The sequence below is a fragment of the Oncorhynchus mykiss genome, chromosome 8 (genome assembly GCF_057628025.1).
Source record: "Oncorhynchus mykiss isolate SJ-2025 chromosome 8, ASM5762802v1, whole genome shotgun sequence".
NCBI classification, from domain to species: domain Eukaryota; kingdom Metazoa; phylum Chordata; class Actinopteri; order Salmoniformes; family Salmonidae; genus Oncorhynchus; species Oncorhynchus mykiss.
In genome coordinates, this window is record NC_143029.1 from 20,866,978 (window position 1) to 21,011,156 (window position 144,179).

Genomic DNA, 144,179 nt, shown 5'->3' on the forward strand with positions numbered 1-144,179 from the left:
TCCCGGCCTGCCAGACCCTCCCCTAACCCGGACGACGCTGGGCCAATTGTGCGCTGCCTCATGGGTCTCCCAGTCGCAGCCGGCTGCGAAACAGTCAGGGATCATACCCGGATCTGTAGTGGCACCTCTAGTACTGCGATGCATTGCCTTAGACTGCTGCGCCAATCGGGAGGCTCACAAAATCTCAATTTAATCCATTTTAAATTCAGGCTGTAACACAACAAAATGTGGAAAACGTCTTGACAAAAGTGCTCCACTCGAACGCGCCCACTCTGAGGTAATCAGTCTCATGGTCCATAACACAGTAATGATAGGTGTTAAGCCTACAAAGAGATTGGCAAAAATATTTTGGAAAATTTTGTAACACTAAAAGGATCCAAAATTAGAAGGATTATGCTTAAATAGGCATTCCTACTGAAATAGGCCAGTAGTTTTCAAACCTCTCCTCGGGGACACCCAGACGTTGTAGCCCTGAACTTGCTCACCTGATTTACCTAGGTCACGTTCCTCTGCTGAGACGTTGTTTGCATCAGCCAATAGTTGTGTGCTAAGTCATCGACTGTGACGTCGGGCACCAGATTGCTATATGATGTGGTTAGCTGATACGTAAAATACCTATCCAGGTATTTTGGTATGGTATCTGGTATGCATCAGCAACGCGCAGCATTATAACCGAGTGGGAGGTGGGAATTTACCCTTTGGGAAGTTGTAAATGATGAATTCCCGTGCTTTGAACACATTGAGAAACACTGATTGGCTAAAGATCAACAAGCTGGTTAATCCATAAACTTAAGTACAGCTCTCATGTTTGCAACATATTATAGTGTTCAAAAGCCATATTAATAGATTGCTTTTTATAAATAATGCTTCGTTGTTGCATTTAACTGTCGAAAATGCTTTCATCAAGATCATTTCTTTAGTAGGTGACGTCAGAGGTCACCATGTGGTTGAAGTGGGAGCTCATGATGATGGATGAGTTTCCGACTAGTAATTACCAGTTGGAGGGCTGTTCAAGTGGATTTTTCCTAGCGATGGGTGTAACATTAGTGGATGGATCAACAGCGATGGGTGTAACATCAGCGCTCCATTATTGGATAGCTTAATGTTTACAAAGCAGGTTAATAGAACTGACATAGCAGGTTAGGATAATGAACGTGGCAGGTTAGGAGAATGAGGTTAAGGTTAGGAAAAGGGTTAGGGTTAGGCTTAGCTACAGTTGTCAACAATCGACTTGTCGTGCAGCCCAACCAGCCACACAAGTGGCAACAAATCTGCCCAATTAGTTGATTCGCTTTCCATGCATCCAATTCTGTTGATTCTCCCACTTCTGTTGACACGTCCACCTTCAGACACACTCCATGTATGCAATTACCCATGACCCTATGAACAATTACAACACTGGCTAACGGTGATCGCTGCTTCTTCTTTTCTCCTTCTTCTTCTTCTTCTTCTTCTTCTTCTTCTTCTTCTTCTTCTTCTTCTTCTTCTTCTTCTTCTCCTTCTTCTTCTTCTTCTTCTTCTTCGGTATCATAGCGTTCGCACATTTTGTTTGTGCATGCCGCCACCTACTGTGTTGTAGTGTGTGGTCAATCACTTTACATTTTGTGATACACAAAGTAATAATTGCACCACCCACTAACCCTACACCTATATACCACTATTTCATAAAAATAAAAAACACCACCCCATTACACTACTTTGACCCTGACCGATGCTACACTAGGCCGACGGCCTGGGAGGAGGGGACTCTTTCATTCAACACCCTGTAACTCTTCTGCAGTATAACCTTGTTATACTGCACATACCACAACATATCTTCTGTGATTTATGTTTCATTTCTGTGGTACAGTTAATAACCATGGCAATGAATGCTAAGAAGCCAAACTTACTGAAGCACAACTTCGTATCACTCTGTATTGGCCTAGGCCAGTGGTCACCATCCAATGGTAGACCCTATAGGTGCACTTGATTTGCTCTCTTGGCCTGCTGGGTAGGAGGAATTCTAATTCAGATACATGAAATGGTTAAAAATGTGAATACTTTGCCTTCCCGGCCCTAGGGCTGCTGAATCAAGTGCACCTACCGCCAACACAGCGAAAAAAAACAACAACATCTGGAACGCAACGTTTTGTCTTTGTTTTTTTTTTACAGAAATGCTTGGTGATCGACTAGGAACGCCTTGGAGATAGACCAGTCGCGATCGACCGGTTGGTGACCACTAGCCTTACCTTGACCCATCATCCTCTACTCTCTTCACTGCCTCAGCTTACTACACCTTCATTTCTACTATGACCCTGGCAACCTCAACCTTTCTCTCTCGCACTGGACACTTCGGATCCCTAGCAACATGGGCACCCCAACAATTGGCACACTGTTTTTTCCACCGATACTACACATTCCTTTGTCCCATGCCCTCCTGCACACATCTCACATCTTGTAATCTCCCTCCTATTGTACACACTGCTGCGGCATGACCTTGGCATCTGCAACACCTTGGCTTGGGTTTGGCACAGAAGTTCTCAGTGGATAACTGACAGATCCTAACATGGCTTTATCAGGTAAATACTCTGCTTCAAAACTCAAAAGGACAGACAATATCTTCTCAGTTTCACCACACTCGCATTTCAGCTTACATATCAGTTGCTCCACCTCAACACGTAATGACACCCCAGTAAAAGGCGCCCTGCTCCGGAGAGCAAAGCAAGTCACAGGTCTTGTCCCTAGTCACATGACGCAAAGCACTTGCTCCCTCTGGATGGAAGAAACCCTTCAAGCTATCTTTACCGATTTAACAGTAACCAACTTCTTTTCTACCCAGCCTGAGACTACATATGGATCAGCTAAAAAGCTGGGATCCACTTTCTCCAGAAATGTTTCTCCCACTGGGCCCGAATCATCCTTTGCTTGACCATCGGGGCGAGACTCGGACTTGGAGGTCTTCACCAGATCTATCACCACATTTATGAGCCATCAGAGACAGCAGAATATGTTTTGAAGTACTTGGTGCCATTCTTCCTCAACACACATCTTCCCACTGCACTCGGTTCTTCTCCTTCTTCCTTGCTGCCCATAACCATGTCTATCCTTTCATCATGCACTTGCCACACCTTCATCCACTGAATTGCTTGCAGAGCACGCACTGATGGCGTTTCTCCAAAACTCAACTTCTGTTTATTTGCACAATTTACAAGTCTAGCTATCTCTGGCCTCTCCATGCTTCTATTCTCCCCTGTATCAGCTGAGTATTAGAGGTATCCTAACGGTGATCACTTCCTCAACACAGGTATTTATAGGACCTCGCCCATGGCCACACTTTCTGGAGCCTACCAACTGGCCCACAATCTGTGGGACAAATCAAATTACTTAAAATATGTAAACTGGGGCATGTACCATAATACAATCACTAATCTAAATCATTAATTAAATAGGATAACATCATTTTACCATATGTACAGTACATTTAAGTAGAAGTGGACATATTGACAATATTTATTATTAGCATCACATGTGCCTAATTTCAAACAAATCCGAACAGTGGAGCTCGCAGATAGGCCTATTTCTAAACAAAACAGAAGAGTGGAGCGCGCAGATAGGCCTATTTCTAAACAAAACAGAAGAGTGGAGCGCGCAGATAGACCTATTTCCCTATTTCTAAACAAAACAGAAGAGTGGAGTGCGCAGATGGGCCTATTTCTAAACAAAACAGAAGAGTGGAGCGCGCAGATAGGCCTATTTCTAAACAAAACAGAAGAGTGGAGCGCGCAGATAGGCCTATTTCTAAACAAAACAGAAGAGTGGAGCGCCCAGATAGGCCTATTTCTAAACAAAACAGAAGAGTGGAGCGCGCAGATAGGCCTATTTCTAAACATAACAGAAGAGTGGAGTGCGCAGATAGGCCTATTTCTAAACAAAACAGAAGAGTGGAGCGCCCAGATAGGCCTATTTCTAAACAAAACAGAAGAGTGGAGTGCGCAGATAGGCCTATTTCTAAACAAAACAAAAGAGTGTAGCGAGCAGATAGGCCTATTTCTAAACAAAACAGAAGAGTGGAGCGCGCAGATAGGCCTATTTCTAAACAAAACAGAAGAGTGGAGCGCCCAGATAGGCCTATTTCTAAACAAAACAGAAGAGTAGAGCGCGCAGATAGGCCTATTTCTAAACAAAACAGAAGAGTGTAGCGAGCAGATAGGCCTATTTCTAAACATAACAGAAGAGTGGAGCGCCCAGATAGGCCTATTTCTTAACAAAACAGAAGAGTAGAGCGCGCAGATAGGCCTATTTCTAAACAAAACAAAAGAGTGTAGCGAGCAGATAGGCCTATTTCTAAACATAACAGAAGAGTGGAGCGCCCAGATAGGCCTATTTCTTAACAAAACAGAAGAGTGGAGCGCGCAGATAGGCCTATTTCTTAACAAAACAGAAGAGTAGAGCGCGCAGATAGGCCTATTTCTGAACAAAACAGAAGAGTGGAACACGCAGATAGGCCTATTTCTTAACAAAACAGAAGAGTGGAGCACGCAGATAGGCCTATTTCTAAACAAAACAGTAGAGTGGAGCACGCAGATAGGCCTATTTCTGAACAAAACAGAAGAGTGGAGCACGCAGATAGGCCTATTTCTGAACAAAACAGAAGAGTGGAGCGCACAGATAGGCCTATTTCTGAACAAAACAGAAGAGTGGAGCTGACATGCCGGTTGAAGCACAGCAAGAACAAAATAAACAGCAATGTGATTTTTTTTGGAATGAAGTATAAAGCAAACCTTTACCTCCTAAGTGTTACCAAGCACTTATGAGCTCCTTAACATTGCATCCAAGTAGAAAAAGCAGACATAAAATAATGGAAGAAACAAATGTTTGCTTGACATGATAAACTGCCAGTATTATCAAACTTAAACTGTGCTGTAAATTAACGGTAAAGGTTTAGAAAACACTATTGTAAACACATGCATTGCAGGAGGATGATTCAATAGAGGCTAAATGCTGGAACTACGGAATGGAACTATTCAGAAAAGGTGAAATGTGCATTGGGGTGGAGAAGCTCGACTTCAACGTCACAGAGATGTGTTTTCAGGTAGGCTAGGATTTGAGCATGCAACCTATAGCACCAGAGGCAGATGCATACACTTATCGGCAATCTCAGTCCACAACGCCCTTGCAAAACTGAAAACCTACTTGAAGGTAACAGCGCTCTATGTCACCGCTCAACGTCCTCAAACATAGATGGATGTTGAATACTGACTGTATCACGGGTGACTTGGCTGCAAAAAGAAGTTGAAGCATAGGCTGCACTCATGAATAGAATTCGAGTGACATTTACAGTAAATGGTGTCCTACCTGGATCAAGTCATTGACCTAAATAGCCAATTAGGCCTACATAGAATGACTGCATTTAAAAATTGCATGCATGTGTTTGTCTATGAGCGTGCGCGTGTCTGTCTGCATGTGTGAATGTGTGTTACTGTTTACTTTACCACTCTTGACAGTCACAGACTGTCACCCACAGGCAGTGAGAATCTGGATGGTAGCAGTCTAGCGGGTGTTCGGCTACAGGAAAGCTGGGTTTGGTTCACTTTCAGAAGCTATAAACCCTTGGGACATGCAGGCTGATGGCCAATGGAAGCAGCCCACAGACAGAAAGTGGCGGCTGAGGAAGCCAGCCCAACAACATGGCCAACCTGTGTGCTGTTGCAGCAGCAACATTGAGATCAGTGTTATGAGGTCCAAGCTGGTGATGATGAGAGGAGATAGAGAAACAGCACCACAGAGTAAAAACCAAGCTGACAGGCCAGGTATAGGACAAGGCTGTTCTCATATCCCACTGGAAGATAAATGTAATTTGGGGTGAAAACAAACCTTTTAGGTGCATCTTGTGTCTCATCCATATTCATCAGCCTCATCCACTTCAGACAGAACATCAGGGAGATGTTGGTAAGGCGTTGGAGTTTTCACTTCTGCACATCTCAAGAAGCTCAACCTTGTATACATTACATTTACACTGTAAGGTATTTCATGGAACTGGATGTTTTGAGCAGCAGTAGCATCTCTCTCCCCTGAGAGAGGCCTTCCTTCCCCATTGAAAGCTGCCAAAGAAATGGAAGGCGGGTGGAAACGGGCAGCATTTACATCCTGGCACGCTTTGAATGGCTCCTTTGAACTGCTGGCTTTGATAATAAATAAAAGGGGGCAGGCGCCAGAACACAATGTAATCTAATCAGTAATGTAGAAGTCCTTCATTGATAGTGTACCTTCTCAACACAGGTACTACTACTAAGGTACTATTATGTGGAGATGGTTGGAGTCTTACTGCAAAGTAACGTTGTTGGAATCAGGTGTCCTCTGAGATGCCCCCTGTAATTTAGCCTCGCCCTGGGTCACCTGTCTCAGGAGGAGAAGGAGAGGGTGTGCTAAATCAAATCAAATCAAACTTTATTTGTCACATGCACCGAACACAAGTGTAGACCTTATCGTGAAATGTTTACTTACAAACCCTTAACCAACAGTGCAGTTCAAGAAGAGTTAAGAAAAGAAGAAAACTAAAGTTAAAAATAATAAAAGTAACACAATAACATAACAATAACAGGGCTATATACAGGGGGTACCTGTACCGAGTCAATGTCCCGGGGTACAGGTTAGTCAAGGTAATTTGTACATGTAGGTAGGGGTGAAGTGACTATGCATAGATAATAAACAGTGAGTAGCAGCAGTGGGGGGGGAGTTCATGTAAATAGTCAATAGCCATTTGATTAATTGTTCAGCAGTCTTATGATTTGGGGGTAGAAGCTGTTAAAGCGCCTTTTGGACCTAGACTTGGCGCTCCGGTACCGCTTGCCAGGCGGTGATGCAACCGGTCAGGATGCTCTCGATGGTGCAGCTGTAGAACTTTTTGAGGATCTGGGAACCCATGCCAAATCTTTTCAGTCTTCTGAGGGGGAAAAGGTGTTGTTGTGCCCTCTTCACAACTGTCTTGGTGTGTTAAGACCATGATAGTTCATTGGTGATGTGGACACCAAGAAACTTGAATCTCTCGACCCGCTCTACTACAGCCCTAGCGGTCAGCTAGCTGTGATTACGCATTAATACATCTAGCTACAGATTTTATGGCTTGGATTCAATGAGTTTCTGCTATATCCCTTCTCAGGGACTGTTTTATTGTAGCCTTTAATGTGATGGAGTGGCTGTGATGTAGCAGGCAGCAGCACCAGAGGGGGCTATCGTTGAAATCCCAGTTGAGTCACTATTGATATTCCCTTGGCTCGGAGGAATGGCTTTTATGGATTACTCCTGTGAACGAGACCTGCATAACGAGGTAACAACATCAGTTAGACAAGCAGAGTGAGATACAATTATTCCGGGTAAGTGTCACCTGTAGAACAAGAATGCATCGAGCCAGAGAATAGATAATCACACATCTATTTGAATGTGATTGTAGCTTAGTTTATCTACGGCTTTCTACTTGAAACCTTCAGAAACAGTATTCTGTCTGTCAGGCATACATCAAGTGAATGATTCTCAGTATGACTTAATAAAGCCCCCTGCAGCGTACATAATATCTTTAACATGTGTTTAGCTCAAGCCTGAGGAATCATCTTCACAAAAGCCTTTATGGTGGAAGAGATAGGGAAAATGGTCATAAAGCATAAAATGCATCAACCCATATTCTATAACCCTCTCATTCTGATTGTTGAAAGTGCGTACATTCTGACAAACTCCATCAAATCAACTTGCTCTTCAAACCAAATCAACTTGCTCTTCAAACCTACTCCCCCTTGGTCTTCTTTGCAGAGTGTTGTGTGATGCACATCCATTTGTGATGTATATTTAGATCCTAGCTCTGTCACGATACCAGAATTTTGACTTCGATACCGATACCAGGTTTAGTATCACGATGCTTGATACAATCACAATACTCAATTCATCAACGATACCAAAATGATACCGCTGCAAAAAAACAAGGCTTATTAGCCAAAGTCACAGAATTGCACTTGATCCAGACAGATAAACTCAGCTACTGCTCTGTTCAACCGTTGGGCATCTTTTGAGTTCAATATCATTACTTTCAATTTTTTTACATCTATACATTTATATTTTTCAGAGATCCAGGTATGCATTAATGAATCAATTATACAATCATATGATCAATTAATCAAATATATCAACATAATGATAATCATTCATGTGAATGGTACATTTCTATTGATAAACTGGGTAAATTAAGATGTAGCCTAAGCCTATTCACAATACAGGTGAATGCATATTCAATAAAAATATGAGCCTGCATTAAGTTATAGAGCTTGTTTTGGTTGATTTCATGGGGCTACAGATGACAAACAATCTGTTTCCCTTCCATTTGGGATTTATATTATTCTACTGAACAGTTGCATAGAAGTAGTTTAGGAAACTAAGAAACACAAAAATTGCTGTTTCATTGAATGCTGCACGTGTATGACTACAAACAGTTAATAAGTTGGAAATTTCAGTTTCCTAGTTCGGACTAGCACTTGAACCGGCCAATATGTGCTTGAATTAAGCATTCAAAATGTACTTTTGGGTGTCAGGTAAAATGTATGAAGTAAAAAGTACATTATTTTCTTTAGGAATGTAGTGATGAAAAAGTAAAAGTTGTCAAAAATATATATAGTAAAGTAAAGTAAAGTACAGATACCCCAAAAAACTACATAAGTAGTACTTTAAAGTATTTTAACTTAAGTACTTTACACTGTTGCCCACTACTGAACGTGTAGCACAGACAGAAGGGGTAACACAGACATGTCACAGGGGCTATAAAACTGAAACATCCATTTAGAACATTTTCTGACCACCAAATATGATAATAAGAGGAAGTCCAGTCATGGGTCGAGGGAGAGGATGGAACTACGTGAAACTACATTCTGAAAATGTTCTTATCGATGAAACGTCTGATCTCAATGTCTTTTTCTGTTCCCACTAAGTTTTATAGACTTGACGCTTTGCCAAAGTTGCAAAAAATTGTGTTGTTTAGAAGGAATGCAAGGTCGAATTGAGTTTGTGCACACTCACACTTCAAATAGGTGGTGTTCCCTAACGTAAATCTGCAAATACATGCTACAATGCACCAATAGGATCTTGCTAGTTCGTGCTTGGCTTTGTCCACCTCCTTGCTTGTTCTGCTTCATTTGCCCCACTGTAAATGACACAGATGAACACTCTTGGGTTAGCTAGCTATCCCATTAAAGCCATCACCAAAAACCATAAAGTTTCATTTTCTTCTGTGGTTTGGTAACTTCCTGTTCTTCGACGGACACTGGCTGGACTGAAGACGACACAAAGTTTGGAAAATGTCAAAGTATGCAGAGTCCTTCTCGCAACGGAGCCTTCAACCACAAGGGGGCGTTGCGATTCCACTCTGCTATGGATGTTCTCATTGAAATGCATGACATCCGGTGCCATGTGACTGAGTGCTTATGAGTAATGTGAACGAGGCTTATACCGCGTTCAAATGCTAGTCGGAACTAGGAAAGTCAGACATTTCTGGCTTGATGTTTCGTTGAACGTGTATAACTACAACCAGTTAGCATGTCGGAAATGTCAGTTTCCTAATTCCAACTTGCACGTGAACGTGGCATTAAGGGGGACATCGGCTGCACTGATACAGACTTGATCCGTGAGACGCATTTCATGTTCTAGAATTGAGAAAGTACAGAAGTTTCAGTATACCGTGCAACACTATTAGATCCGTATAGCCTTAGTGTTGTCTGAGAGCTCAGTTAGCTAGTTTGTGTTTTCAGATGTTTCCCCGTAGCGCTGAGCTCGGTCGTTACTTGATGCAGCATGAATCCAGATGGCCACTTAAAGCTGGCAGGACAAACTTATGATTTGGCTTGACACAGCAAAACTGTGGCCCACCCCATTTGGAGTATTGTTACTGTGTCTGCTAGGCTAATCCACAACAAAATCATGACATGTTATTGTGGAGTCAATTGTACATCAACAGTTACTTTTGATCGTCAAGTCTTGACCCCTTTCTCTATAATGGTCATTTAGCATGAGTAGTTAATGCACTTGAGGCCTGCTGCCAGTAAGTCTTAATGACTACATCAGCAGCAGAACTGCAGACGCTGTATTCCTTGATCAGTTAGGGGTGTCCAACACTATGCTTCGTCCACACAAACTCAGAGAAACCAATGAGTGTGGAAGTAAACAGTGCTTAGAGTTCAAACAGCCGTAGAAGAGAGTGTGTCTCTCTATCTGTCATAGCATGTTTTCTTTCAATTGAGGACTCATGAATATCTTATTGCTGGGGCTTCGTACAATGCCAGGTTAGTAATAACATATTTATCAACAGAATAACTTTTACATACTTATGTGAAGATGGCAAGCTCTTTGCTTTGCCCTTTAGTGATAGCATCTCAGAGTAAATTCTGTGTGTCTTGAAAGAAGACATGGAAATGATTAAGTGTCTTTATTGCACCATCCAGATCGGAACACATTTCAATGCCTTTCGCTACTTGTATTTGGTTGATCTCAAATGTCCAGGTAGCATATTTTCTCTATGCAACTCATTAGTCATTGATGGGTTTGCTAATATATTTCTCAGTTCTTATCTCAAATCAAATCAAATGTTATTTGTCAAATGCGCCGGAATACAACAGGTGTATTATTACAGTGAAGTGCTTACTTACAAGCCCTTAACCATCAATGCAGTTAAAATAAAATACAAAAAAAGAATAAGAAATAAAAGTAACAAATAATTCCAGAGCAGCAGTAAATAACAATAGTGAGGCTATATACAGGGGGTACTGGTACATATTCAGTGGGCGGGGGCACCGGTTAGTCAAGGTTATTGAGGTAATATGTGCATGTAGGTAGAGTTATTAAAGTGACTATGCATAAATAATAACAGAGAGTAGCAGCAGTGTAATGGGGGGGGGGGGGGCAATGCAAATAGTCTGGGTAGTCATTTGATTAGATGTTCAGGAGTCTTATGGCTTGGGCGTGGAAGCTGTTTAGAAGCCTCTTGGACCTAGACTTGGCGCTCCGGTACAGCTTGCCATATGGTAGCAGAGAGAACAGTCTAAGACTATGGTGGCTGGAGTCTGACAATTTTTAGGGCCTTCATCTGACACCACCTGGTATAGAGGTCCTGAATGGCAGGTAGCTTGGCGCCAGTGATGTACTGGGCCGTACACACTACATCTCTGTAGTGCCTTGCAGTCGGAGGCCGAGTAGTACCAGGCAGTGATGCAACCGGTCAGGATGCTCTCGATGGTGAAGCTGTAGAACCTTTTGAGGATCTGAGGACCCATGCCAATCCTGGGGGGGAATAGGTTTTGTTGTGCCCTCTTCACGATTGTATTGGTGGGCTTGGACCATTTTAGTTTGGTGATGTGGACACCAAGGAACTTGAAGCTCTCAACCTGCTTCACTACATCCCCGTTGGTCCTCCTTTTCCTGTAGTCCACAGTCATCTCCTTTGTCTTGATCATGTTGAGGGAGAGGTTGTTGTCCTGGCACTACACGGCCAGGTCTCTGACCTCCTCCCTATAAGATGTCTCATCGTTATCGGTGATCAGGCCTATCACTGTTGTGTCATAGGCATACTTAATGATGGTGTTGGAGTCGTGCCTGTCCCTAGAGTCATGAGTGAACAGGGAGTACAGGAGGTGGACTGAGCACGCACCCCTGAGGGGCCCCCGTGTTGAGGAGCAGCGTGTCGCATGTGTTGTTACCAACCCTTACCACCTGGTGGCGGCCCGTCAGGAAGTCCAGGATCCAATTGCAGAGGGAGGTGTTAGTCCCAGGGTCCATAGCTTAGTGATGATCTTTGAGGGCACTATGGTGATGAACGCTGAGCTGTAGTCAATGAATAGCATTCTCACATAGGTATTCCTTTTGTCCAGGTGGGGAAGGGCAGTGTGGAGTGCAATAGAGATTGCATCACCTGTGGATCTGTTTCTGGGATGATGGTGTTGATGTGAGCCATGACCAGCCTTTCAAAGCACTTCATGGCTACAGACGTGAGTGCTACGGGTCGGTAGTAATTTTGGCAGGTTACCTTAGCGTTCTTGGGCACAGGGACTATGGTGGTCTGCTTGAAACATGTTGGCATTACAGACTCAGGGAGAGGTTGAAAATGTCAGTGAAGACACTTGCCACTTGGTCAGCGCATGCTGAGAGTAAACGTCCTGGTAATCCGTCTGGCCCTGTGGTCTTGTGAATGTTGACCTGTTTAAAGGTCTTACTCACATCGGCTGCGGAGAGCGTGATCACACAGTTGTCCGGAACAGCTGATGCTCTCATGCATGTCTCAGTGTTACTTGCCTCTAAGCAAGCCTAGAAGTATTTTAGCTCGTCTGATAGGCTCGTGTCACTGGACAGCTGTAGTAGTAGTCTGTAATAGTTTGCAAGCCCTGCCACATCCGACGAGAGTCTGAGCCGGTGTAGTACGATTCAATCTTATTCCTGTATTGACGCTTTGCCTGTTTGATGGTTCGTCGTAGGACATAGTGGGATTTCTTATAAGCTTAAGTAACTCTTGAACCTTTCAAGCTAGAGACACCAGACCAACTTTCTCATGTACAGGATATTCCATCTCATCAATCAACCAATTGAGCAATCACTCCAATCAATCAATATTTCCATCAATATTTTTTTCCATTTAGGCTACAAGTCCAACTTTATAATGTTCAGCCTATCCTAACTTGATTTATTTTTTTACTTTATAAAGTATAAACTATAACTGTAGAAATGTGCATACATTAGCATAAAATAACACACTAGTAGTAACTAATGAACTGTTCAAGCTAGAGACACCAATCCAAAATGTCATGTACTACTGCAGTCAATACCACTACTATAACTTGTTTCAAAACCATGAATCCACACCCTATTTTCTTCAGGAAATATACTTTTCTAGTTTTAGCCTAACTTCTGTCATTACATGTTTGCAATGTTTGCATTTCTTTCATCAATTTCGTGGAAGTCCCAGCTTTTTTAAAACGAATGTATGACATAGGCAGCAATGGAGATAGAGTTGCATTGAGAGTATTATGCTGTAAGACTGATTGAGCGGTGGTTATAGTGGTCCCACATTTGGGTCTATCACTAGGACATGATTTATAGTTCTCGAAAGTTCTCAAAACACTTTTGAGGTTTTGAAGTGTGCCTGAAGTGTGCCTGAAGGTGTCATAGTAGATCTGTAAGAAAGGCAGTGGTTGTAAACATCAGTGTGTGCCCAGCACAACAGTGCGTCACTCTGCATGGTGAGATGTTTTTCCCCCTGATTGCACACGATTTCATCAGCAGGCCTCTCTGTTTTATCTCAACAGTGGTAGCTGACTGTGCAATGCTGTCAATATAATGACTGTTACTAGTTATGGAGGAATAACGACATGTTAAGACAAAATTATATTTTTTATTTGTCTCTAGTCTGAATATCTGCACATTTGAATCAAAAGACAGATCGCTGTGTAGATCACACATACATGTCCATCTCTTTGTAAAAAAATCTCATAGGATACTATACTCAACATCCTCATATGTAATGTGTCTTTTCAGCCCTTTATGTGGGCTCAGGGATCAGGCAGCAGTTAAACTGCTTTAGCTTGTCAAAAAGGCTTCTCAGCAGAGGTGTGTGGTTGCCAAGAGAGGAGGGAGGTTAAAATGCATGACATTTCTTCCCGAAAGATCAAGTGCATTACATTTTACATTTGTAACATTTTTCCTCCAGATTTGTGGGGCATTTGACGGACAAAATCAAGCAGCAGCATCCGTTGTCGTGGATTTCTGTTGTGACTTTGATTCATGTTTTGAGATGTACATGAATCTGGGAATCATACAATGTCAGTGGTTATATTCCAACCATCATATCAGATATGCTTTGGTCTTACAGTTGTAAAGATAATCTATGAATAATTGGACTAACCATGCCGAAATCAAGCTGCCAGGTGCCAGTCTGTTGAGTGGGCAGTGACTGACCCAGCTGGCACCCAGATAATAATGTGGGCACAGCGCTTCACAGGTAATGCAGTCCCAAAGGGCAGTAAATCCAGTCTGTATCTTTTATTTCATGTTCACAAAGGTAAACAAAGCACTTTGGCTGCAATCAGCCTGGCATCCTGTGACAGATGAACAGCTCCGGACTGTGACTTTTATTATTATTTAATTTGTATTATTATTTTTTAAATCAAGATCAGCTTTAAAAACATCTTCCTCAGTTTCCTGCCTGTGGACACTCCACTGTGAGTGACGTGACTTGCGTGTCTGCCAGTCCCATTCCCAGGCCAGCAGAGGGAGGGGGCTGTTCAGGAGAGGAATACTTATGCCCCTTCTCCTCCCCACTCCATGACAGTACAGGTCTATTGGAGGGGGTCACGCCCCTAGCCTAAAAAGGCAAAGCAGAATACAGCTGGTGTGGCTAGCTCTAAAAATAACCCAGGCAGGGCAGAATAGCCTGGGCTACGGTTACATTGAAGCCCCCCCTCCTGTCCTATGTGCTTCCTGATCTACACCCATCATGGGCAGGGAAAACGTTTAGGCTGCATCTGCACCTCTCCTCTGGTCAGCCCTGGAACTTTTTTCCTCCTCAACTTTTGCTCTCCCCCTCCTGGACTTTAATTGACCCTCTTCAGAGAACCTACGTGACGGTGACCCTTTGGTATATTTATCCTTTTTCATCTTCAGGGGAATTGAACATCCAGTCCAGACACCAGTTGTAATATATTTTGGTTGTGGCTGTTCTTCCTTGTAGGGGCTCTGTGCAGGGACTCATCCTTGACGATCAGGACTCAAACAGGATTAGGGAGGTGGCAGTCCATGTTATTTTTTTTTCTCGACAACTTTTTTGTTGTTGTTGCCCTAAGGGATTAATTGCTGAAATTACATATTCAAACCAGCATGACTGAGGGAGTCGAAGGTACAGTATCTACACAAGTCTAAGTATGTCTTTACATTTTACTTCCTTATTATGGGTAACTTAATTTGTTATTTTAAATGTTAAAAGCAGATGTGTAACATAGCTCAGCAGACATTTTGGAACCTGCTCTGTAAAGGAATCTCATGATTGGCGGCTTCTAAAAATACTGGATATCATGTAGCATATCATACTGGCTATTTGCTCTGCAGCCTTGAAACAGTTGTGATGATAGCACGGCTTTAAGTGTCTTGCACTTAAGGTGCATAATCCACCTCCATTATTACTGTTACAGACGTCATCTGACTTTTGGGAATCAAACTAATAATTATTTCTGGTGTACCTTGTTTTCCCTCAGTCAGTTCGAGTACCTGGCTCAGATTTTATTTAACCTGAGCCAGGGTGACAAAACTTAAAATTGACCTAGAAGGGACTATTTTGACAGCACCCAGGAGAGGATAAAGCAGATCAGTTTTGTTGGCTGACTCTATCTGACTCTATTACTGTCCTGAGATTAGTTGTCATGGATATCTACTAAGGGTTCCCAAGACAGGAACGTCAACTTCAGGCAGCGATGGGTCATGAGAGAAGGAAAGTAGATGTGTTGGAGCTTCATACATGTTTAACAGCACAGCATATTTGTGTGATGTATTCCATCACTATCCCCTCCACACTAATCCTGGAGTCCAGGATAATACCATACTGTGAATACCATTACTGTAAACCTGACAAACACACTCAAGTGCACATACCAGACACACACACACACACACACACACACACACACACACACACACACACACACACACACACACACACACACACACACACACACACACACACACACATACTGTTCAAGTCACAGTATGACTTGTGTATTGTTTTTTTGTTGAATCAAAGTGAGAGGAAGCCGGACATATGGTGTCTGTCTGCAGAGCCTCTTGAGTCAGCAGTTTGAGGGGACATGGGTACCCAATAATCCCCCTTGGCTGACAACGGGGTGCAGGCAATGGTGAAGAGAGCCAACAGGTGGCCTGATCCCACACTGGGCCAGGCTGGACAAACACACATGCACAAGCACATGCACAAGCACTCTCTCTCTCTCTCTCTCTCTCTCTCTCTCTCTCTCTCTCTCTCTCTCTCTCTCTCTCTCTCTCTCTCTCTCTCTCTCGCTCTCTCTTTCGTTCTTTCTGTCTCTTTCACACTCACTGACCTACAGTACCAGTCAAACGTTTGGACACACCTACTCATCACCTACTTTTCTTTGTTTTTACTATTTTCTACATTGTAGAATAATGTTGAATACATCAAAACTATGAAATAACACATATGGAATCATGTAGTAACCAAAAAAGTCATATTTGAGATTCTTCCAAGTAGCCACCCTTTGCCTTGATGACAGCTTTGCACGCTCTTGGCATTCTCTCAACCAGCTTCATGAGGTAGTCACCTGGAATGCATTTCAATTAACAGGTGTGCCTTGTTAAAAATTAATTTGTGGAATTTCTTTCCTTCTTAAGCATTTGAGCCAATCTGTTGTGTTGTGACAAGGTAGGCGTGGTATGCAGAAGATAGCTCTATTTGGTAAAAGACAAAGTCCATATTATGGCAAGAACAACTCAAATAAGCAAAGAGAAATGACAGCCCTTTAAGACATGAAGGTCAGCCAATACAGACATTTTCAAGAACTTTGAAAGTTTCTTCCAGCGCAGATGCAAAAAACCATCAAGTGCTATGATGAAACTGTCTCTCATAAGGACCGCCACAGGAACGGAAGACCCAGATTTGCCTCTGCTATAAAGTAAAAGTTTGTTAGAATTAACTGCACCTCAGATTTCAGCACAAATAAATGCTTCACAGAGTTCAAGTGACAGACCCATCTCAACATCAACTGTTCAGAGTACACTGTGTGAATTTGGCCTTCATGGTCGAATTGCTGCAAAGAAACCACTACTAAAGGACACCGATAAGAAGAGACTTGCTTGGGCCAAGAAACACAAGCAATGGTCATTGACCGGTGGAAATCTGTCCTTTGGTCTGATGATTCCAAATTTGCAATTTTGACTCATCAGACACACAGTTTGTGATTATCTCCATGGAGGAGGAGGTGTGATGGTGTGGGGGTGCTTTGCTGGTGACACTGTCTGTCATTTATTTTGAATTCAAAGCACACTTAACCAGCATGGCTGCCACATCATCCTGTAGTGATACATCATCCCATCTAGTTTGCGCTTAGTAGGACTATCATTTGTTTTTCAACTGGACAATGACCCAACACACCTCCAGGCTGTGTAAGGGCTATTTGACCAAGAAGGAGAGTGATGGAGTGCTGCATCAGATCACCTGGCCTCTACAATCACCTGACCTCAACCCAATTGAGAGTGTTTGGGATGAGTTGGACCGCAGAGTGAAGGAAAAGCAGCCAACATGTGCTCAGCATGTGGGAACACCTTCAAGACTGTTAGAAAAGCATTCCTCGTGAAGCTGGTTGAGAGAATGCCAAGAGTGTGCAAAGCTGTCATCAAGGCAAAGGGTGGCTACTTTGAAGAACTTCAAATATAAAATATATTTTGATGTGTTTAACACTTGCTTACTACATGATTCCATGTGTATTATTTCATTGATTTGATGTCTTCACTACTATTCTACAATGTAGAAAATAGTACAAATACAGAAAAACCCTTGAATTAGTAGGTGTGTCCTAACTTTGACTGGTACTGTACATGCATCCATACACATGCATGCACACAAATCATGATGGCTGGAGCAGCATTTCAGTTGGATACTATCGCTGTCATGGGCCGATTCAAAGAAAACACCAGAGACCATGTCACAAGCCAGTGCTTCTCTCTGATTTGCACCGACCTGATTTTACAGCAGCATATAAAATTTGAGAAAATGAACACTGCATTCTAACTACTGCAGCTGCACAACAATCAATGGCTTGTTCTGACCTAGTCTGCCACATTCGGGTAAATCGATGAGTAGCCTTGTCAAATGAATGGCGCACATAAAGGTCATATATTTTGTTTGTAAGGAAGCTCTCTCCATTTAACACCAAATCCACCACTTTACAGAGATTTATATTCATTTGTAGAGATGTTTTTTTTATGGCTAAGTCAAAGATCAACACATTCCATACAAGACATTAGATTACTTTGACACTGTGCACCATGTATACTACAATACAGTACCTTCACAGTCTAGCTATTCACCTGAGAGAAACTTGTCTCAGTGCAGTTTAATCACAAACAAACTCAACCAATCACTTGGTCTTCGTGGTTGGTTCAGCATCAGGCCACCAACCTATCTTTGGTTATTTTCTTCCAGCGCGATCCTCCACCACAACCATGGTCATAGAGAGCAAAAACGGGGAGGCGGGACAGCCCCTAGTCAGGGTGTCTAAGAGGACCGTGACTGACGACCTGTACACCACCTTCAGTTCCCCCATGGCCTGGATCCTGGTCCTAGCCCTGGTCATCACCTGGTCCTGCGTGGCCATCATCATGTTTGACCTGATGGACTACAAGGGAATCACAGGTAGGTCCTGAACCTGTCCCCCTACTGCTCCCACCCATCATGCATTGGGATGCTACTTCTAGGTCTGTGTTAGGTTCAAGTTTAGACTTACTCTTTGCATTAGGATTCTACCTTATTCCTCAAAGGCCTCTGTAGGTTAGACCTAGACTTCCTCTTTCCTCTGTACTCATTAGGATGAAAAGGGGCTAGTGCTGCTCAGTAGTTTATGTGATGCATCATGCATTGAGTTATCATCCATCTTGGTCATTTAGGCTTTGGTTTTTAATGATGTGGATATAGATTTTGTCCAATTATAAACAGCCCCTCTACTCAGGTTTGTTCATTAATTTAGCCTTAACATTTAGCCTGGATGAAACAAGGTCATGGATAATGGCTAAAACAGCCGATGTGGAATGCAGTGAGCTCAGGGAGCATGATAAGGCCCAGTAGCTTGTTGTTTCCAGGCTGGCACTACTTTATCTGAAGTGCCACTGCCCTACCAACGGTGTGCGGGCTCTCAGGGTAGCCGGGAGCTCATTGGCTGGTTACTGATAGGACCAACAGTGACAAAGACAGATAGGGTGTAGCATTGCAGTTTACTGTGCCTGGGAACTATCAGCAGCAGCTGTGTTCGGTTACAGTCAACAGTTATCTGAGAGAGGGTGAGCAGAAATAGCCATGCCCCTGTCCCAGTCAAACAGCTTTGAGTGAAATAGCTTACTTTTGGATGAGTCAAAATATGTACTGGTAGATACGATTTGAGATGCTTTGCTTCAGTCAGTAGGGATGTTATTGTATCACAGACTTGTGATTAACATAGTTCATTACAGTTGCAAACGCTTGTCGGTGCTATTGAATAGAAAGCTGTAAATATTTCTTAATCTTTCCATAAATAGTTTAAATGTCTTCAATAGCTCAATCTAAACAATACAATAATTTGAGTTTTGCTTGTTTTTTTTGTGCAGCTTAAGTAATAGAGCAAAATAGACCACAATTAAAGGACAAAAAAACTATATTTTCACCTGAATTCACTATTAGTCTTGACATGAGCTTTTAAGTCTTAAGTGATTCATTTGACAGTGTTTTTAAGGGCTTATTTCCAGGCAAAATCATCCCATTAAATTGTGTGACAATTGCTCTCATGCATCCGGCTTATGATAACTTACAACTGTCAATTCAGTTGACTTTTCTATCTCAATTTATACACAATTGCCTTCATGCTAACACCTTCTCCGCTATGTTTCTGAGCTGGTCACGGGTGCACCTCAGATGCACGCTCAAGGTCCTAAATGATAGCATAACCGCCATCGATGATCCAAGATCGCATAGCAGTTCAGACGTCTTTTGTCCTCGTCTTGTCGTGTCCTGTATATATACATATTTACAACTTTTTTTCACATACATTTTATTTTTATTTTCCATCAACTCATCTTCTAAACACTCTCCTGCAACCAGCCTCACCAATTTATATTTATAAAAAAGTATTATTTACCTCAGATCTGCAATCCTTCAGGAAGCTAGCCAGAAACTCCAGGAGGCTGGCCAGAAACTAGCCAGAAGCTAGCCAGGAGCTAGCCCAGAAGCTAATCAGAAGCTAACCACGGTTTGTGGTCATCGGCTGTCCTTTAGCTCGAAAATCTATCGAAAATCTATCGCCAGTTTTGTACGGCGCAGTGCGGCTCGGAACGGAACATACCGGACCAATTTTTCTCTCCATGTCCCTGGATTTCAACTGCTCTCTGGACATTCATACCCGGATCTCACAGCTAGCTAGCTGCTATCCGTGTGACAGTCGGCTTTCGTCGATTCCGGAGCAAACATCGATTGTTCCGGTGCTAGCCAGCTCCGTCAATCACGCCTGAGTTCCATCATTCACTCCTGGGCTGCAGTCACCTATCCGGACCCGTTTCACTGCCTACGCGGAGCCCCACCGGGCCTTCACAACCGGACTGCCGACGTTATCTACCTGAAGGAGATCCGGCTGGCTCCTCTGTCGCGACGTTACCGGAACGCCCATCTGCGGCCCGCTAACCGTTAGCTGTCTTTCCGGCTGCTATCTGAATAGACAATCGGACAATTTATTTATTTGAATTATTATGTTTTCTTCTCGGGCCTCTATAACTATATCTATTGTTCTTATTTTTGTTGTTGTTGTGTGATTTGGATTAATCCCCTCTACCACACGGAACCCCACTAATCTACTGACCGAACGCAAGAGGTGGCTAACAACAGACTCCATCCTATGCTAGCTTGCTACCGGTTGGCTTGGCTTGCTGTCTAAATCGCCGTGACCCTAAACCAACCTCTCCACTCACTGGACCCTTTTGATCACTCGACTAAGCATGCCTCTCCTTAATGTCAATATGTCTTGTCCATTGCTGTTCTGGTTAGTGTTTATTGGCTTATTTCACTGTAGAGCCTCTAGTCCTGCTCACTATACCTTATCCAACCTATTAGTTCCACCACCCACACATGCAATGACATCTCCTGGTTTCAATGATGTTTCTAGAGACAATATCTCTCTCTTCATCACTCAATACCTAGGTTTACCTCCACTGTATTCACATCCTACCTTACCTTTGTCTGTACATTATACCTTGATGCTATTTTATCGCCCCCAGAAACCTCCTTTTACTCTCTGTTCCAGACGTTCTAGACGACCAATTCTTATTGCTTTTAGTCGCACCCTTATTCTACTCCTCCTATGTTCCTCTGGCGATGTAGAGGTGAATCCAGGCCCTGCAGTGCCTAGCTCCACTCCTATTCCCCAGGCGCTCTCTTTTGACGACTTCTGTAACCGTAATAGCCTTGGTTTCATGCATGTTAACATTAGAAGCCTCCTCCCTAAGTTTGTTCTATTCACTGCTTTAGCACACTCTGCCAACCCGGATGTTCTAGCTGTGTCTGAATCCTGGCTTAGGAAGACCACCAAAAAATCAGCCTTTTTAATTCCAAACTACAACATTTTCAGACAAGATAGAACTGCCAAAGGGGGCGGTGTTGCAATCTACTGCAAAGATAGCCTGCAGAGTTCTGTCCTACTATCCAGGTCTGTACCCAAACAATTTGAACTTCTACTTTTAAAAATCCACCTTTCTAAAAACAAGTCTCTCACCGTTGCCGCCTGCTATAGACCACCCTCTGCCCCCAGCTGTGCTCTGGACACCATATGTGAACTGATTGCCCCCCATCTATCTTCAGAGCTCGTGCTGCTAGGCGACCTAAACTGGAACATGCTTAACACCCCAGCCATCCTACAATCTAAACTTGATGCCCTCAATCTCACACAAATTATCAATGAACCTACCAGGTACCTCCCCAAAGCCTTAAACACGGGCACCCTCATAGATATCATCCTAACCAACTTCCCCTCTAAATACACCTCTGCTGTCTTCAACCAAGATCTCAGCGATCACTGCCTCATTGCCTGCATCCGTAATGGGTCAGCGGTCAAACGACCTCCTCTCATCACTGTAAAACGCTCCCTGAAACACTTCAGCGAGCAGGCCTTTCTAATCGACCTGGCCGGGGTATCCTGGAAGGATATTGACCTCATCCCGTCAGTAGAGGATGCCTGGATATTTTTTTAAAATGCCTTCCTAACCATCTTAAATAAACATGCCCCATTCAAGAAATTTAGAACCAGGAACAGATATAGCCCTTGGTTCTCCCCAGACCTGACTGCCCTTAATCAACACAAAAACGTCCTATGGCGTTCTGCATTAGCATCGAACAGCCCCCGTGATATGCAGCTGTTCAGGGAAGCTAGAAACCATTATACACAGGCAGTTAGAAAAGCCAAGGCTAGCTTTTTCAAGCAGAAATTTGCTTCTTGCAACACTAACTCAAAAAAGTTCTGGGACACTGTAAAGTCCATGGAGAATAAGAACACCTCCTCCCAGCTGCCCACTGCACTGAAGATAGGAAACACTGTCACCACTGATAAATCCACCATAATTGAAAATTTCAATAAGCATTTTTCTACTGCTGGCCATGCTTTCCACCTGGCTACTCCTACCCCTGTCAACAGCACTGCACCCCCAACAGCAACTCGCCCAAGCCTTCCCCATTTCTCCTTCTCCCAAATCCATTCAGCTGATGTTCTGAAAGAGCTGCAAAATCTGGACCCCTACAAATCAGCCGGGCTAGACAATCTGGACCCTTTCTTTCTAAAATTATCTGCCGAAATTGTTGCCACCCCTATTACTAGCCTGTTCAACCTCTCTTTCGTGTCGTCTGAGATTCCCAAAGATTGGAAAGCAGCTGCGGTCATCCCCCTCTTCAAAGGGGGGGACACTCTTGACCCAAACTGCTACAGACCTATATCTATCCTACCATGCCTTTCTAAGGTCTTCGAAAGCCAAGTCAACAAACAGATTACCGACCATTTTGAATCTCACCATACCTTCTCTGCTATGCAATCTGGTTTCAGAGCTGGTCATGGGTGCACCTCAGCCACGCTCAAGGTCCTAAACGATATCTTAACCGCCATCGATAAGAAACATTACTGTGCAGCCGTATTCATTGATCTGGCCAAGGCTTTCGACTCTGTCAATCACCACATCCTCATCGGCAGACTCAACAGCCTTGGTTTCTCAAATGATTGCCTCGCCTGGTTCACCAACTACTTCTCTGATAGAGTTCAGTGTGTCAAATCTGAGGGTCTGTTGTCCGGACCTCTGGCAGTCTCTATGGGGGTGCCACAGGGTTCAATTCTTGGACCGACTCTCTTCTCTGTATACATCAATGAGGTCGCTCTTGCTGCTGGTGAGTCTCTGATCCACCTCTACGCAGACGACACCATTCTGTATACTTCCGGCCCTTCTTTGGACACTGTGTTAACAACCCTCCAGGCAAGCTTCAATGCCATACAACTCTCCTTCCGTGGCCTCCAACTGCTCTTAAATACAAGTAAAACTAAATGCATGCTCTTCAACCGATCACTACCTGCACCTACCCGCCTGTCCAACATCACTACTCTGGACGGCTCTGACTTAGAATACGTGGACAACTACAAATACTTAGGTGTCTGGTTAGACTGTAAACTCTCCTTCCAGACCCATATCAAACATCTCCAATCCAAAGTTAAATCTAGAATTGGCTTCCTATTTCGCAACAAAGCATCCTTCACTCATGCTGCCAAACATACCCTTGTAAAACTGACCATCCTACCAATCCTCGACTTTGGCGATGTAATTTACAAAATAGCCTCCAATACCCTACTCAACAAACTGGATGCAGTCTATCACAGTGCAATCCGTTTTGTCACCAAAGCCCCATATACTACCCACCATTGCGACCTGTACGCTCTCGTTGGCTGGCCCTCGCTTCATACTCGTCGCCAAACCCACTGGCTCCATGTCATCTACAAGACCCTGCTAGGTAAAGTCCCCCCTTATCTCAGCTCGCTGGTCACCATAGCATCTCCCACCTGTAGCACACGCTCCAGCAGGTATATCTCTCTAGTCACCCCCAAAACCAATTATTTCTTTGGCCGTCTCTCTTTCCAGTTCTCTGCTGCCAATGACTGGAACGAACTACAAAAATCTCTGAAACTGGAAACACTTATCTCCCTCACTAGCTTTAAGCACCAACTGTCAGAGCAGCTCACAGATTACTGCACCTGTACATAGCCCACATATAATTTAGCCCTATCAACTACCTCTTTCCCAACTGTATTTAATTTATTTATTTATTTTGCTCCTTTGTACCCCATTATTTTTATTTCTACTTTGCACATTCTTCCATTGCAAAACTACCATTCCAGTGTTTTACTTGCTATATTGTATTTACCTTGCCACCAAGGCCTTTTTTTGCCTTTACCTCCCTTCTCACCTCATTTGCTCACATTGTATATAGACTTGTTTATACTTTATTATTGACTGTATGTTTGTTTTACTCCATGTGTAACTCTGTGTTGTAGTATCTGTCGAACTGCTTTGCTTTATCTTGGCCAGGTCGCAATTGTAAATGAGAACTTGTTCTCAACTTGCCTACCTGGTTAAATAAAGGTAAAATAAAAAATAAAAAAATAAAAAATCGATAAAAGACAGTACTGTGCAGCCGTCTTCATCGACCTGGCCAAGGCTTTTGACTATGTCAATCACCGTATTCTTATCGGCAGACTCAACAGCCTTGGTTTCTCTAATGACTGCTTCACCTGGTTCACTAACTACAACACTCTACTCAGGGAATTGTATTCAGTCTATCACAGTGCCATCCGTTTTGTCCCAAAAGCCCCATATACTACGCACCACTGCAATCTGTATGCTCTTGTTGGCTGGTCCTCGCCACATTTTTGTGTCCAAACCTACTGGCTCCAGGCCATCTATTGGTCTTTGCTAGGTAAAGCTCCGCCTTACCTCAGCTCACTGGTCACCATAGCAACACCCATCCGTAGCGCGCTCTCCAGCAGGTATATTTCACTGGTCATCCCCAAAGCCAACACCTCATTTGGCTGCCTTTCCTTCCAGTTCTCTGCTGCCAATGACTGGAACAAATTGCAAAAATCACTGAAGTTGGAGACTTATATCTCCCTCACTAACTTTAAGCGTCAGCTGTCAGAGCAGCTTACCAATCGCTGCAGCTGTACATAGCCCATCTGTAAATATCCCATCCAACCAACTACCTACCTCATCCCCGCATTTGTTTTTCTGCTCTTCTGCACACCAGTATTTCTACTTACACATCCTCATCTGCACATATATCAATCCAGTGTAAATTGCTAAATTGCAATTACTTTGCCACTATTGGCCTATTTATTGCCTTACCTCCTTACTTCATTTGCACACACTGTGTACAGATTTTTCTATTGTGTTGTTGACTGTATGTTTGTTTATTCCATGTGTAACTCTGTGTTGTTGTTTTTGTCGCACTGCTTTGCTTATCTTGGCCAGGTCGCAGCTGTAAACTTCTTCTCAACAGGGCTACCTGGTTAAATAAATGTGAAATAAAATAAATGAATAAAAAATAATCGTACATTGAAACCACATCAGTCTGAGTTGTTAACTGTATTGTATTAAATAGAGATCCTGCAGAATGTCTTTCTCTTTGATTGAGTGCTGCTGTTGAGAAGGAGACACCAATCTGATGTGTTGCAGATAAGCCTGCAAGGAGAGATATAGATTTCATCTACAATGCATAATAACGAGCATTGAATGTGGCCAATACCGATGGTCATCTACGGAGGAATGACCTTCTAAACCATTCCATGTGAAATAATGGGAAGAAATTGAGGCTGTGGCTATTTCTACCGAAGCCTCTCAGCCTTGGCATAAGTATAAAAATTGTATTTATTAGGTGTTACTAGTCAAACTACAGCTAAACTATACCCTAAACCAATTTCTTAAACAGTAGCCTTATTAATGAAAACAAAGGGGCTACATTGGGGTCACACATCCCTAAATTCGATTGGGGAATGGGGGTTAAGGTTGGTAAAAATTATCCCAGGGGATACTGTATGGCACCAGGACAACATGGGAGGGTGATAATCACCACACAAAACCATGGCATCATCGATTAACCCATGAAAGAACAAAAATAGACAATTACTAAAGGACCAAAAATAACAAATATCAATTCTTAACACTTTTTGGCGTGAGTAGAATTTGTACACATACAGTATAATGTAAATGTAAATATACCAATATCATATAAACCTTTTAAAAAAGTGCCTTTGAAGCCACAATCTTTGACGACATGCTGAATCACAGTAATACTGAAAGCAAGTCTCATGTCCTTGCTTTTAAGAACCGTCTGTCAGGACAGGTAGCTACTGTAGCACTTGGTCACCTGTAGGATATTGAGTGGTATCATCTCTCTCTGTGAAGGATGACTGTGTCACTAGACTCCCTCATAGACTGGTCCTCTTTTTTGGCTACCCCTCACTGTTAGAAAAGAGACTGCCAGAGACATTGGAATTTAAGGGAATAGCTATGAGTACATGCCACTCATAATTTCATACCAAATATGTATGCTAGTGGACCCAACTGGATATCCAATAGAGTTTTGGAATGATTATTTTATTTTGAAGACAGTGATAAGTGACAGCAAGTCCACTTTTTTTTCATACTAATTTCATCGCCCATATACACATTCAGTACTTTCCATTTTTGACACCGAGACATACAGTAACAGGGAAACATGCTAAATTAATTTCAACAAGGTCACAAACTAATCGATATGTAAAACAAAAGGCTGTGTGCCCTGAGACAGAATACAGTGTGATGAGAAAGAATTCATACCCTTTGACTTATTCCACGTTTTGTTGTGTTACAGCCTGAATTCAAAATTGATTAAATTGTGTCTTGTGACTTGCGTGGGCATTCTAGTTTCTTTATTTCTATGTTTTCTTTATTTCTATGTTGTAGCTGGGTATGGTTCTCAATCGGGGACAACTGTCTATCGTTGTCTCTGATTAGGAAACATACTTAGGCAGCCTGTTTTTCCACCTTAGTTGTGGGTGGTTGACTTCGTTAGGGCCTGTATAGCCCTAGTAAGCTTCACGTTAGTTTTTGGTTGTTTCTTGTTTTGTTGCCGACTTTAAAATAAAGTATAATGTACGCTCACCACGCTGCACCTTGGTCCGGTCATTTCCCTGACGACGTTCGTGACAAATTGTTTCTCTCACCCATTTACACACAATACCCCATCATGACAAAGTGAAAACATGTTTTTAGAAATGTTTGCAAATTTATTGAAAATAAAACACAGAAATATCTCATTTACATAAGTATTCACACCCCTGGGTCAATACTTTGTAGAAGCACTCTTGGCAGAAATTACAGCTGTGAGTCATTCTGGGTATGTCTCTAAGAGCTTTCCACACCTGGATGTGCAACATTTTCAGATGATTATTTTTGAAATTCTTCAAGCTCTGTCAAATTGGTTGTTGATCATTCCTAGACAACCATTTTCAGGTCTTGCCATAGATTTAAGTGAAAACTGTAACTTGGCCATTAAGTGAAAACTGTAACTCGGCCATTCAGGAACATTTACTGTCTTCTTGGTAAGCAACTCCAGTGTAGATTTGGCCTTGTCCTGCTGAAAGGTGAATTCATCTCCCAGTGTTTGGTGGAAAGAAAATTGAACCAGGTTTTCCTCTAGGATTTTGCCTGTGTTTATTTTGTATTCTGAAAAACTCCCCAGTCCGTAACGATTACAAGCATGCCCATAACATGGTGCAGCCACCACTATGCTTGAAAATATATATTAGAATTTGTATTCAGGACAAAAAGTTAGTTGCTTTGCCAAATTCTTTGCAGTATTACTTTAGCGCCTTGTTGCAAACAGGATGCATGATTTGGAATATTTTTATTCTGTAGCTTCTTTCTTTTCACTCTGTCAATTGGGTTATTATTGTGGAGTAAGTACAATGTTGCTGATCCATCCTCAGTTTTCTCCTATTACAGCCATTGAACTCTCTAACTGTTTTAAAGTCACTATTGGCCTCATTGTGAAATCCCTGAGGGGTTTCCTTTCTCTCCGGCAACTGAGGTAGGAAGGACGCCTGTGTCTTTGTAGTGACTGGGTGTATTGATACACCATCCAAAGTGCAATTTATAACTTTTATTTTTACCCGTCAACCAATAGGTGCCCTTTTTTTGCAAGGTATTGGAAAACCTCCTGGGTCTTTGTGGTTGAATCCATTCACCGCCCGAATGAGGGGCTTTCAGATAATTGTATGTGTGGGTTACAGAGATGAGGTAGTAAAAAAAAAGAATGTTCAACTCTATTATTGCACACAGAGTGAGTCCCTGCAACTTATTACGTGATTTGTTAAGCCTTAACAAAGGAGTTAAATACTTATTGACTCAAGACATTTCAGCTTTTCATTTATTTTTATTTTTTTGCAAAAAAACAAAAATGTTGACATTATGGGGTATTGTGTGTAGGCCAGTGACAAAACATCTGCATTTGATCATGTGAAATTCAGGCTGTAACACAACAAAATGAGGAAAGACCACTTTCTGAAGGCACTGGATTTGTTTTGCTGGCCTTGGAAATGATGAACCTAGCCATAACACAGCCATTTAGTGGACAGCAATTGGGTATGACTGCATTTTTAACAGGAATTTGTCCCACCATGACATTTCAATAAAGGGCAACACTCAGTAAATGAAATACTTAGCCAACATTTTGTAACAATGAGCAGAGTGTGTTGACTGTGAGGACATTTTATTCCCCTTGATGTGCACCACATAGCCCGGGAGGCGACCAATTGGAGTTGAACCAAGTCTATTGTCATGCCACCACTGCTTCCTTTACAGAGAGAGAGTGTGTGAGAGAGAGAGAGAGAGCGAGAGAGAGAGAGAGAGAGAGAGAGAGAGAGAGAGAGAGAGAGTGTGTGTGAGAGAGAGAGAGAGAGAGAGAGAGAGAGAGAGAGAGAGGGAGAGAGAGAGAGCGAGAGAGAGCGAGAGAGAGCGAGAGAGAGCGAGAGAGAGCGAGAGAGAGCGAGAGAGAGCGAGAGAGAGAGAGAGAGAGAGAGAGAGAGCGAGAGAGAGAGAGAGGGAGAGAGAGAGAGACCTAAACCTTCCAATGTGTTTTAGAACAAACCACAGAGTCTTCCCATAATGAGAGACTTAGTTTGGATGGTTGATTCCACTCCACTCCCAAGTCCATTGCCTTCTTACCACTTCTTTTATGGTAATATGTTATTTATTTCTATGTATTTAGTTGAAGTCATCCTTCCAGGAATCAGTGTCGACAGAGAATAGAGATAGAGGGGTTGAAATGCAACAGTGTTGAGGGATATTTGTTCATTTACATGACGTAGGTTGAAGTGCCAATCAAGCAAATGTCACTGAATAATCAGTATTTCATTGGTATGCTTCAAATCATACAAACCACAGCAGTGTGTCATAACTGCACATTAGCTTTTGGAACAAATCAATCAAGTCAATGGGATTAAATAAAAATGTAAAAAACATGTCAAACCAAGTGTTGCTACAGTATGTCAGATTCAATAAAGAGTGAACGACATATTGTGCTCGTTATAGTTACGGCACAGCATTTTGTTGTTCTCTCCCGTTTTTCACACCTATTGCATTATGGGTGTTTACTTTTTGTATGTTGATGTGTTCTCTACACTATGGTCATGTCTATCTTTGTTTCCATTGTGATGAATGTCTTTGTGATGACCTTTATTTCTTCTGTCACCATACTTCGATTGTGAATTGTGAGTAATTGTGTCTCTGTGCCATTGGTTGTTGTGGTAAGACAGTCCGTTTCCTCCTCCCAGAACGCATCACTCTGGAGTTTGTTCTTCTCCCCACATTGATCATGTGCATGTGATGGAGACTGTTCACTGTCCCTGTCCCTGTGTCACTGCTTATATACCTCTGCTTCTAACAGGGGTCCCCCCACCTCCCGCTGTCAGGAAAGCAATTAAGGAGGCAGGGAGGTCTAGAGGCAAGCCATTATAATATGCTTTTAACTTTGTTGTGATGATTAGAGGCCTTTGAGGCCCTTAGTGAGTTTGAGTTGACTTAACGTTGCAACTAACTTTAGAGGAGTAGATCAAATGAATTCATATATTTGTTTAAAGAATATATATTTAAATATAATACAATTTACTATTAACAACTAATATAGCAAGTAATTAGTCCATTAACTCATGTCATGATAAATACACAACATGGACAAAGGTATATGGACACCTGCTGGTCAAACATCTTATTCCAAAATCACGGGCATTAATATGGAGTTGGTCCCCCTTTGTTGCTATAACAGCCTCCATTATTCTTGGAAGGCTTTCCACTAGATGTTGGAACATTGCTGCGGGGCCATGCTTTCATTCAGCCACAAACACATTAGTTACAGTAGGTCGGACACTAACATTGGGTGATTAGGCCTGGCTCGCAGTCGGCGTTCCATTTTATCCCAAAAATGTTTGATGGGGTTGAGGTCAGGGCTCTGTACAGGCCAGTCAAGTTCTTCCACACTGATCTCAACAAACCATTTCTCTATGCTACTCGCTTTGTGCATGGGGGCATTGTCATGCTAAAACAGGAAAGGGCCTTCCCCAAACAGTTGCCACAAATTTGGAAGCACAGAATTGTCTAGAATGTCATTGTATGCTGTAGCGTTAAGATTTCCCTTCACTGGAACCAAGGGGCCTAGGCCGATCCATGAAAAACAGCCACTGACCATTTTTCCTCCTCCACCAAAATTTACAGTTGGCACTATGCATTTGAGCGGGTATCGTTCTCCTGGCATCCGCCAAACCCAGATTTGTCTATCGGACTGCCAGATGGTGAAGTGTGATTCATCACTCCAGAGAATGCGTTTCTACTGCTCCAGAGTCCAATGACAGCGAGCTTTACACCACTCCAGCCATTGCTTGGCATTGCACATGGTGATCTTAGGCTTGTGTGCTTGGCCATGGAAACCTATTTCATGAAGCTCCAGACGAACAGTTCTTGTGCTGACGTCGGTAGTGAGTGTTGCAACCGAGGACAGATATTTTTATGCGCTACTTGTTTCAGCACTCGCCAGTTCCATTCTGTGAGCTTGTGTGGACTACCACAACTAAGCCGTTGTTGCTCCTAGACATTTCCACATCACAATTACAGCACATACAGTTGACCGGGGCAGCTCTAGCAGGGCAGAAATTTGACGAACTGACCTGTTGGAAAGGTGGCATCCTATGACTGTGCCACGTTGAAAGTCACTGTGCTCTTCAGTATGGGCCATTTTACTGTCAATGTTTGTCTATGGAGATTACAGGGCAGTGTGCTCGATTTTATACACCTGTCAACAACGGGTGTGGCTGAAATGGCCAAATCCACTCATTTGAAGGGGTGTCCACATACTTTCGGCAATATTGTGTACCTTTCAATACCTTTGATATAAGCATTTAGATATTGTCGATAGCTGGAACGTCCATTTGTTCAGAATTGCATAGAAAATAAATTCCCACTTAAATATTTTCAAGTCCAGGAAACAAAAAGTTCTTGAATATGGCTTTATTAACCATGTTTCCTTAACCCACTCATGCTAATTCAGCACTACTATAGATTATATAACTAATAACCACTCTCTTCTGAATATCCATTATACTGCTTTGGTAATTGCTCGCTAATGAGCACTAAACAGTCTATAGAGCAATCTCTAAAGACCAGTCAGTCAGATTCTCCTGAGAGTTGTCACTAACACAATATGCTGGCAGGGGTGTCTGACATGTCCTGTAGTCTGTACTGTAGCATGTTTGCATGTCATTCCTACTGCGTGTCTCTACCTACGACTAAATGGAAATGTACAGACAGACGGACAGACGGACGGACGGACGGACGGACAGACGGACAGACGGACAGACAGACAGACAGACAGACAGACAGACAGACAGACAGACAGACAGACAGACAGACAGACAGACAGACAGACAAACAGACAGACAGACAGACAGACAGACAGACAGACAGACAGACAGACAGGTGGTCATCTCCACAGTGTATACGCCAGCAGAAGTTAGAAGTAACCCATTGGACCATGGATGGAATGTTATACTACATCACATTTTTATAGTCATTTAGTTACAAGCTATTGTTTATAGTCATGTACACATTCATCTTCATATCATTTCTGTTTGTTTCTGGGTATGAATTCCGTTGCTGGGATTTGCTTGTTCTCATACATTTACCTACATACAGAACATTTGAACGGTGTAGGATTCCATTTGACAGATTAAGCACAGCATATTGTTAAATTAATATTTATTGTCTATAACAGAATGCAGTTCTATACATTGGTAACTAAGTATTCTTTAAATATTCCTTAGTCTAGTTTTGAGTGGAGTGTTTCTAGAAGTGAGTGTGTAGCTATGTTTTGCGGGGTCTTAACTCACACAGCCTGTTCACCACACTCTCAGGAAGCATTCAGCATATCAGCTCAGATCCCATGAAAGTGGTGAACGAGGCGGTGGAGGAGTCCACTGGCTGGGGCAACCTGCTTCTGACCTTTGCCTCCAACCTGGTAGCACCTGAGGAGGAGGAGGAAATCGAAGGTATACTTCACACATACTACCCTACTAATAGACCAAATAACAGCAACAACAGTAACATAACAAACAGAACACCATGGTATTTCTAAAAGAAAAAGGGCCAGCCCACTTTGATTTGATGAGTCACCTGCCAGGTCATGCCTCATTCAACTTCATGGATGCAGGATAAATCTGACAGACTGAACCTGTGAACCATAGCGCAGCCACGGGCTTATCTCCAAGGCTAGCCTGTGGTCCTCTAAACACTACACAATACTATATACACTGTAAATCACAGTATGTTGAAAGAAGGTCCATACATATCAACCTGAGCCTGTTTATCAAATCTCATATTACATGATGTATTGTCACATTAAATACAGAGCTCCATCCACATAGAGCTAATAACAACGTTCCAAACTTCAAACTAAAGAATGGGACACTTTTTTCCAGCCTTTCACACAGAAGAATTTTGAAACGGAAGAACAATGCTCTCGACCTGCAGCGTGATACCTTTAACTCCTGTACCACATCTGTGTGAAAAAAGAAATTGAATTCAACCACACATCTTCTCTGCCTCTCTCTCTCTCTCTCTCTCTCTCTCAGATCTCATCTCCAGGCTTGCTCCACACTCACCACTACAAAACACTCACCAGTGTATGTTCCCTCACAACAACATCAGCACATACAGTTTACAGTTTGCTAAAGGACATCTAAAACAGCCAAGGAGCTAGTCTTCATTCCGTAGCTTAGCCTGTGATTCAGCTGGGTATTAAGATATATTTCTACCAGCCTTATTGAACCAGGAAGGAACTTGATATCAATAGTCCTTTCCAATGGCAACCTAGCGATTTACCAGCTCTTATAACAGGAGCTCTAAGTATACCCCTGTGTGGAGGATAACTACAGTTCCACAGTTCAGGGACAAACAGTAATAATTTGTGGCAGAGAAGTGAACACACATCAGTGTGATTTGGGAAAGCAAATGTGTATAGTTAATTTAACAGCAGCACCACACGTACAGTTCAGCAGCTGTTATTGAATTACAGTACAACAAAATAATGTAAGCAAACCTCACTTAGATTTGACTAATAGTTTTGCTGTGCAATAAAGTGAATGCAGGAGAGTAGCACGAATGTCAGTCCCAATAGTAACTCACTGAAGAAAGCAATGTAGTTGTATTATGTACACACACACACACACACACACACACAAACACAAACACAAACACACATGCACACACGCACGCACGCACGCACGCACGCACACACACACACACACACACATGTACACACTCAAAATTAGAGCTGGAGTGAATCAATGAAAACACACAGATGGATTAACTTTATAGTTGTCATCCAGGCAGCTTCTGATGTAATATTGTTGTATTTATAAAACATATAATGTTCTATGCATCATCAGGATGCATACAATATTATAGGTAACTTTGATAAGGCAGGTATTTCAGATGATAGTATGGCTTAGTTGGGAGAGGATCGCCAGGGTTATGGGTTCGATTGCCACAGAGGACAAAAATAATAATAATAATAATAATAATAATAAATCATCTGAAAATGTAGGCACTCACTCTGGATAAGAGAGTCTGCTAAAATGTAAATGTATTTGCTATCTGGTGATCAGCAATACTTTCTGCCTAGGCTGAAAGAGTGAATTACAAGGTACAGTAGTGGTTAAAAACATCTATTATGAGACAGGCACATTATGCACACATTTTAGTCATCAATACAAAATGCATATAGACATTCATTATGGCAGCATGGGAATACCTCCAAACACATCTACAATATCATCCAAAGGTACAGAAGTCTTTGTCGTACAGACTAAAGTTTAACTGAACCCACTGCATCCCTTCTTGACACGCATACACACACACACATGCACACACACACGCGCGCGCGCGCGTGCACACACACACACACACACACACACACACACACACACACACACACACACACACACACACACACTCTCTCTCTCTCTCTCTCTCTCTCTCTCTCACACACACACACACACACACACATATGGTAACAGTGACAGTAACAGTGACCTCTGCTCCCTGTTAAATGATGGAGAGAGTGAGTCTATGGAGGGATGGAGGGCAAGACAAATGGAGAATATAGGGACAGAGAAAGTAAGAAGAAAGGGTTGTCCCACGGTGGCTATGCATAGCTCACTGGACGAAATGCAGATAGATGCTGACCTGCCTGGCTGTCTGACAGCTGTCTGTGAGTTACGATCTAAAGGGCAGAGACTATTTCTGTCTTACTGTAGGGTAGACACTTTAACCACTCATACAGGCACAACATAGTGTCCAGGTTTTGTGACTCCATGGCATTGGAACCTTCTTAATACTTCAGATTCATAGCATTAAATAACACATTATTAAATAAATAAGCTTTAAACGTTATTTGTTGCTTTAATGCATTTATACAACCTGGTAACGTTATCTCTTAGGCTAATGTGGTTTGAAAGGACCTCCTTCTCTCTGCAGTTAGAGATACAGTATATTTCAAAACGCACCCCACAACATCAAACACACCCTTCAGAATTAGCATTTTCCTCTCATTTAACTTCTGAGAGAAAAAATAAATCCCAAATGTGAATATCTGCTATTCATAGCTAGAGTCAGTTTAGCACAAACGAGGTGGGTGTATTTTCACATCTCCCTTGAAGAACGGCTGACTCGTCAAATCAAACTGTTCTGTAGAAACTGAACCTGTCTACTGACTTCTGTGGAGTTCACACTTGTTTTCCTCACAAACTTAGCATAACACAAACTTAGCATAACACAGCTGACATGTTAGACATAATTCTGCTACCACTCCCAGGCTCTTTCACAGGAATACATTTCACTAAATCGTCCACCTTTGCTCTGAGATTCATAGTAAACAAATGTACAAGCTGTTGTTGCTGTTGTTGTGTAGCCTACTGCCTCTCATTGAGTTGACTTATGCTCTTTAGCGCCTTTAGTGATTTTTAAGAGGTAAAAGTAAGGTGCCTGCAGCTGGAGAAGAGCATTACTCCCACTCTGATCCACATTCATAATTTATTCTGCCTTCATCAATGTTTCACTAGATCTACTTCGTTGGTTCCTTTCTTACAATAACATATCCCCCCCAATCTGTTTTTAGGTGAGCTACATCCGGTGAAGAAAAAAGGTTTGTTTTCATGTATCTATTAATTTACTTATTTACTTTTTAAATTATTCGTCAATGTTTTATAATAGCTGTTTCCTTCATACTCTTTATAACATAGATGTTTGTGAAAGGGAAAAAAAAAACAATTTTCTTGAGAAATGCTTCCTGGCAATAGCGCTATTGCCAGTCAATGTGAATGCTAGCTCTTCTGCCTGCTACTTCCTGTGCCCTGAAAGGACTCAGCTACAGGTTACTGTGAGGGACGCGAGCTTGGCTTTACAGCTTAGCAGGCCTGAGATAACAATCTCACTCATCCGGCCACTACTGAAGCTTTCGAAGTCAAAGCCTTGTTTCCTTCAGCAAGAGCTTAGATGTGCCGCTTAGTCACTCCAAACCTGCTGCTGAAATACAGGTCACTGCATGGAGTTACCTACAAGACCTATAGCATTTGTAATCGACTGTAGTGTAAGATGTACTATACGATGGTTTAGCTCTATCTAGTAGGCTAGACATGCTTGGCTGTGCCCAGAGACCCTAACAGAATGACCCCATAACATAAGCCTATATCTCTCTTATACTGAGAAATACTATTGTTTCATTCACTTCCCTTTGACTTGCACTGTTGTAGCTCGGAGCTTAAGATATTCATTGTACCCTGCATTTACATCTGCAACCACGTGCATGTGACTAATAAACTCTCTAAATCTCTAAATCTCTAAATCTAACACACAGCTGCCTAACACCTAACGATTCTGCCCCGCTATCTCTCTAGATGGCATTTTGAAACCATTCCACTGCATAGTTTTCCACCACCTATCTCCACTATGCAATTCCCCTCACTCTTTAGGAGCCTCACATCAGTGACAAAACAGATGAGCAAAATTAAACCCTGACACAAGATGAAATTATGCTTGTTTTAGTTTTTTTTAGGGCCAAACATTTAATTAATGTAGGTAGGCTGTCCCAATGATTTGAAAATATTACATAGGCTGAGGTTAATGGGGGTTGATTTTGTGGATGTTCACCTTGGCACGTAACAGTAAAACCGCCCCCAAAAGATATAGGATGGTACGTTGAAGAGGATCATCATGCTGAAAGTGAGAAGGGGGGAACAGAAGGCACCATGGCCATGCTTTCCAGGTTTATAGGTAAACATACGATGTTTACTATATTTAAACTACATTAGATCTAATGTAGTTAAACTAGAATGGCACATAACAAATGCACATGCTAGTAAGCAAAATCAATGTATATCACTCTAACCAAGCTATTCAGCAGCGCTATTAAATGGTTTGTTGTTTTGTGGCTTTGCTAAAATGCTTACATTTTATTAACATAACCATCGTATTAACTTGGTTACTTGCAGTACTCTTACTAACTTCTTATCCATAGTCACACATTGTGTACTTGTCAAGGGACATGGATCACTCTTTGTGTTTAACCTCTTGCTACTGAAATCACCTTCCTTCCTACCTCATAGCTGCATTCCTACCATCCAGAAAACAAGGTCTGTGCCTTCCTGTTCTTAATACGCTCATATAGAAAATGAATCAGATATGAAATAACATTAGACATGTATTGATGATTGATACATGGGAGTGAGGCATTTTGCTGCATGATGTCTATAAGTGGAGAGTAATTTATGGCAAATGTGTGTTCTGCTGTCATGAATTGCTATATAATGTGATATTACTAGCCTGTACCTGTTTGTGATTACTTGCTCAATTTGTTCCCAGACACCGTAATTATACTCCCAGAAGCTACTACAGACAACTGGTCCATTTACCTTAATTATGGATCGCTGTAATACATGGTCATTACACGTCTTCTGGTTGTTGATATTGTAGTAGGATAAAATATAATAGTACCATTCATTTCAGTGAATTCGAAATTCAAATGTCATAGTTGTTTGCAGTTAAAGATAGACCATTACAGTTTATCTCAGTCTGACTTATTATTTGGTAGTACTCTGGTACAAATACTCTTAAAGGGGCAGTTCAGACAAACATTTGATTTTTCTGTGTTTTATATATATTTCCACACCATGAGGTTGAAATGATACTGTAAAATTGTGAAAATTATGATAATGCACTTCTAGTGCTCTATTTTAACAAACCTAACACAATGGTAGATCTAAGGGCTCTATTTTAACAAACCTAACATGTGGTAAATCTAGGTGCTCTATTTGAACTAACCTAACACAATGGTAAATCTAAGGGCTCTATTTTAACAAACCTAACATGTGGTAAATCTAGGGGCTCTATTTTAACAAACCTAACATGTGGTAAATCTAGGGGCTCTATTTTAACTAACCTAACATGTGGTAAATCTAGGGGCTCTATTTTAACAAACCTAACACAATGGTACATCTAGGGGCTCTATTTTAACTAACCTAACATGTGGTAAATCTAGGGGCTCTATTTTAACAAACCTAACATGTGGTAAATCTAGGGGCTCTATTTTAACAACCCTAAAACAATGGTAGATCTAAGGGCTCTATTTTAACTAACCTAACACAATGGTAAATCTAGGGACTCTATTTTAACAAACCTAACACAATGGTAGATCTAAGGGCTCTATTTTAACAAACCTAACACAATGGTAAATCTAGGGGCTCTATTTTAACTAACCTAACACAATGGTAAATCTAGGGGCTCTATTTTAACAAACCTAACACAATAGTAAATCTAAGGGCTCTATTTTAACAAACCTAACACAATGGTAAATCTAGGGGCTCTATTTTAACAAACCTAACACAATGGTAAATCTAAGGGCTCTATTTTAACAAACCTAACACAATGGTAAATCTAGGGGCTCTATTTTAACAAACCTAACACAATAGTAAATCTAAGGGCTCTATTTTAACAAACCTAACACAATGGTAAATCTAGGGGCTCTATTTTAACTAACCTAACACAATGGTAAATCTAGGGGCTCTATTTTAACAAACCTAACACAATAGTAAATCTAAGGGCTATATTTTAACAAACCTAACACAATGGTAAATCTAGGGACTCTATTTTAACTAACCTAACACAATGGTAAATCTAGGGGCTCTATTTTAACAAACCTAACACAATAGTAAATCTAAGGGCTATATTTTAACAAACCTAACACAATGGTAAATCTAAGGGCTCTATTTTAACAAACCTAACACAATGGTAAATCTAGGGGCTCTATTTTAACAAACCTAACACAATAGTAAATCTAAGGGCTCTATTTTAACAAACCTAACACAATGGTAAATCTAAGGGCTATATTTTAACAAACCTAACACAATGGTAAATCTAGGGGCTCTATTTTAACAAACCTAACACAATAGTAAATCTAAGGGCTCTATTTTAACAAACCTAACACAATGGTAAATCTAAGGGCTATATTTTAACAAACCTAACACAATGGTAAATCTAGGGGCTCTATTTTAACAAACCTAACACAATGGTAAATCTAAGTGCAGGCAGTAGCACTATAGGTTCATATTTTTGCTATTTTCACTATTACAACTATTGGTGCACTTGCTGGCCTTGACGTGAAAGGGCTGGGTTTTGATGAATAAACAAGTTGTCGGTATATCGAGGCTTGGCCCCTCACTGGCCAATCAGAACGTGCTCCATGGCCAAATATGTGGTTGCTTCAAGTTGTGTATTTAGGGTAATTTATGTATTGCCTTGGAATCACCAGCAATTCCAATGTTAGTCCGTTATAATTTGGCAAATGTAGACTTGTCTTATGCGGCGACCAAATATGATTTATGAACATAATCAGAACCATCTTACAGATCAGATCATATTCACACATCTACAGGAGTTTCATTGCAGGTGTGCCACGGAGTTGTCTCCATAAAACCAGGAAGGTGAATAATTCCAATAAGTGTAGTTGTAATAAGATTAAACATTTTAACATCGTTTTAACAACAACAACAATAAATACATGTAAAAGGTAATTATATCATAAAGACGTCTGGATGAAAAAGACAGGCATTGCTGTTGAACCAGCCTTCGTTGGGCCTAGGGTAAGGGAGGGCTTGGGTTTTGAACAGAAAACAATCAATTGTCATAGGAAAAGAACTTCTAAATACGAGATTCACCGGTACAGAGGTTCTCATCTCTCATTTCATGATGGACATGGACTTTGTAGCCTAAACAAGGGACCTGCATGGCTAAAATAATGTGGGCCTGCTTACAATGCATAGATAAAAAGGGTATGTCTACTCACTGTTTTGCTCCTCTCAAACTGAATATTTTCATAAAGCTTTGGTGATTAAGATTTATTTCCAAGCGGTCTCAGGAGTCAAACCCTTTATTTCCAAGCGGTCTCAGGAGTCAAACCCTTTATTTCCAAGCGGTCTCAGGAGTCAAACCCTTTATCGACAGTCTTGACTACTTTGCAACTGCATTGAACAGTAAAAAAAAGGCTTCATACAGAGGAGGGGAGGCTATGCTTTTAATCAAATAAAACAAAATGGGAAAAAACATTAGTTTTTTATTTTGCTAAATACATAGTCAGAAAGCAGATAGTCTACTCTTGTTCCATGCCCATACCGGCAGTGTGTGTCACGGCTGGATAGGCTGTGTTTCCATTGTCAAAATTCATGCCATAACTAACTGCGTTACCAAAACCAGCTTTTGGTTGGTCTTAAATATCCCTCTCAGCGCTGCCTGAAAGTAGCACTTCGGATCATGTTTTTAAGGACACACCTCAAATATTTCCATCCCTCCCATCTGAGCACAAGCGAGCTGATATAAGACAGGTAAATTGCTGAACCTGGCTTTAGGGCTGGAAAATGCCAATGCGACAGTTTTTACATGACAAAATAGCAAACTAACGTGCATTTGACACTAGCACCACCTTAAAGCCAGCCGAAAATAGAGCCCCTAGTGTAAGAGCTGTTTGAGTAGACTGCCTGAAATGTCAGCTTGTTTGGCTGGGTGGGATTCTTTTATACCAGGCGGTATAAATTAATAGACCAATAACAAAGAGAGTTTGCCCTCTCTGCCAATAACAGATTGTTTTCAGGTGACACATCCCTCCCAGTTGGCTCCTACAATTAGGCCATTCTCTCTGAACACTCCCAGACAGTCCTAGCTAAATTCTTGCTTGAGAAATTGCATTTTGCTCAGAAGAAAATGTTGTTGTTTTTTAACCATTTTATTTGAAAACAATCACAGTAAGGTACTAAATTGTTATTCAGAAATGATTTGATATTCAAATGAAAACTGCTGCATTGGACCTTTAATTAAGAACAGACGTCATTTTTATGGACATGAATTCACCAGTACTGCATCTTCTAGCATGTGTTTCCATGTGCATACTTGTTCGGTTCCGTCTTCTTTTCGGTCTGGGGTTTTAACGGTTTTGAATTGCTGTTCATACCCAGCATCATCATAACCATGAGAGAATGAGAGGATTCTTAAAGGGGAGACTGTTGGTACCACAAGTCTCCATTTCACTACCACAGAAAATAACAACTCTTCACTGACAGACTGTTTGTGGATTGACAATTTCTAACCTATACTTCTCCTCAAACAAGTCAACCTGTGTGAGTCAGTCTTTGTGGTGTCTTGCATCATGGAGCACTGTCATTATGTTTATACCACATGCTGCAATGTAATATAGAGAAAGCATTATGTTGGACATATCGACATATCGATGGTATGGAATAAGGATCATGGTAGTATACATACACACCACTAGATGTATGTGGTTTAGGTGAGCAGAGAGCAGCTTGTCAGGTGTAAGCATTATGAGTACACAATAAAGATATTGTGCAGTGTGTTGTGTTGTCTTGAAAACTCTCAATGCATTATGGGTCTCTTTGGTTATGGCTCAGTGCACTGAATGTCACTTTTTATTCATGTTTTTCTCACCATGTTAAGATACACAGTTAATTCTGTAGTTGCAGGGATGTTTGCAGAGGAAAAAGAACCAGTTGCTAAAGTAGAGGACGAAGAAGAAGATGAAGACGAGGATGAGGAGGATGAGGAAGAAGTGGAAGATTATGATGAGGATGAGGATGAAGAAGAAGAGGAGAATGAGGATGAGGTTGAAGGGGAAGAAGATGAGGATGAAGAAGAAGCTGATGATGAGGATGAGGAAGAAGATGAAGAAGAGGACAAGGAAGCAGCAGCTGAGGTTGAGATAGATGAGGATGATGATGGTGATGATGATGATGATGATGATGATGAAGAGTATGAAGAGTATGAGGCTCCCATTCTGATTGATGTTGATGACACAGAGACAGAAGCTTCTGAAACCAAGGATGCCAGTGCTGAAGTCACAGAGGATGCTCCTGCTTCTACTGCAAATGACAACGACGATGACGATTATGGTAAAGAGGAGGAAATTGATGTCACAGAAGATGTTGTTTATGACATCCAGGACGATGACATTGACATTGTTGCAGAACAAATAGATGCTGTTGCCTCTTCTGCAGATGATGATGATGAGGATAAAGATGATGAGGAAGATGATAGCATAGATGATGACAAAACAGATGATGATGCTAAACCCTTTGACCTAGAAGATGACGATGATGACGATGATGATATCAAGGTCAATCTTGCTGATAGTGAGGGTATTGATATCTCAGACACATTAGCTGAGGATACAACTGATGACTCTACAGATAGTTTAGAGGACACTGATGATGACGATGATGACATTGTCAATGAGGACAGTGGTGCCATCGTTGATTCAGTTGACAAAACAATGGAGGATTCAGGTGAGACTGTTTGTGACGTCGCAGACATTTCTGGTGACACAGCATATGATGATGATGAGGGGAAGGATGCAGCTGAAGTGATCGGCAAAGATGATGACATCACACCAGAAGCCTTTGATAGTTCTGCTCCTGAGGAAGATGATCTATCCAAGCATGAAGAAGAGGATGATGATGATGGCATTGATGACCTTCTTTTGACAGGTATTGAGCAGTAACTTTCATTCCGCTGATGTTTCATCATCATGTGTAGTACTGTCCATGAGAAGGTAATAACATTCATGCATTATCAACTAACTGGTCAGAATTAAAACTAGCTGTATGTTTCAGATGGTACGTTATTGATTTTACCATTAATTATTTATGCTGCACTCAAATCTGATATACAGTATAGATAAGAGATCAAATGAGTCTGAATAGTCCACACTTTTTGCAGATCCATAATAGAACAATCTGCCTTGAAACTTAAGCTTTCTCTGAGTCACATTATACAGAATCACAAAGATACCTTTTTTACCCATGAGTGATGGTTGGTGATGTACTTAACACATGTACTTATGTATTGTTCCTTGTAACAAGGCCTTAAATCATATTGATACATTCAGTAGGAATTATTACCTTACGACTGCCCATGATATTCTTAATGGCATAAATTATGATATTTGACAAATATAATATACAGTACAGTATGTAAGGAAGCCCAATGATGGAAGGATGGAAGACGCATGAATAGCGTGATGTAATAGTACACTTGATTTGTATATTGGTTTTGTAATTGTCAACCAGAGTGGCCCAGGTAGACAGTAAATACTTCTGTTCCTCAATACACAATGAAATTACACTTTTCAATGACACTCCAGTACAAAGAAGATGGTGGTTATGGGGTGATAGGATTTGTTGTCCCTCTGTAGCAAGGCTTGTGTGGATGGAATTTGATCCAGAATGGTGCCTCCACAACAAACCAGGAAAAATGACAAGACATGAATGATTTCATGACACACATTGTTTAATGTTCTAGTTTAGAAAAATGACTTGGTTTAGAATAATGTTGGTCTTATTTCCAGATGATACACTGGTTAGGTTTGGCAACGGACCAACCTAGACATGAATATTGATGAAATCAGGCGAGGAGGTGTGTGTGGCCGTGCATGTTCTGGGGGTTGTGATGGAGATCCCCGTCTTCATACTGGGTAGATCAGAAGGTAGCATCTGCTGTTGCTCTGTAGGGTTGCCAGCCCAGTACCTCTGTAAGGCAGGGGGTACCAGAGGCAGTTTTCATGTGTGAACTTGACACTCATCAAGCTCCTGTAGCTAGTTACATCCTCCGGGAAGTCGGTCAAGGGCTTGTGATTTCTCACAGTTCAGTTTTGGCTACAGTCCATTTTTTTCCATCAGCAGTTGAGGTAGTGGTGGTTTATGTAGGAAGTGATGTAGAAGCAATAGTATTGGCACTGTTTTTTTTTATGATATTGAAATGCATTTATCATTCGTCATCTTATATCATATTTGTATACCACCAGATTACTCACCACATGCACAGCTTTCACTAATATGTCACCATAGCCTTGCTTTGATAGTTAGTAATAGTTTAATAGTTAGTAGTACTATCGCATCAGTAGATTACTAATGGTGCCGGCTTGATTAAAGATACTTAGTTTCTGCCTTCTTTGTAAATCTGTTGAATCTTGAATTTGTTATGTAAATGTGTTGCTTAGTTAATAGAGCATGGTGCTTGCAACGCCAGGATTGTGGGTTCAATTCCCATGGGGGACCAGTGTGGAGAAACATTTTATGAAATGTATGCACTCACTAAGTCGCTCTGAATAAGAGTGTCTACTAAAACGTAAAATAGAATTGGCTAAACTTAAACGTTATCATTCAATGTACCAGCGCTCAACGGTAAGTCTGTTCATATTGAAGCTCTCATTATTTGAATGGCAAAAGATGCCATTCATCCGATCAATATGCCTTCGTAATATGCTGCCAACATTTGATTTTCTGATATAACTAATTGCATGCATTACAGTAACGCCACCTGTTGAAGAAACAATAACCACACTTTCTGAAGAGGCTAAAGAGACTGAAGTAGAGGACAAGACAGAAGAGATCCAAGGTGAAAACTTCCCATCATGCCATGCTTCTCTCACTCTTAGAGTTCAAATGGGTACCAAATGTTGTGTAACATACTGATGTTAGTACCAAATTAATCCATTGAAAGTCAGCATGACCCTTACAATGACTGGGTAATATCCCCTAATGCAAAATTAGGTTCCTCATTGATGTATTGAAACCTGGCAAAGCTATTCAGTTGCAGCTGTGAGTATATTCACAGAGATCATCCCTCCAGAAGCACCAGAAGAGGAGGAGGAGGAGACTGAGGAACCATCTGCTGAACCAGAGCTGACAATAGAGGAAGCTTTGGAAGAAGAGGTAGAGCCCGAATCCAAGGAGGAGGTAGAACCCATCACTGATACCAAGGAAGAGGAGGAGAAGGTAGCACCAGAGCATGAACTTGAGGAGGTGGTGGTAGCAGCATTGCCTGAAGCCGAGGAGGAAGATGAGGTAGCTCCTGAGCCCAAGGAGGAAGTAGAACCTGCAGTCAAAGGTAAATAAAAAGAGTGGGACGATGCTAGACACAGTCTGAGTGTTTGAATAGATGTGGGTGAGGTAAGGTAAGGATAGGGAGAGAGAGAGTAGAGTATGAGGAGCAGGGAGGTGGGAGAGGAGAGGAAAGCCTTAGGCTAATTCTTTGATCTCTCTCCGTCTTCTCCATTACTCATTTTCCCATCTGTTCCTTTTTATCAATATTATGCTGGCATGCCTGCATGAGACTATCTCAGACTGTGCCACTCACTATACTCTAGAGTTCCTTGGCTGTCCCCATAGGAGAACCCTTTGAAGAACCATTTTTGGTTCCAGGGTTTTACATGGAACCCAAAAGGGTTATCCTATGGAGATAGCCAAAGAACCCTTCTGGAACCTTTTTTTTCTAAGAGTGTACCATAGAGAATGTTCAATGGTCTTTATTTCTGGATGGAGTTTATTTCTTTACCCTTTCAGCTTCAGTTCACCGCGAAAGCTAAAGGTCAACATCATCCTAATAGGCTAATGAAAATATGACAAGAAAATTATCCCCTCACAAATACGTGAATCAAACATTTGTCAGAATTATATAAAAGCTATGTACAGTATGTATGCATTCCGTTGAGGTACCTCAGCTTGAAATTCCTTATTATCTGCTCTGGTAGATAAAAATATAATCATTTTTATATGGCTGAGTTGTGATCGAAGGAATGTTATTGCTGCTTGATGTGCCATGTTTACTCTAAGAGGCTTGGCACATGTTTTTCCCTCCAGTGATATTGTGCATTATACAGAATGGTCATGGTCACATTTAAACAGAACAGCTGAAGCATCCAACTACTTGAACATATTTGTTGTATTCTGTTTTATCATTCAGGACACTCATTTTTATTGGATTTCTTTTTTTTAATTTAACCTTTATTTAACTCAGCACACGGTCAAGATATCATTCCATCCTCAATGTTTTGGAATTGCCATTGCCAATTGTGTTTACGTTTGGAGACATGCTATGAATTTTTTTTATTTTTATTTCACCTTTATTTAACCAGGTAGGCTAGTTGAGAACAAGTTCTCATTTACAACTGCGACCTGGCCAAGATAAAGCATAGCAATGTGAACAGACAACAACACAAAGTTACACATGGAGTAAACAATAAACAAGTCAATAACAGTAGAAAAAAAAGAGTCTATATACATTGTGTGCAAAAGGCATGAGGAGGTAGGCGAATAATTACAATTTAGCAGATTAACACTGGAGTGATAAATGATCAAATTGTCATGTGCAGGTAGAGATACTGGTGTGCAAAAGAGCAGAAAAGTAAATAAATAAAAACAGTATGGGGATGAGGTAGGTAAATTGGGTGGGCTATTTACCGATGGACTATGTACAGCTGCAGCGATCGGTTAGCTGCTCAGATAGCAGATGTTTAAAGTTGGTGAGGGAGGTAAAAGTCTCCAACTTCAACGATTTTTGCAATTCGTTCCAGTCACAGGCAGCAGAGAACTGGAAGGAAAGGCGGCCAAATGAGGTGTTGGCTTTAGGGATGGTCAGTGAGATACACCTGCTGGAGCGCGTGCTACAGGTAGGTGTTGCAATCGTGACCAGTGAACTGAGATAAGGCGGAGCTTTACCTAGCATGGACTTGTAGATGACCTGGAGCCTGTGGGTCTGGCGATGAATATGTAGCGAGGACCAGCCGACTAGAGCAGACAGGTCACAGTGGTGGGTGGTATAAGGTACTTTAGTAACAAAACGGATGGCACTGTGATAAATTGCATCCAGTTTGCTGAGTAGAGTATTGGAAGCTATTTTGTAGATGACATCGCCGAAGTCGAGGATCGGTAGGATAGTCAGTTTAACTAGGATAAGTTTGGCGGCGTGAGTGAAGGAGGCTTTGTTGCGGAATAGAAAGCCGACTCTAGATTTGATTTTAGATTGGAGATGTTTGATATGAGTCTGGAAGGAGAGTTTACAGTCTAGCCAGACACCTAGGTACTTATAGATGTCCACATATTCTAGGTCGGAACCATCCAGGGTGGTGATGCTAGTCAGGCGTGCGGGTGCAGGCAGTGAACGGTTGAAAAGCATGCATTTGGTTTTACTAGCGTTTAAGAGCAGTTGGAGGCCACGGAAGGAGTGTTGTATGGCATTGAAGCTCGTTTGGAGGTTAGATAGCACAAGGAAGGGCCAGAAGTATACAGAATGGTGTCGTGTGCGTAGAGGTGGATCAGGGAATCGCCCGCAGCAAGAGCAACATCATTGATATATACAGAGAAAAGAGTCGGCCCGATAATTGAACCCTGTGGCACCCCCATAGAGACTGCCAGAGGACCGGACAACATGCCCTCCGATTTGACACACTGAACTCTGTCTGCAAAGTAGTTGGTGAACCAGGCAAGGCAGTCATTAGAAAAACCGAGGCTACTGGGTCTGCCGATAAGAATATGGTGATTGAAAGAGTCGAAAGCCTTGGCCAGGTCGATGAAGACGGCTGCACAGTACTGTCTTTTATCGATGGCGGTTATGATATCGTTTAGTACCTTGAGCGTGGCTGAGGTGCACCCGTGACCGGCTCGGAAACCAGATTGCACAGCGGAGAAGGTACGGTGGGATTCAAGATGGTCAGTGATCTGTTTGTTGACTAGGCTTTCGAAGACCTTAGATAGGCAGGGCAGGATGGATATAGGTCTGTAGCAGTTTGGGTCCAGGGTGTCTCCCCCTTTGAAGAGGGGGATGACTGCGGCAGCTTTCCAATCCTTGGGGATCTCAGACGATATGAAAGAGAGGTTGAACAGGCTGGTAATAGGGGTTGCGACAATGGCGGCGGATAGATTCAGAAATAGAGGGTCCAGATTGTCAAGACCAGCTGATTTGTACGGGTCCAGGTTTTGCAGCTCTTTCAGAACATCTGCTATCTGGATTTGGGTAAAGGAGAAGCTGGGGAGGCTTGGGCGAGTAGCTGCGGGGGGGGCGGAGCTGTTGGCCGAGGTAGGAGTAGCCATGAGGAAGGCATGACCAGCCGTTGAGAATTGCTTGTTGAAGTTATCGATTTTCATTATCTAATCTGCAATGGTAGGGAAATGTGACGTGACAGAAGATGAAATAACTGCCATTGTGGCAAAGTATGTAGATTCCTGTGGGTTTTAAGAGCAAAACTATATACAGTGCCTAGCGAAAGTATTCGGCCCCCTTGAACTTTGCGACCTTTTGCCACATTTCAGGCTTCAAACATAAAGATATAAAACTGTATTTTTTTGTGAAGAATCAACAACAAGTGGGACACAATCATGAAGTGGAACGACATTTATTGGATATTTCAAACTTTTTTAACAAATCAAAAACTGAAAAATTGGGCGTGCAAAATTATTCAGCCCCCTTAAGTTAATACTTTGTAGCGCCACGTTTTGCTGCGATTACAGCTGTAAGTCGCTTGGAGTATGTCTCTATCAGTTTTGCACATCGAGAGACTGACATTTTTTCCCATTCCTCCTTGCAAAACAGCTCGAGCTCAGTGAGGTTGGATGGAGAGCATTTGTGAACAGCAGTTTTCAGTTCTTTCCACAGATTCTCGATTGGATTCAGGTCTGGACTTTGACTTGGCCATTCTAACACCTGGATATGTTTATTTTTGAACCATTCCATTGTAGATTTTGCTTTGTGTTTTGGATCATTGTCTTGTTGGAAGACAAATCTCCATCCCAGTCTCAGGTCTTTTGCAGACTCCATCAGGTTTTCTTCCAGAATGGTCCTGTATTTGGCTCCATTGTGCAATATACGACTGATTGTTGTCCTATGGACAGAGTCTCCCACCTCAGCTGTAGATCTCTGCAGTTCATCCAGAGTGATCATGGGCCTCTTGGCTGCATCTCTGATCAGTCTTCTCCTTGTATGAGCTGAAAGTTTAGAGGGACGGCCAGGTCTTGGTAGATTTGCAGTGGTCTGATACTCCTTCCATTTCAATATTATCGCTTGCACAGTGCTCCTTGGGATGTTTAAAGCTTGGGAAATCTTTTTGTATCCAAATCCGGCTTTAAACTTCTTCACAACAGTATCTCGGACCTGCCTGGTGTGTTCCTTGTTCTTCGTGATGCTCTCTGCGCTTTTGACGGACCTCTGAGACTATCACAGTGCAGTTGCATTTATACGGAGACTTGATTACACACAGGTGGATTGTATTTATCATCATTAGTCATTTAGGTCAACATTGGATCATTCGGAGATCCTCACTGAACTTCTGGAGAGAGTTTGCTGCACTGAAAGTATAGGGGCTGAATAATTTTGCACGCCCAAGTTTTCAGTTTTTGATTTGTTTAAAAAGTTTGAAATATCCAATAAATGTCGTTCCACTTCATGATTGTGTCCCACTTGTTGTTGATTCTTCACAAAAAAATACAGTTTTATATCTTTATGTTTGAAGCCTGAAATGTGGCAAAAGGTCGCAAAGTTCAAGGGCCGAATACTTTCGCAAGGCACTGTACCCAGATTACCCCAGAGTCATTGTTTTACGTCACTGCAGCGGAATTGACGCGCTATCTTACGTAAAATAATGCCCCAGAGTAGCATAGAGAAGTGCAATTGGAAATTGTGACCTTGGGACGACAAGGATCTATCTGAGCATAGTTCTGAGACATTGAGCATTAACTTTTCCACATCCCAGATCTTTAAACTGTATTGTAGTGAATTCTTCTTTCATAAAACATTAAGGTCCTCACCTTAAAGGTACCTCAAGTGCAGAGTATCAAAATTCGTAGACATTTGCAAATCCGTTTTTTTTAGGGGGGTGCAAACACAGATAGAACCTTATGGTTCTGAAATCTGGGTTCAGCCAAAAGATTCCATCTGGCACAGAATGTTACAATTATTTATAATTCAATAGAAAAGTACAGACATTTAATTATGTAATAAAGAGAATATATTTCCTTCTTTCTAATCACATCATCAAATATATTAATTCATTTTTATCACACATTTGTTAAAGCGATAGTTCACTAAAATGACAAATACACAATATCCTATGGAGAACTAGCAATGTTGCTAAAGCTTAGCTCTGGATGAGTAAACTGATATATTTTTCTGGTCTCTGACACCCGAAGTCAGTAAACTACTTGATAGTTATCAGTCAATTGCGGTATGTTTCCAATGCACCTTAAACATGCTCTAAGGCTCCTGTATGTATTTGTTTTTACCATAAAGAGCTTAAGTGGTGGCTATTCTTTTGAAAAAGTGGTGAAAAAAATCTAAGAAATTGCAAAAGAAACGATAGCCTATGTTGTGAATAATCAAGGACTTGGGACTATAAGGTTCTATCTGCAAAATGTATGGTTTTGAACTAATTTGTATTTTTCACGTCCCAAATCTTAGAGCTGTTTTGTGACATCTTGTCAAATATAACCTTATTGTTCCAAGGTCTCTAAATGACAGTGTAGCTCCCACAAGGCTTAGGGCCGTAGTGAGCTCTGAGGTCTAGATGTACACACCATAGAGGCTGGAGACAAATCCACAGGATTGCATAGGAGCCAATCCTCCTGTGGGAGAGGAAGAGGACGCAGTCTGCACAGTCACAGTCCCTACAGTATGCAAAGGCAAAACAGGATCAATAGTATGAGAGAGATTCCGAGTAATGATGGCCTTTGATGCAAACACTTGTTGCATGCTACTGGATGATGATCTGATGGCATGACTTTCATTATATTTAAGGTCAATGGCATTGCCTCTCAAGCTATTTTGAATGATCAAGTCAAGTAGGATGTGTAAGTGCCAAATTCTAGCAATTGTTAAAGATATTTTTTGTTTAGAAACATTTGCATAATTTATAAGCCATAGAAAATCATCCATACCACCACAGTATTTGTTATTGTCAGTGAGGCACAAATACAGAAATACACTATGTCAGCATTTCCCAAACGTGGCTGCCATTGAAATGTGGTCCCTTGAGAAAATCTATCATTTTAAAATGTTTTACTTTGCATTGGTACAATATATGCAATCAATTCAACAAAGGGTGTTTTACCCTGTTAGAATACACATGGATTTCATTATTATGTGTTGAGGCAACCTGGGGTAGGGTGGACATTTGTAAATATAATCACATAGCGATTCTTTCATGTTAATTTGGAGAGTAGAAAAAGGCTGGGAACTCCTGCCCTATTGCCCCCATGATGCACTAGATGGGAGCCTAGGTTCTGAATCTACACAGTGAACATCCTAACAGGAACTTCCTGTAGGCTAGCCTGAGAGGAACCACTCCCCTGTGCTCCTGCTGCTGTCTTAGAAACATGACATCATAACACTGATGATGTACTGTCCATTCTCATATAGCTCATGCCAACATGGACTTTGTAGAGATGGACTTAGCTTCCATACATGTATACATTTAGATCGTGTAGGGCTGAAATGATTGACACCCTTGATAAAGATGAAGAAGAATGACTGTAATGTATGAAATAATTTATTCAAATGTTGAGCTATGTTGTGTGCAAACAAAATGGGAAATTAAATGATGTTAAACTAATACAATTGCTCAGAGAAAGAGATGATGTTTAACAAGTCATTATTTTTTTCTCAGAAGTAGGGGTCAAAAGGATTGACAACCCTGTTTTCAATAGCTTTAAATACCTGCAAGGATAACAGCACTGAGCCTTTTTCTCAAATGTTTTATGAGTTTAGAGATCACATTGGGAGGGATCTTAGACCATTCCTCCATACAGAATCTTTCTAGATCCTTGATATCCTTTCGTCTGCACTTATGGACTGACCTCCTCAATTCAAACCACAGGCTTTCAATAGGTTTCAAGTCCGGAGACTGAGATGGCCATTGGAAAATGTAGATTTTGTGGCCAATGAACCATTTCTTTGTGGATGTGAATGTGGTTATTGTCTTGCTGGAAGATCCACCTGCAGCAAAGTTTCAGCCTCTTGGCAGAGGCACCCAGGTTTTTGGTTAAAATATCCTGGTACTGGCTAAAGTTCATGATGTTTTTGATCTTAATAAATTCTCTGTTGTTTGTGTATGAAATCTTGCCAATATTGTACGTCACTAAGAATGATCATATTTATTTTCCATTTATAAGAAAGGTGAAATCTTAATGTTATTTATAATTTAAATGTTACTATATTTAAAAAGCATTTCAGATATGTCAAGCCCTATTGCCCCACTTTTCTTGAATAGGAAAAACATTATATTTGATTTTTCATATTTCATAATATTTGTACATGAGCTCGTGTCCTCAAAAGTGATTAGACCAGCAATTGAAATCCATTTTTAACCAGAAAGGTGAGTTCCAGACCTTTCTAAAACTATGCAACATTACCAGTCATTGTTTATGGCCATCTCATGGCCATCTCATTGCCCTATCATTTAACAAGAGACCAGTGGAAGCAAAATAGCCCGATAACACCAAAGATCCACCACCATATTTTACAGTAGGTGTGGAATTATTTTCTGCTCATGCATTCTCATTTAGACACCAAACCCACCACTGGTGTGTGTGACCAAAGAGATCTATTTTCCTGTCATCCAACAAATGTAAAAGCATTGGGGTTTGCTAAACTGCACTGGCACTTGGATTGGAACCAATGTTTTGGCCAAATTACATGACAATAGATCTCTTTGGTCACACACACCAGTGGTGGGTTTGGTGTCTAAATGAGAATGCATGAGCAGAAAATAACCCCACACCTACTGTAAAATATGGTGGTGGATCTTTGGTGTTATCGGGCTATTTTGCTTCCACCGGTCCTGGGGCCCTTGTTAAGGTCAACGGCATCATGAATTTTACCCAGTTCCAGGATATTGTATCCAAAAACCTTGTTTCCGGGTTGCCAAAATCCATAAAGAAATGGTTAATTGGCCACAAAATCAACATTTTGCAATGGCCATCTCAGTCTCTGGACTGAAAACATCTGGTTTGAATTGAAGAAGGCAGTCAATAAGTGCAGATGAAGGATATCAAGGATCTGGAAGGATTCTGCATGGAGGAATGGTCTAAAATCCCTCCCAATGTGTTCTCCAACTCATTAAACATTTTAGAAAAGGCTCAGTGCCGTTATCCTCATAAGGTGATGTATTGAACACAGAGAATACTACAGAATATTTCTGACCCCTAACTTTTAGAGACAAAAAAGCATTACTTATTAAACAAAATATTTTTCTCTGAGCAATTGCATTAGTATAAAGTAACATCATTTCTCATTGTTTTTGCATAAAATATGTCAATAATTTCGAACTCCTGCTGGCAATACTCTTATACACTAAGTGCAGTTGGCCACTTACAGTGTACTGTAGGAGTTATTAATTCTCTTCAGAATCCGAGGACACCTTGCCACAGCAAAAAGTATTATGTTAAAGTCTGTGGAACAGATTTTTCGTCTGTCTCGTGAAGCGGTTTGGCCTTAAGCCTCGGAACAGGTTTGGTTGACAACTGTTTCTTTTTGTCATGTCTTGCACAATCTTTGTCTCTCCTCAAACTGAATAGTGTCCAACTGAGCATCTATTGCATATGTTATTTTGTGTTTGTATCTGGCTGAGAAAGAAGAACACTGTTCAGACTACAGTATGAGTAATAACATATATTTTAATTTGATAGAATGGGAAACTACACTACAGTGCCTTGCGAAAGTATTCGGCCCCCTTGAACTTTGCGACCTTTTGCCACATTTCAGGCTTCAAACATAAAGATATAAAACTGTATTTTTTTGTGAAGAATCAACAACAAGTGGGACACAATCATGAAGTGGAACGACATTTATTGGATATTTCAAACTTTTTTAACAAATCAAAAACTGAAAACTTGGGCGTGCAAAATTATTCAGCCCCTTTACTTTCAGTGCAGCAAACTCTCTCCAGAAGTTCAGTGAGGATCTCTGAATGATCCAATGTTGACCTAAATGACTAATGATGATAAATACAATCCACCTGTGTGTAATCAAGTCTCCGTATAAATGCACCTGCACTGTGATAGTCTCAGAGGTCCGTTAAAAGCGCAGAGAGCATCATGAAGAACAAGGAACACACCAGACAGGTCCGAGATACTGTTGTGAAGAAGTTTAAAGCCGGATTTGGATACAAAAAGATTTCCCAAGCTTTAAACATCCCAAGGAGCACTGTGCAAGCGATAATATTGAAATGAGTATCAGACCACTGAAAATCTACCAAGACCTGGTCGTCCCTCTAAACGTTCAGCTCATACAAGGAGAAGACTGATCAGAGATGCAGCCAAGAGGCCCATGATCACTCTGGATGAACTGCAGAGATCTACAGCTGAGGTGGGAGACTCTGTCCATAGGACAACAATCAGTCGTATATTGCACAAATCTGGCCTTTATGGAAGAGTGGCAAGAAAGCCATTTCTTAAAGATATCCATAAAAAGTGTTGTTTAAAGTTTGCCACAAGCCACCTGGGAGACACACCAAACATGTGGAAGAAGGTGCTCTGGTCAGATGAAACCAAAATTGAACTTTTTGGCAACAATGCAAAACGTTATGTTTGGCGTAAAAGCAACACAGCTGAACACACCATCCCCACTGTCAAACATGGTGGTGGCAGCATCATGGTTTGGGCCTGCTTTTCTTCAGCAGGGACAGGGAAGATGGTTAAAATTGATGGGAAGATGGATGGAGCCAAATACAGGACCATTCTGGAAGAAAACCTGATGGAGTCTGCAAAAGACCTGAGACTGGGATGGAGATTTGTCTTCCAACAAGACAATGATCCAAAACATAAAGCAAAATCTACAATGGAATGGTTCAAAAATAAACATATCCAGGTGTTAGAATGGCCAAGTCAAAGTCCAGACCTGAATCCAATCGAGAATCTGTGGAAAGAACTGAAAACTGCTGTTCACAAATGCTCTCCATCCAACCTCACTGAGCTCGAGCTGTTTTGCAAGGAGGAATGGGAAAAAATGTCAGTCTCTCGATGTGCAAAACTGATAGAGACATACCCCAAGCGACTTACAGCTGTAATTGCAGCAAAAGGTGGCACTACAAAGTATTAACTTAAGGGGGCTGAATAATTTTGCACGCCCAATTTTTCAGTTTTTGATTTGTTAAAAAAGTTTGAAATATCCAATAAATGTCGTTCCACTTCATGATTGTGTCCCACTTGTTGTTGATTCTTCACAAAAAAATACAGTTTTATATCTTTATGTTTGAAGCCTGAAATGTGGCAAAAGGTCGCAAAGTTCAAGGGGGCCGAATACTTTCGCAAGGCACTGTATATATTGATATATCTATTTACTCTATACTTTTATATTTACTAATGGATCAGTGATATCTTTACTAATGGATCAGTGATATATTTACTAATGGATCGATCAGTGATATATTTACTAATGGATCAGTGATATATTTACTAATGGATCAGTGATATATATACTAATGGATCAGTGATATATTTACTAATGGATCGATCAGTGATATATTTACTAATGGATCGATCAGTGATATATATACTAATGGATCAGTGATATATTTACTAATGAATCGATCAGTGATATATTCCAGAAAGGATCCAGAAAGGGAGCTGATTGTGACATCATGATCTTCTAGTTTTATTGTCCTGTTTTGTCCTACAGCCCTAAAGCATGCTTTACATGTTGACATTTATTCTCCAGCATTCGTGTTCAAACTGCAAAAGGAGGATAAGACTGAAACAATTAAACCTCCACCTTTTGAAATATATTTCTCTTGGAATCCCTGATGATTTCAATCAGGATAAAGAGAAATGCTTTGTTTTATCAGCTTATACATTACAAACAGAAAAAAACAAGATAAAGGAATAATTGTTTAATAACACAGATCATGTACTTGACCGCAGGGCTGAATAGAATCAAGGAAGGAATTAGCATTTTTGGCTAAAAGCTTTCAAATGAGATCAGTCTCAATGTCCCCGAAAGCATCAGAGAAGCAGCTCCAAATTTGATTTCTGCAGCATGATCTTTTGATTTACACAAATTGGAAGTATTGTGGTATCCTTATATTATATTTCCCCACTGATTATGGCCTCAAGCACTATGGCAACCACCATTATTTTTCTGTTATTTGCAACTTTGTCAATGGATGCTAGATTCAGCTGCATAGGTTTGCTGTGAAAATCCTATCTCTCAAGTGAAAGGTTACTGTTTAATCAAAATGTGTCACATTAATTCTGACAAATTCAAGCAATTCAGATTTCTAATAAAGCTGTCATATTTGCATCCTGTAACTTACACTTGCCACTTTTCAAATTAATTTCAGTCGTAACCTTTAGATTTATGAATGCACAATGTAAACACTACAGTACAAGAGATCTGACTTTTAATGAAGGAAACATGCGTATTGTCAGTTCAGAAAATCCCCTTTTTGTTTGAATATTGATTTTCTGAGGAGAAAAATCACCCTCTTGGTCGAATAATTAATTATATTCTTTGTTTGTGATTCACCTAACTTCTCTCCCCCCTGCTATTGAAGCATGTCACTACAGGTCTTTTATGAGGATATATTTGTATGACATCAAAGGAAAAGAGCTCCATCTTACATTTATGTTGATTGATTATTTAGAAGAGGGTTTAGTATACCAGACCATTTGGCTGTTTACATATTTATTTGTATTGATCAGTGAATCAATTTCTTTTTCAGAGATAAAGGTCCAGCAAGCTGCTACTCCTGCACATCAAGGTATATCAACAGCCTTGTCGGTTATTGATCTGAACAGGGGCGCAACTTTCACTGGGGACAGGGGGGACATGTCCCCCCCCCCCCCCCCCCCCCATTCTGAAATGTCATTTTTGTCCCCCCCAGTTTTATCACTGGAATGTGATACAAAACGAGGCAAAAGTGTGCTTTAGGACCATGCGGATGCCTCCAAGTGGTCGGGTAGGCTGTTTGGAGTGTTTATTTAAAAAATGCACTTCTAAAACCAAAGTTGCACCCCTGCATCTGAATATCAAATAAATATAACAAATAAATAGTGACATGTAAATACAAAGATCTATCGTAAAGCTTAAAGCTGTGCATTCCATTTTACAGTAGTGTGCCCTTGTATGCATTCATCAAAACCAAAAGAACCTGAAAGTGAGCCAGCGGAGGAAAAAGGTATTGGTATACCGCTAATAGATCAATATCATGCATGGTTGTGGAGAAGTGAGAGCTGTTCATTACCAACCCCTTCATATATTTATCACCCTTTTGGCTGACCTTATTTCTGTGAGTAGGGCTGTGTTCCCGTATGGGTCAAATGTATTTGTATAGGACAACTATTGGAGTGATTATTTCTGCTTAATGTAGCCTTGAATGTAGAACTGGCTGACATAAAAGTGTCTTATGACTTTTAGAGGATGCCTACATGTAGTAGACTTAACACCTTTTTCTGCTTCTGACTTATTGGGCTATTGGCAACACTTAAAACGTTGGTTTAATGATATCAGTGTTATAAGTTCCATTTATGGCTTAAATGTTATTGTAGACATACTAACTATCAAGTAATCTAAAGTCATTGCTACAACTTGACCCATATGTGCTGCAGGGTTGCAGTGTTTCCACCAAACATAGGTTAATAAAAGTTCAGTAGTGAGTAACTCCCCAGTAACTCAATTTTGACTTATGGTTTGCATTTCTTTGGTTTTGCTTCTCAAAGTCGCCATCTAGTGGAGAAGTTTAGATAAGCCATGCATTAGGGTGCGATTCTCTAATGGCTGGTATATATCTGTGTCATATGTAGCTAAACATGTCAAGAGGAAAGTAGCCAAGCAAGGTATGTTAGAGTCACTTTATCCTTCATGTGGTTAGGAATAGCAGCACAGTAGTGCATCGCTTCATGCTCCCCAAGGAGGGTGTTGGTTGCTGTTGAAGTAAGATCTTATATAGAAGTAGAGGAATGAAAAGCCCTTAACAGGCACTAAACAGCACTAAGGCACTCTTAATGTGTAACTGCACCATATAGAAAGTACCATAAAATGTGATAATCCATGTATACTGCTGTGCCAGTGATGATGTTCTCACTTTTGTTGCCTGCTGTATATTTATAGAAGCAGCTCTTCTATTAACATAACCATCTTAATTGCAATTTTGGAGAAAATGCTCAGTGGAAGTTTTCAGATAAAGTGTGGTTTGGTGTATTACCATGTTTGTAACTGGGAGCATGTGGAGACCTTAGAGAACATGGCTGTATTGAACCTTGCCTCAATAGGCATAATACTGGCCCCTGCTGTTTGAAAAGGGGGCAAATCTACATTGGTAACAGATATAGAGCCCTCAAAGGCAACTCTGGACCTTGAAGCCAGTTCCACTGCATTCATTGTTCCTCTCTAATCAGAGACTGATTTAGACCTGGGACACCAGGTGGGTGCAATTCATTTAATTACCAGGTAGAACAGAAAACGAGCAGGCTTCAGACCTCGTAGGGTAATAATTGAATGCACCTGATATAGAGTATGTATCCTACACACATCTCTATACAATGTGTCAATGTGTTTTCTATTTGATAGCTCTATGCTAGATATGCACATGACATGAGCATTGCATGATACAGTATGCACTCTGAGTTGTTGACTTTGTAGTGTCTCAAGCATGGTGTAAGAGAAAAGGTTTAGGCAATCAAAGTGAACACTGGTCTGTAACAATTTCATATTAGATGAGTCTGAGAGTATTTTAAAATGAACTAATAATATACATTTACATATACAACTTTCTGACTTGTTTGACCATAACCATTTCCTCATCCACAGCTAAAAAGGCCACTCCTGACCAGAAGAGTATGTGTTGTGAAGCTGATATTTCATGTTGCTTTGAATGTAGCTTTGAAAGTAGCTTAGAGCCTAGAGAGGTTTGACGAACCAATTCAATCTTAGTGCAAAGCTGTTCATCTTTAAAGGGGTAGAATCTTTAATTCACTTCCAGTTTGATCAGAAATCTTTTTAAAGTTAAAGATGAAACAGAGATTGAATTGTAGATTCTTGATGGTTTATCCGCTTCACCGTTTAGCCACATTTGTCTGAAGTAGTTAGCTGTACAGTATGATTATGCCAATTATAATCTTAGCTATTGCAATTTTCAAACATTTTACATTTTCAGTAATTTTTCTGTAATATGGTGTTATTTTAAAACAGCTATACATTCAAATCAAATCCAAATCAAATCAAATGTTATTGGTCACATACACATGGTTAGCAGATGTTAATGAGAGTGTAGCGAACAGTGTAGTTCCGACAGTGTAGTAATATCTAACAAGTAATCTAACAATTCCACAACAACCACCTAATCACACACATCTAAAGGGGTGGAATAAGATTATGTACATATAAATATATGGATGAGCGATGACCGAGAGACATAGGCAAGATGCAATAGATGGTATAAAATACAGTAAATACATATGAGATGAGTATGTAAGATATATATTAAAGTGGCATTATTAAAGTGACTAGTGATCAGATTTATTAAAGTGGCCAATGATTCCTGAATGTGTTCTCTAAAAGTTTGGCATTCAGCTTTGGCATAAAACTATAGCACTAAGCAAGAATGTGTATACAATGTTCTCTTGTGTCATGTATTCTGTGTTCATTTTCAGAGGCCCCTAAAAAGGAACCAGCGGTGAGAACTAAGAGAGGTACTGTTGGAAAACAATGTATTTTCTGTACATTTACTGTGTACTTCAATGATGATAATACATCATATTAGGTAATGCAGAAACATGCTGAAGGTAGTAGTTGCTCTATTTATCAATCTTATTGATATACAATCATATTGTTCTGTGATTTTTTTTCTATTATAAAGAACGAGACATGTGCAAGCCAGTTGAGAACACAAAAAGGAGAGGTAGGACTAATCTTCCTTTTCAGCTTATTATCACATCTCTGAAAGACAAATGTTTCATCTTGAGGAGATGGTTGCAATTTTTTAATATTTCTTTAAGTTGAATGGCAAGTACAGTACAAGTTGAATGGCAATAGCCTACTATATTGTTTGTATTTGAAATGAAGAACAGATTTACACACAAGTGAAATGCTGTTTGCAAGTTATTTGAATAAAACAAAACGCAACAATGAATAAATGAAAAATATTCTAAGATTGCTTTGCCCCTTTGAATGTGTGGTTGAACATCTCTCTGTAACTCCTCTAACAATGTCATTGAACCAGAGGTTGCAAGGCAATTGGAGTTGGAAGAGGCGATCAGAAAGAGAGGTACAGTATTTTTAAATACAGTACAGGCCCAAGTTGAATGACTTAGCTGTATATATGTATAAAGGATATATAAACTATATATTCAATGATTTGTCAATGCCCCTGAGCAGTACAGTGCAGAACAGTACAGACTTCGATGTAGTTTGATGGATACAGAACAAAATACTCAGTCATAAAAGGTATTCTTTTCCCAGTGTCTTACAATTCATGAAAAGACACACATAGCACTCACTGCTTAAAGAAAGTAAATCGTCCGGTTTTAAACTGACCAGTTTTATTGAATTCAAATCAGTCAAATATGTGTGGAGATCACCCTCTTCTCCTCAGTTCTCCTAGTAGGGAGAGTAAGGTCTTTAGAGTGGCTGAGGTGGAAAAATACTTTAAAGTCACCTATCAGATGTAACCCCGCTGTGCCATTCCCTTTCCCTCCTTAGAACTCAGACTTAAAAAGGAAGAGAAGGAGAAGTCCACAAAGAAAGGTAACTCAGTCATGCATTAATTAAAGCTTTTTTTAAAGAGTCAGAGTCTGTACCAGGACTTGTGTCATGTTTGTCCAACACCTCACGTCTTTATTTCTGTCCTCTTTTTATCATATTATCAGATTCTCAACATGTAGATGCGGGGGTACCTGCACCTGCACCAGGTAAATGTGTCTTCTTCATGGTACCGTTCAGATAGCACTGTCTCATCTTAGGACACATGGCAATACGAGGGAACATCCAGTAGACAAGAATCAGACCACATTTTGAGTATGTTGTCTTTCTATCATGTACATTGAAACACTATTTCAAGCAACAGATTATTCAATACATTGACATTTCATAGCATGCATGTTCTGTATGAATGTGTGATGTTGTATGTTGTAGTTCCCACCTGTCAACCCACACCAGTCTACTGGCCATCATCACCTCCTGGCTGGTATCGTAAGTATGCACTAACGCTCTGAAGCACCTCCTAAATATACTGTATAACAATAGTAATAATAATAATAACTTTATTATTTGCTTCATACATATTCATATCAGTGGTAATTGTTGTTATGTATACTGCATGTCACTCTTCTATTACAGTAATAATACCATCCTTAATACATTCCTTAATATGTCCTGTATATGTCTACTATAATACGTTGTGTGTATGTTCCGTATATGTCCTGTATAATCCAGTATAATATGTCCTGTATATATCCTGTATATGTCCAGTATATATCCTGTATATGTCCAGTATAAAATGTCCTTTAAATATCCTGCATTTGTCCAGTAAAATATGTCCTGTATATGTTCTGTATAATTTCTCCTGTTTATGTTCTGTACATGTCCAGTGTAATATGTCCTGTAAATATCCTGTATATGTTCCGTATAATATGTCCTGTATATGTCCAGTATATTTCCAGTATATTATGTCCTGTATATGTCCAGTATAATATATCCTATATAGTATATCCAGTATAATATATCCTGTATAATATGTCCAGTATAATATGTCCAGTATATTTCAAGTATATTATGTCCTGTATATGTCCAGTATAATATATCCTATATAGTATATCCAGTATAATATATCCTGTAAAATATGTCCAGTATAATATGTCCAGTATAATATATCCTGTATATTTCCAGTATAATATGTCCTGTATATGTCCAGTATAATATATCCTGTATATTTCCAGTATAATATGTCCTGTATATGTCCAGTATAATATGTCCTGTATATGTCCAGTATAATGTGTCCAGTATAATGTGTCCTGTATATGTCCAGTATTATATGTCCTGTATATGTCCAGTGTAATATGTCCTGTATATGTCCAGTATTATATGTCCTGTATATGTCCAGTATATTATGTCCAGTATAATACGTCCAGTATAATATGTCTACTATAATATGTCCTGTATATGTCCAGTATAATATGTCCAGTATAATATGTCCTGTATATGTCCAGTATAATATGTCCTGTACATGTCCAGTATAATATGTCCTGTATAATATGTCTACTATAATATGTCCTGTACATGTCCAGTATAATATGTCCTGTATAATATGTCTACTATAATATGTCCTGTATATGTCCAGTATAATATGTCCAGTATAATATGTCCAGTATAATACGTCCAGTATAATATGTCTACTATAATATGTCCTGTATATGTCCAGTATAATATGTCCAGTATAATATGTCCTGTATATGTCCAGTATAATATGTCCTGTACATGTCCAGTATAATATGTCCTGTATATGTCCAGTATAGTATGTCCTGTATATGTCCAGTATAATATGTCCAGTATAATATGTCCAGTATAATATGTCCTGTATATGTCCAGTATAATATGTCCTGTATATGTCCAGTATAATATGTCCTGTATATGTCCAGTATAATATGTCCAGTATAATATGTCCTGTATATGTCTACTATAATATGTCCTGTATATGTCCAGTATAATATGTCCTGTATATGTCCAGTATAATATGTCCTGTATATGTCCAGTATAATACGTCCAGTATAATACGTCCAGTATAATATGTCCAGTATAATATGTCCTGTATATGTCCAGTATAATATGTCCTGTATATGTCCAGTATAATACGTCCAGTATAATATGTCTACTATAATATGTCCTGTATATGTCCAGTATAATATGTCCAGTATAATATGTCCTGTATATGTCCAGTATAATACGTCCAGTATAATATGTCTACTATAATATGTCCTGTATATGTCCAGTATAATATGTCCAGTATAATATGTCCTGTATATGTCCAGTATAATACGTCCAGTATAATATGTCCTGTATATGTCCAGTATAATATGTCCTGTATATGTCCAGTATAATATGTCCTGTATATGTCCAGTATAATATGTCCTGTATATGTCCAGTATAATATGTCCTGTATATGTCTACTATAATATGTCCTGTATATGTCCAGTATAATACGTCCAGTATATGTCCAGTATAATATGTCCTGTATATGTCCAGTATAATACGTCCAGTATAATATGTCCTGTATATGTCCAGTATAATACGTCCAGTATAATATGTCCTGTATATGTCCAGTATAATACGTCCAGTATAATATGTCCTGTATATGTCCAGTATAATACGTCCAGTATAATATGTCCTGTATATTTCCAGTATAATACGTCCAGTATAATATGTCCTGTATATGTCCAGTATAATATGTCCTGTATATGTCTACTATAATATGTCCTGTATATGTCCAGTATAATACGTCCAGTATAATACGTCCAGTATAATATGTCCTGTATATGTCCAGTATAATATGTCCTGTACATGTCCAGTATAATATGTCCTGTATATGTCCAGTATAATATGTCCTGTATATGTCCAGTATAATATGTCCTGTATATGTCTACTATAATATGTCCTGTATATGTCCAGTATAATACGTCCAGTATAATACGTCCAGTATAATATGTCCAGTATAATATGTCCTGTATATGTCCAGTATAATATGTCCTGTATATGTCCAGTATAATACGTCCAGTATAATATGTCTACTATAATATGTCCTGTATATGTCCAGTATAATATGTCCAGTATAATATGTCCTGTATATGTCCAGTATAATACGTCCAGTATAATATGTCTACTATAATATGTCCTGTATATGTCCAGTATAATATGTCCAGTATAATATGTCCTGTATATGTCCAGTATAATATGTCCTGTACATGTCCAGTATAATATGTCCTGTATATGTCTACTATAATATGTCCTGTATATGTCCAGTATAATATGTCCTGTACATGTCCAGTATAATATGTCCTGTATATGTCTACTATAATATGTCCTGTATATGTCCAGTATAATATGTCCAGTATAATATGTCCTGTATATGTCCAGTATAATATGTCCAGTATAATATGTCCTGTATATGTCCAGTATAATATGTCCTGTATATGTCCAGTATAATATGTCCAGTATAATATGTCCAGTATAATATGTCCTGTATATGTCCAGTATAATATGTCCTGTACATGTCCAGTATAATATGTCCAGTATAATATGTCCAGTATTATATGTCCTGTATATGTCCAGTATAATATGTCCTGTATATGTCCAGTATAATACGTCCAGTATAATATGTCTACTATAATATGTCCTGTATATGTCCAGTATAATATGTCCAGTATAATATGTCCTGTATATGTCCAGTATTATATGTCCTGTATATGTCCAGTATAATATGTCCAGTATAATATGTCCTGTATATGTCCAGTATAATATGTCCTGTACATGTCCAGTATAATATGTCCTCTATATGTCCAGTATAATATATCCAGTATATGTCCAGTATAATATGTCCAGTATAATATGTCCTGTATATGTCCTGTATAATACGTCCAGTATAATATGTCTACTATAATTTGTCCTGTATATGTCCAGTATAATATGTCCAGTATAATATGTCCAGTATAATATGTCCTGTATATTTCCAGTATAATATGTCCTGTATATGTCCAGTATAATATGTCCTGTATAATACGTCCAGTATAATATGTCTACTATAATTTGTCCTGTATATGTCCAGTATAATATGTCCAGTATAATATGTCCTGTATATTTCCAGTATAATATGTCCTGTATATGTCCAGTATAATATGTCCTGTACATGTCCAGTATAATATGTCCAGTATAATATGTCCTGTATATGTCCAGTATAATATGTCCTGTATAATACGTCCAGTATAATATGTCTACTATAATATGTCCTGTATATGTCCAGTATAATATGTCCAGGTTAATATATCCTGTTTATGTCTAGTATAATATATCCTGTATATGTCCAGTATAATATATCCTGTATATGTCCAGTATAGTATGTCCTTCTCAAACTTGACTGAAAATAATCAATTTATCTTCCAGTGCATCACATATTCACAGACAATCCATTCCCACCTACAACTATGACAGGTATTTGGTATTATTTTAATAATTTTCAATTAGGTAATTAATTGCTAACATTAACACTATTTAAATGTGTCTGACATGTCTGCAGAGCTCTGTGTTGTAATTATGGCCAGGAGTTCATCCTGAGCATATAACTAGACCAATAAAACCTCAGATCCCTAGTTACTAGGTTATCTACTTCACAGCCTTTTCCACACCCACCATTTACTGTACATATTTAGGATCTTAATTTGAGCCAATGTTCTATAGCAGGAAAATAATATTGCAGTAACAGGAAATTAGAATTATTATATAGATTACAATTCATGTACATTTTTGTAAGGGTTGGTGCCTTTACATAAGGGAAAATCCACTCTGAAATTTCAAAGTGGAAATTGCAAACTTCAGAAGCCTTTTTTTAAACCAAAACACAATAAACTACAAGTTTGAAATGTCCTTCATTGCAACAATGTTCTCCTGCAACAGGGTGATCAAATTAAGATTCTACATCTGTATGTCTTTATGTCCTTGTATAGGTTTCTAATTATTATCTCTTGGTAAACATTGATGTATTGTTAACGATAACCATTTTGAAAATACTAAAGATCTCCATCTTTAAGTTGCTCTGCCCAATGTCCCTTTATTGTTCTATTGTGTCAGTAGCTCCTCTAGTTACATTTCCCAGCAGTTTCCTGGTGTTTCTCACCGAAAAGGTCTTGTGATTACAACTTAAAACAAACAGTAGACATATACTGTACATTTTCTAAATAAATATCAACAATATGCCCAATATTATTTATTATTTATTAATTACTTTTATAACTTTACCAAGCGTGCAATGAAAAGACACTGTAATGGGAAGTTAATTGATCTGTCTTCCTGCTGTTTAACCTTATTTAACACACCTTGTTTTTTTCCTTGTGGCTCAACACCTCAGCTACTTTTTTCTCCTTGTCATCAGATGCCATTTTAATTGGCTAATATGTTTGATTCACATGTTTTATCCAAATTTGCATTATACACGAATGTACAACTTTTTTCAGCATCTCCACTGCATATTCCAACAGCTCATCCAACTCAGTCATTTTATCAAGCTCCTCCAGCGTATCAAGTTTATCAAGCTCCTCCAGCTCAACCAGCAGCTCTAGTTCAACCAGCTGAACCAGCACCTGCACCAGCTACTCAACCAGCTGAACCTACACATGCACCAGCTACTCAACCAGCTGAACCAGCACCTGCACCAGCTGAACCAGCACCTCAACCAACTGAACCAGCACCAGCACCTGGACTTGCACCGCCGACAACTCAACCAGCTTCATGGACTCAAGGTAGTTATTCTCTCAGAACTTAAGCTCTATCTTAGTTGGTAATATTTGAACAACAAGGTAATTTTCACTAAAGGGACAGAGTGCTTGCAAATCAAATGTATATTATAAAATAAAATATAATAAAATGTATGTATGTTGCTTTTCCACACAGATAGACATAATACTTTGTGAGGAAAACAGTAATCTTCTGTTCTCTCCATGTAAATGAAAATGCTCATATCTGATGTCCTATTTTGATTTATTGACCCTTGATACTGTACTTGAAAGGATACTCTTAACAGATGTTTTTTTTTGTCATTGAAGAACCACAGGCTCCCAAAGAAAAGCAGAAGGCTGCCACAATAAAGAAGGGTATGAACATATTGTATTGATTCAAAGGGTTACACTCACATAACTTGTTCTTGTTTGATCTGAACACATTATTCTTAACCCTCAGTTCCAAAGGAAAAGACCAAGGCAGCTGCCCCAAAGAAGGGTAAGAGACTCTCTACATACCAAATCATCCTTCACACTTACTGAAAACATGTACTGAATATATACTGTTATGCAAATGCACTCAACAGTAAGGGTTTCAGTGTTAGAAGTTACCTAAGGTAAAGGTAATATAGCTGCTTAGAAGTGTTACACCAAAGCATACACACATCAATAAGATTTTCTACTGATATTTTGTCAATAATGTATTCTTTCCAGAGCCAGTGCCCCCTAAAGAAAAAGTTAAGAAGCAAGGTAACAATTTGTACAGTTGAACTGTATCATTACTTTCTGTATTTGAATACAGTTATTATCGCTTGCCTTGTATTCTAGACGCTGTGGTGTCCAAAGAGAAGGTCAAACCAGCTGTTGTAAAGAAAGGTACAGATTTTGTAGTGCATTATTAATATCATACTGCATGCTTGACTTTTATTGGAAAATATTGAGCATGATGTTGTCATTCCAGAAGCTGTTGTCTCCAAAGAAAAGACAAAACCTATCACAATGAAGAAAGGTACTTTATTGCATGTTGTAATAATATCACACCTAACGTTAGCTAGCGAGCTAATGTTAGCTAGCTAATAGTATACTTTAACTTGAAATGTAAATGCACTCAACGGTAAGGGTTTCAGTGTTAGAAGTTTCTAAGGTAAAGGTAATATAGCTGCTTAGAAGTGTTACACCAAAGCATACACACATCAATAAGATTTTCTACTGATATTTTGTCAATATTGTATTTTTTCCAGAGCCAGTGCCCCCTAAAGAAAAAGTTAAGAAGCAAGGTAACAATTTGTACAGTTGAACTGCATCATTGCTTTCTGTATTTGAATGCAGTTACATAGTTTATATCTCTTGCCTTCTATTCTAGACGCTATGGTGTCCAAAGAGAAGGTCAAACCAGCTGTTGTAAAGAAAGGTACAGATTTTGTAGTGCATTATTAATATCATACTGCATGCTTGACTTTTATTGGAAAATATTGAGCATGATGTTGTCATTCCAGAAGCTGTTGTCTCCAAAGAAAAGACAAAACCTACCACAATGAAGAAAGGTACTTTATTGCATGTTGTAATAATATCACACCTAACATTAGCTAGTGAGCTAATGTTAGCTAGCTAATAGTATACTTTAACTTGAAATGAAAATTATTAATTGACAAAATTAAAAACGTGTAATATCTGAAAATGGAGCTAGCTAGACTATCTTGCCCGTATACATGGATGGACATTTCTCCCTCTCTGTCACAGATGCCATGGTTGCCCTTAGTTTGAAGATGTAAGTCATGGTTGCCCTTAGTTTGAAGATGTAATTTGGAGACAGGTGTTTTATACTACAGCCTTCTGTGTTTTCTCTTTTTGACTCACTTTGCATATTTGCAATCAAACGGCAGAATTGTATCCATATCCTTAGCTATCATTAACCAATTCCACCGGGCATTCTACTGATTTCAAAACAAGTCTGATTAAAAACTAAGCCATGAGGTCAAAGAGCTCCGAGATAGGATTGTGTCGAGGCACAAATCTGGGGAAGGGTACAAAAACATTTCTGCAGCATTGAACATCCCAAAGAACCCAGTGGCCTCCATCATTCTTAAATGGAAGAAGTTTGAAGACTCTTCCTAGAGCTGACTCTTCAGTAAAAGGCACATGACAGCCGGCTTGGAGTATGCCAAAAGGCACCTAAAGACTGTCAGACCATGAGAAACAAGATTCTCTGGTCTGATGAAACCAAGATTGAACTCTTCGACGATGAATGCCAAGCGTCACGTCTGGAGGAAACCTGGCAACCTTCCCAACGGTGAAGCCTTTACAACTGGACTACCGACGTTATCTGCCCGAGGGAGTTATCCGGCTGGCTCCTCTGTCGCAACGTTACCTGAACGCCCATCTTTGGTCCACTAATCGTTAGCTGTCTTATCGGCTGCTATCTGAATAGACCTATCGGAATATATATTTTTTTATTTTATTTAATTTTTTCTTGGGCCTCTATAACTATATATATTGTTAGTGGAACCCCACTAATCCTACCAACGGAAACGCACGAGGTGGCTAAAAACAGACCTCCATCCTATGCTAGCTTGCTACCGATGGCCTGGCTAGCTGACTGAATCGCGGTGACCCCAACCAACCACACTACTCACTGGACCCTTTGGATCACTCGACTAAGCATGCCTCTCCTTAATGTCAATATGCCTTACCCATTGCTGCTCTGGTTAGTGTTTATTGGCTTATTTCACTGTAGAGCCTCTAGTCCTGCTCACTATACCTTATCCAACCTATTAGTTCCACCACCCACACATGCGATGACATCTCCTGGTTTCAATTATGTTTCTAGAGACAATATCTCTCTCATCATCACTCAATAGCTATGTTTACCGCCACTATATTCACATCCTACCATACCTTTGTCTGTACATTATACCTTGAAGCTATTTTATCGCCCCCAGAAACCTCCTTTTACTCTCTGTTCCAGACGTTCTAGATGACCAATTCTTATTGCTTTTAGCCGTACCCTTATCCTACTCCTCCTCTGTTCCTCTGGCGATGTAGAGGTGAATCCAGGCCCTGCAGTGCCTAGCTCCACTGCTATTCCCCAGGCGCTCTCTTTTGATGACTTCTGTAACTGTAATAGCCTTGGTTTCATGCATGTTAACATTAGAAGCCTCCTCCCTAAGTTTGTTCTATTCACTGCTTTAGCACACTCTGCCAACCCGGATGTTCTAGCTGTGTCTGAATCCTGGCTTAGGAAGACCACCAAAAATTCTGACATTTTCATCCCAAACTACAACATTTTCAGACAAGATAGAACTGCCAAAGGGGGCGGTGTTGCAATCTACTGCAAAGATAGCCTGCAGAGTTCTGTCCTACTATCCAGGTCTGTACCCAAACAATTTGAACTTCTACTTTTAAAAATCCACCTCTCTAAAAACAAGTCTCTCACCGTTGTCGCCTGCTATAGACCACCCTCTGCCCCCAGCTGTGCTCTGGACCCCATATGTGAACTGATTGCCCCCCATCTATCTTCAGAGCTCGTGCTGCTAGGCGACCTAAACTGGAACATGCTTAACACCCCAGCCATCCTACAATCTAAGCTTGATGCCCTCAATCTCACACAAATGATCAATGAACCTACCAGGTATCTCCCCAAAGCCTTAAACACGCACACCCTCATAGATATCATCCTAACCAACTTGCCCTCTAAATACACCTCTGCTGTCTTCAACCAAGATCTCAGCGATCACTGCCTCATTGCCTGCATCCGTAATGGGTCAGCGGTCAAACGACCTCCACTCATCACTGTCAAACGCTCCCTGAAACACTTCAGCGAGCAGGCCTTTCTAATCGACCTGGCCGGGGTATCCTGGAAGGATATTGATCTCATCCCGTCAGTAGAGGATGCCTGTTTTTTTTTTTAAATGCCTTCCTAACCATCTTAAATAAGCATGCCCCATTCAAGAAATTTAGAATCAGGAACAGATATAGCCCTTGGTTCTCCCCAGACCTGACTGCCCCTAACTAACACAAAAAACATCCTATGGCGTTCTGCATTAGCATCGAACAGCCCCCGTGATATGCAGCTGTTCAGGGAAGCTAGAAACCATTATACACAGGCGGTTAGAAAAGCCAAGGCTAGCTTTTTCAAGCAGAAATTTGCTTCCTGCAACACTAACTCAAAAAAGTTCTGGGACACTGTAAAGACCATGGAGAATAAGAACACCTCCTCCCAGCTGCCCACTGCACTGAAGATAGGAAACACTGTCACCACTGATAAATCCACTATAATTGAGAATTTCAATAAGCATTTCTCTACGGCTGGCCATGCTTTCCACCTGGCTACCCCTACCCCGGTCAACAGCACTGCACACCCCACAGCAACTCGCCCAAGCCTTCCCCATTTCTCCTTCTCCCAAATCCAGTCAGCTGATGTTCTGAAAGAGCTGCAAAATCTGGACCCCTACAAATCAGCCGGGCTAGACAATCTGGACCCTTTCTTTCTAAAATTATCTGCCGAAATTGTTGCCACCCCTATTACTAGCCTGTTCAACCTCTCTTTCGTGTCATCTGAGATTCCCAAAGATTGGAAAGCAGCTGCGGTCTTCCCCCCCCCAGAGGGGGGGACACTCTTGACCCAAACTGCTACAGACCTATATCTATCCTACCCTGCCTTTCTAAGGTCTTCGAAAGCCAAGTCAACAAACAGATTACCGATCATTTCGAATCTCACCATACCTTCTCTGCTATGCAATCTGGTTTCAGAGCTGGTCATGGGTGCCATCGATAAGAAACATTACTGTGCAGCCGTATTCATTGATGTGTCCAAGGCTTTCGACTCTGTCAATCACCACATCCTCATCGGCAGACTCGACAGCCTTGGTTTCTGAAATGATTGCCTCGCCTGGTTCACCAACTACTTCTCTGATAGAGTTCAGTGTGTCAAATCGGAGGGTCTGCTGTCCGGACCTCTGGCAGTCTCAATGGGGGTGCCACAGGGTTCAATTCTTGGACCGACTCTCTTCTCTGTATACATCAATGATGTCGCTCTTGCTGCTGGTGAGTCTTTGATCCACCTCTACGCAGACGACACCATTCTGTATACTTCTGGCCCTTCTTTGGACACTGTGTTATCAACCCTCCAGGCAAGCTTCAATGCCATACAACTCTCCTTCCGTGGCCTCTAATTGCTCTTAAATACAACTAAAACTAAATGCATGCTCTTCAACCGATCGCTGCCTGCACCTGCCCGCCTGTCCAACATCACTACTCTGGACGGCTCTGACTTAGAATACGTGGACCATTACAAATACCTAGGTGTCTGGTTAGACTGTAAACTCTCCTTCCAGACCCACATCAAACATCTCCAATCCAAAGTTAAATCTAAAATTGGCTTCCTATTTCGCAACAAAGCATCCTTCACTCATGCTGCCAAACATACCCTTGTAAAGCTGACTATCCTACCAATCCTCGACTTCGGCGATGTCATTTACAAAATAGCCTCCAGTACCCTACTCAACAAATTGGATGCAGTCTATCACAGTGCAATCCGTTTTGTCACCAAAGCCCCATATACTACCCACCATTGCGACCTGTACGCTCTCGTTGGCTGGCCCTCGCTTCATACTCATCGCCAAACCCACTGGCTCCATGTCATCTACAAGACCCTGCTAGGTAAAGTCCCCCCTTATCTCAGCTCGCTGGTCACCATAGCATCACCCACCTGTAGCACGCGCTCCAGCAGGTATATCTCTCTGGTCACCCCCAAAATCAATTATTTCTTTGGCCGCCTCTCCTTCCAGTTCTCTGCTGCCAATGACTGGAACGAACTACAAAAATCTCTGAAACTGGAAACACTTATCTCCCTCACTAGCTTTAAGCACCTTTGGCAGCTTTAAGCTGTCAGAGCAGCTCACAGATTACTCCACCTGTACATAGCCCACCTATAATTTAGCCCAAACAACTACCTCTTTCCCTACTGTATTTATTTTACTTATTTATTATTTTTGGTCCTTTTCACCCCATTATTTTTATTTCTACTTTGCACATTCTTCCACTGCACATCTACCATTCCAGTGTTTTACTTGCTATATTGTATTTACTTTGCCACCATGGCCTTTTTTTTGCCTTAACCTCCCTCATTTGCTCACATCGTATATAGACTTGTTTATACTGTATTATTGACTGTATGTTTGTTTTACTCCATGTGTAACTCTGTGTCGTTGTATGTGTCGAACTGCTTTGCTTTATCTTGGCCAGGTCGCAATTGTAAATGAGAACTTGTTCTCAACTTGCCTACCTGGTTAAATAAAGGTGAAATAAAAAAATACAAAATAAATAAAGCACGGTGGTGGCAGCATCATGCTGTGGGGACATTGTTAATTGGCAGGGACTGGGAGACTAATCAGGATCAAGGGAAAAATGAACGGAGCAAAGAACAGAGAGATCCTTGTTGAAACCCTGCTCCAGAGAGCTCAGGACCTCTACCTGTGGTAAAGGTTCACCTTCCAACAGGACAACGACCCAAAGCAAACAGCCAAGACAACACATGAGTGGCTTCGGGACAAGTCTCTGAATGTCCTTGAGTGGCCCCGCCAGAGCCTGGACATGAACCCGATCAAACATCTCTGGAGAGAACTGAAAATAGCTGGTCAGCGACACTCCCCATCCAACCTGGCAGAGCTTGAGAGGATCTGCAGAGAAGAATGGGAGTAACTCCCCAACTACAGGTGTGCCAAGCTTGTACCGTCATACCCAAGAAGACTTGAGGCTGTAATCACGGCCAAAGGTGCTTCAACAAAGTAAAGGGTCTGAATACTTATTGTATGTAAATGTAATACTTATTTTTTTCATAAAATGGCAACAATTTTAAAAAAAAAACATTTTTGATTTGTAATTATGTGGTATTGTGTGTAGATTGATGAGGGAAAAAAACAATTTCATCAATTTTAGAAAACGGCTGTAACGTAAAAAAAGGGGTCTAAATGCTTTCCTAAGGAACTGTATACATTTCCCTTTAAAGGTTGTTCAGGGTGTGAAATTACGTGTTTGGTCTGTGTTCTTTGTTTCAGAGGTTGTTGTTTCCAAAGATAAAGCTAAAACAACAGCTGCCAAGAAAGGTAACGAATATAGTCGCTATGGGATTCACAATGCAACATTGAGTTGTATGAATACTGTATTTTGAATGATGAGCATATTTTGCATTTTCATTGTTTCAGAGCCTGTGGAAAAGGGCAAAAATGCAAAGAAAGGTAACAACAACTTAGATCAAGTTATTCCAGTTGATGAATTAACACATTCTAACTGTGGATATATTATGGTTTTAGAACCTGCAATCTCCAAAGAAAAAGTCAAGACAAGCACTACCAAGACAACCACAAGCACTTCCAAGAAAGGTAATATTGTATTTCACAGATGTTAACTGGAGTAGACGCTTACTATTAGTTGTAGTGAAACGCTTCTCACATGTCTTGTTTATCTCAGAACTTCGTGCTGCAAAAGCCAAAGCTGAATGGTCGCTTGTAAAGAATGGTATAGCGCTTCTTAATCCCAACTTGTCTTAATTAACTTTTTCAATCAAGGTGATTATTACTGGTATGCTTTATGAGTACATAATGTAATAAATTAATTTGTCTCTGCACCAGTTGTTTCAGAACCTGAGCCCCTAAAAGAGAAAGCCACTCCGAGAGTCCCCACTATGAGGAAAGGGAACCACACAAATGTAGTGGTGCCAATGGTAAAAGCCATGGCTAGAGTTGTCGCTATAAGACCCATCCCTACACCAAAAGGTAACCAAACAGCAATGCAAAAGTTCATCAAACTAAATATAGATTATTTTCAGTTAGATACAATGACAATTGGAAACATGCTGTTTAACTGTTCTAACATGTTTTCTCCTGCAGTGACGGAGGAGAAGCTATCCAAAGAACCTGAGACAGGTAAAATGTATCCGTCGTAACGGTGTGTAGGGCAGAAACCGGCCATTAGAAATATTATACAAACAAGTATATCGTCTTTCATTTTTAAAATCTTGCATGTAATTTACTGAATAATAAATTAATCAAAAAGTTTTCCATCACCAAAAGAGAAACCAAAAGCGGCAGAGAAAAAAGGTGTGAATAATTTGACTGTGATTTGAGTGGATTTATTTCCAGACATGTTATTTAGGTTTTCCTTTTAGAGTTGTTCAGTGGGTGAATGTAATTTTTTGGTCTGCGTTCTTTGTTTCAGAGGTTGTTGTTTCCAAAGATAAAGCTAAAACAACAGCTGCCAAGAAAGGTAACGAATATAGTTGCTATGGGATTCACAATGCAACATTGAGTTGTATGAATACTGTATTTTGAATGATGAGCATATTTAGCATTTTCATTGTTTCAGAGCCTGTGGAAAAGGGCAAAATAACTCATACAAAGAAAGGTAACAAGAACTTAGATCAAGTTATTTAATTTGATGAATTAACATATATTCTAACTGTGGATATATTATGGTTTTAGAGCCTGCAATCTCCAAAGAAAAAGCCAAGACAAGCACTACCAAGACAACCACAAGCACTTCCAAGAAAGGTAATACTGTTTTTAACAAATGTTAACTTGAGTGGATGCTTACTATTAGTTGTAGTTAAAAGCTTGTGGTTTTGTAGTGCATTATTAATAAGTTAACTGCATGCTTGACTTTTATTGGAAAATATTGAGCATGATGTTTTCATTCCAGAAGCTGTGGTCTCCAAAGAAAAGACAAAACCTATCACAATGAAGAAAGGTACTTTATTGCATGTTGTAATAATATTACACCTAACATTAGCTAGCGAGCTAATGTTAGCTGGCTAATAATATACTTTAACTTGAAATGAAAATAACTTTCTGACAAAATGAGAAACGTGCAATATCTGAAAATGTAGCTAGCCAGACTATCTTACCCGTTTGTATACATGGATGGACGTTTCTCCCTCTCTGTCACGGATGCCATGGTTGCCCTTAGTTTGAAGATGTAATCCGGAGACAGGTGTTTATGCAACAGTCTTCTGTGTTCTCTTTTCAACTCCTTTTCCATATTTGCAATCAAACGGCAGAAATTTCTCCATATCCTTAGCCATCATACTCCAATTCCACCGGGCATTCCACTGATTTCAAAACTCGGTCCTCCAGAAAGTGGAGAGCAACACCTTTTCAATTCCACTTTGTGATATCTTTTGAAAAAAGCCGCGTTAGAAAGGATTACCTACACATACTGACCAGCTTCTGTTATAGACAGGAGCGTGCTACATGGCAGACCGATCCGAACTCATCTCTCGGCATGTCCAGCCCACCCATTATCTCAGCCAAACATGCCTAACAGGAAGGTTCCTATCTTTTTTCATGGCTAAACCAACTAGGCTCTTAATTAACAATTGTATTTGTATATACAGATGGCATACAAGTTTGTTATAAAGGCACATGAAAGTCCACATGATCCAGAAGGCATTTCTGCCAAAAAACATATTTAGATTTTTTTTTTAAAGTTTACATTCAAATGGCTCTCCTGTGAAGTAATGACGCGCAACTTACACCTAGGCACCGTTTATTTTATACACTGCCTTGGAAAGTATTCAGAACCCTTTACTTTTTTCCACATTTTCTTATGTTACAGCCTTGTTCAAAAATGTATTAAATAAATAAAAATCATCAGCAATCTACACACAAAACCCCAAAATGGCAGAGCTAAAACAGGTTGTTAGAAATTTAAGCAAATTTATAAAAATGTAAAAAACAGAAATACCTTATTTACATAAGTATTCAGACCCTTTACTATGAGACTTGAAGTTGAGCTCAGGTGCATCATGTTTCCATTGATCAGCCTTCCGATGTTTCTACAACTTCATTGGAGTCCACCTTTGGTAAATTAAATTGATTGGACATGATTTGAAGAGGCACACACCTGTCTATATAAGGTCCCACAGTTGACAGTGCATGTCAGAGCAAAAAACAAGCCATGAGGTCGAAATGCTCCGAGATAGGATTGTGTTGAGGCTCCGATCTGGGGAAGGGTACGAAAACATTTCTGCAGCATTGAACGTCCCCAAGAACACAGCGGCCTCCATCATTCTTAAACGGAAGAAGTATGGAACCACCAAGACTCTTCCTAGAGCTGGTCGCCTGGCCAAACTGAGACATCTGGGGAGATGGGCCTTGGTCAGGGAGGTTAACAAGAACCCGATGGTCACTCTGATTGAGCTCTAGAGTTACAGTGGCGATGGGAGAACCTTCCAGAAGGACGTGCATCTCGGCTGCACTCCACCAATCATACCTGTATGGTACAGTGGCCAGACTGAAGCCACTCTTCAGTAAAAGGCACATGACAGTTGCTTGTAGTTTGCCAAAAGGCACCTAAAGACTCCCAGACCATGAGAAACAAGATTTTCTGGTCTGATGAAACCAAGATTGAACTATTTGACCTGAATGCCAAGCGTCACATCTGGAGGAAACCTGGCACAATCCCTACGGTGAAGTACAGTGGTGGTAGCATCATGCTGTGGGGACGTTGATCAGCGGCAGAGACTGGGAAACTAGTCCTGATCGAGGGAAAGATGAACAGAGAAAAGTACAGAGTGATCCATGATGAAACTCTGCTCCAGAGCGCTCAGGACCTCCAACTGGTGTAAAGGTTCAACTTCCGACATTACAACGTCCCTAAACAAACTGCCAAGACAACATGAAGTGGCTTCATGACAAGTCTCTGAATGTCCATGAGTGGCCCCGCCAGAGCCCGGACATGAACCTGATCGAACATCTCTGGAGAGACCTGAAAATAGCTGTGCACCGACACTCTCCATCCAACCTGGCAGAGAAGAATGGGAGAAACTCCCCAACTACAGGTGTGCCAAGCTTGTAGAGTCATACCCAATAATCAAGGATGTAAACACTGCCAAAGGTGCTTCAACAAAGTACTAAGTAAAGGGTCTGAATACTTATGTAAATATGATACTACATTTCTTTTTAAATATAAATTGGCAACAAATTCTAACAACCTATTTTTGATTTGTCATTGTGGGGTATTGTGTGTAGATTGATGAGGGGGAAAAAATAATTTAATCAATTTTAGAATAAGCCTGTAACTTATTTAGTAAAATGTAGAAATAGTGAAGAGGTCAGAATTCTTTCCTTAGTCACTGTATACGTTTTCCTTTTAGAGTTGTTCAGTTGGTGAAATTAAGTTATTGGTCTGTGTTCTTTGTTTCAGAGGTTGTTGTTTCCAAAGATAAAGCTAAAACAACAGCTGCCAAGAAAGGTAACGAATATAGTTGCTATGGGATTCACAATGCAACATTGAGTTGTATGAATACTGTATTTTGAATGATGAGCATATTTTGTATTTTCATTGTTTCAGAGCCTGTGGAAAAGGGCAAAATAACTCCTACGAAGAAAGGTAACAACAACTTAGATCAAGTTATTTCATTTGATGAATTAACATATATTCTAACTGTGGATATATTATGGTTTTAGAGCCTGCAATCTCCAAAGAAAAAGTCAAGACAAGCACTACCAAGACAACCACAAGCACTTCCAAGAAAGGTAATATTGTATTTCACAGATGTTAACTTGAGTAGATGCTTACTATTAGTTGTAGTGAAACGCTTCTCACATGTCTTGTTTATCTCAGCACTTCGTGCTGCAAAAGCCAAAGCTGAATGGTCGCTTGTAAAGAATGGTATAGCGCTTCTTAATCCCAACTTGTCTTAATTAACTTTTTTAATCAAGGTGATTATTACTGGTATGCTTTATGAGTACATAATGTAATAAAATAATTTGTCTCTGCACCAGTTGTTTCAGAACCTGAGCCCCTAAAAGAGAAAGCCACTCCGAGAGTCCCCACTATGATGAAAGGGAACCACACAAATGTAGTGGTGCCAATGGTAAAAGCCATGGCTAGAGTTGTCGCTATAAGACCCATCCCTACAACAAAAGGTAACCAAACAGCAATGCAAAAGTTCATCAAATTAAATATAGATTATTTTCAGTTAGATACAATGACAATTGGAAACATGCTGTTTAACTGTTCTAACATTTTTTCTCCTGCAGTGACGGAGGAGAAGCTATCCAAAGAACCTGAGACAGGTAAAATGTATCCGTCGTAACGGTGTGTAGGGCAGAAACCGGCCATTAGAAATATTATACAAACAAGTATATCGTCTTTCATTTTTTAAATCTTGCATGTAATTTACTGGATAATAAATTAATCAAAAAGTTTTCCATCACCAAAAGAGAAACCAAAAGCGGCAGAGAAAAAAGTTGTGAATAATTTGACTGTGATTTGAGTGGATTTATTTCCAGACATGTTATATAGGTTTTCCTTTTAGAGTTGTTCAGTGGGTGAATGTAATTTTTTGGTCTGCATTCTTTGTTTCAGAGGTTGTTGTTTCCAAAGATAAAGCTAAAACAACAGCTGCCAAGAAAGGTAAGGAATATAGTTACTATGGGATTCACAATGCAACATTGAGTTGTATGAATACTGTATTTTGAATGATGAGCATATTTTGCATTTTCATTGTTTCAGAGCCTGTGGAAAAGGGCAAAATAACTCCTACAAAGAAAGGTAACTACAACTTAGATCAAGTTATTTAATTTGATGAATTAACATATATTCTAACTGTGGATATATTATGGTTTTAGAGCCTGCAATCTCCAAAGAAAAAGCCAAGACAAGCACTACCAAGACGACCACAAGCACTTCCAAAAAGGGTAATACTGTTTTTCACAAATGTTAACTTGAGTAGATGCTTACTATTAGTTGTAGTTAAAAGCTTGTGGTTTTGTAGTGCATTATTAATAAGTTAACTGCATGCTTGACTCTCGGCTGCACTCCACCAATCATACCTTTATGGTAGAGTGGCCAGACTGAAGTCACTCTTCAGTAAAAGGCATATGACAGCTGCTTGTAGTTTGCCAAGAGGCACCTAAAGACTCCCAGACCATGAGAAACAAGATTCTCTGGTCTGATGAAACCAAGATTGACCTCTTTGACCTGAATGCCAAGCGTCACATCTGGAGGAAACCTGGCACCATCCCTACGGTGAAGCACGGTGGTGGCAGTATCATGCTGTGGGGACGTTGATCAGCGGCAGGGACTGGGAAACTAGTCCTGATCGAGGGAAAGATGAACAGAGAAAAGTACAGAGAGATCCATGATGAAACCCTACTCCAGAGTGCTCAGGACCTCCAACTGGTGTAAAGGTTCAACTTCCGACATTACAACATCCCTAAACAAACAGCCAAGACAACATGAAGTGGCTTCATGACAAGTCTCTGAATGTCGATGAGTGGCCCCGCCAGAGCCCGGACATGAACCTGATCGAACATCTCTGGAGAGACCTGAAAATAGCTGTGCACCGACACTCTCCATCCAACCTGGCAGAGAAGAATGGGAGAAACTCCCCAACTACAGCTGTGCCAAGCTTGTAGAGTCATACCCAAAAATCAAGGCTGTAAACACTGCCAAATATGCTTCAACAAAGTACTAAGTAAAGGGTCTGAATACTTATGTACATGTGATATTACATTTCCTTTTTATATAAGTTGGCAACAAATTCTAAAAACCTAATTTTGATTTGTCATTGTGTGTAGACTGATGAGGGGGAAAAATAATTAAATCAATTTTAGGATAAGCCTATAACTTAATTAGTCAAATGTGGAAATAGTGAAGAGGTCAGAATTATTTCCATAGTCACTGTATACTTTTTCCTTTTAGAGTTGTTCAGTTGGTGAAATTAAGTGTTTGGTCTGTGTTCTTTGTTTCAGAGGTTGTTGTTTCCAAAGATAAAGCTAAAACAACAGCTGCCAAGAAAGGTAACGAATATATTTAGTTGCTATGGGATTCACAACATAACATTGAGTTGTATGAATAATGTATTTTGAATGATGAGCATATTTTGTATTCTCATTGTTTCAGAGCCTGTGGAAAAGGACAAATTAACTCCTACGAAGAAAGGTAACAACAACTTAGATCAAGTTATTTCATTTGATGAATTAACATATTCTAACTGTGGATATATTATGGTTTTAGAGCCTGCAATCTACAAAGAAAAAGTCAAGACAAGCACTACCAAGACAACCACAAGCACTTCCAAGAAAGGTAATATTGTATTTCACAGATGTTAACTTGAGTAGATGCTTACTATTAGTTGTAGTGAAATGCTTCTCACATGTCTTGTTTATCTCAGAACTTCGTGCTGCAAAAGCCAAAGCTGAATGGTCGCTTGTAAAGAATGGTATAGCGCTTCTTAATCCCAACTTGTCTTAATTAACTTTTTTAATCAAGGTGATTATTACTGGTATGCTTTATGAGTACATAATGTAATAAATTAATTTGTCTCTGCACCAGTTGTTTCAGAACCTGAGCCCCTAAAAGAGAAAGCCACTCCAAGAGTCCCCACTATGAGGAAAGGGAACCACACAAATGTAGTGGTGCCAATGGTAAAAGCCATGGCTAGAGTTGTCGCTATAAGACCCATCCCTACACCAAAAGGTAACCAAACAGCAATGCAAAAGTTCATCAAACTAAATATAGATTATTTTCAGTTAGATACAATGACAATTGGAAACATGCTGTTTAACTGTTCTAACATTTTATCTCCTGCAGTGACGGAGGAGAAGCTATCCAAAGAACCTGACACAGGTAAAATGTATCCGTCGTAACGGTGTGTAGGGCAGAAACCGGCCATTAGAAATATTATACAAACAAGTATATCGTCTTTCATTTTTAAAATCTTGCATGTAATTTACTGAATAATAAATTAATCAAAACGTTTTCCATCACCAAAAGAGAAACCAAAAGCGGCAGAGAAAAAAGGTGTGAATAATTTGACTGTGATTTGAGTGGATTTATTTCCAGACATGTTACATATGTTTTCCTTTTAGAGTTGTTCAGTGGGTGAAATTACGTGTTTGTTCTGTGTTCTTTGTTTCAGATGATGTTGTTTCCAAAGATAAAGCTAAAACAACAGCTGCCAAGAAAGGTAACGAATACATTTAGTTGCAACACTGAGTTGTATGAATACTGTATTTTTAATGATGAATATATTTAGTTTTTTCATTGTTTCAGGGCCTGTGGAAAAGGACCAAATAACTCCTACGAAGAAAGGTAACAAGAACTTAGATCAAGTTATTTAATTTGATGAATTAACATATATTCTAACTGTGGATATATTATGGTTTTAGAGCCTGCAATCTCCAAAGAAAAAGCCAAGACAAGCACTACTAAGACAACCACAAGCACTTCCAAAAAAGGTAATACTGTTTTTCACAAATGTTAACTTGAGTAGATGCTTACTATTAGTTGTAGTTAAAAGCTTGTGGTTTCGTAGTGCATTATTATTAACATAACTGCATGCTTGACTTTTATTGGAAAATATCGAGCATGATGTTGTCATTCCAAGAAGCTGTTGTCTCCAAAGAAAAGACAAAACCTACCACAATGAAGAAAGGTACTTTATTGCATGTTGTAATAATATTACACCTAACATTAGCTAGCGAGCTAATGTTCGCTAGCTAATAGTATACTTTAACTTGAAATGAAAATAACTTTCTGACAAAATGAGAAACATGCAATATCTGAAAATGTAGCTAGCTAGACTATCTTACCCGTCGTATACATGGATGGACGTTTCTCGCTCTCTGTCACGGATGCCATGGTTGCCCTTAGTTTGAAGATGTAATCCGGAGACAGGTGTTTATGCAGCAGTCTTCTGTGTTCTCTTTTCAACTCCTTTTCCATATTTGCAATCAAACGGCAGAAATTTCTCCATATCCTTAGCCATCATACTCCAATTCCACCGGGCATTCCACTGATTTCAAAACTCGGTCCTCCAGAAAGTGGAGAGCAACACCTTTTCAATTCCATTTTGTGATATCTTTTGAAAAAATACGCGTTAGGAAGGATTACCTACACATACTGACCAGCTTCTGTTATAGACAGGAGCGTGCTACATGGCAGACCGATCCAAACTCATCTCTCGGCATGTCCAGCCCACCCATTATCTCAGCCAAACATGCCTAACAGGAAGGTTCCTATCTTTTTTCATGGCTAAACCAACTAGGCTCTTAATTAACAATTGTAATTGTATTTACAGATGGCATACAAGTTTGTTATAAAGGCACATGAAAGTCCACATGATCCAGAAGGCATTTCTGCCAAAAAACACATTTAGATTATTTTTTTAAAGTTTACAATCAAATGGCTCTCCTGTGAAGTAATGACGCGCAACTTACACCTAGGCACCGTTTATTTTATACACTGCATTGGAAAGTATTCAGACCCCTTTACTTTTTTCCACATTTTCTTATGTTACAGCCTTGTTCAAAAATGTATTAAATAAATAAAAATCCTCAGCAATCTACACACAAAACCCCATAATGGCAGAGCTAAAACAGGTTGTTAGAAATTTAAGCAAATGTATATAAAAAAAAAAAACAGAAATACCTTATTTACATAAGTATTCAGACCCTTTGCTATGAGACTTGAAGTTGAGCTCAGGTGCTACATGTTTCCATTGATTAGCCTTCAGATGTTTCTACAACTTCATTGGAGTCCACCTTTGGTAAATTCAGAGTTGTTCAGTTGGTGAAATTACGTGTTTGGTCAGTGTTCTTTGTTTTAGAGGTTGTTGTTTCCAAAGATAAAGCTAAAACAACAGCTGCCAAGAAAGGTAATGAATATAGTTGCTATGGGATTCACAATGCAACATTGAGTTACATGAATACTGTATTTTGAATGATGAGCATATTTTGTATTTTCATTGTTTCAGAGCCTGTGGGAAAGGACAAAATAACTCCTACGAAGAAAGGTAACAACAACTTAGATCAAGTTATTTCATTTGATGAATTAACATATATTCTAACTGTGGATATATTATGGTTTTAGAGCCTGCAATCTCCAAAGAAAAAGTGAAGACAAACACTACCAAGACAACCACAAGCACTTCCAAGAAAGGTAATATTGTATTTCACAAATGTTAACTTGAGTAAATGCTTACTATTAGTTGTAGTGAAACACATCTCACATGTCTTGTTTATCTCAGCACTTCGTGCTGCAAAAGCCAAAGCTGAATGGTCGCTTGTAAAGAATGGTATAGCGCTTCTTAATCCCAATTTGGCATAATTCACTTTTTCAATCAAGGAGATTATTATTGGTATGCTTTATGAGTACATAATGTAATAATTTCATTTGTCTCTGCACCAGTTGTTTCAGAACCTGAGCCCCTAAAAGAGAAAGCCACTCCGAGAGTCCCCACTATGAGGAAAGGGAACCACACAAATGTAGTGGTGCCAATGGTAAAAGCCATGGCTAGAGTTGTCGCTATGAGACCCATCCCTACAACCAAAGGTAACCAAACAGCAATGCAAAAGTTCATCAAACTAAATATAGATTATTTTCAGTTAGATACAATGACAATTGGAAACATGCTGTTTAACTGTTCTAACACTTTTATCTCCTGCAGTGACGGAGGAGAAGCTATCCAAAGAACCTGAGACAGGTAAAATGTATCCGTCGTAACGGTGTGTAGGGCAGAAACTCAGCATTAACAGTATTGTACAAACAGCATATAATCTTTCATTATTTTTCTTTTGAATGCAATTTACTGAACACTAACTTAATCAAAACGTTTTCCATCAGCAAAAGAGAAACCAAAAGCGGCAGAGAAAAAAGGTGTTAAAGGAATTTAATTGCTCTAACACCCAATTCAAATTAAACACTCTGTCAATTCATAAGGATTTGTAAGACCCTTATGCTATAATAATGGACAGAGCCCAGTCTTAAAGTCAATCAGCAGAGTTTATTCATGAGAGTACTGAACACGATACAGGTTACCACAGGTTATAAACTGAAAATGACGTCATTAGTTCCAGTACCAACCCGTCTCTTCTCCCACCATGGTACAAAGGCAGTATCTCAAGCCTTCCCATATCCGCCTCCCTACCAATTTAATATAATTTATGAGCCAAGGTCTTCTCGTGTAGATAAGAATTCTAGCCAGTCTGAAGATATCGTTCATTCATTTCTACCAAGGAACAGACAGTCATTGTTCTAACTCTTGACCACATATACACACATTATATTCAGCACTGGGATCAAGAAAGAAAACTCATACATATACAGCAACATAATAGTATTCTGGTTAGTACATATACAGTAACATAATAGTATTCTGATTAGTCAGTCCTGATTGAAATGTATACATAATTAGTCATCATTGATAAAAATTCCCTTAACAAAAGGTAAGAATGATTTGACTGTGTTTTGAGTGGATCAACTCATGTCCTGCCAGCTGAGTCAAACAGGTTAACACTTCAAACAGTAGAGTGTTAAACATGTGACCTACAGCAGTTAATCAGTTCTCTCCCATGATGTACGTAATGGTGATTCAACCCTGAAGGATGACTCCTATTAGCGGAGTGGGAGCTCTGCTTTGTACACAATATATAATATCTCACTATTTTACTGATGGTAGCTATTTATTTTGATTACTGTATAGTATGCATTTTTCATTGACACAGTCCTTCAGAACGATGCTGCAACATCTGTAATACATCCAGTATTTCTTCCTTCTATTGTTTGATGTTAATAAGATTGTGCTGTTCACATTCCCATGTTGGTGATAACCGTTATCACATACACAAGCCTCCATCATGTTACTATAGCAACCCCCAGAGAAGCCCATAACGTGGTCATCACTAGTTTCTATATCCACAAAGTCATAACCCTGTCCATTTCATCAATTGATCTTCTTAACATATGATTTTAAACCTATTCCTAACCCTAACCACACTGCTAACCTTATGCCTAACCCTAACCTTAAATAAAGACCAGTAAACACATTTTGGACTTTGTGGCAGTGGAATCTGACTTTGTGGCTATAGAAGCTAGTGAAAACCCCATAACATGGATATGTTTAATTATTTTATATTTGTGCTTTATTTAACTAGGCAAGTCAGTTAAGAACAAAATCTTATTTACAATGACATCCTACGAACAGTGGGTTAACTGCCATGTTCAGGGGCAGGACATTTTAAACTTGTAACAACTTGTAGACATGTATTTGATGTTTATAAAAGCGTCTGATGTTTGTAATTCCCACTTTGCGTTTTCAAACAGGATTTTCCCTTGTAAAAATGTATCAACCCCTACCAAAATGTCCATTAATAATAATAATTCACATTTCCTGTTGCTGCAGAATTATTTTCCTGCTCTAGCAAACTGGCTCAAATTAACATGCTACATTTGTACTGTTCCCGAGTGGCGCAGCGGTCTAAGGCACCGTGTCTCAGTGCAAGAAGCGCCACTGCTGTCCTTGGTTTGAATCCAGGCTGCATCACATCTGGCTGGGATTGGGAGTCCCATAGTGCGGTCCGGGTTTGGCCGGTGTAGGCCGTCATTGTAAATAAGAATTGATTTGCCGAGTTAAATAAAGGTTACACACACATATTAAGATACATTGTCTTCATATTCTGAGGAGCATGGGGCAATCAGGTTAGTGCAGGCTGGAATCTGTCATATGGGCTTCCTGACTGTTAACACTCTCCTGACTAGTTATATGTAGAGTTCAAGTTTTAACCTGGCAGTTCTTCTCAGTCTGCATTCAACATATGTTCTGCTCCACCCACCCCAACGCCTCGTTTCCTCCCTGTTTCTAGACCATTACAGTGGGATCCTTCTCTATATCGCCTGTGGTGTGTCTGCATGGTAGAGCAAAGTGGTGTTTTATTTAGCTGGGTAATGTGTTTGGAAAAACAACATTCAGATGTAATTCCCTTCAAGGACTTGAACCCTAAAATAAAACACAAACACTGGCACATCTGTGTTAACAAAACAAATATGGTTAACAATATATGGGTCGTTTCACGAAATGAGTGCCCTTTGATATTGATATTAAGAGAAATTGTACGCACACATTGGATTTTAAAAGCCTGGTATATTAAATGAAGTTCCCTTTCATATAGACCACATGGAAAATTCAATAAATCTGTTTGTGTTATATGAATAAAGACATGTTAAAGTGCCAAAATTCAGCATTTTGACCTGTCCCTCCATGCATCCTCTGTGATTTCTAGGAAGATTTAAAGTTATTTTCTTTAAAATAACTATCCCTCATTTTAAGGTCAACCCTGTTACGTGAACTGAACTCCTTTTTGAAATAATTTTTCAAAGAGACATTCAACATCTAGTCAAATCAAAGTGTAAAATCTGGTGAGCAGGTTCTACTCTTTTTGGCTGACATTGAATATCCCTTTGAGCATGGTGAAGTTATTAATTACACTATAGATGGTGTATCAATACACCCAGCCACTACAAAGATACAGGCGTCATTCCTAACTCAGTTACCGGAGAGTAAGGAAAGGGATTTCACCATGAGGCCAATGGTGACTTTAAAACAGTTAGAGAGTTTAATGGCTGTGATAGGAGTAAATGGAGGATGAATCAACAATCTTGGAGTTACTACACAATACTAACCTAAATGACAGAGTGAAAAGAAGTAAGCCTGTACAGAATACATATATTCCATAACATGCATTATATTTGCAATAAGGCACTAAAGTAAAACTGCAAAAAATGTGGCAAAGAAATAAACTTTATTTCCTGAATACAAAGCGTTATGTTTGGGGCAAATCCAACACAGCACATCACTCTTCATATTTTCAAGCATAGTGGTGGCTGCATCATGTTATGGGTATTCTTGTCATCGGCAAGGACTAGGGAGTTTTTTTTTAGGATAAAAACAAATGGAATAGAGCTAAGCACAGTCAAAATCATAAAGGAAAAGATTTTACCAAGGCACTCTTCATATAATTAATTCAAATGCCTTTATTAGTATGGCATGTTCAATAGAAACAATGTTTTTTTTAAACCGACGCGTTTCGGCTACATGGCCTTCGTCAGGGAGTACTCAAAATTGATTAAAAAAAACTAATTTAAAAAATACATGTCATTGACTTAATCTTTCTGGGTAAGTCTTGGAGAGTACTCCCTGATGAAGGCCATGTAGTCGAAACGCGTCGGTTTCAAAAAACTTTGTTTCTATTGAACATGCCATACTAATAAAGGCATTTAAATTAATTATATGAAGAGTGCCTTGGTCCTCCTTTCTTTTTGATTACCAATTTACCCCTTTTACCAAAGAGCACCTTCTATCTACCAAAATGTACTATTGTGTACCTTAGTAGCGCTTCCCTTCCTCCTCTTTCTACTAGAAAAGCTTTTACAGTTTTGACTCAAATCGTCTTGAAAATCTATGGCTGACTAGCAATTTGACAGAGCTTCAAGAATAATGTACAAATATTTGCACAATCCAGGTGTGCAACAATCTCCAAGACTTACCCAGAAAGATTAAGTCAATGACATGTATTGATTTTTTTTAAATTCAGGCTGTAACACAACAAAACATGGAATAAGTCAAGAGGTATGAATACTTTCTGAAGGCACTGTAGTATTGTACTATAGTACTGTACTATAGTACGGTACTGTACTATAGTGTTTTTTTTAGATCTTGTGATGGGAAAAAGTGTTTTTTTATTAAGTTGAACATGTGCTCTTTATTACAGAATATTAAAACTAGGTGAAATTTTAAAAAATCAAGTTACATTACTCAAGACACTTCATTTGCTCTAATTTGTATATATTGATGATAGGCCTACAGTAGGGTGAAATAGGGTATTTTCTGGATATTACGTATCCTTTTGCATAACCAATGCATCTATTTTCATTTGTATGAATAACAGATTTTAACGGTTTATCTCCCTTGTGTAGTTCCAAACAAAGAATCTGGTAGCTTTGTGAGATTCTCAAGAGTTTGCCTTTAACCATAAAAAAACACACTTCACATTTTATCCTAGCTTTACTCTGGGGTAATTTAGACCAACCAAGATACACTTTAAAGGCCCTTTACAAATTCAACTTGAATTATTGTTTTGTAGAGCTTCGTGCTGAAACGTATTTTGTGAATGATCAGGGTAGCCTAGTGGTTAGAGCGTTGGATTAGTAACCGGAAGGTTCAAACCCCCGAGTTGACAAGGTACAAATCTGTCGTTCTGCCCCTGAACAGGCAGTTAACCAACTGTTCCTAGGCCGTCATTGAAAATAAGAATTTGTTCTTAACTGACTTGCCTAGTTAAATAAAGGTAAAATAAAATAAAATAAAAAACATGCTGGTGATATTGTAGAATGTTGTGTAGGCAAGACCGGTAGCTATGAAGGAGATTTGCATTTGTGGCCTTTGATTGGATTCTTATTGGGGTCAAAACCCAGATTCCTACTGTATGTCTTACAGGACTGCAGACAACACTGAACCTGATTTATACGTTTCCACACAAGGATATGAAAATATGAGTAGAGTATGTGTAATATAATCTTCATCCAGTTTTAAAAGAGACAAGAATCTATTTGGGTTTGTAACATAGATTGACCTGAATGACTGCTAAGATGTTCATGCTTCTACTGTTTGATGTGTAAACCTTCCAGCTAGATAAGAGGAATACATACCACTCATATACATTTTTCCCCCTTCTTGCATGAGAAGAAGACAAGGTAAAGGATGTGAAGACATCAGATGGTGAGTTCGATTCATATAACAATATGCAAATACATTGCTCTAGTATGAATTGAATAGATGCTGCTATTGAATAAAAAAAGGATTAGGTTTGATCAAACTTAGCTACCATAGCAGTGTCTTTGCAGTATGTCTGTTTACACAACTACAAACAGCTTCTCCTTTTTTTCCCAATTGAGTGATAAGATATTGCAGTCCTTGCTTGACTATGCCTCATCCTCTGACTAATGGGTATTTGAGATGGGCTCCAGCCTTTTACTACACGGGCCAACAGCACTAGATTCCAATAATGAACTAGGCTGAATAGAAGTCAAATCTGGTATTGACCATTTGAAATGTAGCCTATCGCAAAGTGTGGCTGGAGAACACTTTTAATCAATAAACCTGAGGCAAATGGCTCAATTTAAGTATTAATCACCCCCGGCCAACTAGAGTGATCAATCAACAGATTGTGGTGCAGCATTGAGTTTGTTCTGTGTTATTTCAGTCCTTCCTTGACATACTGTATGTGTGGAAGCACTAGCACTGTTTAGTGTATGCATAGTTCATTTCTCAAGTTTGGTAGACAGGAAGTGTTATAAACCCGATTTTATACACAGATTGACTTATCGTTGGTCATTAAATTGGTTAAATGCTTTTTGCAAACGATTTGTTCCCATTAAAACTAATTCAAAGCTGTTTAGATAATTAAAGTTGAATAATGCATTCTTACTGAATAATGTAGTTGGTGCAAAAGCTTTATCCCAGCGTATATAGTACTAAATGCTCCCTCAACCTGGTACTAAGGTTATCGTAAAAGTACTTTGGTTTATTTTGTCTTGTAGCCAAAGCTGAAACCACACTCTCTGTGAAGACAGCCCAGCCCACTCAACCACGTAAGTAAACAGAAAACTAAATCAAAACCATAGGGACCATATTCAATCAATCGCTGAGCAAGAAATCTTGTTTGTATTGATAACTAGGTCAGTTTTTTCTTTTTTTTACAGAAATGTGTATATATAGGACTTAATGAATTATTTATTTGCCTAAAACTTGAGTAGATAAGAGTGAGTGGTTTCAAGGTTTTGAATACATTTGTCATGCTAAATAGCCATCAATTGTCTTTTTATTTATTCATTGTTTTGTCCATGGATCCTTGTCCATGGATCAGCCTTGTGAATGTCATGTTCTTTATGACTGGACACTCTCTTTTCCTCTGTTAGTGTCCTGTAAAGCTGCACATTTTTTTTGTGAATAGTATATCGTGCATAATAATATATTATGATAGTGATTGGTTGATTACATGCCAGCATCAGTTATCTTTCTCATGCTTAATCAACACAAAACACTAGTTGACAACTGGAAATTGGATCTGTCAAATGGCATAGTTTTAGACAAAGGCCAGGCAGAATGACTTTGTTTACTAGGCAGATCAGTTCTGAATAAGCGTTCCTATGATTCCCTTTCACATCACTTATTATATACATTGGTTGGGAAAAATTCACAACCCTTGAAAAATGAAACCAGTCACTCGTAACATGATTAGAGCTTACATTTATGCATGGTAAAACTGCAATTACAGCTATGTCACTTTGTGTTAGTTTGAAGAGAATACGATTGAGATTATAAGCAGAGTTTGAAGAACGGGTGAAATGGCATGTAGAAAAATGTATTTTTCTCCTCTCACAGATAAAGCTGAGAAGACTGAGAAGAAAGCTGTGAAGGAGGCTAAAGGTACGTCGGCTCAAAGTATCAAATAACTCTTATTACTGGTACCTTTCCTCATAAATGGTTGATACATTACTATTGATCTCCATTGATTATTTATGCTTGATGATTTTCCCCGCCTCTGATTTCAGAGAAAGAAGTGAAGCCTCCTGGTATAGCAAGTGAGTAAATACCAATGCCTTGTGTCTGTGCTTCAAATAAGAGATAGGGATGTAGCAGTGGGTGCTGTTAGATTTAGTGCAGCCATGTTCACTAGGCCCCACATGGTGGTGCTCTGTCTAACCCAATGATTTTTTTGGTTGTCTGCTGCACTGACTATTGAGGATTATCTCAATGTGTGATCCTGCACTAGTAAAATCTAAATGTAATGTGTAAAAACATTTACTGCTACAGTGTTCTGGAAGGTGGAATCATATGATTTGTAGCATTTTTTTTAAAATAACTGCATATTTATACCTCATTTATGCAACTGATATCGCCTTGATAATAACCAATATGATCTGAATTAATTACTGTTTCCCTTGCAATTTTCCATTAAAATTATTATATGTTTCCAGAGATTGGGGCAGAATCTTCTTTAGCTCCTATTCATGACTAAGGTAGTAGCTATACCTTCCCCTTCACTGGCCAACACAATAAAACTAGGATTCAATGACTCTTTGCTGATATTGCTCTCTGGGGGGTTTTGGGGAGTAAATGAACCATGTTAATTGTTCACGGAGAAACATTTAGTTATTTAAATAGATTATTCCTAGTGATAAATGGTAACAACACTTATTGAATTGATTTAAGTTAAAGCCAGAAGCTTCAAAGACATTAGGGTGATGTTCTATTGACTGAACTTGTGGAGTCTTGATATTCTAGTCCCATCTCTTCCTTACCCATATTCCCAGTCACTCTCTCCTCACGTCCTGTGTGATTTGTCTCACAGTGAAGGGACATCAAGCAATACTCAATCACTATCCTCAATATGATGACTATCTACTGTATGTATTACATTAAGGCAAAAGTGATTTACATGTCTTTTGAGACCTGAGCTGCAATTACTTCATTTGAAATAAGGGTTGTAGTCATGCTTGTGTTCACCGCCATGGCCTTCCCACTCTCTGCACTTAAAGTCAGTTAAACATAGTAAGTATACTCTAACTCTTCTCTCTAAAGTAACTGTTGATGCATAAAAAAACAATCTTAATGTACACTGCTCAAAAAAATAAAGGGAACACTAAAATAACACATCCTAGATCTGAATGAATAAAATATTTTTATTAAATAATTGTTTCTTTACATAGTTGAATGTGCTGAAATCACACAAAAATGATCAATGGAAATCAAATTTATCAACGCATGGAGGTCTGGATTTGGAGTCACACTCAAAATTAAAGTAGAAAACCACACTACAGGCTGATCCAACTTTGATGTAATGTCCTTAAAACAAGTCAAAATGAGGCTCAGTAGTGTGTGTGGCCTCCACGTGCCTGTATGACCTCCCTACAACGCCTGGGCATGCTCCTAATGAGGTGGCGGATGGTCTCCTGAGGGATCTCCTCCCAGACCTGGACTAAAGCATTCGCCAACTCCTGGACAGTCTGTGGTGCAATGTGGCGTTGGTGGATGGAGCGAGACATGATGTCCCAGATGTGCTCAATTGGATTCAGGTCTGGGGAACGGGCGGGCCAGTCCATAGCATCAATGCCTTCCTCTTGCAGGAATTGCTGACACACTCCAGCCACATGAGGTCTAGCATTGTCTTGCATTAGGAGGAACCCAGGGCCAACCGCGCCAGCATATGGTCTCACAAGGTGTCTGAGGATCTCATCTCGGTACCTAATGGCAGTCAGGCTACCTCTGGCGAGCACATTGAGGGCTGTGCGGCCCCCCAAAGAAATGCCACCCCACACCATGACTGACCCACCGCCAAACCGGTCATGCGGGAGGATGTTGCAGGGAGCAGAACATTCTCGACGGCGTCTCCAGACTCTGTCACGTCTGTCACGTGCTCAGTGTGAACCTGCTTTCATCTGTGAAGTGCACAGGGCGCCAGTGGCAAATTTGCCAATATTGGTGTTCTCTGGCAAATGCCAAACGTCCTGCACGGTGTTGGGCTGTAAGCACAACCCCCACCTGTGGACATCGGACCCTCATACCACCCTCATGGAGTCTGTTTCTGACCGTTTGAGCAGAAACATGCACATTTGTGGCCTGCTGGAGGTCACTTTGCAGGGCTCTGGCAGTGCTCCTCCTGCTCCTCCTTGCACAAAGGCGGAGGTAGCGGTCCTGCTGCTGGGTTGTTGCCCTCCTACGGCCTACTCCACATCTCCTGATGTACTGGCCTGTCTCCTGGTAGCGCCTCCATGCTTTGGACACTACGCTGACAGACACAGCAAAACTTCTTGCCACAGCTCGCATTGATGTGCCATCCTGGATGACCTGCACTACCTGAGCCACTTCTGTGGGTTGTAGACTCCGTCTCATGCTACCACTAGAGTGAAAGCCCGCCAGCATTCAAAAGTGACCAAAACATCAGCTAGGAAGCATAGGAACTGAGAAGTGGTCTGTGGTTGCAACCTGCAGAACCACTCCTTTATTGGGGGTGTCTTGCTAATTGCCTATAATTCCCACCTGTTGTCTATTCCATTTGTACAACAGCATGTGAAATGTTTTGTCAATCAGTGTTGCTTCCTAAGTGGACAGTTTGATTTCACAGAAGTGTGATTGACTTGGAGTTACATTGTGTTGTTTAAGTGTTCCCTTTATTTTTTTGAGCAGTGTACTTTAAAATGACTAAAAACAAATCAAAGCTGTGTAGAAATGATAATGGAAGTATATTCACACAGTTTCTTGACTGTCCAGTTCGCTAATAATCACTGTGCACAGAAAATGGACCTATATTCAGAGTTTCTCGACTGTCCAGATCGATAATAATCACTAGACAGTCAGGGATCCTCGAAAATTGCAAAAACTATGGATAGAGGACTATTTTTGACGACCAAACAAATAGATTAGAAAGAAACACCTCTTTCTAATGGGGAAATAATACTCCTTCATTCCTTTATCCATCACAGTATTTTTTAAGGTCACCTGTATCATTGAAATACAGAGCCCATTTTCCCCAGTGGATTATAACAGACTTCCTGATCAGAATTCACTGTCAGCACAGCAGTACATATTCCCCAAATCCCGGTAGTTCTTACAGGGCTGGAGAAGTCCCATTGGGATTGAAAGGGTCTACTCTGAAAGACCCTTCATATCCTTTTGGTAATTTATTTATACATTTTATTTTTATTTAACCTTTTATTTAACTAGGCAAATCAGTTAAGAACAAATTCTTATTTACAATAACGGCCTACCCCAGCCAAACCCTAACCCGGGTGACGCTGGGTCAATTGTGCACTGCCCTATGAGACTCCCAATCACGGCCCGTTGTGATACAGCCTAGAATCACACCAGGGTCTGTAGTGATGCCTCTAGCACTGAGATGCAGTGCCTTAGACCGCTGCACCACTCGGTAGCCCTGGATAGAGGAAATCTAGAGAGAGCCATCACATTGTGTATTTATATAAGGATAATATATACATTGGGTACCAGGAGTCTTTCTCCTCTCTCCCTCTCACACATGTCTATCTCTCATTCCCTGTTTTCCCTGCCCCCATCAGAAGAATCTCAGACTGACGATAATGCCATGGACAAGAAGAAGCCAGGTTAGATGAATTTCTGTCTTAACTTTTTCTTACTGTGATAAACATGCAAAAATGCTCCTTTATAAAAAATCCTTAATTGATTCCTTATTTCCACACTGTATATTACAGGTCAGAAAGTATTGCAGTGTGTTTTAATGGTTGGAAAGAATGCCCACTACCCTTTGCGACCTTCCACCCCTGGTATGACCCCTGTGTCGATGAGCCCAGCCATGCGGTCCATGATGTTGCAGCAGGCGCAGCAGCAGAAAGCCAGAGCGGCGGGGCAGTAGACGAGCTCCTCACCTCCATGCTGCTCCCTCTAGTCAGTCTGCACGACAGCTTTAACCAGGATAATCAGGGACTAAAGGGGAAGGATGGATGGACAGTACAGTATTATTTATTTTTCTATGACCGGTTGAGCTCCCGTGAGTTAAGTCAATGAACTATTTTCCTTTACCTGTGGCTTTGCCGCTTTTGATAGCGCTCAGTGCTGAGTCCTTTGTGATCTATGTTTTTCAACAGATTTATTTATAAGAAAAGGAGTGTAAGTTATGCCTATGTATTACCTTAGGAAGCAAACGGAATTGATCATTTCTGTAAATTTCAACCAAATTCAATGTACATATGCATATAAATTGTAATTAGGCTCAAGTTCAATGTATATAATGTACATGTGATATCAACATCCTGCCATTTTCATTTGTTGAATAATTACTTCACGTTATCATTTTTTCATTTGTTACTTTTATCACAACATTCATAATGACATTCATAATGAGTTCAGAATGACAAAACATCTGTAAATTGATTTTAGGGTCATACATTACCAATGGAACTGTGATTAAAATTTAGTTTAGTTTTCATTTCATGTTTTGATTCTATTTTATTAAGGAAACAAATTGAACATGCTATACAATAACAAATGAACAATATAGCTCACTTTCTCCGAACATGTCCATGTCTGTATGCGTCTGTTGATGTGTGACATACCCTGCCATTATTGCCGTAACAGGAAATCCTAAGCCATTTTTTAAGACTATGGTAATAGTTGAGCATCAAATAAACAGTGACAATCTTCATAATCATTTTAGAAATTGTGTGCATCACAGTTTGATCATAAAAGAGGATCGATATTTGTATTTGTATAAAAATTGCTGAAATTTATATTTTGGATATAATATTATTATTATTATTTTTTTTAAATATTCATCAAATTAGTTTGCCTGCCAAAGATAACAAGAAGTTTTCATCTACAGTAAACGTTTCTACTCCTTGTCAGATGTTATTAGATAAGGTATGTTAACACTAACTGTAGTTATCTGACCAGATCTGCATAAAACACATAGCTTAAGAACACTGCCTTATCACTCATTACACACACTGTAAAGCAAGGTGATGTTATGTTGTCATTTTTGTTTGATATGCTACTTCCATGTAAATAACTGCATCAGCTTGTATCTTGCTGCTTGGCATATTGGTAAAGAATTGTGGGAAGATGACTATGGTACCATTTCTCATGGAAGCTCCCGTTGTTAACCTGAATAACCTCTTCTCTCTCTCTCTCTCCTGTGAGGAGTGTGTGTGTTCACTGAGAATGCAACACTAGAGGTCAAGTCAATGACTGTCCACATATGTTGTTGTTTTTTTACAACTGACAATGATTCTCGTGAGATGGTGTTATGATGTCATCCTGTGATATATAGGTGTGGATGACTTTATCATCGCTGTCATGTTACTATTATGGCGCTTGCTGCCATGCGCAGCAGCCTACTGCTGAATCATGTTCAAGTAGGAGTGCCTTTATTCTGATAATGGTGCTGCTGTGCTGAGTCCAGCGTATCCATTGTTGTCTTACTCAACTAAAGACTGGTGTCAGGAGTCCATGTTTCAAGACCATGTGAAAGAAACTATTGGGCCTGAGATCAGATGTCCTTTATACAGTAGAAGGGAAAATAAGAATGCTCAGTAAGTGGTGGCTTGAGAGCCCATACTGTGAAAGCCTGGTTACCTTCTCTATTCAGCTATTACATTCCCATCCCTGCCACTCCTGTCATTTGCCAGCTTTGGTAAATGACAGGAGTGGCAAGGAGTGGAATGTTAGCTAAAAAGACTGGTAGTCAGACTATTGAAAGCATGAGAGGGAAGGCCGAGAAACTCTACTTTGTTTTGACTGTAGCTGTCTCAGCCTGTTGTATGGTATCTACCATCTATCCATACATTTTGCAGTGTCACATGCATCCACAGTCCGCAACAACAGCTCAACAAAGTCTTGTGAAGTAGGCCAAAGGAAAAAATCTTGACTTTGAAGTTCCAGTGCACCATTTCCTGTACCACCAGGGGAAATGCTGCTGTCTGTCTGCTGTGTGTTGTTTTCTGTGGATCTGACTGATGGAGGCAGAGTCCCCACACTTATCTACAATGCAACAACAGAGATTACACTAATTATATATTTTTATAATTATAACTATGTCTTACCTTTCTATTCTTTTGTCAGAGAAACGTATTTACTCTTGGCAGAATGGACTTGTTGGTTGACTGCTCTTTCATTATGAGCTCGGTCACACCATCATACCTTCCCAGTCATTAAGTATAACAAAGCATTGACTAGACAACCGTACAGTATGATGTTTAAATACCTGATGTTTACTTGATTTACAACATTGCCCCTGGCACATTGTGGAATGTCTTGACAGAATACAGACCTCAGATATACATGATTAATAAGCACGGATTCTGTGCTGATTATGTTAGCTGTAACAGTGTCATTTTAAAGACAATTATTCACAAACTAAATATATTTTGGGTTGTTTTGTTCTTTTGGACGATTCATTTTTGGTAATTTCCTGTATATTATGCATGACTATTATTTAAGAAAATACAAAACATTTGTCAGTTATTGTCTCTGGTTCTATGTCTCAGTTACACTCTGGTGAGCACTGTAGGACTTGAAATATTAGCTTTAATCATATCTCAGTCAGACATCAGTTGAGCTGTAAAGGATGGATATAGATAGCTTTACTATGAGATGTGTACGCTCTGTTGATTTGAGACTTCCCATTTATACAGAAGAGTTTCCTAACATGCACGGAGGAAAACAAACTCTCAGCCTTAAATATCAGATATGTTCCCAAACACTAATTACATCCCAGATTAATTGTCTTGCCAAAAATACATACTTTATTTTGAGCTATTCCTTTTTATAGATATTTATCTTGTCAATGCTCCATTACTAGATTCTGAGACTATTTCTAAACTATGTTTGCCTTCTGTAGTTACTGTATGTTCTGTAATTGATCACAACATGATGCCACTGATGCTGTTCTTAAGTTGTAGTTTGTTGTTGTTGTTGCAGTTTTAACAAAGTTCAAACCATTATTTAAACAGCAACGCAACAACACATCAATCAATGCCCAGAAATATATATTTAAAGTATGTTGTACATGGTGCATAAAACAACTGATAACTGATTTTTTTTTAAAGCATTTATCAATTGTTGCAGTATTTATAAGAATGTATTGTTTTTTTTGTTTTCAGAACAATGTGCTCTTGACTTATTTTGTTGTTAACCTCATTTTTGTGTATATATTTAGCAAAACGTGGACTGCACATGGCAATGCAATGTTAGCGTTACAAATCGAGTAAACATGTCAAAAAAATAAAAAATAAGTCTGTTTGATTTTGTTATGGCCGTTCCTCCAATCCTCCAATCCATGTCTTCTAGTCATGGAAGATTTCTTTTTGTGTTAACCACTTAAAACCTCTTAAGGATTAGCCTAACTTTTTACTTAAAATGACATACCTAAATCTAAATGCCTATAGCTCAGGGCCTGAAGCAGGGATATGCATATTCTTGGTACCATTTGAAAGGAAACACTTTGAAGTTTGTAGAAATGTGAAATGAATGTAGTAGAATATAACACAATAGATCTGGTAAAAGATAATACAAAGAAAAAAAAACATACTTTTTTTTGTACCATCTTTGAAGGAAAAAGGAAACCGCACACTGCTCTTGATAGTATCACCGATCTTTAATAAGCTTACGTATCGGCCACACGGCCTTTGTCAGAGCTTTTGGGATTTTTTGAAAGTTGTACCATTATGTGGACCTGGCCCCACCCACATCCGTTCTACACATCGAAGGGGGTTGGAGGCAAAGGAAAAATAAATAAGTGCTTCCAATTGTAACAATATGCATTTCATAAATATTACAAAAGTGTATAAATAATGTGTATTAAACGCGTCTGTAAAATCTGAATAAGGACAAAGCAAGTTTTCATTAGTCATAGGGTACATCATACGACCCAATGTTATCAAATTCTGAGGCCCAACAGTGGGGATAAAGACTGTTCATCACGTCAAATCCTCTTATGTCCATTTTCCCCAGTGTAACAGCAGTCCTTATAGACAGGGACTAATATTGGAGGGGCTAAAACAGCAGCGGTAATACTGTTTCTGCAACAGAGGGATAATCATACTTGACGTTTTCATTGCTTTTGTTACCACAGCCACGAGGAAGGCAACCTTATGTTCTGCTATCGAGTGCTTCCCTCAATTGCAGATGTGTTGTTTATCTGAAACTTTACCACACAAGCAGCCTTTACGACTCCCAGGATACATAGTCCATTCCCAGGCCCGAGAGGAAATAAAAACAAGGCAATAATAGAGTCCAAATGCCGTACCTTACTTTGACCCAGTTTCTCACAGCAGGAAAATACTCCTGCGGCAACAGGAAATGTGAATTTTTACGTGGATTATAATTAATAGCCATTTTTTGTAGTGGTTTCTACATTTTTCATTAGGGCAAATCAAGTCTGAAATGTACTAACTTTAGAAAAAATGTTAAACCTTGAATACAGTACAAGTTGGCAGTCCTGCTGTGCAGGAAAATTCCTGCAACAACAGGATGATCTAATTAAGATATGCCATCTGTACTTGAGGTGTAATTGCCTAAATAGCATGCAGTGCAGATCAAATTGAGTCAGTTCCACAGATACAGTATGAGTATCTGCTACTGTATGCCAAAGTACTTTAGTGGTACTGTATAATTTGATTTGTGGGTTTGTGCTTACCATTTTCTCTCAAGACTCCTCACAATCTGGCCCAACAAGAGGAGTCAGACAGCCCAGCCCACGCCTGAGCCATTCATAAAAGGAATTGAATCAAATCTGCTCCGAACAGGGCAGGGAACAAAAATAGAATCCAGTGAATTCCTCTCTTACATTGGGTTTATTCACGATAAAATGGTGCTACTTGAACCCATATTTTCTAATCTGTCATCTTAAAGCAGTACACTATTTAAAGGCTTAATTCTCCATGGTTCTACAGCCGCAATAATCTGAGCAGAGGTGTGGGGCCCCATGCAGCCTGAGCTACAGTAGCAGTGAGAGATAGATAGAGAGAAGCACAAGCTAGCTAGCTAGGCCACATCATCAACTGATGAGCCAGGAGATCTAGGTCAGCCAGAGCACTAAATTAGTACAATGTGCCACATGCTCAGTAATGCTGCCACTTGCAATAAATAATACAACCGCTTGTCTTTGGTTTGAAGCTACTGTGGAGTTTATGTTGAAAACCAGATTGAAATTAATGACGCTGTGGGGGTTGTTTGAATTTCTGATATAACCACTGTGAAGACAGAGACATTAGAGAGAACGTTGCTCCTTCCCACATACCCAGAGCAGCATGTGTGTGATGGTAAGAGTCATGAGGTAAAGAGGTGTGATTCATCTCTGCCTGTCTGGCCACAGCACCCTCCACAACACAACTCCCTCCAGCATCAACAGCCTAAACACGCAGGCAGCTCCCAGAATCCACCTCAGGCCAGGATCAGAGCTCCATCTCCATAAGAGGCTGTATGGGAGTGGACCAGGGCAAAGCAAGGCAATATGGAAGCTGCTGGTTCCACTGTGCAGTGTGATGACGACTCCTGTAATAGCCCTGGCCCCTCACTCTCTCAACAGACAGTGAAACGCCTCCCCCACAGGAAAAACATAGCTTTAGCTACGCTATCACATTGAACTCAATTAGGGATGAGCAGAAGACTCATACACAGTCAAGTCCATCCATCATTCTGACCAATCTCTGAAAGTGGAGGATCCCATGCTAAATTATAAATCAGTCAGTATGGGCTCTGACTGGGTGAGCCAACTAGCCAAACAGACAGCACTGTGATGGTCATGTGGGAGGGAACAACGCTGGCTTTTTCAATGAATAATTCAGAAGGCTGGTGGGTTTGCTGCTGTGTGTATTCAGTGGGGGGTAAACCCAGTGTGGCTGGTAGACACTCAGTATAGGCAGGGACGGAAAAATCATCCTGCTGCGACAATTCCTCATATTAGCTCTCTACACGCACACCAGATGCTTGCATTTTTCTGAAATGCGACCTAGAGGTATTCATTCCGAAGTAATTTTCCACCCAACCAATTACCCTGAGCAGACAGCTTTTGATATCTTTCAGAGGTTTTAATGTATTCATTGGTCCCTTTGCCAATACACGTGTTTAGGCGCTCTCGTTTGAATGCGACCTGCTCACTGAAAGCTTTGAGGGTCTCTCAATTACCCGCTGTAATCATATTGTATTTTATTCAGTGGTCGGCAAATACTTCAACAGCAGAGGTCCCCTTATTAACAAAAGTGCCTGTAAATACCTTCAGTATTACCTTGGTCGTAACACTGTTTAGTTCACTCGCATGCCTTACTGCCTATAGGTGAAATTGGTGTGCGCTCAGGAGTGTGGCTTCCATTTTAGGACATTCAGTCGAGGTAAACATACTCTGCAGCATACAGGAGTGCAGAACAGTAAATAAGAGAGCAGAGCGATACCAATCCAAGTGGGTCCATATTTATTGGTTGTTTTTTGCTCAGGACATGTTTGATTCAGTTACATAATTTAAATCAGCAAGTTCTCTTTAAGGACATTTAAACATTAAAACACTCTGCCCAACACGTCCTCTTTGAATAATCTGAGATTTGACTAGACCTCTAAATTGAGTTTCTCTGCCATCTGTTCCTACATGTATATACAATAAAAGTGACATGAAAACATGACACCAAAGACTTAACTCAAAGCAATAATATGCATTCATTTCATGAAAAATAATACATTGTCGTAATAAGTCGTTGCTTTACCTTCAAGCCATGGATTATTGTTAAATAAAGCATAATACAATAAAAATCTTTGTTTTGTCAATGGGTGGCTTTGGTTGAAATGGCAAGGCTGGATACATGAAAACAGTTGGAAGAACATTCCAAATGCTAAACAAGCATGTTCAATTCTCAAAAACGCTGCTGCTCTTGTTGCATGATCTGAATAGTGCACAGAACAAACAAGCACCATGAATGCCTTAAAATACTGATGAACATCACACAAAAATATGCCAGGGTGATGCACACAGACAGCACCATCTGATAATGAGGCTTTAGATTTAAAAAATTACATTGTTCAGCTATCAAGTTATTGTAACATCTCACACATACGGTTACTACAGACAGAGTGGGTAACACTGACAAGCTCTTATGGCACCCTTTCTTCACCAAAGCAACCAAAAAGGCCCCTGGGTCTGCAGCAGTTGAAAGCTCGAGTCACTCAGTCATTGAGCTGGAGCTGACATTTCCTGTATGGTTTACGGGACTGTGTTCACTGGGTATTAAGAATGTCTGTCTGCCTGGCCTAGTTCTGGGCAGCAGGCAGCCACTCCAGAGTGAATTTACAAACTCACCCCATGTTAGTGTCATAACAGGAAGGCAGCACTGTGTCAGGGCTCAGGGGCTCCAGAGCTGAACATGGCCTCAAGCATCACCACCATGCAGGGAGAAACAAAGGAGCTCGCAACGGATGATCACACAGTGGCATACACTGACTGTACCCTTGCAGCCATTGCAAAAGCTTGTTATCACACGGTATATAAGTATACATTATATCTTAACTTCCACCATCATAAAATAAGATATAAGAAAATAATGTCTATATATTTGAAATACTGTATCTAAATTGGTTTTCAAGTAGGTGTAGCCATGCTGTTGTGGACAGCTTCACTCCTATTGAAACAAATAGTTTCAATATAATCCTCAAAGCAAGTGTAGTTAATACATCTTAAACAAGAACTCATTTCTGGAATCACATGACACAGAGAAAACATTCTTAACACTTCTGAGCTGAACCAATAGCTAATACTAAATCATCTCAAAACATAAAACAATTGTCATGTGACCTTGCTGTTGCAGAATTGTTTCATGGTACTGTACGCACTTCTTACTGTGTATCTTGTCTCAAATGCAATACGAAATACCTAACCTTGACACGTTTCATAAATGTTGAAAAATGTAATGGTTTGAAGACACTGTTTATCCAAATTTAACCATAGATAACCATAGGTAAGAAGCCATTCTGGATGAAAGTATTCCAATAGCAAGATTCAGACCAAACAAAAAATGTGGTCTCTGACAAAAACACATAATTCATTGAGCCTTGAACAGTAAAGGGGAGTTTGCTTTTAGATAGAGAAACCTGAACGTCTGTTTGAATTCCTCAAATGAAAGAGCCACATGCCTTGCTGTGCAAGCAGTCAGACACTTTCTGCTTCACATTTAAAGAGAACCTCATCATTATTAGAACTAATCCTGAGCTGCACTTGCCGGTTTGGACATTTTAGAAACTGTACTGAATGTCCCCAGCTCCCAATCCTCTTTAAGCATGATTTTCCATCAACCTCCTAAGGTACCATTTTTTCACAAAATATTTCACAAGCACATACAGAATATTAACAGCAGTCTCTAGATGTGTTTCTGTCACAATGAGTTCCCCATCCTCCTGGGGTTTAGATCAGAAGTGTATTTACAGTTTTGAATTGGCACTTAACAATAACATATGGAACTCTGCTAGTAACTCTTATTCCTTTTTTTTTTCTTTTTTTTTAGAAATATCCCTCAAAATGGTGGGTCGGGCCATCTTTATGATGCCAGAACAGGCTCTTCTCGTTCTCCAATCTCTTCCCTGCTCCTCACCTCCTTTTTATACCGGTGTTATTTTTTTTGTTTCAGGGGAACAAGGGCATTCTTTCCCGTCATTCTGTCTGTCTGTCTGTGTCTGTCTGTGTCTGTCTCTGTCTGTCTGAGGGTCAATGTTTTCTAGGCTGTTTGTGTTGTGTCAGACTCTACATTAGTCCAGCGAGAGCAGTGGCTGCATGTTCTCCTCCTCACTCTTCACCTTTTCTGGACGTTTAGATAGAGAGAAGCACAAGCTAGCTAGCTAGGCCACATCATCAACTGATGAGCCAGGAGATCTAGGTCAGCCAGAGCACTAAATTAGTACAATGTGCCACATGCTCAGTAATGCTGCCACTTGCAATAAATAATACAACCGCTTGTCTTTGGTTTGAAGCTACTGTGGAGTTTATGTTGAAAACCAGATTGAAATTAATGACGCTGTGGGGGTTGTTTGAATTTCTGATATAACCACTGTGAAGACAGAGACATTAGAGAGAACGTTGCTCCTTCCCACATACCCAGAGCAGCATGTGTGTGATGGTAAGAGTCATGAGGTAAAGAGGTGTGATTCATTCATCTCTGCCTGTCTGGCCACAGCACCCTCCACAACACAACTCCCTCCAGCATCAACAGCCTAAACACGCAGGCAGCTCCCAGAATCCACCTCAGGCCAGGATCAGAGCTCCATCTCCATAAGAGGCTGTATGGGAGTGGACCAGGGCAAAGCAAGGCAATATGGAAGCTGCTGGTTCCACTGTGCAGTGTGATGACGACTCCTGTAATAGCCCTGGCCCCTCACTCTCTCAACAGACAGTGAAACGCCTCCCCCACAGGAAAAACATAGCTTTAGCTACGCTATCACATTGAACTCAATTAGGGATGAGCAGAAGACTCATACACAGTCAAGTCCATCCATCATTCTGACCAATCTCTGAAAGTGGAGGATCCCATGCTAAATTATAAATCAGTCAGTATGGGCTCTGACTGGGTGAGCCAACTAGCCAAACAGACAGCACTGTGATGGTCATGTGGGAGGGAACAACGCTGGCTTTTTCAATGAATAATTCAGAAGGCTGGTGGGTTTGCTGCTGTGTGTATTCAGTGGGGGGTAAACCCAGTGTGGCTGGTAGACACTCAGTATAGGCAGGGACGGAAAAATCATCCTGCTGCGACAATTCCTCATATTAGCTCTCTACACGCACACCAGATGCTTGCATTTTTCTGAAATGCGACCTAGAGGTATTCATTCCGAAGTAATTTTCCACCCAACCAATTACCCTGAGCAGACAGCTTTTGATATCTTTCAGAGGTTTTAATGTATTCATTGGTCCCTTTGCCAATACACGTGTTTAGGCGCTCTCGTTTGAATGCGACCTGCTCACTGAAAGCTTTGAGGGTCTCTCAATTACCCGCTGTAATCATATTGTATTTTATTCAGTGGTCGGCAAATACTTCAACAGCAGAGGTCCCCTTATTAACAAAAGTGCCTGTAAATACCTTCAGTATTACCTTGGTCGTAACACTGTTTAGTTCACTCGCATGCCTTACTGCCTATAGGTGAAATTGGTGTGCGCTCAGGAGTGTGGCTTCCATTTTAGGACATTCAGTCGAGGTAAACATACTCTGCAGCATACAGGAGTGCAGAACAGTAAATAAGAGAGCAGAGCGATACCAATCCAAGTGGGTCCATATTTATTGGTTGTTTTTTGCTCAGGACATGTTTGATTCAGTTACATAATTTAAATCAGCAAGTTCTCTTTAAGGACATTTAAACATTAAAACACTCTGCCCAACACGTCCTCTTTGAATAATCTGAGATTTGACTAGACCTCTAAATTGAGTTTCTCTGCCATCTGTTCCTACATGTATATACAATAAAAGTGACATGAAAACATGACACCAAAGACTTAACTCAAAGCAATAATATGCATTCATTTCATGAAAAATAATACATTGTCGTAATAAGTCGTTGCTTTACCTTCAAGCCATGGATTATTGTTAAATAAAGCATAATACAATAAAAATCTTTGTTTTGTCAATGGGTGGCTTTGGTTGAAATGGCAAGGCTGGATACATGAAAACAGTTGGAAGAACATTCCAAATGCTAAACAAGCATGTTCAATTCTCAAAAACGCTGCTGCTCTTGTTGCATGATCTGAATAGTGCACAGAACAAACAAGCACCATGAATGCCTTAAAATACTGATGAACATCACACAAAAATATGCCAGGGTGATGCACACAGACAGCACCATCTGATAATGAGGCTTTAGATTTAAAAAATTACATTGTTCAGCTATCAAGTTATTGTAACATCTCACACATACGGTTACTACAGACAGAGTGGGTAACACTGACAAGCTCTTATGGCACCCTTTCTTCACCAAAGCAACCAAAAAGGCCCCTGGGTCTGCAGCAGTTGAAAGCTCGAGTCACTCAGTCATTGAGCTGGAGCTGACATTTCCTGTATGGTTTACGGGACTGTGTTCACTGGGTATTAAGAATGTCTGTCTGCCTGGCCTAGTTCTGGGCAGCAGGCAGCCACTCCAGAGTGAATTTACAAACTCACCCCATGTTAGTGTCATAACAGGAAGGCAGCACTGTGTCAGGGCTCAGGGGCTCCAGAGCTGAACATGGCCTCAAGCATCACCACCATGCAGGGAGAAACAAAGGAGCTCGCAACGGATGATCACACAGTGGCATACACTGACTGTACCCTTGCAGCCATTGCAAAAGCTTGTTATCACACGGTATATAAGTATACATTATATCTTAACTTCCACCATCATAAAATAAGATATAAGAAAATAATGTCTATATATTTGAAATACTGTATCTAAATTGGTTTTCAAGTAGGTGTAGCCATGCTGTTGTGGACAGCTTCACTCCTATTGAAACAAATAGTTTCAATATAATCCTCAAAGCAAGTGTAGTTAATACATCTTAAACAAGAACTCATTTCTGGAATCACATGACACAGAGAAAACATTCTTAACACTTCTGAGCTGAACCAATAGCTAATACTAAATCATCTCAAAACATAAAACAATTGTCATGTGACCTTGCTGTTGCAGAATTGTTTCATGGTACTGTACGCACTTCTTACTGTGTATCTTGTCTCAAATGCAATACGAAATACCTAACCTTGACACGTTTCATAAATGTTGAAAAATGTAATGGTTTGAAGACACTGTTTATCCAAATTTAACCATAGATAACCATAGGTAAGAAGCCATTCTGGATGAAAGTATTCCAATAGCAAGATTCAGACCAAACAAAAAATGTGGTCTCTGACAAAAACACATAATTCATTGAGCCTTGAACAGTAAAGGGGAGTTTGCTTTTAGATAGAGAAACCTGAACGTCTGTTTGAATTCCTCAAATGAAAGAGCCACATGCCTTGCTGTGCAAGCAGTCAGACACTTTCTGCTTCACATTTAAAGAGAACCTCATCATTATTAGAACTAATCCTGAGCTGCACTTGCCGGTTTGGACATTTTAGAAACTGTACTGAATGTCCCCAGCTCCCAATCCTCTTTAAGCATGATTTTCCATCAACCTCCTAAGGTACCATTTTTTCACAAAATATTTCACAAGCACATACAGAATATTAACAGCAGTCTCTAGATGTGTTTCTGTCACAATGAGTTCCCCATCCTCCTGGGGTTTAGATCAGAAGTGTATTTACAGTTTTGAATTGGCACTTAACAATAACATATGGAACTCTGCTAGTAACTCTTATTCCTTTTTTTTTTCTTTTTTTTTAGAAATATCCCTCAAAATGGTGGGTCGGGCCATCTTTATGATGCCAGAACAGGCTCTTCTCGTTCTCCAATCTCTTCCCTGCTCCTCACCTCCTTTTTATACCGGTGTTATTTTTTTTGTTTCAGGGGAACAAGGGCATTCTTTCCCGTCATTCTGTCTGTCTGTCTGTGTCTGTCTGTGTCTGTCTCTGTCTGTCTGAGGGTCAATGTTTTCTAGGCTGTTTGTGTTGTGTCAGACTCTACATTAGTCCAGCGAGAGCAGTGGCTGCATGTTCTCCTCCTCACTCTTCACCTTTTCTGGACGTTTAAGAACTCCGGGCTCCACCACCGACTGAGACCTGTGGATATAAATAAAAGATGACTGGCATCCGAGAGGCCTGTGCTCAGTGAAGCATTATCACTGATGACTTCTCACCTACTCAAGTACAAAGGAGTGGGATGAAAAGGTGTGAGCCCCAGAGCCCCCTTGCCTCCTGCAGAGCAGGTAACACACATGGGGGTCATATAAGATGGGTTTCATAAATGCATCTCAAAATCCCTCCGCATGAATTGTTTCAGAAGAGGCCTTGGGTTACATGCAAACACACAAATGCACACACATGCACACGCACAAGCACACAAAAGCATCAATAAAATGATCTTCTCCTAGAAAAATAAATGGTGTTATCTTGTCTAGTACATGAGCCCGAAAAGTTGATCACAAAATGTCACCCTCAGACACTGATCTGACCTATTTTTGATGTATTTCTCTAATAAAAGCCTAAGCTGCTTTGGGGAACGGGAGCTATCATTCATCATGCAGAAATCTGGGACAGGTTGGTCTCCTGTGTCTACTGTGACAGAGAAAGATTCATATGACCGATGATGATAACTAAGTCAACAACCAGAGCTTCATTCACCCGTGGCAAAAAAACACCCAAAAACAAAATAAAATGTATGAACACAGGGGCTAAATTAACACAGGGGCTAAATTACCATAGGAATGAATAGTAGAACTCAATCACATCAGCCTCAGTGAGGTTAACATTTAGAAGTGCATACAGCTACTGCTGCTAGCTGGGAGCTATGTCATTACTGCAGCAGTAAAGTTAAACAGATCTGCCTCCACTCACAGACATCATAGTCACACAGTACAGTATGGCTTCGTCATTATGGGGTCCCCATGACAGAGTGGCTCATCATACAAAACATATACTTCTCTAACAGTGACTCATACACAATTTTGCTATTTTAATCAAGTAATTGATGAGGTAATGTTTCCTTGAACTTTGTGGAGTGTGTGAATGGCAGTGTACAGTGGGGAGATAATAGCCCTGACTAAAGAAGTCACTTCAGATCATATGGCTGCTGGTGATTACAGCCTTTAGTTCACCATACATCAGGACCCTGGCCAGGATGCTATGATTCACCAATCAAATGCTCTTCTGTCACAGATACGGACGGGGCAGTGCAGGGCAACAGAGTGCTTAACAATAGGAATAAAGACATTATTAAATGCTTTTATGTTCTTAATGAACATCCCATACTGTGCTGTATCTCTCATTGCTTTGCCTGCTGTGTTGGTCTACTGTCTGGGTAAGCAGAAATGTCAATGAGAATTAATTTTACTGATTCAAATCTGCTGAATCCAGACAAAGATTCTGTGCTATGAACGGTGGAAGTGCATGTATTTCCATTCAGGTAGACACACATACACACGTAGATGCATGCATGCACAGACACAAACACACTTGACAAATTGAGATGGCTCTCAAAAAAAGGACATTAGAGAGGCCAATTTCCCCAAGGCAAGAAGGCCTTCATGACAATGTCATATGTCTGTAAAGGTTTAGTCAGAGGGTTTTGTGAGGCAGCAGGAGTGGAACTGAGCTTATTGCCGAAGGTAAAACTCTATCACTTCTGTTCATGCTCCAGAAGGTAGCTACAGTAGCTAGCGCACTCAGAAGAAGTCAGAGCTCCGTCAATTGAGTGCAGATCAGTGCATCATTTCATTTTTTTGCCTAATGCTCATTTCATGACCCAGTAAGTCGTAAGAGAAACAGCCCTGAAAAAACTCACTGAGACAATAGACTGTCAAAAAAAGATACACTACCAGTCAAAAGTTTTACAACACCTACTCATTCAAGGGTTTTTCTGTATTTTGACTATTTTCTACTTTGAAGAATAATAGTGAAGACATCAAAACTATGAAATAACACATATGGAATCATGTAGTAACCAAAGTGTTAAACAAATAAAAATATACGTATTTTATATTTGAGATTCTTCAAATAGCCACCCTTTGCCTTAATGACAGCTTTGCACACACTTGGCATTCTCTCAACCAGCTTCACCTGGAATGCTTTTCTAACAGTCTTGAAGGAGTTCCCACATATGCTGAGCACTTGTTGGCTGCTTTTCCTTCACTCTGCGGTCCAACTCATCCCAAACCATCTCAATTGGGTTGAGGTCGGGGGATTGTGGAGGCCAGGTCATCTGATGCAGCACTCCATCACTCTCCTTCTTCATCAAATAGCCCTTACACAGTCTGGAGATGTGTTGGGTCATTGTCCTGTTGAAAGACAAATTATAGTCCCACTAAGCCCAAACCAGATGGGATGGCGTATCACTGCAGAATGCTGTGATAGCCGTGCTGGTGAAGTGTGCCTTAAATTCTAAATAAATCACAGACAGTGTCACCAGCAGACACCGCCACACCATAACACCTCCTTCTCTATGCTTTACGGTGGAAACCACACATGCGGAGATCATCTGTACACCCACACCGCGTCTCACAAAGACACGGCGGTTGGAACCAAAAATCTCCAATTTGGATTAGACCAAAGGACAAATTTACACCGGTCTAATGACCATTGCTCATGTTTCTTGGCCCAAGCAAGTCTCTTCTTATTTTTGGTGTCCTTTAGTAGTGGTTTCTTTGCAGAAATTTGACCATGAAGGCCTGATTCACAGTATCCTCTGAACAGCTGATGTTACGATGTGTCTGTTACTTGAATTCCGTGAAGCATTTATTTGGCTGCAATTTCTGAGGCTGGTAACTAATGAACTTATCCTCTGCAGAAAAGGTACCTCTGGGTATTCCATTCCTGAGGCGGTCCTCATGAGAGCCAGTTTCATCATAATGCTTGATGGTTCTTGAAATGTTCCATGTTGACTGAACTTCAAGTCTTAAAGTAATGATGGACTGTTGATTCTCTTTGCTTATTTGAGCTGTTCATGCCATAATATGGACTTAGTCTTTACCAAAAAGGTCTATCTTCTGCATACCACCCCTACCTTGTCACAACACAACTGATTGGCTCAAACACATTAAGAATTAAGAAATTCCACAAAATAACTTTTAAGAAGGTACAACTGTTAATTGAAATGCATTCCAGGTGACTACCTCATGCAGCTGGTTGAGAGAATGCCAAGAGTGTGCAGAGATATCATCACGGCAAAGGGTGGCTACTTTGAAGAATCTCAAATATTAAATATATTGTATAACACGTTTTTGGTTACTACATGATTCCATATGTGATATTTCATAGTTTTGATGTCTTCAGCATTATTCTACAAAGTAGAAAATAGTCAAAATAAAGAAAAACCCTGAGTTGGTGTTCTAAAACTCTTGACCGGTAGTGTATATGTCAAGGAGGATTTCCTAAACTACTCACCTGAACGAAACACACAGAACAATATTTAGCATATTGAATAGTGAATAAATAAGATAATCTCCAAGTATACAATTTTCAATGCTTATCTCTCAGAGCAATTCAACTAAATTATGCCAGTGAGAGGGCATTAATACACCACACACACAAACAAGCATATGGATCTTTGTGCTCTGCACTACCATGTGTAGTGGAAGAATGAGAGAAGGTGATACTCGGGACTGGCGACTTGAAGGTGCAGAGGCCCAGCGTGATGACTCAATCACGATTTATGACATTGTTTGGATGAATGACCATCTGTGGGCTATTACAGGGCTCAAAAACACATTATCTGTGGTTTTCTGTGGGGAGTGACGTTCCCACAGAACCCTGAGAGCACAGACACCTTTGGAGATGTGAAGTTAGATGAAAATGTGAAATCGACTAAATTAATGTTCCTGTGTGAATTAAATTGTCATGTTTGGATTGTTCAAGAGATCGTAAAGAGCTATGAATTTTGATACCATATGTTTTATTGTACTGTAAGTGCTATGGGTTTATTGTTACTGGGAAACTGTTATTTTGTTCATCGGACAACGGGTAGTTCAAAGAGGGAGTGACACAGGGGTGGGCTCCAATCATATAAATTGAGTTGATTTGTTTAGAGATTATTCTGAATTGAAGACGTGTAACCACGTTAAGTCTTATCCTATTGGTTGTAGTAATTTACTGTGCTAGTCTGCAATGGATCATGTATTTCATGTACACTGTAATTGTTTGAGCATTAATTATTTTGTGAGTTATATATTATATTAGCTGAATTGAGTAAATACATTCCTCGCTTTACAGAGTAATTCTTTGATTGACTACATGTTCATCTATTTGTAGTTGTTATTTACACTACACGTTTGGGTAACACGTTGACATCTCTGATCTGCTTGTCTGAATAAATGAATGCTAGAACATTGGTTGCCAGGATTAGCTATTTGTATCTAGTCTCTTAATAATTGCATAATGTTGCAAGTTAGACAGACACATGATCATTATAGTCATACTGAGAGGAGATGTAAGGCTCGCTACCTTGACTAGATTCCCCCAGAGACGTACAGGGCCTGTTGCATTTTCTCACAGAATAATGTAGTCAGATTGATAAATGTAATTTATTATTATATTCAACATAATTTCTACATAATGGTTAGATAATTTCCACCGAACTACATGTGTAGTGCAATTTAATGAAGGATTGTTCTTACTGTAGGATGTGTTTTCCATAGATTTTATAGCTCTAGGAAGCCCTACTTACTCTTCTAGCTCTAGGAAGCCCTACTTACTCTTCTAGCTCTAGGAAGCCCTACTTACTCTTCTAGCTCTAGGAAGCCCTACTTATTATTTTAGCTCCAGGAAGCCCTACTTACTCTACTTACTCTTCTAGCTCTAGGAAGCCCTACTTACTCTTCTAGCTCTAGGAAGCCCTACCTACTCTGCTAGCTTTAGGAAGCCCTACTTACTCTTCTAGCTCTAGGAAGCCCTACTTACTCTTATAGCTTTAGAAAGCCCTAGGAAGCCCTACTTACTCTTCTAGCTTTAGGAAGCCCTACGTACAGTATATTCCATATCTGCCCTATTACATGAACCATATACTTTATGATATATTTAAGCAATAAGACCCGAGGGGGTGTGGTAAATGACCAATATTACACGGCTGTTCTTATGCACGACACAATGCATAAGCTGGTTACCAACGAAATTAGACCAGTAAATAGTATTTTTTTTGTCATAGCCGTGGAATATGGTCTATTATAAACTGGGTGGTTCGAGCCCTGAATGCTGATTGGCTGACAGCCGTGGTATATCAGACAGTATACCACGTGTATGACAAAACTTATTTTTACTGCTCTAATTATGCTCTAATTATTTCTTAAATATACCACAGCTTTAAGCCAATCAGCATTCAGGGCTGGAACCATCCGGTTTATAAATGGAAACAATGCATCAGTTATGACATATCTGACAGACTAACATATCGCTTTCTCAGAAGACACCTCCACCTTATCTTGTATGAAGACACATAATACACAATCTATCACAATGACACACGTGAATAACATGACTGTCCAGAGTCTAGACTGACCTCTTCATGGTTTTGGGAGACAGGTCTTTCTCCAGGTCTTTGACAGACAGGGAGTAGGACTCGGGGCAGTACTCAGTCTCCTCATCATAGGCGTGGTCCAGGAGGGTGCGGGCCCAGGTGCCCATGTCGTAGGGGGGCATCATCCCACCCAGCTCAGAGGGCAGGATCTCAGGGTGCATGAGCTGGTGAAGGCTGTTCAGGTTGTTCCCATGCATGAAGATCTAGAGTGGGATGGACAAAACCAGTGGTTGACTTGGGTAGGTGCTCACCGGAACTGAGTACCGGCACCTCGAACATTCTACTACTTTAGATCATGTTCCTCTTACAGAATAATAGCTCAAAACTATTGTGGAGCTTCTGTTTTATTCCAAGTCAAGCACTGGACAAAACAACAACACAACATTGACACAGATAGATAATGAGTATATACTGTCTTAGAGCACGTTATAAAAGTCTACAGTTTGTTGGAGTGGATAGATTTGCCCTTTTGAAAAGCAAAAGTCCTGACCTGAACAATGTTTATGACAGCATCTATTCAGAAAGTATGATAACCGCTGCCATATGTTGAATAGAATGACCTGACATTCATTGGTTACAGCAACACAGTTGACTTGTTGGTCTCTGTCAAAGTGATTTTTCAGAATGTTCAGTCAACAACTTCCTCACATCTTACCCTTTTTCTTGTCTTGTCCTTCAGAAAGGGTCGTATGACAGTGTACAGGGCGTGGATGTACCACGGCTGGTTCACAAAATGGATTCCTCCGAACCTGGCAGGAAAGCTGTCCTGTGGGCAATACAAAACACAAACACACTCACTATTCTACCTGTTGGTATGGTAATCCACTTTTGATGTGATTTTCACTAAGAGTAGATATTGTTTTATTCTATGAAACTACATTATGAGGAGGGTATGTTGGCTAATGAGAGTGGATTTGAACATTGTTTTGTAGAATGTAAATAGAAGGTAATTCTGTTCTCTTTCATTTCCTTGTCCAACGTCCCAGATTTATCTTGATGGGTTTGCATATGGGCATTATTGGCTTTATGTTAATGTTGCGCATTGAAAATCACCCAGTCCATTTATGTTACAATATTGCACTTACATTGGCTTTTTCCGTGCTGTTACATTACCATGCAGGTTTGAGACATACAGTGCATTCGGAAAGTATTCAGACCCCTTGACTTTTTCCACATTTTGTTACATTACAGGCTTATTCTAAAATTGATTAAATTGTTTTTTCCTCTCACCAGTCTACACACAATACCCCATAATGACAAAGCAAAAACAGGTTTTTAGAAATTTTAGAAAATGTATATGAAAAAAAATAGAAACACATAAGTATTCAGACATTTTACTCAGTACTTTGTTGAAGCAACTTGGGCAGCGATTACAGCCTCAAGTCTTCTTGGGTATGACGCTACAAGCTTGTATTTTGGGAGTTTCTCCCATTCTGCTCTGTTAGAGTGACCATCAGGTTAATGGTCACCTCCCTGATCAAGGCCCTTCTACCCGTTTGCTCAGTTTGGCCGGGCGGCCAGCTCTAGGAAGAGTCTTGGTGGTTCCAAACTTTTTCCATTTAAGAATGATGGAGGCCACTGTGTTCTTGGGGACCTTCATATCTGCAGAAATGTTTTGGTACCCTTCCCCAGATCTGTGCCTCGACACAATCCTGTCTCAGAGCTATACGGACAATTCCTTCAACATCATGGCTTAGTTTTTTGCTCTGACATGCACTGTCAACTGTGGGGCCTTATCTAGACAGGTGTGTGCCTTTCCAAATCATGTCCAATCAATTTAATTTATCACAGGTGGACTCCAATCAAGTTGTAGAAACATCGAAAGGATGATCAATGGAAACAGGATGCACCTGAGCTCAATTTCGAGTCTCATAGCAAATGGTCTGAATACTTATGTAAATAGGGTATTTCTGTTTTTATTTTGAATACATTTGCAAAGAATTCTAAAAACCTGTTTTCACTTTGTCATTATGGGATATTGTGTCTAGATTGCTGAAAAAAATGTTTCATCCATTTTAGAATAAGGCTGTAACTAAACAAAATGTGGAAAATGTCAAGGGGTCTGAATACTTTCCGAAGGCACTGTAGATTGAACATTATTATCATAATGGTCTGTTATAATTTGGACACAGGGAGTATTCTGAGATTATACACTGATATAACAGGGTTGGCTGACGAGCAGCAGAACTGTGTCCCTGGGGAGAAGTTCATGTAAAGGAGCAATCTGATGATTTAGGGAATAGTTTGTGAGGAGGACGCAGGACGAACACCCAGAGTGCACCCTGTAATCTAGTGACACAATCTAGGGTAAAGTCATCTCACACAGGCACCGCAGCAGAGCAACATCACAGCTACAGTCAAACCCGGGGGAGGACAATCACCAGGAAAGCTCAAAATACACAATAGTATCACAACATTTAACAAGTTGGTAAGGCCTCAGTTTCATGTGTAAGTGTGGTTCCCATCTGTTCTGCAGACTTTACTGAAGTTTAAGACTGGTGTAATGGCTACCTTTATTAATTGAATTAGCTAATGGAGGTAGTTGACAATGGTGTTGCTAGCTCACTGTAGCTTCCCTGCTGAAAAAAACTGCATAGAAAAACTGGTCATGCTGGTCACCAGCCTTCCAGCCTTCGCTGTGTTTTTGCTGGTGATCAACCTTTGCTGTGTTTTTTTCTGGTCATCAGCCATGCGCTGTGTTTCTGCTGGTGCCTTCGTTGTTCTTTTGCTGGTGCATTCGCTTGGTTTTTGCTGGTCTCTTCCCCCGTGTTTTTGCTGGTGTTTTGCTTAGTTTTCGCTGGTGATCAGCCTTTTGCTGTGTTTTGCTGCTGACCAGCCTTCACTGTGTTTTGGACACTAGTGACCAACATAACCAGCATCAAGTCACATGATGCTGGCTTGCAAAGTAATGTTTAATTCCTATTGGAATCCTGACAGATTGGGGATATCCAACAATTGGAACTTTCAATGACTGCCCGGGTTAGAAATATTAATAAATTACACTACCTACAGTGTATTCAGACACCTTGAATTTTTCCAAATGTTGTTATTTATTAGATTGTACCTTTATTTAACTAGGCAAGTCAGTTAAGAAAAAATTCTTATTTTCAATGACGGACTAGGAATAGTGGGTTAACCGCCTTGTTCAAGGGCAGAATGACAGATTTTGACCTTGTCAGCTCAGGGATTCGATCTTGCAACCTTTCAGTTACAAGTACAACGCTCTAACCACTAGGCTACCTGCCGCCCCAAGGGATGTTAAATTACAGCCTTATTCTAAAATGTATTCAACAGTTTTTTCCCTCATCAATATACACACAATACCCCGTAATGACAAAGCAAAAACAGGTCATTAGACATTTTAGCATGTCCAATCAATTGAATTTACCACAGGTGGACTCCAATAAAGTTGTATAAACATCTCAAGGATTATCCATGAAAACAGGATGCACCTGAGCTCAATTTCGAGTCCCATAGTAAAAGGTCTGAGTACTTACATAAATAGGGTATTTAAATAAATAAAAATGTTGCTAAATTGTCTAAGAACCTGTTTTCTCTTTGTCATTGTGTGGTATTGCGTGTTGATTGATGGAAAAAAAGTAATTTCATCCATTTTAGAACAAGGCTGTATTGCAAGAAAATGTGGAAAAGGTCAAGAGGTCTGTATAATTTCCAAATGCACTGTAACCACCTAAACTGGAACAACCATTTCGGTAACAGGTGCAATAACTCCAACTAACAGATTGGATTCGTTTAGAAAATGTTATTTATCTTTGTGTAGCATAAGATAATTTAATTGATTAATCAATCAAGTACATGCAAAAATACTGATATTGAAAAAAACAATTCCAAAATTCAAACTGCAATGAGCATGCTGGGAAATATGATAATGATGGGCGTGGTTTTGCAGACTAGCTTCACCAGCTAGACCATGCTGGACTCGCATAGACCAGCATGGACCAGCTTGGTCACCAGCACACCACCATCACCAGCACATCAGCATGAGCTGGTCACCTGCATACCAGAATCACTGGCATACCAGCATGAGCTGGTCACCAGCATCGCCAGCTTGACCAGCTAGTTGGCCAGCCTAACCAGCTAGACCATGCTGGTCAGACCATCTTGACCAGCAATCCAACCTGCATGGACAACATAGCCCAGTGTGGACCAGTTTGAAAATTAGGCTATTATGTTTTTTCCAGTAGGGTTTCCCTCTTAAATCTGTCTCACACTGCTATTATTGAGTTTTTTCCTCCCAGCTCAGAGAACCAACACTGAGAATTCTTGTTGTGCTATACCTATCTACCCAGCTGGATGTATACTTCTACTAAGCATGGTAATCAACTCACAACACTAATTCTCTCTATCACACTTTCAGACAAAAATTTGAAGTGTCAGAGGGTATCCTTGCAGTGTGATAGATCTTGCCTCTTGGCTATGCATAGTTTGCAGATAACCAGATAGCTGTTAATTTTTAAAACAGGGCACTAATGGCTTCTTGTGCACGTCTAGGCCTAGACGCCAAACAGAAGGATCCATACACCTTAATCCCTTTACATCACAGGGATCAGTCCATCATTTGTTCAGGATACTCCTCATTACCCTCAGTGGGGCTAGCATGTGTTTGCTCTTGCCCTGCCTGGACTGAGAGAGAAAAGAGCCATGTGCTTTGATGGTGAAGACGACAGAACTGAGCTTTAAGGGCTCTGTCTATCTCAGGAAGGACAGCCCCTGTTGCCACGGTGATGCTGGACAGCTGGGTTAGCATCCCTTGGCCTGGCTGCAAGGACACTGGGCGGTCCAGCGACTGGCACCAGTAGAGCTGCTCACAGGCTGAGACTCTGTTTTCTGGCACAACATCATAAGGCACAGCTGAAAACACCTTCCTTTTGCCCTCAGAAAAGCCTCAATTCTTCGGGGGAATGGACTCTACAATGTGTTGAAAGTGTTCCACAGGGATGCTGGCCCATGTTGACTCCAATGCTTCCCACAGTTGGCTGGATGTCCTTTGGGTGGTGGACCATTCTTGATACACACGAGAAACTGTTGAGTGTGAAAAACCCAGCAGCGCTGCAGTTCATGAAACAAACCGGTGCGCCCGACACCTACTATCATACCCCGTTCAAAGGCACTTACATTTTTTTGTCTTGCCCATTCACCCTCTGAATGGCACATATACACAATCCATGTCTCAATTGTCTCAACGTTTAAAAATCATTCTTTATCCTGTCTCCTCCCCTTGATCTACACTGATTGAAGTGAATTTAACAAGTAACACCAATAAGAGATCATAGCTTTCACCTGGAAAAAAACAGTACAACACCGGTGCCCCTGCACATTGACTCTGTACTGGTACCTCCTGTATTTAGCCCCGCTATTGTTATTTACTGCTGCTCTTTAATTATTTGTTATTCTTATCTCATACTTTTTTTTTTTAGGTATTTTCTTAAAACTGCATTGTTGGTTAAGGACTTGCAAGTAAGTATTTCACTGTAAGGTCTACACCTGTATTCAGCACAGGTGATTTGATTTGATTCACCTGGTCAGTCTATGTCATGGAAATAACAGCTGTTCTTAATGTTTTGTACACTGAATGTATAAGAAACACAAAATAGAATGCAGGATGGAGACTGGTTGTTGTTGTTGGTCTGTACCTCTAGTGCGATGTTGGAGGAAGGAGGGAAAGGGGAAGAATAGAAAACCACTGCTGCCCTCTTTGATGTATTCTAGCTACAAGCTACTTCTGCTACAGTTTGATTTGGAGAGGAAAACTTCCATAATTGAGAGAGCATGAAGCTTAAAGCTGCAATATGTAACTTTTTGGGTGACCAGACCAAATTCACATAGAAATGCGTGTTAAACATCTGTCATTCTCATTGAAAGCAAGTCTAAGAAGGGATAGATCTGTTATATGTGTGCTATTTCTATGCTACCTGTTTTTAAGATTCATTTTTGTGTCTTTTACTTTCTGTTTTGTACACCAGCTTCAAACCGCTGAAAATACAACATTTTTGATTATGGACAATACCTTTCACAGCGGTTTAGATGGTACAATGATTCTCTATACTATGTTTGATTGTTTTGTCACAGAAACTGAAATTAGGCGAACTATAAGAATTTTAGAAACCAGGAAATGCCGGAGCGATTTATGCATATGCATCTTTAACTGTGAGCAACTAAAAGGGCAAATGACATCCAAGCATCATCAGAAGCCAGCAACATGGAACATGAACAGATGGACGTGGGCATACGTGGGCCATTTTGCTGGGCTCCAAAGATCTTTTATCACAAGATCAGTTCAATTGATTTATTAGCTTCTGTTTAGATGTACAGTGCCTTGCGAAAGTATTCGGCCCCCTTGAACTTTGCGACCTTTTGCCACATTTCAGGCTTCAAACATAAAGATATAAAACTGTATTTTTTTGTGAAGAATCAACAACAAGTGGGACACAATCATGAAGTGGAACGACATTTATTGGATATTTCAAACTTTCTTAACAAATCAAAAACTGAAAAATTGGGCGTGCAAAATTATTCAGCCCCTTTACTTTCAGTGCAGCAAACTCTCTCCAGAAGTTCAGTGAGGATCTCTGAATGATCCAATGTTGACCTAAATGACTAATGATGATAAATACAATCCACCTGTGTGTAATCAAGTCTCCGTATAAATGCACCTGCACTGTGATAGTCTCAGAGGTCCGTTAAAAGCGCAGAGAGCATCATGAAGAACAAGGAACACACCAGGCAGGTCCGAGATACTGTTGTGAAGAAGTTTAAAGCCGGATTTGGATACAAAAAGATTTCCCAAGCTTTAAACATCCCAAGGAGCACTGTGCAAGCGATAATATTGAAATGGAAGGAGTATCAGACCACTGCAAATCTACCAAGACCTGGCCGTCCCTCTAAACTTTCAGCTCATACAAGGAGAAGACTGATCAGAGATGCAGCCAAGAGGCCCATGATCACTCTGGATGAACTGCAGAGATCTACAGCTGAGGTGGGAGACTCTGTCCATAGGACAACAATCAGTCGTATATTGCACAAATCTGGCCTTTATGGAAGAGTGGCAAGAAGAAAGCCATTTCTTAAAGATATCCATAAAAAGTTTGCCACAAGCCACCTGGGAGACACACCAAACATGTGGAAGAAGGTGCTCTGGTCAGATGAAACCAAAATTGAACTTTTTGGCAACAATGCAAAACGTTATGTTTGGCGTAAAAGCAACACAGCTCATCACGCTGAACACACCATCCCCACTGTCAAACATGGTGGTGGCAGCATCATGGTTTGGGCCTGCTTTTCTTTAGCAGGGACAGGGAAGATGGTTCAAATTGATGGGAAGATGGATGGAGCCAAATACAGGACCATTCTGGAAGAAAACCTGATGGAGTCTGCAAAAGACCTGAGACTGGGACGGAGATTTGTCTTCCAACAAGACAATGATCCAAAACATAAAGCAAAATCTACAATGGAATGGTTAAAAAATAAACATATCCAGGTGTTAGAATGGCCAAGTCAAAGTCCAGACCTGAATCCAATCGAGAATCTGTGGAAAGAACTGAAAACTGCTGTTCACAAATGCTCTCCATCCAACCTCACTGAGCTCGAGCTGTTTTGCAAGGAGGAATGGGAAAAGATTTCAGTCTCTCGATGTGCAAAACTGATAGAGACATACCCCAAGCGACTTACAGCTGTAATCGCAGCAAAAGGTGGCGCTACAAAGTATTAACTTAAGGGGGCTGAATAATTTTGCACGCCCAATTTTTCGGTTTTTGATTTGTTAAAAGAGTTTGAAATATCCAATAAATGTCGTTCCACTTCATGATTGTGTCCCACTTGTTGTTGATTCTTCACAAAAAAATACAGTTTTATATCTTTATGTTTGAAACCTGAAATGTGGCAAAAGGTCGCAAAGTTCAAGGGGGCTGAATACTTTCGCAAGGCACTGTATTAGTTAATAACCAAACATATATATTTTTTTATCTCTTGGTGACTGTTTTGTCACAGTTTAGCCTCCTGATATACTTGTCCTTTTGTTGAAAACATATAGGTTGCCTGATGTTACCTCATAGATTTTCCCAAGCAACAAAAGCAAGAAACTAAGGCAGAGATTCAAGGGCAGCCCACCTAACAAGGCAGAGATTGCTGATGAGACTTTCCTTGCATTGCAGAGAGGCACTGATGGCAATAGAAGCCTATAAAGCCAAGCTGTCAAACCCTTCAGTGAACACTGATGAACACATACTGGCAAAATCCCAGAATGTGTTGTTCCACAAGGACTCAATGGTATACACTGATGACATGTGATTTGTCAACCAGAAAATGCTGATTAGCCCGATTGCAACAGTGAATGCACTATCCCCATTTTGAATGAATCTCATTTGAAGTTGAGCTTCATGGTCTGGAATGAATTTGGCAACTGATTCGTAAACATGACAAAAGGGTATATGCATGCAAACCCAAGAGATGAGATGGTGTACTAAAAGTTATAGCCTATAATATGTAAATCTGAATACATGAATTGTCAATCTGTGCTTTTTTCACTACTGTTGATGTTGAAAATTCTGGAAAGGACTCCCATGTTTTCACATCTTTTCCTGGATTCATTTTTCTTTTCATAGGATAGGCTTGACTAGCTCTCTAAATTCAGCTCTGCTCTTTTCAGGAGTCATTGATAAAGGATGGAGTGAATTAATCCTGCTGTGAAAATGAAAAAAAGAAAACGTCAATTTAGTGGAGTCCTTTTCAAAAAAGAAAATGTAGCCTAAAGTGAAGATGCTACTTTGTTATATACCTTTACTTACAGCCACTGGAAGTAGTTTGGGGGTTGGGATGTTGCGTTTTATCATTATTTATTTTCAAGGGAGAGGGCGCTTAAAAAATATTTTGGCCCATGCAACAGACCGCTAATACAGCACTATTAAAGGCCCACTTTTGTGGATTTTAATATTTTTTTCCCCATTTATATATATATATATATATATATATTATTATTATGATTTTTCAGGGGGTGCTGCAGCCCCCTCAGCACCCTTTCTTCCCACGGCCCTGCCTTTACTGTAATCATGCCTCTTCATATGCACTAGTTTAACATCAGACTACAATATAAACAGGCCCACAGCACTTTGTAGTAGGCTATCTGGGGAAGGCTTTTGATTGAGAGCTACATTAAGTGAAAACTGAAAATGACATAAAGCCATTCTCTGCTTTCTTTGAAGAGACAGACCCTGGATTAATACGTAGCCATGGAAATAGAGAGAGGAGAAAGGAGAGAGAAGAGAGACAGTTACAAATGATAGGTCACGTCAATAACGTAGGCACCACAGGAGACACTTTATCTGCACCTGCCAGATCCAGCCTGTTAATTTGGGAAAAAGTAAAGTGAAAAAGTTGGGGGAAAGTTCATTGTGAGGGATGAAGCTCCACTTATTGGCAAAACCACATTCCGTTACAGACCAGACCAGCACAGTTCTTCTGCAGGAGAAACAACATTACAACTCCAGAGTGCCAGGCGGAATCGGAATCTGAGGCAAGCAAACTAACAATTGGTTTTCCTCTGCCCCTCGGTCCAAAATACTGTATGTCTGCTGCTGATTCCTCGGCCAGCTGAGAGTCCCCTGGACAGGGCTGTGGGATATGAGGCAGTGGAGCTGAGCATTCAGATGGGAGACTCCCAGTCAGACAGAGAGATGGAGGGAGCACTTTGGTTGAACTTGTTACATGCGCATACTGCACTATTGAGCACAGCACAGCATAATTCCTGACCTCTCACTGAGGAAAGGCTCTGTTCTTCAGAATCACTCAAAATGTGTTAACAGGTCGAATCTATAAATATTATACAGACTCGCCCTTGATAAAAGTCCAGACTCGACTGAGGGAAGGTCAAATCCATATTTCACAGCTTTTGGGTATACTTTGGCGATAAACACATTGAAAAGGTTCTCGTTTAGGACTAAATTCATAAATACAATTTGAACAGAATGGAGCAAGTCCACTGCGTTATCGGCAAGCTTAGAGAAACATGTCGAGCGGTTTGCTGCTTTCAATTCATCCATCCTGTGGGTGGGCTTAATAAAACATGCGATCGATGGGAATTTATCATAGCTCAATGTTATTGATGGAATGGCATTAGGATCTGATCTGTGTTCTTCTCCTGGAGTTTTCACCACAAGTAGAAAATAAAAAACACTTTGTATAATCCCCTCAAAGCTCAATGGCTATTTTATCCACCTGTAATGACATCATTATCGATGCATGAATCATAGTTTGCATTCAAACAATACAGTAACACTGAGTTGACTAAGAATACTGACCAAAATGTTTTGCTCAGTGGATTGTAAGAGGTATCTGTCTGGGAATAGGGTTTTCTCCCTTCATTACTACATAACGGGGTTGGGGTCAATTCCATTTCCATTCCCGTCAATTCAGAAAGTAAATGAAAATTCACATTTTCCCTCACTGAAAATCATTGAGGATAATTGGAATTGGAATTTCAGTGTAAATCCTGAATTGACCCTAACCCTGACACATATACAATATATTCAAAGTATGTGGACACCCCTTCAAATTAGTGGATCCGGCTATTTCAGCCACACCCGTAGCTGACAGGTGTATAAAATCGAGTACACAGCCATGCAATCTCCATAGACAAACATTGGCAGTAGAATGGCCTTACTGAAGAGCCTTCATAGGATGCCACCTTTCCTATAAGTCAGTTCGTCAAATTTCTGCCCTGATAGAGCTGCCCCAGTCAACTGTAAGTGCTGTTATTGTGAAGTGGAAATGTGTAGAAGAAACAACAGCTCAGCCGCAAAGTGCTAGGCCCCACAAGCTCACAGAACGGGACCGTTGAGTGCTGAAGCGTGTATCCCGTAAAAATCGTCTGATCTCGGTTGCAACACTCACTACCGAGTTCCAAGGACTAGGCGCCTTAGTTCCAGAGAAGGGACAGCCACTGTCCTCAAAGCACAACACGGCATTATCTGCTGCTACTGAAATAAGTCTATTAGCCATATGCAGGGGGAAAAAACACATTCGTTTGTGAATGAACAAAATGTCGTTTTTCACCACTATACACTTAGAAAAAAAATGGCAATGCAATATGAATACTTTATAGAGTGCTCAAAAAATTTGCTCTAAAAATAGCTCCAAGCATGAACCTCTCGCAGTTCTAATTATTTCACTGACGATCTCCCACAATCATTAATAATAGTGATGAAGATTTGGCGGCAGGTAGCCTAGCGGTTAAAGACAATTGTGCCAGTAACCGAAAGGTCGCTGGTGCAAATCTAAGCCGACAAGGTGAAAATCTGTCGATGTGCCCTTGAGCAAGGAGCTTAACCCTAATTGCTCTTGTTTATTTTATTTTTTTAATTGACCTTTATTTAACTAGGCAAGTCAGTTAAGAACAAATTCTTATTTTCAATGACGGCCAGTGGGTTAACTGCCTGTTCAGGGGCAGAACGACAGATTTGTACCTTGTCAGCTCGGGGGTTTGAACTTGCAACCTTCCGGTTACTAGTCCAAGTCTCTAACCACTAGGCTACCCTGCCACCCCTTGTAAATTGCTCTGTATAAGAGCGTCTGCTAAATGGCTCAAATTTAAAAATGTAAGAGCGTTTAAAAAATGTGTTGCACTCATATATAATTTATTGATCATATATAACTAATTGATTGAGCCTGGCTAAATGGGTTTTAAGCTGTCACCTTTTAAGATGTGAATTAACACCATTGCACCAAATTACATAATTATGGAGAAGCAGACCAAATGGAGAGAGGGACTGACTACAGCCCTACATCTGCAGAATTATGTTAATGTAAAACATTTGTCCCCCAATCTGTCTTAAACCCACAGAAATAATGCACACATCATCACCCACTCTGAGAGAGAATGGCAGAAGTGTGTTTCTCTCATCTAGCAGCACAGTCCATCTGGAGAGTACATAGCATGGCGGTTGGACAGGTTGCCACGGAAACTTGTGGGATGGGATGGGGAAGACTGGTCTTTTGTGATTGGCTGCCGAACACAGGTTATTCTCTAGACTAAGAGGGACAAAAGGCATGGCTAAGACAGAGAGAGAGAGAGAGAGAGAGAGAGAGAGAGAGAGAGAGAGAGAGAGAGAGAGAGAGAGAGAGAGAGAGAGAGAGAGAGAGAGAGAGAGAGAGAGAGAGAGAGAGCGGGCGGGCGGGCGGGTGAGCAAGAGGAAACAACAGAGGCTCTAAGATAACAAAGCATAGCTTGGGGAAACCAAGGCCAGCATGGAGTGTTCTACTCATTTCAACCATTTGTTTCTCTTGATATTGATTTGCCAAGAATACCCACTCTAAACAAGTGTTAATTTCTTTCTCTTTGTTTTGCAATATGCAATGAAATCTGTACTAGAGCTGTGCTCTGTGTATTAGCTATTCCAACAACAATAGATGTGACTGTCAGTTTGGGAATAGGAAACTGAATTATCACACATTGACAATTAAAATGTAGTTATTTAGCAGACACAGTTGGAGATGCATTTTGAAATATCCTTAAGGGGTATGTTCAGATTTTCGGTTAATTTTCATTTTTCTGTTAAGCTTCATAATCTTCCATAATCTCTTTCAAATTCTGTAAGCAGAGTCCTTTCATTGTTGCCAGTGGAAGTGTTAAAAAAAATGTAATTGTTGTTAGTAATGTTGAATTTCATCATGTTATTCTGAACACACCACCCACGTGCATTAACAAATGTACTGACAGAAAATGACAAAGAAGCTGAACCGAGATCCGGAATACACACACACAAACACACTGGTGGGCAGCAAACAGTGAGCTGCACCTGATGCAAGTACAAATGATATGTAATATGGATAAATCATTAGCTATAACATGTCCTTCACAACAAAAAACAACAACGTCTTGACTTCTTGGCAATTTCAAAAATCAATACCCATAGAGGCAACGAGTGTTAACCTCAGCTGAGGATGAAAACCTAATGTTGATGTCTTGAATGTGCTTTTCTTTGTGTGTGATTTCTTTAGCAGATCAGGCCCTTCATGACAGTCATAGTGAATCATGAGGCGGGCTGGCACACATGAGCCCTTCAATGTCATTACACAACCCACCAGAGGGCCACAACACCCTGAGATGCTCTCAGTGTTCAGTGTCAAGCGGGCTCACAGATAGGATGTCACCACTATCCATTACACTGGAGAGAAGCATTATGAGGAGAAGGGTCAGGCACTGGACAACACATTTTGTGTCTGAGGTGGAAAATCAATAGTTGAAGATACCATACCATATAATAAATAGCATATATACCTTATGAAGTATCGACTATTGTAGAACCGATGATCATATATTATGTACTGTCGATATAAACTTGCTCAGATTGAAATGGGTTTCTGTTGGAGCTTTTCGTCTCCGAATCAGACAGGGAGACATGTTTAGCCAGTAACTGTTGATTATGTGGCTGATTCCATCAGTAAGTACAATGTTTCTGTTGGGTTGTATTTTATTTTCCATTCAAAGGATGACAACAGTGTTCCCGCATGATTTGATAGCGGCACATTGGGAGGCAGAGATACTAATAGTAGTGATCAATTATTCACAGTCTAATCTGTGTCTGGAGAGGCAGTGGAATGTGCAATGGCCTCATCATGGTCCTCCATTGATATTCAGTCAAGGAACCTTTCTGGTGATAACAGCCTACGCTCTACATGGCTACATATTACATGGCTACATAGCTACGGAACTAGCCTATCTTAACTTTCCACACAATAACATTTGAATGATGGACTACAGAGGAATTGGTTGGCAGATAGCCTAGCGGTTAAGAGCATTGAGCCAATAAACAAAAGGTTGCTGATTCAAATCCCAGATCTGACTATGTGAAAAATAATTCTATGCCTTTGAGCTTGGCACTTAACCCTAATTGCTCCTATAAGTCGTTCTGGATAAGAGTGTCTGCTAAATGACAAAAATGTAATTCGCAATTGCTGTATGCATTTTGTTATTAGGCAACACATCATGTTGGCCACCTCCCAAAGGATGCACTTGGACAGAGACCTTGTCTTTTGTATTCCATTAGAAAATATTGAACAGGGTCAAAGGAATGTTGTTCAAATTTGAGTCTCTGCATCACCTGCTGAAGACTGCAATCATAGGCTCAGAAATCAAAATGGAAATGTCGTAATTAATTTCTTATGCAAGTCTTTGATTGTAAAATCATTTCTGAGAGTACAGAGGAGTGATTATTGAGTGGATGTGCATTTACATTATAACAGCTTGTCACATCACCAAGAGAATGATAAGAAAGTTGGTCAGAAACTGTTTTTCATTAAGATTCGGTGACTTGTCCCACTACTCCAGCAAGCATCCCAGGTGTGCAGAACCATGTGTGGTTATATATAGCTTGTCGCTAATGTTCCCCCCATATAAACTAGTAGCAGTAGTGCTATATTTCCATAACCGACCATGACAACAACGAAGTGGTTATATATGTGTGGTTATATATAGCTTGTCGCTAATGTTCCCCCCATATAAACTAGTAGCAGTAGTGCTATATTTCCATAACCGACCATGACAACAACGAAGATCTGCACTTTCACACTGCAAGACTGACAAGTGTCTGGTGTATTCAAAATCCCCCAAAACCTTTATTGTTTTAGGCTTGACTAAAATCAGTAAATGTAGCAAACCCCTCTAATCTGGGTAATCTCAGTAAATGGGAGTTTATTGTCAAAAGTAGCTAGGAACTTAATCTGAGTGATGTGGAGCCCAGCAAAGAGAAGGTTTATAAGAATGTTGAGACTGTTACCTGTAGACCTTCTATGGCCAGTCTCAGCATACTCGGTGTTAGTTTGGAGGCTTGTTTGAACGTGAAGTTGCTCCAGTCGATGATCAGGACAAATCCATTGACCTGTAGCTCTGGGTCTTCTATCATGGACTCCAGCGACAACAGAATAGATCGCAGTATATCCACAAATGTATACCTATAGAGGTGAGCAAAAGCATTAGGAGACTATTCTAGTACTGTAATCCCAGTTAAATTGTTAACTGTAAAAATGAAATGTAACCAGCATACCCTTGTTTGGCAGTAAATACAGAATGTGACTCTTTAACCTTTTAATTCAGGAGAGTAATACACAGAGATCCAGATTGCAGAGACAACTTGACTTGTATGAGTGCTGTCATTAAGTTAATGGACACTCCTGATGGCCTTGTGTGTGTTTATCACATCCTGCTATTGTGTGAAATTACTAATGTGTTTTCATTGTGACTATGGAGATCACATGAGTGGGCCCCTAAAGTAAAGGAAATCACAAACTCAAATCTCTAAAGTAATGTGGTGAAACGTAATTTGATTGTATCTGGTTCAACACTTACAGTCCTCATTCACTAGTGGGGTGCTAGAATTTTTACTGACCTGTGCAGCCTAGTCTATGCCCATTCCCTGGCCTACATCAATGAGACTCTGACAGGGCTCGCCTTTTGGTTAATAGTTCAATTTATGTTTCGGTTAAATTCATGAGACTAGGCTATAACAAAGCCAATGCCACAGATTTGTGGGAAAATATATAGATGGTCGACTAAAAGCAAACTGTCAAGTGGCGTTACAGTAGTTCTGAAAGGACAGCTCCAAATATCAAACGGACATTACCTGCTCTGGTCCCAGTTAGCAGCAAAGAGAATCAGTATTTTCCTGCCATATCTGTCCAAGTTGGTCAGCACCCCCGGAAATCCGTCTTTGAGAGCTTGCTTGATTCCCGGGTCGGTTGCTTTGAGGTTTTTAAACATATCCAGATTTTGCTGACGATATTCGAAATACTGGGCCAAGAGGCGAAACGACTCGAAATGATTAAATTTCCGCGCTCGGAGAAAGCGCAGGATGAAAGCATCTTCTGTCCTAAGAAAGCCAATGTCTGGGCGGGTGATGATCATGTCCCTCACCTCCTGAATGTCCTGATGTAGAGTGTCGGGGTTCTCCTTTAACTCCACCTTGGCTTTCTCCAGGGTTTCTGGAGACAAGCCCGCTTGCAAGTGAGCCATCGTCCTTACTTCCACGGCCAATATTGAATGGTTGGTAAAATGTTACCGTCGATGGAGCCAAAACCTCCAACAATGAATGCGTCACGTATATGCCTATTGGACCCTCTCAATCAGTTCCCTAAAATCAAAGCCTGACTTCAGATATCGTCCTGGGTCCTCCTGAGTAGGCCTGTGATAGAAGGTGCAACATTGGCTGCATTCACTTTTTGGACAGCGCCATTATGTTTCCACCTGTACCTATCTAACATTTGACTTCTGTTTCCAACTTTCTTCTAATATGTTGACATTTAAAGCTCTCAAATCAGTCGCAATACTGGCTGTTGCTGACTTCCCAATTAGGTATATGAATAGCCTATGTTCAGTCACCGATTGCATCTCTAACCTGGCTATGTTGGAAGCCTAAACACACAATTGTGAGACAACCGTTATCATCCATCCCCACCCAAAATAATCTAACATTACAATTACCATAAAATCATTACACTATGCTACCTTCAAGCGGTCAGGCAATGCGGCACCCTGCAGCAACTCCTGTCATAACTCTCCTTACCGAATGCATTGCAATTCAGAATCAGAAAGATGCTGTCGCTGACTGCTAGAAATTACAGTCAAAGACTGAAGGCGACATATTCCGTCGACATCCTCACTCCATCCAGTATGCTGTCTATTTCCATTCTGTGTGTTTGGTCCCAATATTGGGTGACCGAGTCCAATTCCCGTTGTTCTGAGCGCGGTGCTGCTCCGGTTCTTTTTGTGGTTGCTTTACGTCAGTGATGCTGTTGCCGTTTTGTTGCTGTTGAAAGTGACTAAAAACCATCGCTCCAGTGTTATAGTCACTCTGGCCGTCATCACATGGTGTAGGAGGGAGAATAACCCTCTCTTCACTCTCTATTCATCGCACCCAAACACCACCTGCTCATTGGCTGCGACCAGACCAGACATAGGCTGCCCACTCTGATTTTACATTCGAATTTATGCTGATTCCTCTTCTATCGTCGTCTCAATCTCAGTCTGTCATCAATTTGTGGGTCATGAATTATTTATTTTATTTTAGAGTATAGGCTATTCTAGTGCTGTATAAATAATATCTTTGAAACGACCTCCAACCATTCAACCATGTTTATGTCATTTAGCATTGCATTGTGGAACCCATTTTGCGTTAGGCTAGAAATGCATTAGGTCATATGGCTATAGCCTACAATTAGAACCGAAAAAAATGCACGTGTTTTGACTTCTTGGGTAATTTTCATTCTCTTTAGTTTATTAAATAGTTTATTCCTATGGCCCTCCCTTTCATTATTGTGACACTTTACATCAAAATGTTTACAATGTTGCAACAAACAGGCAACACAATTGGTTTGATATATCTATTTAATTGATTGCAGCAGTATCCCGACATGGGCTTTGTTTCAGTAAGGCAATTAATTATGTCTTGTGATGGTCTACGGCTGCACACTGTCCTCCTGGTCCTCCCACTCAGGGCGGGGCCAGTGGCCGCTCAATTGAATAATAAATACCAACCTGTCTGTTCCAGCATTTGTTGCGTTTGTTGCTCTCTCCCCAAGTACAAACAAATGTGATTACAAGTTGTGCTACAAAGGTTGCCCAAATTGCTTCCAAGCTCTGAGATGGAGGATCAACGGCGCACACTGTTGAGGAGGACTTGGCATGCGCACCGGTGCACACGAGCGCGCACACAGCCGGGGACCCCTTGACTTGACAGGGGTCCAATCAATGTGATTTTTTGAGGTACCATCCGCATCATGGCTGCTGATTTGAGCCCTTATAATGGTGCGCAAACCTGTGTAGGCCTATATTCTAATTGCCAACCTGGATAATAATCTAATGGGTGCTGTTGTCTGAGTCAGACTGAGATGCACATACACTTCCTTGTGCAATGTGCGATGATGAGACATTCAGTTCAAAGTCTTATAGATATAAAAGGCTCCATTTTCAGAGCTTATCAACCTAGTGCAACAAAGGAAATGTCCTCCCACTCACTCACAGTCGAACCAATTATGCATTGTTCCTTGTGAATCTCCTCTGGAGTCACTTATTCTGCAGAGCTTGTGTGGGGTTTATTAATTGGTTATTTCGTTAACTGATTCATAGTGTTAGTTAGACATCAGATATTCTGGACATCACTCAACCGCTCCCCCAGCTCGAGCGCGACACTGGTGAGGATGTAGCGGGAGATAAGCCGCAGCGCGTGGTTAATTTTATGTAGCGTGAGGGGCCAGAGGGAGCACAGGACTGACATCTGAGCAGTGACAGGGTGGAAAAATAGACTCCCGAGGGAGAGGGAAATGGGCAGACGATAATTACACTCTGTTCTGACGGGTGTGTGGAGGAAATGAATTGAATGGACGGACCTGCATAGCAAATTACCTTTGTTGTGAAGGCGCAGCTGTCATTTTGAAGTGCTCTCTCACGTTGCTCTGTGAATAGGCCATTTGGTCTTTCGATGGTTGATTCCTTGATTATTAAACAAAAATAATCGTAGCTTAAGATGTTAGAACTCAGTTTGCAGTATTTGTATTGGTGCATGATGGCATTCAGAATGGCATTTGGCTATCTATGCTCGATGACAATTACCCCTATCTACAAAAAACTGGAGATGTAGGCTTCAGCAGCTACCTGGTAAGACAGGTTGGATGTTTACAAAATGGTTAATATTACAGAGCCAGATCACAAAGGTGTCATGAAATTAGTGACCTTGACCAAACTCACGTGTCCAGTCACTCCAGTGCTGCCCGGTGGCCGTTTCAGCACCAGGTGAGTGGACAGCGCCTTGTTGAATATGCTCTAGCTCTGCGAGGTATTTGGAAACTGGTGTCGCTGGTTTAAATGACGGCGATGTAACATTATTTTAAATGTTTAGATTGGGGTATAGATGTCAAGTTTAAAACATCCCAAATATACAGTAGTGAGACAAAACAGGCTACTTACTAAACAACACGGGTCCATATAGTCCAGAACACTAAGTACATCAGTGCATGGAAAGATGCCATGAGTTGCTATTTTGTAAAGTGCATGAGCAAAAAAAAATAAAAAATGTGTATGCCTATTCAACTCGAATATCAATGATGATTCAATTGCACATCTTAATGGAAAGACAGTGCTTTTAGCTTGAGTTTTGATTTTCTACAGTCATGTTAATAATTATAGGCCCGGGGCCTCTGCCTCTGACCTTGGCTGGTCCATAAGCGTGGTTGTGTGAAAACCTGGTCTGGTACTGCTTCAATATTAGACGGGGAAGGCGCCCATCAAGCCAATGCCCAGGAGCTTATCTCAATAGCCAGATGGTGGAGGGAATGGTGGATCTCTGAACAATCTATGGAGGGAATGGTGGATCTCTGAACAATCTATGGAGGGAATGGTGGATCTCTGAACAATCTATGGAGGGAATGGTGGATCTCTGAACAATCTATGGAGGGAATGGTGGATCTCTGAACAATCTATGGAGGGAATGGTGGATCTCTGAACAATCTATGGAGGGAATGGTGGATCTCTGAACAATCTATGGAGGGAATAGGGATCTCTGAACAATCTATGGAGGGAATGGTGGATCTCTGAACAATCTATGGAGGGAATGGTGGATCTCTGAACAATCTATGGGAGGAATGGTGGATCTCTGAACAATCTATGGAGGGAATGGTGGATCTCTGAACAATCTATGGAGGGAATGGTGGATCTCTGAACAATCTATGGAGGGAATAGGGATCTCTGAACAATCTATGGAGGGAATGGTGGATCTCTGAACAATCTATGGAGGGAATGGTGGATCTCTGAACAATCTATGGAGGGAATGGTGGATCTCTGAACAATCTATGGAGGGAATGGTGGATCTCTGAACAATCTATGGAGGGAATGGTGGATCTCTGAACAATCTATGGAGGGAATGGTGGATCTCTGAACAATCTATGGAGGGAATGGTGGATCTCTGAACAATCTATGGAGGGAATGGTGGATCTCTGAACAATCTATGGAGGGAATAGGGATCTCTGAACAATCTATGGAGGGAATGGTGGATCTCTGAACAATCTATGGAGGGAATGGTGGATCTCTGAACAATCTATGGAGGGAATGGTGGATCTCTGAACAATCTATGGAGGGAATAGGGATCTCTGAACAATCTATGGAGGGAATGGTGGATCTCTGAACAATCTATGGAGGGAATGGTGGATCTCTGAACAATCTATGGAGGGAATGGTGGATCTCTGAACAATCTATGGAGGGAATGGTGGATCTCTGAACAATCTATGGAGGGAATGGTGGATCTCTGAACAATCTATGGAGGGAATGGTGGATCTCTGAACAATCTATGGAGGGAATGGTGGATCTCTGAACAATCTATGGAGGGAATGGTGGATCTCTGAACAATCTATGGAGGGAATAGGGATCTCTGAACAATCTATGGAGGGAATGGTGGATCTCTGAACAATCTATGGAGGGAATGGTGGATCTCTGAACAATCTATGGAGGGAATGGTGGATCTCTGAACAATCTATGGAGGGAATGGTGGATCTCTGAACAATCTATGGAGGGAATGGTGGATCTCTGAACAATCTATGGAGGGAATGGTGGATCTCTAAACAATCTATGGAGGGAATGGTGGATCTCTGAACAATCTATGGAGGGAATGGTGGATCTCTGAACAATCTATGGAGGGAATGGTGGATCTCTGAACAATCTATGGGGGGAATGGTGGATCTCTGAACAATCTATGGAGGGAATGGTGGATCTCTGAACAATCTATGGAGGGAATGGTGGATCTCTGAACAATCTATGGGGGGAATGGTGGATCTCTGAACAATCTATGGAGGGAATGGTGGATCTCTGAACAATCTATGGGGGGAATGGTGGATCTCTGAACAATCTATGGGGGGAATGGTGGATCTCTGAACAATCTATGGAGGGAATGGTGGATCTCTGAACAATCTATGGAGGGAATGGTGGATCTCTGAACAATCTATGGGGGGAATGGTGGATCTCTGAACAATCTATGGAGGGAATGGTGGATCTCTGAACAATCTATGGAGGGAATGGTGGATCTCTGAACAATCTATGGAGGGAATGGTGGATCTCTGAACAATCTATGGAGGGAATGGTGGATCTCTGAACAATCTATGGAGGGAATGGTGGATCTCTGAACAATCTATGGAGGGAATGGTGGATCTCTGAACAATCTATGGAGGGAATGGTGGATCTCTGAACAATCTATGGGGGGAATGGTGGATCTCTGAACAATCTATGGAGGGAATGGTGGATCTCTGAACAATCTATGGGGGGAATGGAAGCACGTAGCCCATTAGGCCTACAACAGAAACGTTAACAAATTACCCGAATTGCCGTTTAATTAAACATTCTCGAGAACTGTCATGAAGAATTTTCATTAAAATGTTTTACTTAGCCTTCCAGTTCCCCTTCCCAGCAAGTTCAGAGAAATGGGTGAGTGGGTTCAACATGGCGCCCAGTGCTAAGTAGCATCAGTGCTGCCAGGCCGGGTGTGCTCGCTCGTACAGACAGACAGAGATTCAGATGCCACCTAATGGACTAGTGGTTTATCGGAGGCTTGCCCAGGGCCTTTGCCAATATGGTCGCCGCGTGTCCGCTAATGTTCAGATGGAGCAATATGCTTGAGCTGCTGTAGGGTAGAACTCATGATAAATTACACGCCATATGGCGCACCGGCCCGTGTTTAAGGCCTGAACCAATCTCACTATCTGGCATCTTGTCAGACGCAGCCTACATGGTGTTATTAGTGGCGACAGGTTCAATTAATAGTCTGGGGGTTGAGGGATGTTGTCATAGCATACCACTTACGAACGGAATTTAGAATTGTCTTATGCATAGAAAAAGTGTGATTTGTCAAACAAACCTATGAGCGTCATATGCACACGGTTAGGAGATAACCATTGATAAACAAATACCAACTGTTCCCAGCATCAGTGCTCATGCACAACTGTAACCGTTTGCTTTTCAAAACGGCCCTATTTAACCACGTGGTCCATTTAAACCGTGGGGATTGCAAGACGCCATACCATGAAATACAACCGCGCACCCAAAAAAAGCTACGAAAAAATAATAATACATTAAATAGAGGTGCTAGTGTCAGAGAGTGAGTACAACCAAAATGTTTTACTTGTCTTGCTCAGTTGTGGCTTGCCCAGTAAAAATAAAAACATAGCTACAAAGAGAGGACCATTAAGACAAGTCAAGTTGCTTTAGCAATGGCAAAATATAGGTACTGAGTAAGCAACACTCACCCATAAGCCATCCATCCTCAACAGCTCCCTTCTGTCGGCAAATATGCCAATCAAATCAAATCAAATCAAATTGATTTATATAGCCCTTCGTACATCAGCTGATATCTCAAAGTGCTGTACAGAAACCCAGCCTAAAACCCCAAACAGCAAGCAATGCAGGTGTAGAAGCACGGTGGCTAGGGAAAACTCCCTAGAAAGGCCAAAACCTAGGAAGAAACCTAGAGAGGAACCAGGCTATGTGGGGTGGCCAGTCCTCTTCTGGCTGTGCCGGGTGGAGATTATAACAGAACATGGCCAAGATGTTCAAATGTTTATAAGTGACCAGCATGGTCGAATAATAATAAGGCAGAACAGTTAATGCTGTTCTGCAGGCATACAGGCCAACAATGCTGTTTTGCATAATAAACATGTCGTGCATTCCACCTGGCCATCTTGCCACAACATTCAGCAGCGTCTTTTGCGCATCACATAAAGAGTGGAAGCCTTTTCTGTTCACGTAGTTGAATTCGTTTTGTGATGGTGATTTTATGGCGATGTGGTGGGTGCCATCTATTGATCCGTTCGTATTTGGGAACCCATTGATGGCATCATGGCAAAGAAACCCCTGTTGACGTCAACCTGTTATGCGATGGTTTATGGAAATGGTATGTGTTACTGTTCGTTTTGCTGATGATTGCATCCAAAACATTGGCTCATCGAGGGCTGTGAGATGCGAATTGGCAAGCTCCCGCTGTAAAGTACCGGTTGCCAAAACCTGGAGGGTGGATAGCACTTGGATGTGCACCGAAATGGCATGCCTTTTTAAGGTTAGTCTTAAATCCTCGCAAAAATCCTATAAAAATGGGTTTTGGAAATGGAAATACGATTACGTTTAAAAACGATTTCATGATTACTCTCACAGGTTCCCACATTTTCAACATACAGTATATTTTCCCCATACTACGCTTGACAAACAGTTCCCTTATTCTACCACTTGGCACTGTGTGTACGCATGGTCATGGCACACTCTCAAGCCAACGTTCATATTGATACATCTCGCATTTTGCGTGGAAATGATCCCACGCATGGTTTACACACAGATTTGTGCCTACGCATGAATGATAAATGAGGTCCCAGGAGACCAATAATGTCATGTTCACTGATTATGTTATAAAATATTACAATCTGTTCGTACACCTTGTTTTTTTTCTGTGGAACATTAGGGGGAAAAATGAGGTTATATGTCACTTTGTCTACATTTATCCCAGAATCACTTGTATAATCTTACGTGGGAGGAAAGTGCTTTTCAATGAGTTATTTTAATACATTTAATTGAAAAAGCCCTTGCCTTTGTTATTACCTCCTTTGTCACATTAACTATAAAAGAATAAAACATACCACTTCATTCATATGATATCAGGAATGTAATTTAATTATATTAAGGTTCTGACATGTTTATTGTTATTCTTATGATTCCATTCATTCAAGTGTTCAGTCAGGTCACATCACAAGTTTCCAATTGTAAATGACCTGATTAAGTATAAAGCACACCCCCATATTTACAGATGACCAATGCACTCCACCAACAAAAGTACAAAACTGTTGGCAGGATTTTATTCAGAAGGATGCAATGAACATATAATGTCACATGATGGCACTGTTGTAGAAGTTAATCTGCAGTCTACCACCTTTTCAGACCCCTTTGTCACAGAGTAGTGTATTCCATTTTGGTCAGCAACTACAGATAGCTTGCAGAGTTTTAATGCTAATATGATAACACAGAAGATGATGATAACACAGAAGATGATCATAATGAGTACTTTTAAACAATTAAATAGCCAGTTTAAAACTAAACCTAAACATTAATTTTCCACATGAGCAGAATGCATAAGTCGGGTCTGATTGTGTTAAAGTATGTCCTAGCAACCTTCCCACACCACATCATCTCCATCCATTGTGTTGTAGAACATCAGGCCATTGCAATGAAGATGGCAATATACTGTATCATGCATACAACAGTGGACTGTGTAAACTAAGGGCGTAGAAACAATATCTTGGGAATTCAAAGTCAAATTGACAATATTGAGGTTGTCAGAATAGTGTTTCTACTGTGAATCATTTCAAGTACTATTTGTACAGTGTTTCTCAGAGCAATTGTTCATATCCATATCAAACTAGCCTGGTTAATGCATGTAACAATGGTGAACATCAAGAGTTCAAAAGGCAGTTAGCAGGGGCTAAATGTAATGAGGAAACCTGCCTTTAGAAATTAACCAGCTCTGTGCCCCTAAACTGCAGGCGGGGTCATCTGTTGGGCTTTGTGCGTTCCTAATGGCACCCTATTCCCTACATAGTGCAGGCCCTGGTCAAACATAATGCCCTACATAGGGAACACGGTGCCATTAGGGACACATACATAGTATCATGGGTCAGTAAAGTTGTTATCATGTGGAATAAAAGGGGTCACGACCCCCAGGCTCCACCATGATCAAAGCCCTTGGCCAACATGTTCCATCCTGGGCAAAACCATTGACCCTGAACTACTCAATGCTGCCTACTGAGGCTCTGCCCCACTACAAACCAAGGATAAAGCCAAGGAAGGAAATCTGCAGCAAAGGCACACAATCGGTTTAGGCCTGTCTTTAGAAAATCATTACTGACTTGGAAATATGTCCTTCTGTCCACATACAGTAACTTCAGAATGTATTTATACCCCTTGACGTTTTCCACATTTTGTTGTGTTACAACCTGAATTCAAAATGGATGAACTATCTGTTTTTTCTCACCTATCTACACAAAATACCCCATAACGACAAAGTGAAATAATGTTTTCAGACATTTTTGCAAATGTTTGGAAAATTAAATACAGAAACAACTCATTTACATAACTATTCACACCCGAGTCAATACTTTGGCAGCGATTACAGCTGTGAGTATTTCTGGATTAGTTTCTAAGATCTTTCCACACCTGGAAAATTTGACCTTTATTATTTAAAAAATGCTTCAAGTTTTATCAAATTCGTTGTTGATCATTGCTAGACAAACAATTTCAGGTCCTGCCATAGATTTTCAAGTAGATTTAAGTCAAAACTGTAACTCAGGAACATTCACTGTCTTCTTGGTAAGCAACTCCAGTGTAGGTTATTGTCCTGCTGAAAGGTGAATTAATCTCCCAGTGGCTGGTGGAAAGCAGATTGAACCAGGTTTTCCTCAATGATTTTGCCTGTTTTAGCTCTATTCTGTTTCTTTTCATCCTGAAAAACTCCCCAGTCCTTAACTATTACAAGCATAACCATAACATGATGCAGGCACCACTATGATTGAAGATATGGAGAGTGGTACTCAGTATTGTATTCTATTAGATTTGCCCTAAACATAACGCTTTTTATTCAGGACAAAAAAATCATTGCTGTGCCACATTGTTTTGGAGTATTACTTTAGTGCCTTTTTGCAAACAAGATGCATGTTTTGGAATATTTGTATTCTGTACAGGCTTCCTTCTTTTCACTCTGTAATTTAGGTTAGTATTGTGAAGTAACTACTTTGTTGATGATCCATCCTCAGTTTACTCCTACCACAGCCATTAAACTCTGTAACTGTTTTAAAGTCACCATTGACCTCATGGTGAAATCCCTGAGCGGTTTCCTTCCTCTCCAGCAACTGAGTTAGGAAGGATGCCTGTATCTTTGTAGTGACTGGTGGTATTGATACACCATCCAAATTGTAATTAATAACTTTGCCATGATGAAAGGGACATTCAAATCTCTGCTTTTTTACCAATATATGCCCTTTGCGAGTCATTAGAAAACCTCCCTGGTCTTTGTGGTTGAATCTGTGTTTGAAATTCGCCGGTCAACTGAGGGCCCTTGCAGATAATTGTATGTGTGGAGTACAGAGATGAGGCAGTCATTCAAAAATCATGTTAAACTTGTGTTTCCCAAACTCTGTCCTCGGGATCCCAAGGGGTGCATGTTTTGGTTTTGCCCTAACACTACACAGCTGATTAACATTTTCAAAGCTGGATGATTAGTTGATTATTTGTCCCAAGGACCAAGTTTGGGAAACCCTGTGTTAAACACTATTAATTAACACAGAGTGAGTCCATGCAACTTATTATGTGACTTATTATGTTAAGCAAATGTTTACTCCTGAACTTTTTTTGGGCTTGCCATAACAAAGGGGTTGAATACTTGAGTCAAGACATTTCAGCTTTTAATTTTTATTAATTTGTAAAAATAAAATAAAAAAATAAAAAATCTAATTATGGGCTATTGTGTGTAGGCCAGTGACAGAAAATCTCAGTTTAATCCATTTTAAATTCAGGCTGTAACACAAAAAAAAAAAAAAAATAAGTAAAGAGCTGTGAAAACTTTCTGAAGGAACTGTTTTTAGATTAAGCTACAGGGCGGGGGTAGGTAGAACATGATCCTTTAGGATGTTAGTCTGTTAGGTAAGTCACCTCTGATGAGGGAAATAAACATAGGATGCCAAACAGATGTAACTCACAAGGAATAGATTTATCAAGAATTTGGTCATTCCTACTATGGGTTGTAGGTCATTTATTAATTAACATGTACCATGTTGTTCTCAGAGGATGTTAGGCTGAAAACTATTCGAGCTACTGTCCATAGTCTCACAAAATATTTTGGGAAAATACTGTTGTAAGTGTCATGTCATTTATTCACTTTTGTGTAAACCCTACTGTTAATGAAGCAAGAAACAATCCACAAATTGGTTCGAGAACTAGTCACAGCTCGAAGTTTTATTCACTCTGTCATGCAAAAAATAATGTCAGTTTTATTCTTTCCAAATGAAACAACTTAAATTCACATCAGTGTACTTCTGTACATTCTTGCAGACCACTGTCTCTTGCACGCATACCTACAGCTCACAATTCCATAATCAGAGCTTTGTGTCTGAAGACAATAGCTTAACCCCAGTGTATCATGGGAATCTCCAGCCCGAGCCCAGTGGGGAACATGTTAATTGGCAGTAGTCTCCATAATGGTGATCTTCCCTGTATGTTTGGCCTACTTCCAAACACTCCCTCAATCATGACTGCCTACACGCCACTTTGTAAAATATTTCCCTGCAGAAATCTGTCTTTTGTTCTCTCTACACTCCGTTGTCAATGTATTCCTGGAGAGAGTGGTTCTCATGGAAGGCCTGATGGAGTTTCATTATTTTCCCAGAGTGCCTTTCTTCCTCTCAAAGGGGAAAAGAGGGAGTGTTTTTCTGGGTGATTGGCATAGACATCATATGATCATGAGGTAATGCCCTAGCTGGATGCCGATTGGCTGAGGGGGAACGGGCTATGCTCGGCCCACAAAGGAACGGGGTACAATCGGCTTAGAGCTCAATCAGATCTGAACCCCGACTGCTGTCTTGTGGGTTCATAAAGACGGCCATTCATGCTGGCTGACAAATTGCCACTGAAGCATGAGACGAAAGGAACCCCCCTGGTCGGGTTTCTGCCTGCTCCCCTTCTCTCTCTCACCCCTGGCCCTTTCCCCCTTCAAGACCCCCCCTCTTACCCCCATCGTTGGGGAAATAGGCTGGATTGCACCATCACCATGCCTCCCTCTCAATGGCTGGTCTGTGCCAAGTTTGGCTTTGAAAATCTGTTTCACTAAGTCTCTTTATATTTTGTAGGAGAAGGAGTAGGGTGTGAGAGCTAGCATCACATGAGGTTAACTCTATGAATAGAACATTGTGTTGGTCCACAGGGGAATTTGGCTATACAAAGAGTTATATTAGACTTTAGATTTACTTTTGATTTACTAAATGCTTATAGAAGTGGCAATGGCTATCTTGCATTTCACCACTTAAAAACAATATAACACTTGCCATTCCTGTGAATTTACAAACATTTTCAACCTCCTGTATTGTAAAAAATAATTAGACGACCATGCTTCACCTTTCTGTGAGTTAAGGTAAAAAGTGATTCATCAATGTCCATACTTGATGAATAAAATAAAAACCTGAATGGAACAAAGCAACACTTACATAGGGTTGAGCCTTGTTGTAGGCCAACAATACTAGTCTCAATTACTTTCCGGTGAATAAAACACAAAGCTGGGAACGAGACAGTGAACTGGCCAATAAGCAGAACAGTAAGCAGTATTTACAAACCACAGGAATTTCCCACAGGAGGATTGCCAGGCTGGGGAGAGAGAGGTTACTTAGCAGTCACAGACCAGACCCCTCTTGTCCTTGCTGACACAGATTCAACACCAAGGCTATGCATTGTTGACAGAGCTCCTGAAGATGAGCCCCAATAGAGGTGTGACTATGAAAAGGTCTGACCGTCTATCCAGACCATCTCTCACTCTCAGTAGGTAATACAACACTTGGGCTCCCGAGTGGCGCAGCGGTCTAAGGCACTTCGTCTCAGTGCTATCTCAGGCTACGTATCACTACAGACACCCTGGTTCGAATCCAGGCTGTATCACAACCGGCCGTGATTGGGAGTCCTATAGGGCGGCACACAATTGGCCCAGCGTCGTCCGGGTTTGGCCGGTGTAGGCCGTCGTTGTAAATAAGAATTTGTTATTAACTGACTTGCCTCTGTAAATTAAGATGAAATAAAAATACTTCTCATGATTCAAGGGGTTGGTCTTCAACTGGCTCTGCATCTATTCTATCTGTAATGGGACCCTACTGGATGTGGCTGGTATTTTGTGGTAAAGTCCTATCTTAGTCATCCAACAATGTTACAACTAGCAACATTGATTTGAAACATAATTTATTGTCTACAAGCCCAAAGTACTTGTTGCTGGAATAGACCCACAGGTTTTTAGGCTATTTTGTACTTTAAATGGCACCCTTTTAGGTTTTAGTCGCTGCACGCAAAATAAGTCCTTTTAAAATGAGATCAGGCCCCGATTTCAGAATCTCTTACATTGAAATCAAGTGATAGAGAGGAGGGTAAGTGAGGACAGGTCACTGATAAGCACTAGTCTTCACCAAGATGGCTTATGGCTTGTCTCTTCATTAGACTGAGGGTGTGAAATATTGACCTGGGGTATGAGACCCGTTCACACGCCACCTCCACATAATAACCATGCACACTACAACCACGAGCTGCAATTGTTACTAGACACCCAGTGGCAGTTTTAATGCCTGAACAAGTTCATTACTGGCTACTACGCCTCCTCCTCCGCAACCCCGGAGCGTCTTGGAGACACAGCCAAGATAAATGGGACAACAAAACAATGCACAGCTGGCTCTAACACATAACACTTCAGTCACCATGGCCATAGATGGAAAGACTGTGGAGAGGGTGAGGTAATCTAACGTAAACAATCTCAAAACCCACCGTTTCAGTCTGTCTTTCCCCTCATTTTAGCTCCCCCCTTACTCAGCCCTAGCTAAGCAGCTTTTATATAATTGCCTTATTCTATACTCTTTGCTGTTGATCTTCCTTGTTGTTGTTTTTTGAAAGGCACTTAAAATCTCATGTATTATTATTATAAGAGACATGAGGATGTTTGGATGTTAAATAGTTTTTAATAATCCATAGGGACCCCTCAATAACTGAACAGATGCTCCAAGTGATATTAAGACTGGGTACGACACCATTACCTAACATTGTGTCATTGCTCTCCGTGTTGAATAAAATCCTCTAAAGTAACAACAGTCTCCCTGATCAAAGTGGCACAGTGTATTCTGTGTTGAGTGGGTTCTGTGCTCTGCCTCCATCCCCTGAAATTAACAGTCATATTTAAAAGATTCCAGTTCCCCAAGGGCCTGCCCAGGTACACAATCTTGACAGTAATCCACAGATGAAATGTTTTGCAGCATAAACCCAGCCAGCAGAAATAAAAGTGCTGTGAGGTGTGGCGACTGATGACAGTCTACTTGACCATAATGAGGCCTGGTAATTAGCGTAGACTTGACCTGCTGGGGTCCCTCACAACTACAGCTCTTAAGGTTTTCAGGAAACAAAGAGCACTCTACAAGTCTAAGCATACGTGACAGCATTAACCATGCCTTATTACTTTCTTAAATTGACTACAGGTACAAAATAGAATCCAATTCAGATAGAGAAACATGGACGTATAGAATTGTGATCTATTCTGGATTTCTACATTTTATAGCATAGACTATTTACATTACTGAAAAGATGTAAAACAATACTCTCCATTATATAAGCAAGGCAGGCTATTGAGTTCCTTGTATCTCTAAGGCGATATGAAGATCAGAGGCATATAACGGCATTAAGTCCACCGAGGCTTAAGAACTCAGCCTTCTGTCACTATTGTCTGGGTGGATTCTTGGTTTGAAATGTAGAGGCTTGGAAGATTCCTGAGAAAGCGTGCCTCCCTTCTCATAAGATGCCTAGAATGCTGCTGACAGTTGAAGTGTCTTTCCTGGGCTCAGCCATATCCCGCTCTCTCCTCAGTTCCACCCTACCCAAATCCTTGTTCAGAGGGTGTATAAGAACTGGTATTATTGCCTCTCTTTCAGTGTAGAGGAGGCCAATCCAGGCATTCACTACTACTGCCCACCGTAGGAGGGGCCCTCAGTCACTGTCTCCTACTAGATTTATACTGTTGTTTAAAACCTGGCCTGAACTCAGGACAACCCTGGGTGGCTAGCGGGGTAGTGAAGACTGAAGAGCAGGAGACCCATTCTATTCTCAAATGGAGTCACAGCGACAGGGAAAATATTGACCCATCTCTCTCTTTTTCACTCCATCAGTGGCTGGTTCTTTGAGATGAACCAGCTTATCTGATTGGCAGGCCAGGGATTCACGCTCATTAGTGGATCTCAGTCATTAATGAGGCCTGCCAGAGTTCTGCTGCAGTTACCCCGGAGTCATCTTTATCACCATGTCAACCGCTAACTTCATTTCCACAGTCCCTTGCACCGGGTATTGTGGCTCCTCCAGACTCTCTGCCCCTGAATGCTAATGACTAAACTCAGTTGAGGGCATATGAGTGGAAAGATTTTGTCCCCAATTCCAAAAGGCAAGGGCAGATAGTCATCCTGGAGTAGATTGTGTGTGGAGAGGGAGAGGGGAGAATAGGAGAGAGGGGGGAAGAGAAGGAGAGAAGGGAAGAGGGGGGGGGTAGAAGAAAGAGGAGAGTGGGGGGAAGAGATGGAGAGGAGAAGGGGAAGAGGAGGAGAGAGGGGGGAAGAGAGGGAGAGGAGAAGAGGGGATACGGGGAAGAGGAGAGAAGAAGAGGGGGGGAAGAGGGAGAGGAGAAGAGAGGGGGAAAAGG

General features: G+C 40.4%; 2 protein-coding genes across 51 annotated transcripts; one reads left to right on the forward strand and one right to left on the reverse strand.

Annotated features, from left to right (window-relative positions):
• The first annotated feature begins 14,324 nt into the window (after positions 1 to 14,324).
• On the forward strand, positions 14,325 to 97,817 carry LOC110529565 (uncharacterized). Of its 50 annotated transcripts, none has more exons than XM_090242844.1 (69): positions 14,325 to 14,913; positions 18,218 to 18,427; positions 29,759 to 29,815; positions 32,274 to 32,408; positions 35,537 to 35,563; positions 37,023 to 37,049; positions 41,439 to 42,464; positions 44,287 to 44,373; positions 44,608 to 44,865; positions 56,462 to 56,500; positions 56,852 to 56,917; positions 57,543 to 57,575; positions 58,549 to 58,575; positions 59,391 to 59,429; positions 59,597 to 59,638; positions 59,960 to 60,004; positions 60,439 to 60,483; positions 60,606 to 60,647; positions 60,871 to 60,927; positions 64,888 to 64,935; positions 65,979 to 66,239; positions 66,543 to 66,590; positions 66,676 to 66,714; positions 66,930 to 66,965; positions 67,044 to 67,091; positions 67,177 to 67,224; positions 67,457 to 67,492; positions 67,579 to 67,626; positions 67,712 to 67,759; positions 73,271 to 73,318; positions 73,418 to 73,450; positions 73,526 to 73,594; positions 73,844 to 73,987; positions 74,102 to 74,137; positions 74,285 to 74,311; positions 74,430 to 74,477; positions 74,577 to 74,615; positions 74,693 to 74,761; positions 74,910 to 74,957; positions 77,415 to 77,462; positions 77,562 to 77,600; positions 77,678 to 77,746; positions 77,996 to 78,139; positions 78,254 to 78,289; positions 78,582 to 78,629; positions 78,729 to 78,767; positions 78,845 to 78,913; positions 79,970 to 80,017; positions 80,121 to 80,159; positions 80,235 to 80,303; positions 80,392 to 80,439; positions 80,553 to 80,696; positions 80,811 to 80,846; positions 80,994 to 81,020; positions 81,139 to 81,186; positions 81,273 to 81,311; positions 81,389 to 81,457; positions 81,607 to 81,654; positions 82,828 to 82,875; positions 82,975 to 83,013; positions 83,091 to 83,159; positions 83,409 to 83,552; positions 83,668 to 83,703; positions 88,741 to 88,773; positions 89,595 to 89,645; positions 90,439 to 90,483; positions 90,609 to 90,638; positions 94,131 to 94,175; positions 94,284 to 97,817. In XM_090242844.1, exons 2-69 carry the CDS (start codon positions 18,238 to 18,240, stop codon positions 94,442 to 94,444), a joined length of 5,271 nt encoding a protein of 1,756 aa, XP_090098970.1. In that variant the 5' UTR covers positions 14,325 to 14,913; positions 18,218 to 18,237; the 3' UTR covers positions 94,445 to 97,817. The 50 variants fall into 50 exon arrangements, with proteins under 50 accessions (XP_090098970.1, XP_090098984.1, XP_090098986.1 ...); XM_090242829.1 differs by having other exon boundaries at positions 14,416 to 14,890; positions 65,955 to 66,239; XM_090242830.1 differs by having other exon boundaries at positions 14,416 to 14,890; positions 65,955 to 66,239; positions 67,180 to 67,224.
• Positions 97,818 to 104,814: 6,997 nt separating this feature from the next.
• Positions 104,815 to 129,860, reverse strand: LOC110529569 (clavesin-2). The gene is made up of 5 exons (XM_021611906.3): positions 128,316 to 129,860; positions 127,473 to 127,647; positions 113,339 to 113,449; positions 112,666 to 112,886; positions 104,815 to 107,240 (listed from the first exon to the last, which is right to left on the reverse strand). Exons 1-5 carry the CDS (start codon positions 128,702 to 128,704, stop codon positions 107,147 to 107,149), a joined length of 990 nt encoding a protein of 329 aa, XP_021467581.1. The 5' UTR covers positions 128,705 to 129,860; the 3' UTR covers positions 104,815 to 107,146.
• Between the last annotated feature and the right edge of the window lie 14,319 nt (positions 129,861 to 144,179).

Coding starts and splice junctions, on each gene's coding strand:
- LOC110529565 (XM_090242829.1), top strand. Junction 60,648..60,870: donor GGTACCTGCACCTGCACCAG/GTAAATGTGTCT, acceptor TGTATGTTGTAG/TTCCCACCTGTCAACCCACA. Junction 67,092..67,176: donor ACCAGCTGTTGTAAAGAAAG/GTACAGATTTTG, acceptor TTGTCATTCCAG/AAGCTGTTGTCTCCAAAGAA.
- LOC110529569 (XM_021611906.3), bottom strand. CDS start 128,704: ATGGCTCACTTGCAAGCGGGCTTGTCTCCAGAAACCCTGGAGAAAGCC. Junction 113,450..127,472: donor TGGCCATAGAAGGTCTACAG/GTAACAGTCTCA, acceptor TATTGCCCACAG/GACAGCTTTCCTGCCAGGTT. Junction 112,887..113,338: donor AGGACAAGACAAGAAAAAGG/GTAAGATGTGAG, acceptor ATCCCACTCTAG/ATCTTCATGCATGGGAACAA.